The sequence below is a fragment of the Crinia signifera genome, chromosome 2, assembly GCF_055691185.1.
Source record: "Crinia signifera chromosome 2, ASM5569118v1, whole genome shotgun sequence".
NCBI classification, from domain to species: domain Eukaryota; kingdom Metazoa; phylum Chordata; class Amphibia; order Anura; family Myobatrachidae; genus Crinia; species Crinia signifera.
Window position 1 is genome coordinate 323,786,775 of NC_139218.1, and position 144,179 is coordinate 323,930,953.

At 44.8% G+C, this 144,179-nt stretch overlaps 2 protein-coding genes and 3 non-coding genes across 8 annotated transcripts; all 5 read right to left on the minus strand.

Moving 5' to 3' along the window:
• Nucleotides 1–7,507: 7,507 nt before the first annotated feature.
• BAZ2A (bromodomain adjacent to zinc finger domain 2A) lies at nucleotides 7,508–92,343 on the minus strand. Of its 4 annotated transcripts, none has more exons than XM_083169237.1 (29): nucleotides 92,204–92,343; nucleotides 49,730–49,867; nucleotides 47,397–47,909; nucleotides 44,282–44,473; nucleotides 39,328–39,537; nucleotides 38,685–38,852; nucleotides 37,719–37,779; nucleotides 36,470–36,578; nucleotides 35,313–35,414; nucleotides 34,452–34,659; nucleotides 33,374–33,435; nucleotides 29,804–29,848; nucleotides 28,451–28,726; nucleotides 28,057–28,311; nucleotides 27,714–27,928; nucleotides 27,206–27,280; nucleotides 25,303–25,459; nucleotides 24,798–24,860; nucleotides 23,267–23,411; nucleotides 22,570–23,087; nucleotides 16,410–16,614; nucleotides 15,999–16,154; nucleotides 15,711–15,871; nucleotides 13,692–13,969; nucleotides 13,437–13,569; nucleotides 13,187–13,333; nucleotides 10,694–10,899; nucleotides 9,181–9,324; nucleotides 7,508–8,535 (listed from the first exon to the last, which is right to left on the minus strand). In XM_083169237.1, the coding sequence occupies exons 2-29, from the start codon at nucleotides 49,863–49,865 to the stop codon at nucleotides 8,367–8,369; spliced, it is 5,109 nt and encodes a 1,702-aa protein (XP_083025363.1). In that variant the 5' UTR covers nucleotides 49,866–49,867; nucleotides 92,204–92,343; the 3' UTR covers nucleotides 7,508–8,366. The 4 variants fall into 4 exon arrangements, with proteins under 4 accessions (XP_083025363.1, XP_083025364.1, XP_083025366.1 ...); XM_083169238.1 differs by lacking the exon at nucleotides 92,204–92,343 and adding an exon at nucleotides 57,598–57,708; XM_083169240.1 differs by lacking the exon at nucleotides 92,204–92,343 and adding an exon at nucleotides 57,289–57,545.
• Nucleotides 92,344–117,503: 25,160 nt separating this feature from the next.
• On the minus strand, nucleotides 117,504–123,617 carry ATP5F1B (ATP synthase F1 subunit beta). The gene is made up of 10 exons (XM_083169241.1): nucleotides 123,448–123,617; nucleotides 122,362–122,544; nucleotides 121,939–122,113; nucleotides 121,635–121,756; nucleotides 120,990–121,174; nucleotides 119,935–120,093; nucleotides 119,697–119,819; nucleotides 118,377–118,589; nucleotides 118,078–118,279; nucleotides 117,504–117,920 (listed from the first exon to the last, which is right to left on the minus strand). Exons 1-10 carry the CDS (start codon nucleotides 123,563–123,565, stop codon nucleotides 117,823–117,825), a joined length of 1,578 nt encoding a protein of 525 aa, XP_083025367.1. The 5' UTR covers nucleotides 123,566–123,617; the 3' UTR covers nucleotides 117,504–117,822.
• LOC146061829 (small nucleolar RNA SNORD59) lies at nucleotides 118,666–118,737 on the minus strand. The gene has a single exon (XR_014471277.1). It is a non-coding gene; the product is annotated as a small nucleolar RNA SNORD59 (small nucleolar RNA).
• On the minus strand, nucleotides 121,247–121,317 carry LOC146061830 (small nucleolar RNA SNORD59). The gene has a single exon (XR_014471278.1). It is a non-coding gene; the product is annotated as a small nucleolar RNA SNORD59 (small nucleolar RNA).
• On the minus strand, nucleotides 122,194–122,263 carry LOC146061831 (small nucleolar RNA SNORD59). The gene has a single exon (XR_014471279.1). It is a non-coding gene; the product is annotated as a small nucleolar RNA SNORD59 (small nucleolar RNA).
• Nucleotides 123,618–144,179: the final 20,562 nt, after the last annotated feature.

Here is a 144,179-nt window from a genome sequence, read left to right on the forward strand (position 1 = left end):
GCGCCCGTACTGATTGGGCGTTCCGAATGCCTAGTGCATGACCGAGTGGTGTCCGCAAAGCAATACTTGCTTATGAAGACCGCATATTTCCTGCCTTTTTGTTCGTGTGCAGTCGGTGTGCTGTCCGAATGCACGCCTACCAGAATTAGTGCACTCCCTCGTGTACGCCCATGTTTACGCCCAGTTTAGCCCACTTTGAAACTACGCCCCTGTGTACTTCCGAATGACGCCCATATTACCCGAGTGAATGCGGTGCACATTTCTGTATTAGTGAGAACGAGTACGGAGACCTTGCGTGGCACATGCGCATAGCGTTGCCCACGCATGCGCAGATGGCTAAAAAACGCCATCCGAAAGAATTCGGAAAATTACGCATCGACCAGAATAAGGCCCTATATCAGATCCATCGTATTCTGTTCCCCATTTATTTAGAGAGATTGAGGAGTTTGGATGTGTATCAGGTTATAAAATAAATACACAAAAAACTGAGGTCCTTGATTTTTACATATAAAAGATTCTCTGGGGTAAACTACACCGGAACAGACAACACCCTTCCTATTTAGTGTCTATTACTAAAACCTATGGGCAACTCTATAATATTAACTATTACAGACCACTAGCTCAATTCCAGAAAGAACTTGGAGACTGGGGAGGTTACCACATATCTTTTGATAGGCCGCATCAATGCTAACAAAATTAACCTGTTACCCAGAATACTTTACTGGTTTCAAACACTGCCTGTCCGTGTGCCTCCCTGTGTATTTAAAATGCTTCAACAGAGTATTATGACATTTATTTGGGCCAGAAAGAAACCCAAAGGGGGGGGCGTTTGGTACTTTAGAAACACTCTTCCATGGGCGGTCTTGGGGTCCCAAACTTGAGGTTACCGTGAAGCTGGTTGGTGGGCAAATATTTCTTGGCCAATGAATATACCAAGAACCTCTATTATTGATTGAATTTGATTAATAATATGGAGTGTGCATCTGCACCACATGTCTTTCTTTGCAGAACTACAAGTCCCAGCATGATAGCACCTCATGTAAATCGGGTGTGCATTCTAAGATCCCCCCCCCTAAGCTAACATTGTGTACACCTGTACACCTGAAGGTTGGGACTCCTTCAACTTAGAGTAGCACCCCGCCCACCTGATCTGAACATTAGTTCACCAGTTTGGTCCCTGGTAGCCACAGACTGCAAACTGAGGGCACAATGAAGGTAAGACCTAAAAATTTACACTAATTGCTAGTCTTGGAGATGGATTTGGGGCGCGGCTCCCCTTGGGTTGGTGTAACTGAGTTGCTTTCGGGGTGGCACACCCTAACATTTATTTAGCACTATTTATTTTCACTAATATTATACTTCCTAGCACTACACTTTTTAACCTCTAGCTCCTGCTTCTTTCTTATTAACACACATTTATAGCTTAGTTTTTCACTTGTGTGCTGCCCTGGGGTGACTGGCTTATACTGGCCTTTTTGGGGTTCCGCGCCCCAGATTCTTAGTATTAGGGACCCACCAGAAATGAGGTTACCGTGAAGCTGGTTGGTGGGCAAATATTTCTTGGCCAATGAATATACCAAGAACCTCTATTATTGATTGAATTTGATTAATAATATGGAGTGTGCATCTGCACCACATGTCTTTCTTTGCAGAACTACAAGACCCAGCATGATAGCACCTCATGTAAATCGGGTGTGCATTCTAAGATCCCCCCCCCGGTCCCAAACTTCAAATCCTATTATATGTCAGCAAAGATAGCACAATGCTTACTTTGGAACAAACCTAGCTCAGAACGAATTTGGGTCGCTATAGAATCTCAGGCTCTCACGCTGTCATCTGTTTCCTCCTGGTTAGGGTTACCTAGGTCAGCTCGTCCTAGAATTGTTGCCAGTCATCTGATAATATCTCATGCTTTAGATGTTTGGGACATGGCCAATAGGTGGCATAACCTAGCCCCACACACGAGCCCTCTGATTCCACTCTGACAATCCATGCTTTCGTCCTGGGTGCTCTTCCGCTAACTTTGGTAGTTGGCGATAGTGGAATCTCTCTGCTTAATGAGATCAAACAAGATTCCTCCTTTCTGACTTCTGCAGATTTTCAGAAAAAATCATCATCAGTTAAATCACAACTTAGTGCTAGACCTCTATCCTCTATAGAAAATATGGTAGTTAATGTGGCTTCTACTAAGGGGCTTGTTTCCAGGCTATACTCCTTTTTACTGCCCCAATCTATAAATGTCAAAGACCCTCATGAAAAAGCATGGGAGTCGGACCTGGAGGACACATTTGATGATGAAGACTGGTCTGAAATCTAGGGGAATGTGGCTCTATCTGTGTTAGACTAAAGGAGAATACATACAAACTATTTTATAGTTGGAATTACGTCCCTGTCAGGCTTAATAAAGGGGAGACGTCAGCATTCATTTTATGTTGGAGCTGTGACAGAATGGATGGCACATTCCTACACATATGGTGGACCTGCCCTCTATTAATTGCCTTTTGGAAAGAATTTGCGGCTTTTGCCAACTCAATTTTTTCTATCCAAATCCCCTTTAAAGCCAAATTCTTCCTCCTCTCTATGAACATCCCCAAAGCCTCTAGATACCAGAACAAATTGTTCACCCATATGGCTCTTGCAGCTTGATGTAGCACAGCAGCTCGTTGGAGATCCTCTGAGCTCATAAAAAAAATACGAGATTATCTCTAAAATCTGGCACATCCATGTGATGGAATATATTACCAGTATATTAAAAAACTCCTCTGCCAAATTCCTCCTATTTTAAAGTCCCGCCTGCCTTTTCCTAGGAAAAATTACGATTACAATATCCTTTTCCCTATTTTACCTACACAAACTGAGTGGGCGGATCTGACCAGTTGGGCTATGCCCCCTCCCCTTACCCCTCTTTGCACTTTTCTTCTCTTCCTAGTGTTCAATGTTTAAAGACATTTTTGTATTTTTCTTAAGTTTCTAGTTTCTTAATATAATAAAACTAGATGACATCACAAAATGCTTTCTTCTGCGTAAGATAGCATTCAGGCTTTCATAATGATAAAGTAGTTAAGCATTGCAATATTTCTTCAGGTTTTTTATGCTGTTTTTTCTCTATGAGTTATCTTTATAAACATAAATATAAAGATTAAAACGCAGGCCTCTTTGTGTGGATACCTTCATATTTGTCATCTTTTCAATACAATTGGTCTATAAAACAAAAAGGGGGGGGGGGGGGAGGCGCTGCACACTACTGAAAATTATTAAGTGCCAGCTCACAGTTACTGTACATCTATACCCACTGTACAGTATAATTCCAGTGCCCCCTGCTGGATGAAGGAGAACACCGGGTACATTGACAGCATCCCAAAGCAGCTGATTGGTGGAAGCTTGCATGGGAAAGCCCATGCCTGTGCAATAAAGCTTATTCCAAATATGAATTACTTCATTATATAATATATGTTGGCTTCACTTCATTTTTCTTAAAATGGTAAAAGGCAGACAATTCACATGTGTGGGTTCAGGGTGTGCTTGCCATCCCTTTTGGGAACACATTGGACAGCCCTGGTTCTGTATGCAGTAAGCAGAAATAAGTGATCAATAAATATAAAACATCTGTGATGTCCAAACCTTCACTGTGTCCTCTGTTAATCATTAACTTTACAGAAACATTCAAACACTATATGGGCGCTGTAGCAAGCCTTCTAAATAGTGGACAAGATGCCCATAGCCACCAATCAGCTTACAGTGAGTATTTATCAAATATGTTCTATAAAATGATAGGAAGAAACGTATTTCTTACAGGCAACTTCAGGCGTGATACCTTACCCCAGTCATCCAAACTGCGGCCCTCCAGATATTTTGAAACTACACATCCCAGCATGCCTTGCCATAGTTTCAGCATTCCCTAATAGCAAAACTGTTGCATGGCATGATGGGACTTGTAGTTTCACAACAGCTGGAGGGCCATAGTTTGGACATGCCTGCCGGGTATTACCCCATGGTATTCCAAAAAACCCACAAGCCGTTATGTATCCATTTAAATGCTACTTCATAATACATTCAGTGACTATTACAATGCCTTCCTTCTACAACCCGAATGGTTATAGATAGCTATGATAAAGCATTCCTCACACAACAAATAGTTGTGCTTTAAATAAAAAAGACAACTGACATTTCTATCACTCATTGTTTTATTTATATCTTAGCTGCTAAAGGGCACAGTACAGCAACAACGTCAATCTCTAATATTTTTTTTTTGTTTGTTTTCCATTTATTAAAAACGAGATTGGTCCTAAAAATATAGAAAGGAATAAATTTAAATTCACAGAAAAAACTGTACATTTATCAAAAGTCACTATAACACAGTTTGGTTACATATATATAAAAAATAATATAAGAGAATGTGAGAGCTGGTGGGGGAGTCTTCTAGCCTGCCCAAGGCATGTTTGAGCTTCTGCACTAACCTAGAATCAGAAAGTAAATCTCAAAGATGCCAAAGGCACGAACAGAAAAACTTGCACTCATGCTCTCATTCAGTGTAGCAAAGACTAAACCTGTGTTTTTCCTGTCCTGTTTAATGTGGTTGAGGATATTTCTGAATAAATTTCATGGAAGTGACATATCTTTAATTTAAATAAAACAGTTTTTAAATAAACCCTTAATATGCTAAAAATTATTGTAACACACAGAACTGAAATGTTGAGGCCTTTACAAATAGGTTATTGTATGTAAGTGCCTAACAGACACTAAGCACTAAGTGGGTTGGTGGGATGTGAACTAACTGAAATAAACTTTTCCTTTTTTATACTGTGGCTGTTCATTTCGGGCTTTACACGCTGATAAATGAAAATTATTATGAAGGCGAATTATGATATAATGAAAGCTACAGGATGTGGCCAACTGTCCAAGTGTACCAGTCACTTGGCAACAGTGGAGGCATGAACCAGTATTATGATAACTGCAACTCATCAATTATCTAGGGACCAGTGACATCATTGAAGCACAAAGCCATGATGTCACTAATTTCTAGTAAATGGTTATGAATAGTGCTGTATATTAGAGTGGTTCATTTTAAGGTCACAATACCAGTATATGGAATGCAAGCTTCTGTCCCACCCAACTTCACTATGGTCATAGGTGGCATGGAATAAGTAAACCCAATGCATTGCGTCTCACAAAAGAAAATAAAAATCTTAAAAAGGCTCAATGCAGAAGTATACTGTATATGTAGGATAAAAGTGGCTCTACAAGAAAACTATGCAAATGGTAACATTAAATCCAAGAATCGGTGACTATTTACAGTGTGAGCTTCAAAATGGTTAAAATTGCCAATCAGAGCTTTATGTTATCCCAGTTAATTGCATTTGGGAATAAAATACACAAAGAAAACTTAAATTAACCTTACCCCAAAAGGAAGCTTAACCGACCCCAAGTGTTATTTGAGCATATATATTCACTCAACCAGTCTTGCATTCATTAATAGAATTCATAAAAAACCAGACAGAAACAGAATTGCCAACAATGCGTAAAGCAGTCCAGTCACCAGACCCTCTAGCACTATACATGGGCACTATGCAATAACAATAAAAAAAGGGTTCCCTGAATTCCCATTCCCCTGGGAGAGAACCTTTATTGAGTGTGCATCCTGGGGCCTCCAGAGGAAGTGAGGTCAGGAATGAGCACGATGGGCCAAATGTAATAGGGTGAGAGTTTCAGAAAGAGAAATTTTGGGAGAGTTTTCCCATGTTTTTTAAAGCGGCAATCAATTAAATGGCAAAATCAACCTGGTTTTGCAGTGTAATTGATTGCTGCTTTAAAAAACATGGGAAAACGCTCCCAAAATCTCTCACTTTCTGAAACTCTCACCCTATTACATTTGGTCCAGTCTATCAATCTGTACGAGTTGGCGCACAGCCAACTGCCTCTTTCTTTTCCCCAATCTTGGGTATTATGTAGTGCACAAGGAACTGTGCAGCAAGACCAGAGGCTTGGAAACCTGGCAACTGGCATACTTTACCAAGAAGATACAGTGCAGTTATTAAATCAAATAAATATCTATGCATCTTATAAACTCAATCTAAAGCCTGCTCTCTACCGAATACTAAAATAAAAACAACTCATCCAGAATAAAAAAATATATCATTTTGTTTTTCACTGCAGTGCCAGAATGCTTTTATATAATCACTCCGTCCTTGCCCAGTTCTGTCATTTATGCAGTACGCCAAATTGCCTGTACTGGAGCTCAGTTTCTATTCAAAACAAATTCAGTGTAAAGTCCTCGGGTTTATTGTTGTCTAATTCCTTGGGCTGAGTGCATAGGATACTGCGGTTTATTGCTTTACAATGCAACAAGCTTGCTGCAAATCTAATATTGCTGTAAATAAGAAGTGTCACCTGATGAGGAATCAGTATTATTACTCAGTGCTAAGACACAAGGCAGGGTGACAAAATGTCTCCGTATGGTATAACTGGTAGGATCACTGAATTATGAGGCTGGAGGGATGAAGACTTTGCTTTATAAAGGGTATTTCGCTCATGTCCGGTAAGGATTGCCTTTGTAAAGTGCAAATACAGATACATCAGAAGTGTCTGATGCCTGAATTGAAACTGCAGCTGCAACATGTGACTGTTCCTAAAGAGAATTATTTTATAGGCAGAACTAAGCACGGGAGAGGAATGGAAGTGCTGGCACCGCTTCTGTTATAATGGAGATCTAAGGAGACTGCTGTAGACTAGAACACAACTTTATGTTAATGGTAAATGCTTCCAAAAGCAAAAGGGACGAAATAATGTAAAATCCTTTCTCTTTACACTTAATGCTTGTTCCCACATCCACATTTACCATTAGTATGAGTACACATGCATAACAAACACGTCATTGCATTGGGGACTGAAGAAGCTGTAAGGATCAATGATCCCAACAGAAGCTAAAGAGAATACACAAACCAAACATAAGTATGTGCACACTAATCTGTATATTCCTCAATCCTACATTAGCTGTGTGATTCCTGTAAAATCCGCAGGGCGTGAGCAGAATATTAGCAGTTGGATCATATGTAACAGCAGATACCATTTGACAGCCAAAGGGTAATGTAACTGAAGGGTCGCGGAACCCTTTGAATAGAAGTCTATATGCTGGAGACCCTTAGCAGTAACAAGTCAATTGTTCTAGCACCTACTAATAGTCATTACAGGTTGGTTCTCAAAAGTTTTCCAAAAACACACACCTTTCAACAAACAATGAGAAGATATTAAATACCACAAGCAAATGGCCTGTACAACAGAGACAGTGATAAATAAATATACAATGTACAGAAAGGAGGAAGCCGCCTCAATTCTCCACCGCTTGGCCTACAGTCAAGTGATAATGAATAAATTGGTAGCAAACATCCTCGGGGAACCCTGTAGTGCTTATGGCCCATACAGACCAGAGGTACAATACTAGAATTTAGATGGTACCTTTTGGGAGGAGAAAATATAAAAGGTAAATAAGCCATTGGCATGGGGGGGGAGGTAGTGCCTAAGAACAGGGATACAAATAATGGTTTACACAACAAGTAATGGTAACCAATGAGCTCAGAGCACACAGGAATATTGTTCTGTCCAGGCTAGTGCCCAGATTACTGGCCGTATGACACCATACACATTGGAAGGTATGCTATCTATTCGACAACTCCTCTACGGACCTAACAAAAATGTACAAGTTCTCTATTGCTATTAAACATGTCCCACTGTTCAATATATCAACTTAAATTATAAGAACAGGAACGGAGTGAGCCAAGGTTACAACTGTGTAACGTGATGTCTTGTAGTACAAATGAAGTAGAATGTATATTATTCAGTAACTTTGTGCCCATTTGGTGTGTATGTATTCATTAACTTATACTTGTAAATATATGCATTTCATACATTATGCTCATAGCACACGTAGGAACACATGGAAATGTGCACATTTCAGTGATGTTCTGTAAGTTCAGTAGACGTACAGATGGACACTCACTAGCCGTGTCTGCATGACCGGAATTCCTATAGTCCTTGCATTCAGTTGGCTATGTATTGTGTAACACAGGTGTGAATGCTGGCTCGCACAGCCCGGCCACTTACACATACAGTAGAACTTAAGAGTGCCTTTGTCCCAATATTAGAGAACGCTACAGAGACATTGTAACTGGGAATGCAAGGGATCCAGACACACGGGGAAATGGGGAAGGAAGGGGGGGTCCTGGATAACCATAAATTAACCTCTTTGTTGCCATAATTTTCCCTCAAAGTGGAGTGCAGCACATTGAAAGATGAAGTGACAGCAAGAGAGATGAACCCGTTTTCAGTGAAGCAAAAATAATGTTAATTTAGGAAAACGATAAACTCCGGTCTCAAAATGTGTTGTTTTGACGTTCTTGATTAAACTCCTCCCATCGGCTTTCGAAGAACTTTTTCAGGACCAAGCCAGCCTTCCCTACTACAGAGTCATCCTCATTAAACAACTGGCAATTGCTAAACACAAGCTCGGCATCTTCTGCAAATTCTTCACAACTGGAATACCTACAAATGACAAGAAGGGAAATAGAATTGGTTATATATATGTGCTGGCTTAAGTGTTACATCAGAATTCGTATTTTCTGATTTGTCTCTCACATATAAAGCTCACAAATCTGTCAAAGTCCTGTGCATTAACCAGAACAGATTTTTTTTAAATTGCAAAAGTAGTACTTAGATGGTGGGAGGGTACTTATGGAGTCCACCGTGTACTGCATTGAGCAGTGTATAAGTGTTGACATAGAATTGGGGCCTCTGTCACTCACCATAAGTAACCCTTGTGGCTCTACTCTGCAGCACAAAAACAGCTGCTGATTGGAGGAGAAGGAATAGTGCTGGCTCCCCAGGAGCCAATGCACTTCATGTCTGTGCTCTATATTGTCTTATCTAGACAAATACTTGACAATTTGCAGTTCAATCTCAGAAGGGTGCACTACTTACCTTTCTCCAACCATTCAGCACTAAGGTAACAAACCACCTTCAGATTTAAGGCAAGTAAATATTTATATAACTGTCAATATATAGCCCATACTGACCCAGGACTTAATCTCTGGGTTTTACACATTATCATAAGACAAGCGGATATAAGGAAGGAACTACTTATTTGCAGCAAGAATATTTGTTTTCTAAAATCTACTTGCAGAAACATACCTTCCATTCAGCAACTTATTCCGCATGGTAGAAAAATCCATAGGGTTCCTGATTATTTTCCTGTAACCAGGAACAAGCCGCGGATTCACGGGTTCTAGAAAAGGCCATGCGTCGTCATGTGACTCCATCTCCATTAAGATGATTCTGGAATACAGGTGAAAGTTTGAGGATTTTCTTACTAAAAGTTACAAAGTTAAATTAATTAAAGAAAAAAAAAAAAAAAAAAGGCGTTCCTATAACTTAAATGTTGAACGGTTCTACAGAGGAAGTGGCTTATCAAAGTAATAGCCTCCATACAACACCAGCCGCAATGTCTGATTCCCCGACCTGACGGCAACACAATACTCATATACATATAAAGCCTTTCTGTACCATTTTACCGTATATACTCGAGTATAAGTCGACCCGAATATAAGCCGAGGCACCTAATTTTGCCACAAAAATATGGGAAAACTTATTGACTCGAGTATAAGCCTAGGGTGGAAAATGCACAGGGTCTAGGGGCACACTGACACACACACTGTACAGGGTCTAGGGCAGGGCTGGGCAATTGCGGCCCTCCAGATGTTGATGAACTACACATCCCAGCATGCCTTGCATCAGTTTCAGCATGGCCACATAGCAAAACTAATGCAAAGAATCCTGGGATGTGTAGTTCATCAACATCTGGAGGGCCGCAATTGCCCAGCCCTGGTCTAGGGGCACACTGACACACACACACTGTACAGAGTATAGAGGCACACTGTCACACAAACACTGTACAGGGTCTAGGGGCACACTGACACACACTGTACAGAGTATAGAGGCACACTGACACACACACGCTGTACAGGGTCTAGGGGCACACTGACACACACACACACACTGACACTAAGGGGAGGTTTAAGTTGTGGGACCCATGATAGAGGGGTTAACAGTGAGGAGAAAGTGATTGATCCAAAGATGGCTGCTGTCACTGTGAAGGAAGCAAGTCCTCCACAATGCCTCACCTCTCTCCAGTGCCCAGCAGCGTGTACAGGGATCCAGGCACCAGGTAAACCTTAGCAGGGTAGTCAGACCCTCAAGGCCCAGGGTCAGTAGGTGCAGCTCCGGCTGTAAAAGTCTGCGATTTTCGTCATGGCCGATTCCCGGCCTGGCTCTGAAATTTAGACTCCGGCTTACCAGTCATGGTAGGCCGCAAGCGGAAAAAAACTGTCCACCGGGTCCGCAATGCACAGCGCTATGCTCAGGGGACATCTGGCTATCCGATTGAGCAGGTACAGCGCAGTTAGAGGGGAATAGGGCTGTGGGAAGGAGCAATAGGCCTGGAACCACTTCCTCACAGTCTAATCTACAGTTACCGTATTCACCCTAGTATAAGCCGAGGAGGTGCTTTTTCAGCATAAAAAATGTGCTGAAAAAGTCGGCTTATACTCGAGTATATACGGTATCAATGTTCTCTCATTAACCAACTGATGATGCAGACAATACTGAATCATGAAAAATTAAATGAAGTCATCCGTCAATCACTTACTCGCAGAACGTTAGGTCAGGACACTGGCTCCTGGTGGTGATTCGCCGCCGCTTTGCAAGCGATATCTCCGACAGAGATTGCTGGCACACGGGCGTCGGTTCTTTCCGTCGTGACTGTTTTAAGGGACTGTCATCCTGATATCGCTGTACACTCTTTTTGGCTCGTCTTGAAGAGCCACTGGGTCTCAGGTACTCGCTTTCTCCTTGCTGCAAAGAACATAGATCACATAAGCTCCAACTTACAACCAGAACAGTGAGGAAGCAAAATAGGGTGTAAAGCATACTATGTAATCAATGAACACAGAAATGTCAGAAGAAAGTGGTTTCAGAATCTGTATAGCAAAGATGCAATAGGGGTCATTTAGGAAGACCAGTTTATATGTAGCAGTGGAGGAAAGTGCACTAAATTAACCCACTGTAATTAATTGGTAAGGGAAACGTCACTCAATTTGCTTCCTCTCAGGACTGAACCATATGTTGTGAGGACTAGGAAATACAGATATATATATATATATATATGCACGGCGCAGCATGGCGCTTCAGGCCATATCACAGCTACAATGAGCGTGGCTACATCTATAGATGTATATATATATATATTTTTCCTAGCACATAACTTCCAGTGCTAGTGAGATAAGGGTGCTATCACTCCAATTTGCCTGGTTTGATCATTTCCTGTCCGTTAAATGCTATATGATTTTTAGTTTTTGCTAAAATTATTTTATTTTGAGGTCCAAATCCCAAAACGTGTGCATGCATGTAATCAATATCGCACTGTACTGTGGAACAGAAGGTCACCTTTTCTTTACATTTTACATCTGATTTGCTTCGTAGAATAAGCGCAAAGTGCACAAGAGATATGGAGCTGCTACTCTAAGCGTACAGGGATTAGTCTTAAATGCGGACAAAGTCACAGATGAAGCACAAGTGTTAACTAGCCGCAGCTACTGCACTGTAGCTCTTCTTTCAGGTTCAGTCATATACTGATTAGTCTAAAGGTGCCCATACACACACCGCTTCCGGCGCCGCGATGTGTGCTTTGTGATGCGCACTCCCGCGGCATCTCATCGCGCAGTACAAAAAGTATGTGCTGCACACATACTTTTTGTACTTGCGATACGATGCAATGCTATTTTAGCCCAGAATGCACGCCAGGATCGGGATGTGTATGGGCAGCTTTAGCTAGCAATGTCATTTTGACACCCACCACCCCCCCCCCCCTATATTTATTTATACAAATATGATGCAAATTTTGAGCAAGGAAAACAGTCGCATGGAAGCTGGCATCTATAAGGTGTACACAAATGAAAAGGAGACTTTGGCTGTAGGGTGTTGTATCTAATAACAGTGGGTTAATATGTGTGCTGGTAGATTGCGTGATGGTTTTTCCAGTTGCCCATGTGTACTGAACGACTTCTCCTCCGTTTCATAATTCCTGGAAAGTTGTTTTGTGCTGTCGGATACATGATGGACTCCCCCAGATCAGTGCAAAGAGCGCAGAAGGCGAGCATGCTTCAGTTACGCTGAAACAGGCCATGAGAAACAAGCGTAGAGGCAAGCTCTTGAAAGTGATAGTGCTGCTCCAAGACAATGCTAGGCCACATGTGGCCAATAGGACCCTCGACCTACTGGCAACATTTCTGATGGGAGGTCCAGAGATTTCCTCCATACAGCCCCGATATCTCCCCGTGTGACTCCCATATCTTCGCCCCTTTAAAAAAAGACACTGAAAGGTCAACGGTTCACCTGTGACAAGAGCATGCAGGACACCGCGGAAAACTGGATCCGTCAGCAACCCAGGAGTTCTACACTGAAGCCATCCACTCCCTTCCTACGTGCTGGGATCAGTGCTTCAATGGCAATAGGGTGTAGTTGTAATGTGAAACATGAACTGTAATTAATTAAAATATTCTTTACATACAACCATAGTCTCCTTTTCATTTGGGCAAACCTTATGGAAAGGGGCTAATGGGCGTTACCTGAGCAACTGTGTATGAGGACACATCTGTAAAAGTAAATTGTAATTGTGATTAATGCAGTCTTTGGGGGTATTCAATATGGGGTCACAACTGTTGGGCCCGTTCTCGGCCGGCACAATGTCAGCTCGGCAGACGGGATTCAAAAAGGGGGCGTGGCTGCAAGATACGGACGGAAATCGTTGAGCAATGCCCGGCAGAATGGGCCTGATTGCTTGTAAAGTCCGTCCCTTTCTGCCGGGATCCCTGTTCAATGCTGTCGGGGGCAGACAGCATTGAATAGGGCCCTGCCGCTATTTCCCTCATCGGAATAGCGGCGGGGGATTGAATACGCCCCTTTCTGAAAAATAAGGTTATTTCAATAACCTTATAAGACATTATTTAATGATTTGAACAGGAGATCGGGAAGTTCAAAGGAAATTAAAATAATCAAAACAAAGGTGATCCTACAAGCAAAAATGCCATATAGATCCGAAAAATCAAATGCTCAAACCCAATCTCTTCTAAATCCCACTTACCAGAGACACACAACTGGGGCAAAACCAGTCCCCTTCTGGGATCTCTGTCATTCGAGGCCGATGGCAGTAAGTGTGGCAACCACGATCACAACTATCACAAAGCAGCAACTGCTCATCATTGTCACCTTTTCGACAATATATGCAAGTCTGGAACATTAAGGACCCAATTAATTAAAAAAATATTTTGCACATGTGAAATATAGCGCTTGTGAAGAAGGACGATGAGATCACCAGTAATGCTCGCACATACCACTTTATTAACGGAACGCTCCCAGGCAAAGGACTTCTCCAGTTGTTGCAGACAGAGGGACAGTTGAGCAGCGCTGCGGCATCTCTCCACCGTTTGGCGCCACAAACGTAGACGAGAAGTGATGCTGTACTGTCTGTCACAGATGGAGAGGAAGTTGTACAGATCAACAATGATTTATGCACAGACTATATGAAAATAATTGATGCAGACTTCAAAGGCCTGTACAAAATGAGAACAAACAGTTCCTGCGCTTACATCTCAGTGGTGCACAGTGTCTCAGGGTTAGTGGTCACAATCTTCTCATGCTGCACCTCACTCAGTGTCCACAGTGGCTCCTTCAGGTATCTCCTCTCCACGTTCTGCTCCAGTTCCAGGAGCCGCAGCACAGCAATGTCCAATGGGTTACCGGGCTCTCTGTGGAGTTGCCCATCTTCTTTTTTCACTTTCGTAAATATATCATCTGCTGCATCCAGCTGGTGCTCAAAGTACTTTAGGTCACTTCGAACAGAGTCTAAGCTAGGAGGGGTCCAGCCCTGCAGAATATGTGGAAATTTAGAAATCATGAAAGCTAGCGCAGTACAAAGTGCAGGTGCCAATCCCCAGCATGTACGGGCCTCAGAAGGCATCTGGAGGAAGTCATACTAGATGTCAGTTGAGGTGAGGGTTTGGCCAAACATGTGCTACGATAACTTGTCCTTTCATTTTTATTCTAAATACAATAAAAAAGTAGCACATGCCTACATACTCACTAAGCAGACTACTTCAATCGTTATTACTTGATCTGTTTAAAGTCAATTTACAGCTTCAATAGTTTTTATAATAATGTTGTACTTACTTTTGTAGTTAGAGTTCAAATATACAGCGCAATAATTAAGTGTTCACGCCAGGCTGTTTTAGCGGGGTTTCGCACCCTGCCCGATTTTTAAAGGGCAAAACCTGTTTTGCAGCATCCTGCTAAAACAACCTAGGCCGTCAGTCCCCGCTGTGGGTTTCTGCACGCCCCCAAGGCAGACACTGATGACGTTGCTGGGCGGCCTACCCGCCCACCCACATTAGTGATGTCGCCGGGCGGGCCTGCCCACATTAGTGACGGCGCTGGGCAGGCCCACCCACATTAGTGACGTCAACGGGCCTGCCCCACTGAATACGAAGTGCCCTTTTTCCTCTAGCACCCTGCCCTCCCTTATTCAGTACCTTGATCTAACAATCAGAATGTCCCCAAATGTGGTAGAGAAACTAATTAGTACATGGGAATCAGAGTTCCGCAAAAGCGTGACACTTCACCAAAAGGAGGAATATGGCACAGTAAAATATTAAATTGGAGAAATAATGTTAGTGTAACGCAATAAAGGTTGTGTGTGTTTACAGTTAGGTCTAGGTATTCATTGGGCGGTATTCAATGAGGCTGATTCGCCATGTTTTTATGGCGATTTTGTGCTGTAAGGCGAATTTTTGACTAAAACGGTGAATCACCCTATTCAATGCTATTTTTATTCATGTGCTGTAAGCACATGAATATATATTTAATTTTAAAAACAATTTTTTTTTTTTTTTTACACAGACCAGCCAGCAGGGGGCCGGGAGCCGAGCCGCTCATTAGATATTCATATATTCACTGCACCCGATCATTACATATGCATGATCGGGTGTAGTGAATATACCCGGTCCCCTGCTGGCACCCCCGGGGGGCAGCCTGTGCTGCCTGGCTCCCGGGGTGCCCCCCCCCCACAAACGTTCTGGGGCAGGCGGGGTGACTTCCATCTCCCTGCCTGCCGCCGTCCTCAGGCTCCCTGCGGCATCACCGCAGGAGTTAAAATTCGCCGGCCAGGGGCAGCGAGCCCCTGACTCGTTGAATACTGGAGCCGGCGAGGCTCCAGAACGCAGCGGGCAGTGGCGAATGTGCAGCGAATCCTAAACAGGATTCGCTGCACATCGCCAAAATGCTCATTGACTACTGCCCATTGTCTGTCCTAATGAGTCTCTACCAAGCAACAGTTGGCTCTGAATAGAGGTGGTTAAATATGGCCAGCCTGCACATGACCTAACCATTTGAGTATAGAATGGATTTGAAAGGAGGCCACGTTAATGTCATTCTCAAAAGTAAATCATTAACACTCAGAATACAGAAAGTTGCTCTATTACAGTCTCATAGTTCCACAATTTCAGTTTGTTTAGGTTTCATACCATCTACAACCCTAAAAATTTATATAGTGTATTATAGATGATCTGTAGTAAAATTAAAAGAGAAAATTGGTATCAGCAGATGTGACTGACCCTTAATTGGAGGTCTGAAATCATAACTCTCTGTTCCAGGTCTTCCACCCACTGGAGGACAGACAGATCCACTTGGAATGTCCACTGCTCTACGGACCATTCGTCCAGTGTTTCCTGACTCACTGAAGGACCTTCTGTGGTTTTGGACTCAAAAAGAGAATCTGTAAATGAGTTAACATATAAAATGATGATCACTTGCTCATAAATGGTACTGTTATACAGTGTTATAAGTTTGATGTCATGACTATTACTAGCCTCTAAATGAATGAATGAAAGGAAAAACCTTACTGGTAGCCGTCCGTGTGCACATTTCCTTGAGGTGACCGAGATGCTTGGTGAGATGCTTGTGCAGAGATTTTTCCCTAATGCCTCTTGGGTGCAGAGATTTTATTAATGATTCCAGCATGACTGGGTCCTTTATCCACCACCATGTATTTTTCATTTCTATGCATCAAGGAAACAGATACAATTAAGTGTTAGTTGTAACACTAAATAACGAGGGCTTGGAAACTGGAGATACCTTACAAACAATAATTTATTTCCGTTTTCAAATAATTATTTTGGGCTGAAGGTGGAATTAGACTCATGATTAACTCAGTAAACATCTATAGTGTTTTGTCCAACACTTCCCAGGCTGTACTACTACGGGTGAGTTAATAAGACTGGGAGCAGGACTGCTAGGTCGTAAAAGGAACTTACCGCTTGGTATGGGCCGGTCTATAAGCTGATTGAAGTACTTTTGCTCTATTTGTGTGAACATCTTACTGGAAGGTCGTCCTCTGCGTTTCTCCAGTGCTGAGCTACATGTGGTGGCCTTCCTCATAGGTTTGTTACATACATGGCAAAGTGCAGATGGTAGTGGAGTGCCAAAAGAATGAGGTCTGTCCTCTGCCAGTGAACTGACCTGCAGAACAGATATTGATAATTATAATGAGCCTATAACTTTAAAGAGACGGCACCAACAATGTAGATGGTAAGGTATATAGATTGTTTTGGGACCTCCTACCCTTTGGGCTGGCTGGGACCAATAGCGAGTGCCCAGAAAAAAAGGAAACCCTAGCATAGCCACCTGAGTGAGGACGGCAGATAAATGCTAAACCCCGCACCCCCAGTCATCTTCCTGCTGCAGCCATTTACATTTCTGGTGGCAATCCATCTCAGCAGGAACTGTGCTGGTAGGTTATAGTCTATAGATTGTAAGCTTGCGAGCAGGGCATCCTACCTCTATGTCGGTTTGTTTAATCCCTATTGTTTCCAATTGTAAAACGCAACAGAATATGCTGCGCTATATAAGAAACTGTAAATAAATAAATAAAATATTGGCTTTGGTACCCATGATTTCCCTAGCCATCCCTGTGCATGGACAGCGTACAAAGCCCGGTGACCCTATGGGTAAGAAACCCAATACAGGTCTCTGTCAGCCATGACGCGGGTCCCACTGGCGGCTGCCAAATGTGTAGGCAAACAGTGGCAGTCTTGCAGTCTGATCTTCACAAGAGAAAATTAATGCCACAAAAGAACGAAAATAAAGGCTGATTGCAGCCCAAAACCAGCACCTGGCTCCCTCAGGCACATAATCTAAACTGAGGTCAGCATGGTATAGAGGAGAAACCAGGCTGTACTCATACCCTTCTATACCCCAAATGTAACAGTGCCCCAATGGATGAAGGAGAAATGGGAGTTGTACAACACTGAATTCCTCCCTGTCTGTTAGAGGACACAGGATGCCATGGGGTACCGTGACAGGAGCATCGGCACTTTAAGCTGAAAAGCTCATTCCACAACTATGTAAACCACCTTAACTCGCAAAATGGTTACAGAATCAAACAATTATAAAGGAATACACTAACAAAATACATTGAGGGAGGGCATCAAGCATTTCCCGACATGAAAGGATCTAACTTCAATACAAAACCCTCATTTTCTATAGAAACCAATTAGGGCCCACTTGGTTACTTACAGCAGGTACAGTACATCCCAAAGCTGTCCCTAAGACCAGGTGGCTACCCAGCAAAGTCGAGGCCTTAAGCCATGCCAACCAGGAAGCTTCCACTATCCCGGAATGTAACATTACATTTTCAGGAATGGGTAGTGCTGTCCCAAGGTAAGCTGTACAAGTTGTGTAAGACACTTTTGGAAGCTTGTCAGCCTCTCTTGTGAGCATCATAAAGTACAAACAGATTATTACTACACAACATCCTACAGAGACCTATTCGAAATGCCCTTTACTACGTCTAAAGCAGGCATGTCCAACCTGCGGCCCTCTAGCTGATGTGAAACTACACATGCCAGCATGCCTTGCCATAGTATTGCTTTTAGGGAATGCTAAAACTATTGCAAGGCATGCTGGGATGTGTAGTTTCACAACAGCTGGAGGGCCGCAGGTTGGACATGCCTGGTCTAAAGCCCTCTTCTTCTGGTGTGGACACTTATTCTAGTCTAATGCTGGTATCACAATGTTCTGATTCAAATGCAACCAAGGAACCACTGTTAGCTAAAAGGAAGACTGGGTTTCAGGGAAAGCCCTATCTTCTTCCAAGATGACGAAAGAAGACATACATGACAGACACCCCAGTTCTGAAACACCAGATCATTATCAACCCCTTTCACATTGCAAGCATAGGATGGGTCTCATTATACAGAGGGCGACCCGGGATTAGCCATTCTTATTACCCGGGTTGAAATGTCGGGTTGCTTGACCCAGGTTATCAGGTTTGGTGCTTTCACACCCCACCTCGCCCCAGGCCATTACATCAGCAACCTGGGTCAAACCTGGGTTATTTTGGCTATGTGAAAGGGGTATAATAAAAAAGCAGTTCTGCTGGTCAGGAAATACAAATTACACTAAGGCCCTTATTCTAATCTGTCTGCATCCGTGTTCGCACGGGGGAGTGATGTTGTGCATCTGTGCACGGACCCAACACTGCGGACAGGATGGGGGGGGGGGGGGGGCTTGCGTGATTCTGGATATAAAAAGAGGGCCGTGAAATGCCCCGGTTCCGTTCCAGAGCCAGAAGAATGGCGCACACATGGGCAGATTTATTAAGCCTTCAAAAAAAAAAAAAGATAACTGTGAGGGTGCTTAAGAGTGATGAACATGCAGCCAATCAGCTGGCAACTATCACGTTACAGGCTGTTTGAAAAAATGGCAGTCATAAACGTTCAGCCAATTAGCTCCTACCACCCTCACGGTTATCTTTAAGGCTTAATATATCTGCCCCATAGACTCCATGTGACATCTCAGAACATGAAGGTATCTGTTGAATCACTTGAGGTTCAGAAAGGGCAGAATGTTTGGTTTGGTTTCTGAACAAGGAAATGGTTAACGCAAAAGAATGGGATAACGGGTTAAAAGTTGGGAAGCCAAAAGAGAGAGAAAAGACATGTGGGAAGGCCTATGGGCTGGATGACATTCCTGGGGGTAAGAGCATAATCCTGGGAAACTACAGTATTCCTTTACCCAAGTGTCTAAAGTAGTTGACTACTAGACATCTACAAAAATAACACAGTCTCCCACCCTGGGAGTTCCCAGGTGGATGATTGCCCCCTCAGGCAGAATGCTTGGGGCCAGATTAGCCGCTGGGCATCATGCAGATCAGGCATGTTTACCTCTGGACTTCAAAATCTTAGTGGGAAGAGCCCTGGAACCGGTTAAAAAATGCTTGGTACTTGTGTATTATCACGGCGCCCACGATATTAGGTCGCACGACATATAATCCAAAACCCAAAAAACTTTAAAACATGAATAAAACTTTTTATTTTTAAACTTTTAATTTTATTCATGTTTTAAAGTTTTTTTGGTTTTGGAATTTTTGGATTTTGTTTTTTTCTATGTCCACATGGTCTGTTCATGGGACATTTGTAAAGTACCTTTTTATGGATTAAACTTTGTGGAGGAATTTTGGTACTTATGTAATATCTGGGCTCCCGTTTTTCTTATGAGACCGTGTCCGCTCGTCGCGCTTCGGGCACGGTGGCTCGCCACACTGTATAAAATCAACTCCATGCGTAGTTGGATAGTAGGGGTATGAAAAAATGGGGTTCATTTAACATGGGAGCCCAGATAATACATAAGTACCGGAATTTTTTATCTAATTGGTTCCCCGGCTCTATTTTTATAACACCATCGATCAATAATTGATATATTGGAAAATAAACTGCTACGGGCATTTGCCCCCTACTAAAAGGGGTGAGTAAGGTACGCCATTCCATATGGTGGATAAACCTTTTGTGTAAACCAAAACTTGTTACACCCAATCATATTGGCAAACCTTTTATGTTTTATGTATCCTGGAATATTGGAGTTACCGTGCCAGTAGATGCACACTTGGCTTTCACAAGCACCCAGTTTGCTGCACCAGTGAGAAACACATGTAAAAGAAACCTTTATAGGTTTAAAAACTCCAAATTACATCGTGAGTAGGGGTACGCTTTCTTTTAACTCAACAAAAAGAAACCTTTATATGTGTTCTCTACTTAATATAAACGTAAGTGAGGTACGCTGTTGAAATTCATCATTTTTGCTCAGCCCCCCACTTACCTAATATAGTCACTCTGCAACCTGAGACACTATTTTTATTTCCTTTTTTTTGAGCACGTGTGAAATTACTTCACAATTAAGAAAACGTCCATCTCGAGAGGCTGAGTTCCCCCGAGATCGTGCCAAAAGAAACCTTTATAAGAGGGATACCATCTAAAATCAACTTTTTTCACAAAACATCACGGCCTGGTAACCAATACCTGTCTGAGAGCAACCTCATCTCATAAAAAGAGGAGTCTGAACAGAAAAACTTAAAGTATTTCTTATTTGTGCCATTTTGTCTATATCCCATCTTTTCTCCAATTTTGTGCTTTGAAGTAAAGGTGTATCTTCAGGGATTGTGATTTAAGGCAGCATTGCGCCACGTATCAACTGTCACTTGTTTTTGTATTGTGTTTTGTTCACCGAGATAAGTGCCTGTTCCCCTGAATATGCTCAACAAGAAACAATAAGTCAGACCTGGAAACACTGGAAGGAAGATCATATTCTTGGTAGTCTGAGCTGCATTAGAAAAGATCGTTTTAGGGAAATTTTCCATCTAGCTATCCATAGGATTCTTAAGGAAGGCTGTGGAGGACAAAGGGCAGGGTGGCTGACAAAACCAAATGGGCAAATGGACAAAATAAAATCATGAACTCATGAAATCATGGACAAAATAAAGGAACTCATACACTATGCGATTTGGGCCTGATTTCACCTGATTCCGGAGGATTGGGTGAAATAGAGCCAAATTGCGTAGTGTATGACATCCGATCTGATGCGCGGTTCCCGTGCGCATCGGATCGGACGTCAGACAACCTGCACATAAGATAAATCTATTTTGTCAATACAGCAGAGAGTGAGGTCCTGACAGCAGGGCCCTGGTGCGGCAGGTGGGGACCCGACCGCAGGGTCCAGAATAGTGGGGACCAGAGAGCTGGGCCCGGGGTAGCGGCAGGAGAGCAGGGTCCGGGGTAGCATCAGGCGGCGAGATAATATAAAAAATCCTATTCAAAAGACTCAGCCAATCAGCGCCTGCCCACTCCTGAATATGATTTTTTTTTCTATTCTCCAGTCGCTACCCTTGACCCTGCTCTCCTGCCGCTACCCAGCTCTCCGGGTTAAAAGTGATAAATCGCATCCGATTTATCACATGTAAAAAAATAGTACATTAAGTGCCAAATCCTTGAGCTCTCCCAGGACAAGTCAGCGTAATGTATGGGGGCCTTAATGGGGACTAACCGGAGCTACCTTAAAAGCATGCCCAAACTAAAACTGGAATCCTGGGCTGGAGGTGGGATATAGGGGAAGAGGGAGCCTGTGCTTCTATGTAAAGAAATATAATTGCTTGGTGCCCAAGGTGATTCCTGTGTCCCCCATGGATGTTGGAGAAACACTGGTACCTCCAAGGGATAATGACCTTCACAGCCACACTATTTAAAGCCAGCGTACGTAAACTTAGGTGATGTTGGGGGATTAACATAAGAGATTGAATCATAAAAACAGAAGACGAAAGCTTTCTCTGTTATGTGAATGCTAACAGGATAGTTAAAATGTGTTTGTAGGACACGTGTCCAGGATTGATGACCTGTTGGTTCTTTACAACGTTCAGAAAATAGGCTAGTTAGCTTACATATTGATGGCTTACTGTGAAACAGGACTAACCGTTCTGGAAAATATGCATTCCAGATCAAAGGGAGCTCTCTGGATGGCATGGCAGAGACATCTGCTGTGCCCAGTAGCCACCTGGCCTTGGCGCATACCTTCACAATGTTCTACAGATTAAATACTTTTGAATTTAACGACTCCAGTTCTGGACAATAGTAGATTCAAAGTATACCCGCCATTATGGACGGCTGTATGTTATCCAGATTCCACATAATGGATGCTATAGAAAATGGCGGGGTTTTTTTGCATTTAAAGTTAAATGCCTTATTGTCCATCATTATGTGCCCGCACTGTATGCTTATTTGCTAATGATTTCTGTTATTATTAATGGATTCTGTTATTTTATCCAAACTCCGGTTGTTCTTGTTGTAGAATGTCATTTTTCCCCTCCCTCTATTGTCCGATAGTCCTGTTTCTGCCCTTTGAAGCTTTGTTAGATAGGAACCATAATTATCAGGCAGCCTAAAGAGGTATAGAGGAGGCAGCGCTTTAAGCTTTTGCCATTATAAAGACGCAAAGCTCCTCTCACTGCGCTGGATATGCCGCTGTAATGCAGTGTCCTGAAAATGGGATGCTAGAAAGTGTGAAATTAGAATACAGAACACTTATGTCGCATGAAGACAATAGAGAAGCTAATGAAAAACGGACAAGCAATCCTAATGAGAGTCTCACCTGTGTTGGTGGTGTAGCCGCAGCAGAAGATGGCAGGGGAAGGAGGTTTGACTGAGAAGTGGGTTCTTGGGATGGGTCAGTGCAAGAAGTCCTTGGGAGTAAATTAAACAACTTATTTTCTTTCTCATCTGTGTCTGTGGCTCCAGGACAGGGACCAAGTTCATAGGGAGAAGCTTCAATGTGAGGGGGACTGTTCTCTGGTGTCAGCACAGTACTGTTCATGATAGAAGATTGACACTGTGTCAGCCACGATAATAATGCTGTTTGACTCACGTCCTGCGGCCTTTCGGAAATAGGGGTACTTGCTTGCAAAAGGCCATTTAGTGGAGCTTCCTGAGATACAGGACACTGACAGTATTTACAATGTTCTGAGTCGGCCCTTGATTTGCGTGGACGACCCCTTGAGCGATTCAGAGAACAGGAATATTGGTCTTCTTTCTCCTCTTCTTCCTGCTCCTCCTCACTCTTTACATGAGAGGTTTCTGGCAGCTCAGCCTGCGGATGTTCTGGAGCCTGAACTGAAAGGTAAGATGGACCGGTCAGTGAGTAACCTGAATCTGGCTCAAGTTAAAGATATCCTGTTGCTTAAATATTTTTGTTTCCCAAACCACACCACCAATGTAAAGACTTTATAAGTAAGTATGAAATTAAACATCTGCTATATAGAATGGTAGAAGGTGCATAGTATAAAACTCACCAGTACTGTCCTCTAAGCCCTCCACAAAGATGCCACCTAAGTGTGGGAGCATCCAGTAGAATCTTCGGTATCGGTCCTGCCCCAGACACACACAACGAAGCCTTTGGGAGGATCCCATTATTTTCTTTCGCAAAAACATTTGGCGCTGTAAACCAATATTATAGAAAAAAATAATAGTTTAGAAAAACACTGATATAAATGATTCAAGTTAACACTTAATATAAATACTACTCTAAATACAACTTTAGTCTGTGTACATAGACCAGCATTCTAGCCAGAGGAGCATCAAGAAAGGAGGAGGCCCATGTTTTCTCTGTCCAGACCTCTCTTTCTAACCAGCAGAGCAATGGGCTCTAAAGACAATGAGATCCTATTGCTGCCGCACCATTTTCCTGGTGGTTTCTGCAGTGCTGCTGCCACTGGTGCGGGATTCCGGACGGAAAGTATAGATACACCAGTGATTCCAGTACAATGCTATGTGCATGTTGCAACTACAGTACATGCAGGACCCATAAAGAGGTGAAGTTATGAGGGGTCAGTGATCCATTTAACAACTATATGATTTACAAAGAATGTAGTGTTATACACTTTTAACACCAAAAATCCCGGATCCGACCCGGGATTTACACTGAGGTGCCCACCCGCAGTGTAGACTGAGGCAGCGCTTGGAGAGGACATCATCTCCAAGCACCGGGACCGCTGGGATCCCCGCTGGAAACACTGATCGCCGTGTAAAGGGACACGGCGTGTCCCATTTACACCGCTGCTTACCCGGGTCTGACCTGCCGAAGACCCGGGGTTTTGCGGCGGTGTAAAAGGAGTATAAGTTATTTTGGAAAGCTACATTAACTGCATCAAATAATTTGTTAACTAGGTACATTAGAACAATTTCTTAGATAACTGTTTTCTGCTGTAGCTTTTGTGTTATGCTGGGTACACACCAGGACGACTAGGGCCCGATCCCCTCAATCTAGATCCAATTCCGACCAATTGGATGTAGATTGGGTGGTGATTGGGCCCTTTTCTGTCCTGGTGTGGACCGATACCGATCCGATGCGCGGTCCCGCGGGTCGGTCGTTATTGAGATCCTACCTGCTGCAGGTAGGATCTCAATGACGACCATACAGCCGGGTGCGGGTCGTCATCGGATCGGACCCGCTCACGGTGCACATCGTGAGCGGGTCGTGCCCCCCCGCGTCACCGTGAGCGGGTCGGACGAGACACTGACGACCCGCTCACGATGTGCATCGTGAGCGGGTCGTCCTGGTGTGTACCCTACATTACTTCAACAATCCATGTAATTATGGAGAGGTCTATTTATAAAGATTAGGAGAGAGATAAAGTGCCAGTTCAATCAGCTCCTAACTGCTATGTTACAGACAGTTAAGAGCTGATTGGCTAGTATTTTATCTAGTCAGTGGTAGACATCGGGCAAGGTCAGTAATTTGTAAAGACACAATCGAAGGCCCTAAGGACGAAATCCAGCTACAGTCAGATATCCTTTCTGTCACACTTCTAGAGAACGGTTTACCTTAGTGAGTTTCTCTATCTGTTTCTCCGGGTCCATATTATTCCCGCTAGCCGACACTTCTTCCTGCAATGTAAACCCATGAAATGAACAGGGTAACATTTAATCAGCTGCTGATTTATTATTCACATACACATGCAGTAAAGCATTATTTAGTAATGATTTTCTCCATAACTATTTTGTATGTCACCCCGAATGCATCATCCGTACACTCAAAGATCTGGCAATTTCAGTACTGAATGGGAAAACATATTGCCAAGCTAGCAACTACAGTGAGATTAGGATGATGCAACTCATAAGTACTTGATGAATATTCAACCATCCCGCTTTCAGACTTCAGCCTAAACCCGATCAGAATTGCTCCTAGGAAACAGGTACATAGCTCACTAATAAAACGTCAACAAGTCATTCCTTTTCTTAGACAAAAATGCAATGTATATGGGGAGGCTGGTATAAAATGGAGGAGTTAACATGTGCTTTAATGTTCTGCACTTATTTGAGAACTTACACTTTCCTCCGCAGAGGGCTTCAGCGACTCAGGCTCATCCCCCAGCAGAGTCTCACTCTCATCAGTGACGCGTACAATGCGTCTCCTCCGACTTTCCTCTGAACTGCAAACAGGGGAGTCCTGTCTGCCCATTTTCTTGCCTAATGCAAACTTCAATCTATGGGAAGATTAGGTGATCATCCCAGGGTCATTCCGTATCAGTAAAAAACAGGTGTGTTCATAATTTTATATCAAATGTTGATTTAATCTGGGGGGGGGGGGGTTACCCATGATGCCTCCAATAAACTGGATAAAAAAGCTGTGATTAGGAAATAATGTAATACATTGAAAATCAAAACTTAATATGCAGAAATAGTTGTTTGGTAATCCTATCACAGCTAAAAAAAAAAAAAACTAAAAATCTAAAATGGGTGGTGGACATTTCATTTGGTACTCATTACCTAGAAGGGCGCCCATCGCATGTACTAAAAAAATCGCATGCGATGCAACCGACGCGATGACCGCGATTTCCTATAGGGAACAATGTTAAATGGCCCACAGAGGCCAAATAGGCACCCTGAAGTCTGAAATGGCCCCCCCAACTGTTAACGACACCCCACGATCAACGTCAACCCGAAGCGTGGCGAGCGCAGCGAGCCTGCGAGGGGCGGCGGTACGCGTCCTCCGACCTTTTCATACCCCCACTATCCACGTCGCGTGGAGTTGAGAATAGAAAGTGTGGCGAGCGCAGCGCGCCACCGAGCCCGAATCGTGGCGAGCGCAGCGAGGGGACACGGACACCTTCACAGGTATACGCGTCCCCTCGCGGGCTTCACAGGTGTCCGCGTCCGCTCGCCACACTTTCTATTCTCAACTCCACGCCGACGTGGATAGTGGGGGTATGAAAAGGTCGTAGGACGCGTACCCCCACTATCCACGTCGGCGTGGAGTTGAGAATAGAAAGTGTGGCGAGCGCAGCGAGCCACCGAGCCCGAAGCGTGGCAAGCAGACGCGGACACCTGTGAAGCCCGCGAGGGGACGCGTATACCTGTGAAGGTGTCCGCGTCCCCTCGCTGCACTCGCCACGCTTCGGGCTCGGTGGCTCGCCACACTTTCTATTCTCAACTCCACACCGACGTGGATAGTGGGGGTATGAAAAGGTCGGAGGACGCGTACCGCTGCGCTCGCCACGCTTCGGGTTGACATGGATCGTGGGGTGGCGTTATCAATTGGGGGGCCATTTCACACTTCAGGGTGCCTATTTGGCCTCTGTGGGCCATTTAACATGGTTCCCTATGGAAAATCGGGTCAATTGGGACATTTAACATTGTTCCCTATGGGAAATCGCGGTCATCGCGTCGGTCGCATCGCATGCGATTTTTTGATCGCATGCGATGCAACCGACGCGATTTTTTTTTTCCTTACGATGCCCACGATCAAAATCGTGGGCGCCCTTCTAGGTAAAGAGTACCTTTCTTTTTTATCCCCCCCCCATAGTGAATAGAGAAAATGTGGTTTTAATTTTACGTATTCATTCTATAAATATACTCTAAAGAAATAGTAAACAATCCATCAAGTTTTGTAAGACTGAAACTAATTTCAACCCCCATCACAAAAAAAAAAAAAAAGAAGATTTTCGTGGAAGGTTCTCTACTAAGCCTGATGGGTATATATTAGGGGTGAGCAGATTTAGTTTTACTCAGTTATTTTAGCCAAATTAGGCTGTGACGTTTTGGTTAGCCAATAATATCCAGCTTTGAGATCGGAGTAAAACTGTACCAGCTCACCCCTAGTCTATATATTGTTATATATAACTACAAAAAAGAAACTGAAAAAATAAACACACAGCACACATTAATACAGTTGAACAAGAAATAAATACAGATGAAAAAAAAAAAAAAAAAAAAGAGAGAGAGACTATTACCTGCGAATTTTACCCTCTATGATCCACTTGTTTTTTCTGTAGTTAGACATGTTCTCCAGAGTTTTATCAATTTCACTGCATAAATACACAAAAGAAGTTACATTATGGTAACTATAGAAATGTTTTTCCTGCATCTACAGCCCTTCCTGTACGGCATGGCTGTATTATTATAGTGTGTACACACGGTCCGATTTCCTTTCTGATGTTGACGATATAGTCAACATCGGATCGGCATCGGATGCAGATCGCAAGGGTTTTAACCCTTGCGATCCCGATGCGCGTTCACGTATCGGAAGCCAGAAAGTCTTGGCTGCCTTGTCTATATAGTACAGATCTGCACTATATAGTCAAGATTAGATGCAAATCGGATGTGCCTTAAGATCCTATCCACGATCCTATCTGATCAGATCGTGGATAGGATCTTAAGGCACATCTGACCGTGTGTACACACCATTAGACTGACAACAGTCAAGAAGAAACCTAAAACGAATCTAAATGAATATCTTACCTGATAATGAGAGTACTGGCATTGAGCTCATTAACAAGAAATGCAATCCCTGCAGCTTTTGTGTGCGGAGGATGAGCCTGAAACGGATGAGTGCGGAGGCTATCGCACAGCTCAAGGTCACCACCGTGTGCCTCAAGGAAGATCCGCAAAACTTCAGAAACATTTTCCCTGGTTAGACTGAGTTCTGAAACTTTTTCCCCTAAGATTTTTAAAGACTAATAAGTAAAAGAAAGCAGGAAAAAAAAAGCAAAACACATAAGTAAATAAAGCCATTGGATTGTATGGGAATTAAAGAGATTGTTATAGATCTGTAGTGCAAGTATTTTCTCTTCCTTTCAGATACCTGGCAATATGCTGGAAGCCCCGGATCGAACAATGCAACGCGCAGCAGTTTCAACAACAGGTTCTGCACCTCTCCTAAACTGTCGCCCACATTGAAGAGCCCCTCTTGTAATGTACTGAGGCTGGGTATGTCCTTAGCTTCATCCAAGCCAAATACTTTTCCATAGGTCTGTAGAAACTCCACTATGGTCAAGCAGTGAGAGAAGGCACTACTGGGTAACACTAATCCTGGCACACGTGGAAAATCTGGTAATGGCTGAAACAAAAAACGGTTACAAAAATTATTATTATTACATGTAGTCCACTATTAAGAAGATAACCTTACAAATACATCATTATTTGAAAGTGCTCTCAACTACAACTGTCTGTAACAAATTTACCACCCCCAAACGTACCTGATGATCAGGCAAACACATATCTTCTGTGGGTTTCTTCAGTTCTTCCAACATAAACAGTTGGCGCTTGCGTTCCTCCAGCCGTCGCTGCTGTGCGACTTGCTTCCTGTCCGGCTTTCTCTCCTTAACAGGGGGAGCTGCCTTTACCCTTGGCCTTCTCTTTACCTTCTTCTTCTCCTCAGCAGCAGCAGCAGCTGCAGCAGCGGCAGCAAGGAGCTCAGCCTCCCTTATCTTTTGCTCCCTTTCTTCCCGTTCCTTCTCTTTCTTTTCCCTTAACTAACCAAAACATGAATACAACAAGGATTAGGAGAAGCTGGGTTAGGAAAAAAAAAAAAAACTTTTTTGGTTTAAACCAAATTTTTCCATTAACAATAAAAATGCAAACCTGTTTAATGCAATAATAATGTGAAACATTGCTATGTATGAGAAACCTTGAGCAACTAGGTTTACTGCTTTTAACATTAACAATCCAAGGTGATTAGTCTTTGATATGATTTATTTACAATTTTTCAATAAAACCAAAATTTTAGACTAAACATAATTAAAACATGCAAAAAGTACTTTTCAGAGAAACACACAAACACAAAAAAGGAGTTAAGCATCAGCACTGGATATGTCACTTGCATTAAACAATTTGAATAAAAACGCTAGTTTTGATGCCTAAAAAATCTTTCTACACTAGCTGAAGATGATTTTTTGCAGAAGTTGTTCAATAATGGGAAATACGTTAGGATAAACTTTTTCAAATGTGCTTTTATTGGCTCATCCATCATTCATAAGATGACACTTGCAACACCACGGATACATTGAAAAAGGAATCCTGGAATGGTGGTGCACTTTTGCCTGGAACTTCACAATTAATGGTAGGAGAAAAAAACTTATATTTTGAGCTTGCAAACATCATGTCCAAATTTCTTCTAGTCTTCACTTAGTTGAAGTTAAATAGGATCGAAGGTTTTGAATTGAAGCCAACATGAAGATTAAACCATTAGGTGTTTCTCTGTGTATTGCCTGTTAAATTGTATTGGCGTTGTTTACTCTTTAAGATTTTGAGTGTTAACTGTTTTTTTTTCTGTCCAATGGAATGTTGGGGGGAAAAGCTTGATTCTAGGAAGATTTAGCACCTCTTATTTGATTCACCTCCCTATATCTTTGTTGTATGTGATTTTCTGCATTGGTTCAGCTTACTTTGATAAAGGCAACAAGAATGTGGAATAATACCAGTCTTTTTTGTAATAATTTTTTTGTAAGAAGTCAGTGTTGTGCCTGTAGTCGCAGCAATTAGCATCCCTCTGTGGCTACCGGACCAGGACAGTGATTACTAAATCCTACTGCTTTGGTAGCAATACTCACTTTCAGTTTCTTTGCTGCCTCTTGTTTGGCTTCCTGACTTCTGGCCTTAAGAAGAAAACAGACAAGTCTTCTGTTAACACCCATAGAGGAAAAATACATTTTGCTGTATGCATTGAAGTTTGCAGGAGATTTAAATTTATGGCAATAATCACGTAGCCCATTGCTTGCTATTGTTTTCAAATACAGCAGTCTGTGAAATCACTGTGAAATCACTTCTGATTCTTGTGTTAGCAAATCAAAGCATCATAGTCTACAGCCTACATCTTTACCTCTAGTTATCTCAGCCTGGATCTATGAACCTTGAAAAGGTTTACCAGATCTAGCTGCAAGAATAAGGAATATTTGTATTATGGACCATACAGGCAATAAACCGCTCATCATACATATAACAAAAAAGAGCAAGTCATAACAGATGCACAGATAAATATTTGTTCTAATATCTATAAGAAATTCCTAGAGGGGAACCTCCATATATAGAGGCCTGCATCTCCCTACAAGCATAATAAAGTTTAATGTGAAGTACAAAAACTTAATTTGTTGCAATATCCAAGAAAAAGCAAAAAAAAAAAAACCCGTAGGTCTGCATCTGTTAGCAATTACTCTAATCTGGGCTTAGGTTTTTCAGGGTAAATGCACAGTGATTGTACAGGTTATGGCACAGGAATCGTGCATAAGCCCCCCAAGAGTTCAAGTAGAACATCTGCCAAAGCAAGTACACACCAGGACGACAAGGGTCCGATCCCATCAATCTAGATCCAATTCCGACCGATTGGATGTAGATTGTGTGGCGATTGGGCCCTTTTCATTCCTGGTGTGGACCGATACCGATCCGATGGCGGGCCCGCGGGTCGGTCGTTCTTCAGATCCTACCTTCTGCAGGTAGGATCTGAAGAACGACCATACTCCCGGGTGCGGGTCGCCATCGGATCGGACCCGCTCACGGTGCACATAGTGAGCGGGTCGTGCCCCCCCGCATCATCGTGAGCGGGTTGACAGAAACACTGACAACCTGCATCGTGAGCGGGTCGTCCTGGTGTGTACCCCACATATAAAACCTTGATAAGTTAGTGAGGACTATTATTTATCAACAATTTCTTATATAGCGCACACATATTGTGTAGCACTTTACAGAGAATATTTGAACATTCACATCAGTCCCTGCCCCAGTGGAGCTTACAATCTATATTCCCTACCACATGTACATGCACACACAGACATTCTAGGGGTCATTTTGTTGGGAGCCAATTAACCTATCAGTATAGTTTGGATTGTGGGAGGAAACCGGAGTACCCGGAGGAAACCCACGCAAGCACAGGGAGAATATACAAACTCTGCACAGTTAAGACCATGGTGGGAATCTAACCCATGACCTCAGTGAATGCAGTGAGGCAGTAATGCTAACCATTACACCATCCGTACTGCCCCAAGGTGTTTACAAATTGTTCTGAAGCCTGACACAGGTATTCAGACACTGTTATGTACATAGGTATAAGAAACAACAGACCACAACAACAACAGACCAATGTCTACCAAGAACAGGATAAGCCCCAGCATGCAAGATGCAATTCTAATATAGTGCTGATCATATCATGCAGCACTGTGCAGGGAATATGCAACTATTCAGTTTCTGCCCATTGGAGATTAGGATCTATATTCACTACTATGCACATAAAAGATAAAACCCAATTTTATGAGAAACCAATGGATACAGCAGCATCTACTGAATTAAGAGGAACCAGGGCATCTAGTTTCCCGCAACACAGGGAAAATATACAAACTCCACATGGACAGGGCACTGGTTGGAGTAATCATCATGATGGGCACCCTGCATGGCAGCAATGCTAGATTATCAGATTCCTCTCACACGGGAAATTATAAACCATGTAATAATAATTACACAACAGCAACAAATCATGGAGGGGCGGCAGTGTCCCCTAGATGGACTATGAGGAATAGATTTTACGGAGAGTCCAAACCCCAATTTCCTTCCCTTTTATCCATCTAGGGGACACTGCTGTACTTACACATAGAATTTCACATGGCAAGCTAAGGAGGGGTGAGGAATGTCCAGATAGATCTTTACATCCAAAGCTGGCATCTCCCGTACCAAATGACAGAAACTATAACACTTTGCGAAGGTGTGCACAGGACACGGTTGCTGCCCTGCACTGCTGCTCCATGATGAACCACTCCGGACGCTCCAATAGCATCCAGCAATTGTTACTAACACTGAATTATAGGCGTACTACGGTTTCTAAATGGCACTTATAGCTTATCTAAGCCATTACCGCATTAGATATAAAGGTTTTTTAATTCCGATTTTATGAGTCAGTGTTTTAGGTGTTGGATTAACGGCCGGTATATACACACTTTGTACAAGTGTATTATTAATAAATATAAATTTTCGAGATCCAAAATGTGTTGTTTAAAGTTCTAATTGTTGTTCATATTTGTTCAAAGGGTTGAATGTCCCTTTTTAAGACAGCAGCATATTGGACCAGTGCTCAGTCACCCACATAATATGTACATAATGGGCTCGGTTTAAACCACAAATATAAATGTAACAGGAAACCTTCCTAAAACATGGCAGAAATAATAGCAAAAATGTACCAATTGAGCTAGAACACAAAATATGCAATTAACACATTTACTTAAGTCTATGGAATTAATTTAACGACTTAAGATAACGGAGGCTTCCTTGAGCTGGCATATGATGACAGCATGATGAAAGACAATCATGGAACCCAACTGTCCACTAGCTTGGCTAACAACACAAAAGCAGACAGGAGTTCTTCTACGCTGCTTGTCCTGAAGGATCATGGACATAGTTGCATCGTAACGTGAAACTGCATAGGCAAGACTGTAGTTCCAGAAGAGTTGACGCATTTATTTATGTTCTCCTTATCAAGTGGCTCCAGGGAAATTAAAGTTAACACAAAGAGTCTGATTCAGCCCCTATCGCTGAAGTGATTTTTGACCTTCTGCGCATGCGCAAGCCCCGATACTGAAATCACATGGATCGCAGTCTCAGAGCCAGCAGGGGATGGTGAGGAATCGGCCGGAGGGCAGCAACGCTGCATTTTCTGTGAATGTCCTGGATGCTGCAGGCATATCCGTACCGCCCCGGCTGCTGCATGACCTCACGCGTACCCACTGATGCCGGAAACATGGCTGGCCTAGCTTCACAACTATGCTGGACAGTGCTCACACTGAAGTTCTGTGCCTGCAAAATTTTGCAGGGTCCGGGGAGGCCTTGCCCTTTGCTGGGTGCCTTCCCGGCAGCCTAACGCCGACAGTTTTGCAAAAGTCTGAATCAGGCCCAAAGTATCGGCCCTATTGACAGTGCCTGTCAATAGGGCTAAGAATGGTAACCCTACCATTAAAATAGAGTAAGGTTCTGTGGCTGGATCCACAGCTTATAGTTTCTCGTGGGTGAAGACTTTACTACCAGAATAATCAGTTACACATATCCAAGTGCAGTTGTCACCTCTTCAAGCATAAAAAATGAGACTGTATGACAGGTGGTCACAATGATATGGCTCACTGCGAGCAGTAGTTATATAGACTGACCTTCCTTCTCATTTTCTTCCTCAGCTTACTCAGCTGCACTTTTTCTACATCACTAAGAATATCTAGAAAAACAGAAGAGACCAAAACCATATTACAACCACTCTCATAAGAAAAAGCACGGTACTTGTTTCCTAGCACGGCCACAATCGCGGGCATCGGGTGTAATTTTTAGTGGTCTGCGACGCGACCGACGCGATGCCCCCGATTTCCCATTGAAAAAAGTCAAAATCGCGTCGGTCGCGTCGCAGGCGGCTAAAAAAGGCTTAAATGGTCCAGACGCGATGCCCCCGATTTCCCATAGGAAACAATGTTAAATGCCTCAATTTACCCAAATCATCATAGGGAACAATGGTAAATGGGCCAGAAACCCCCCAAAACACCCCTGAACAGTGAAATGTCCCCCCAAAAGTAGTTTACGCCACCCCACGATCAACGTGAACCCGAAGCGTGGCGAGCGCAGCGAGCCCCGCGAGGGGACGCGGATACCTTCACAGGTAAACGCGTCCCTTCGCGGGCTTCACAGGTATCCGCGTCCGCTCGCCACGCTTCGTGCTCGCTGCACTCGCCACACTATTCTATTCTCAACTCCACGCCGACGTGGATAGTGGGGGTATGAAAAGGTCAGAGGACGCGTACCGCTGCGCTCGCCACGCTTCGGGTTCACGTTGATCGTGGGGTGGCGTAAACTACTTTTGGTGGGACATTTCACTGTTCAGGGGTGTTTTGGGGGGTTTTTGGCCCATTTACCATTGTTCCCTATGATGATTTGGGTAAATTGAGGCATTTAACATAGTTTCCTATGGGAAATCAGGGGCATCGCTTGTAAATTGAGGCATTTAACATTGTTTCCTATGGGAAATCGCGGGCATCGCGTCGGTACCATCGCACCCGATTTTTTACTAACGATGCCCACGATCATGATCGGTGTGGCCGTGCTAGGAAACAAGTACCAAAAGCACATGCATCTATGTGTACAAGTATATCTGATGCAATACGGCATGTACAGTCAGTAGTTACATAGTCATGCCATGAATTACTACAGCATGAAACAGTAGCTGGGAACAGGAGCCCCCCATACCTTGGTTTTCCAACTTCCTCAAGAGTTTAGCATCTGGTTTGCTCAGCAGATCAATCATCTTTACTTTTGGAGGTCGACCCCGCCCACGTTTAACCTTATTTTCCTTTGCTTTAGCCTTCTCCATATTTCGAGGACGCCCCCTCTTCCCTGTAATGGCCATAATACGGGAGGGGATTTCCTCACAGTTTAGTAGCACCCACTGCAGACCCTGGAGCAGAGATTGTGACAATATCAGTTACATGCAAGAATTGCCTACATGGTTATTTTATTGATTTTTACAAGCCGCGTATATATACACATGGCTCAAAATGCTGACTTATATTTTTGTACACAGATATCTAATTATGAGTGACAATGGCTTTATTTGTGCTGTCTATGTCAGACTTGTCTTCATATGCACAATATAATATAGTTAATTGGATAGGAACCTATATTAAAGAATACAAATGGATGAGTAAGGGTTTGTGCAAAGTACCTAGTACTGTGGCAGAACATATCTGCGATCGCCAACAGCTTAGTGAAGGACTCAGTTATCACACATGACTATACATCCAATGTTAGCGACAAGATAAGTGCACCATACAGTATATTATGTAAAGCGCTGCGTAATATGTATGCGCTATATAAGAAACTTAATTAATAAATAATATTAACTATTCAATAGAAAGCTTAAACTGTAATACGTAAATAAGCACAAATGGTAAACTCCAGAAAGCTTAAACTGTAATACGTAAATAAGCACAAATGGTAAACTCCAGAAAGCTTAAACTGTAATACGTAAATAAGCACAAATGGTAAACTCCAGAAAGCTTAAACTGTAATATGTAAATAAGCACAAATGGTAAACTCCAGAAAGCTTACATCTGGTGTGTGGCGTTCCTCATAAAAGTCTCCAACAGGCATCCTGGGGCTGAAACTGAAGTGTTCCCTTCGCACGTAAGGACCAGAGTTTTTAGAAAGGTACTAATCAGAGGAAAATGAGAAACAGAAAAATAAAATATTAGAATTTACTGAACACGTCAGTAGGAACATGGCATTTCTAGAACTATGCTTTACATAGTATGCTAATAATAGGGCTGATGCAGAGTAAAACATGTCAGTTTAGAGCAGTGGTAGCCAACTCCAGTCCTCGAGAGCTACATCCAGACAACCTTGCACAGGTGCACTCATTACTCACTGACACATTTTAAAAGATCCACAGGTGGAGCTAATTACTTCACTTGTAATTCTGTGAGGAGATCTGGAAAACATTAACTGTTGGTAGCTCTCGAGGACTGGAGTTGGCTATCCCAGGTTTAGAGAATGAGACTTTTACGTTTCGCTCAGTAGACAAGAGAATGCAACAGGGAGGAATTCTGGTGTTACACAACTCTCTTGCACCAGTGATAGAGCTGCTACCAGCACACACGGATAATGATAAGCGTATGGATATAGACTGTTGTATTGATGACCACTGTGCTGCACAGAGATGAAAATACTCCTTTCGTTCTGAAGAGTGAAACGAAATAACCCAATTCAACATGCTCTCCCTGCTCTGCGTTTTCACTGTGAGCTCATAGGGCCTTTCTGCTCCCAGATAATTCACATGGTGATCAAAATGAAGGGCTTGTTCAAGAGAGGAAATTCCTTTGTCTACCCAGAATAAGTAATTGTCCTAATAGTGGTGTATTTAATTGGTGTCAATGTTTTGCCTACTCCAAAAATCTGCACTTTTCGCTGTTTTTTTTAGGATAAATTTCAAATTCGCCCTATTCAATTAAAGTGACGCTTTTTCGCCAAGGCAAATAATCAGCACGGGCAAAAAAATGTGGATAGGCAAATCCATGCGTTTCCACCCATTTTTGGTCATATTTCAACCATGCCTATACATCCCAAAAAAAGTTAGAAAAAGCATGGGCGAAAAGGGACTAAAAAACGGTTGAGAATGCCCTCAATTGAATTCAATAGTGGTAAAAGAATTGATTACCCCTCTTTAGTGTGTTATGGCAAAAAATTTAGAAGTTGACATGCTGGATTACCTTGATGACCTCAGGAAACTGTTTCATTCTTTTTCCACAAGGAGCATAGTACCAGGTTTCCCCTTGCCAGCGGTGGTTACCTTTCTTTATCCGTACTTCTCGCTTCCACCTATATAAAAGGAGGCCCCAAATACAAGGTTCCCGTGAAATATTTATTGCTACATATTGTACAATACTTAAATCTTAATTTACAATAGAACAGTTTGTGTTGATCCATTCACTACTTTTGAAGTCTTTAACCAAAATGATTCTACCACGCAGATAAAATCAGTAGATCTTTTACAAATAGATGATGCAAAAGAGTGAAGATAGGAGAACCAAGATGATAGGTACGCTTTTTATTCTATGACCATTCACTACTTTTGAATTCAAGGTCACCAGTGTCAGCCAATAAAAAGGGAATTTTTTTTTCTAAGTCTGATGAACTTATGGTGGTAGCATAGAGGATAATCATCGGACAGATATATCAATTTGGTGTTCCAAGACCACTACAAGGTCATTATATTCATTCACCCAAAGTAAGCAAACTGCATGCCTTATACAGCCTAAAACAGGTATGCATACTTGAACAATGAAAGCTAGATTAGCGATGTATACCTTCTGAAGATAGGGGAGACTGCTCAATTAATAGCAAATATCACTAGATCAACCTGACTGTCCTATATCTTAAGTTGGGAAAACCACCATCGGTCCCTTGGACTAGCCAAAGTGGTTGCAAAACCAAAAGAACAAAATAAAATTCTACACCATTACAAATCAATAAGTACACGCTTGCTTCTTTTGTCAGATGTTGGGAGACTCTATAACCATTATACATAATATTATTTTAAATCAGGGGTAGCCAACTTCAGTCCTTGGGCGTTACCAACAGCTCACATATTCCAGAACACCTAGGTCAGGGCTGGGCAATTGCGGCCCTCCAGATGTTGATGAACTACACATCCCAGCATGCCTTGCATCAGTTTCAGCATGGCCACATAGCAAAAGTAATGCAAAGCATCCTGGGATGTGTAGTTCATCAACATCTGGAGGACCGCAATTGCCCAGCCCTGACCTAGGTGGTGCACGGGTACATTAATTACTTCACATGCGATTATGTGAGGATACCTGGAATACGTTTACTGATGGTAGCTCTGGAGGACTGGAGTTGGCTGTCCGTGCTTTAAATAATACCTATGGCTTAAAGTCCCCTTTTGCTAAATGAATTGAGCATCCACTCTTACATACTTGGGCACATTGGCATACTTACCCATGAAGGAGCGGGTGACGCACCTCTTCTGGAGTTGCTACCCTCCTCCGACCATGACCACCTGAAGGAAGAAGGCACTTGTCATTTCTTCACAATTTGTAATGAAAACGTTCACATAGTGCAAGGCTAGCAATAGTGGATGACCGCGTTCTTCCTAAGATTTACCGCACATTTATTATTATAAATTTAGGAGTACACGGATTGTGATACTAATCTACACTGAAAATACTGAAGACTTCCACCTCTATACACATTACATTGGTACAATTGATTTGTCATGCTATAAAAAAAAAAAAAGGACAGGTGTTTGTTCTGGGTCCCAAGAACATACAGAAAGCTGAGATTCTGAGAAGTTCACCTGACGCTCAAAAATCCAATCAGTCGGTCAATAATAGGACTGCAGTAGAGTGAGGAACTGTATACCTTTGTGCCTACAGGATACCAGTCTACATGACCATAATCAGAGAATGAGTTAGCCGGTTCCAGTGACCCAAGCTACACATTTTAGTGCGATCTCCAGCTACATTGGGGGAGATGTATCAAACCTTTAGAGAGAGAGATAAAGTGTAGAAGCCGTTGACAGCTAGACAAAAGCTTTAAACAAACTATGCTAATGGCAAATTCTCCGGTTTCTCTCCCTCTCTGAAGACTTGCTACAGCTCCTCTATCGGCCCTTATTTCCTGTCGATAGAGATACCCTAATACGCAATGGTTTAAATCATTGTAAGATAGAGACCCCACGTGCTGTACATCCCTGTACTTAATGCATGCCTATACTACAGAAAAGGAAATAACCCTAAGTAAAACCCTCCATCTTAATATAACACTCAGACACAGAGCCAAGCCAGGGTCAATCTCAAGACATCATTTAACAATGAACCACACTGAACTGTAAAACATTTCTATGGCCATCAGCAATTGGTTATAATGCAGCAAGATTGAGGAGGCCATTGGCTCCAATTTTACCCTTTACTTCGCCAGGCTCCAGGTCTTCCTCCTCAGGTTCAGGGGCAACACTGGGCACCGGGGTCACGTTTTCAGTGTACGCTTCAGCCGACAAGTTGCTCTCCAATGCAATGCTGGGTTCCTCCGTTCGACTTCCCTCTGGACTTTCGTCTACCTCAGACAGATTATCTGTAAACATGATCTATGCTTAGCACATTCACACACCTAAGAATCCTTTACAGTACAGCGACACATGCATGGTCATGAGGAATTAACGGCATAGGTCATATATTAGAAACTATGGCTCTACCTAGGAGGTCAGTTCCAGAGAAAACATTTGTTTTGAGAATTGGGTGTTTTCTAGGTATCCAAAAGGTAAGTGCAAAAAGCTAGTTTTAGTATTTCACAATTCCGGCTAGACAATTTTACTCATTATAATGACCATAATGATGTTTACCTTATATAGGAAAATAAAATTTTTATTTGAATTTATATAACAAATGTGAGCATGATATTTTGCACATCCCTCACAGAGTTGTTGGCACTCAAAGGGTTAATGTTGTTTCTAAGCGTCCCTGAAATTGAATGCAACACGAGTTGGCGAGGGAGCCAATACCCCCATTCGGTCAGCCCAGTAGCAAAGTAATGAATTGCCTATAAGCACCTTGTATTACAGAGTCGCCCAATTCAGGAGAAACAGAAGCGGGATTGAAGGAGTGAGAATCCTTGCCTTCTTCAATCACAAGTGGATAGGCGGCAGTGCTGGAATATGAATGACATTCCAAACTTGACGATTGATCCAGGGGACTCCTGTCCTTCTCTTGGGATTCCATTTCCGTTTCCTCAAGATCATAGAGCGCATTGCTGGCTGACTCTATTAGTAACAGAGTAAGAGGTAGAACAATAACATGGTTATACATAGGCACCAAAGGAAGAAAGTTTCCCCAAATCATACATCCCAGCATATTTAGATTATAGAAATAGTGACGAGAGGGGGGAAAGTAAGGGACTAAAGGCGGCCATCCACTAGTGCAGTAATGGCTAACCGTGACACTCCAGCTGTTGTTGAACTACACATCCCAGCATGCCCTGCATCAGTGTTAGCATGGCCAAATAGTAAAACTGCAGCAGGGCATGCTGGGATGTGTAATTCAATAACAGCTGGAGTGTCAAGGTTAGCCATCACTGCACTAGTGCGGTATGGCCACTTTTTATGCGATTCTGACAGATCGCATGAAAAGTGATACAGGTTGCCACTTTGAATGTCAACATATTGTATGTCCATACTCAGAGAATGTTGACCTGCTAATTGTAGGTACAAGAATGGCAAATGTTATATATTGGTCACACACACACACACACACACACACACACACACACACACACACATTATAGGCACATGAGTTCCCAGCCTGTGAAAATGACGGAACATCATAACAGTAATTTCAGCGCTGACGGCTGAACAGAAAGGCTTGAATTGCTCCATTAGAAGCCATGTATTAGCCGTATGCACGCAAAACCCTTGAATTCCCCCATAGGAGGTTAGCCTTTTATTATATAGAACGGTAAATTGCCAGACTATACACAGTACATCACATAGGAACTGAAGCAGCAATGTTGAACAAATCTCCAGGTGAGCACAGTAATACAGTAGGTTAATGTTTATCTCAAGAAATGCTTAAAAGGTTTCCATATATTCACGCATATCCCAAGTGCCCGAATGCAAGTCTAAATTGGCCGCACATAATACCACATCGGGCCCTGATCCCACAGGGCATACAGTGTGTGTTTGGACATGTTTCATTGTTTTCCACCAGCCCTGTTCCACATCTGAGCGTTCGCTATCAGAGATTAGTTACATGATATAACAAAATAGACATTTCATTATTTTTGGTACAGAACTAAAAAGAGCTATCATGTAAAATGGGAGGCCTGGACTGGACATTGGAATACATTTATAACAGTAGAAAAATGCCCTGTTTGCATAGCAGTAAATGTGCTTGTGCATACTCACTCTGTAATTGGGTGTGGTATGCGGCCCCAGGATCCCGACAGTCATTATACAGACATCGGAATCCCGACTGCCGGTACTCCGACAGGGAGATAAGCGCAGAGCAGGCCCTTGCAGGCTCGGGGGCTCGCTGTACTCACCACAGGTTCTATTCTCTCTCTATGGGGGTCGTCGCCCGCCACAAAGGAGAATAGCCCCTATTAGTCAGGATCCCGATATCCATGTCACGACAGTTGGAATCCCGACTGTCCAGACGTCATCAGGCACCCCTGTAATCTGAGTTGCATGCACCATTGCATACATAAATCTACATTATAGCTGCAAGAATAAATTTCAAACCATTTATCTCGTATTATGCAATTGTAAAATGTACATCTTGTAGCCAACATATTCTAGGCGCTGTGTAGAACAAACTACGGTACTTGTGTATTATAGCGGCGCCCATCGCATCGCATACCAAAAGGCATAAGATGGTATGCGATGCGATATCGCGTGATGTTGTACAATGTCATACAATTTTAAAATTGTATGACATTGTATATGGCATACAATGCGATGCGATTAAAAATTGTATAAGCACCCAAATGGGTGCTTACAATGTTAAATGCACCCCCACGCCACCCCCCCCACTATAAATGTGAACCCAAAGCGTGGCGAGCGCAGCGAGGGGCGGCGGTACGCGTCCTACGACCTTTTTCATACCCCCACTATCCACGTCGGCGTGGAGTTGAGAATATAAAGTGTGGCGAGCGCAGCGTGCCACCGAGCCCGAAGCGAGGGGACGAGGATACCTGTGAAGCCCGCGAGGGGACGCGGATACCTGTGAAGGTATCCGCGTCCGCTCGCCACGCTTCAGGCTCGGTGGCTCGCCACACTTTATAGTCTCAACTCCACGCCGACGTGGATAGTGGGGGTATGAAAAGGTCTTAGGACGCGTACCGCTGCCCCTCACCACACTTCGGGTTCACGTTTATAGTGGGGGGGTGGCGTGGGGGTGCATTTAACATTGTAAGCACCCATTTGGGTGCTTAAAAGCACCCTTTAGGGTGCTTATATAATTTTTCATCGTATAGGGGGCAAAAATCGCGTTGCATCGCATGCCATCTGGTGTATGGCATGCGATGCGATAAAAACATTGTACAACCAACATCGGGGGCGCCGCTTTAATACACAAGTACCCAAACTAAAGTTACAGTACACACAGGGCATGATTCTGGACCAGTGTCATTATTTTTTCTTTTTTCACAGTGGGTACCAGAAGCGCACATGGTCCGTACACACAGGGCAACTTGTACAGCTGAGCAATCTAGTTAGCAGATTGCACAGCACACATCGCTGGCTAGATCGCCCATACAAACATTGCAATATGTGCTGTGCGATCTGTGCTAACCAGTGCTTTCTTTAGCATCTATCTAGATCTTGACTGCATGTGCTAAAGATCTGAGCCAGCAATGGAGAAGTGCAGGTCCACGCATTGCCACCGCTAAAGGGCATACACACTGAGTGATCCATGCTTCATTTCTAAGCGATCTAGACAGATCACTTATGTAGAGAAGAAATTGAATAATTCCTTGGGCGCAAAAAGGTTGGAACAAAAATAAAATCATCACATAAAAAGCATCAAGATAAAGTGCAATTAATGACATGAATGAATCCCTCTCACCCAGTGACGGTGGTGGAGCCACAGATGGTAAAAGCAGAGTGTCCCCAAAAAAGATCCACCCTGCAGGCTCCACAGGCTTAGCACTGGGCTGGGTCCTTAGGTAGTAGCAGCAGTCCTGGGCCCAGGACTCAATTTCTTCTCTACCAGTTCTCATTGGGGTGTCCTGGAAAACACCCAGAATCCTTCCAGGGCTGCATTGAGGGGTGCGCAGGGAGACCCAGTTCACCTACCAAACTTCCAGATCACTTATGTAGCCCATACACTTATGACATATTGTATGCAATCATTAGATTTCGACCACATCTGTTCAATAAATCAAATGATTGTAAGCACATTTTAGGGAGCATGCGTCGCGATGCACGGGTCCGCCGGTCAAATGTTGTGTTGATAGTATGTGCTGCACATAATATCTATCGAATTGCAGGAGCGATTGCATTTGGTTTTAACCACATGCGATCACTCTAATGCAATATGCAGGTGGGGGCAGAGGGAATGCTTTTGCAGCCTTGCGAATTAACCAGAATAACCCCCTTAGTCTGTAATTACTCACCTTCAGAAGCATTGTCTTGTCCATCAGCAGCGCTGTGTAGTGTGTGTGTGTGTGTGTGTGACCCCCCCCTTGTGCGAGTGTCATCCATATCTACCAGTAGTACCAAAGAAACAAATTGGACCAGTATATATTTTTTTATTTCTCACAGTGGGTACCAGAAACGTACATGCCTACGGAAATCCAAAATTGGGCGTGGGATTTATATATATATATATATATATATATATATATATTTTTTTTTTAAACTGGGTGGAGAAAACCCTCATTAAATTTCCTTTTTCCTGTTTTTGGGTGCCGCAACCATATTAGTATATAGGACTATGAACTTCCCCAAGATTCTATGTTTTAATAGCCAATAACAGTGTTATTTATTTACTGAGTGAGAAAAAGGGTCTGCAATTGAATAGCCCTGGGCATTAAAGCCAAAGGCTACCATCCTTTTCCATCCAGTAAATTAGCGAGGCTAATTTAATTCCCCTTTAATGACTTTATTAAGAGTTCACATTTGATAACACATTCGGTAACGATGTAATCGCTTATATTTGTATAATGAAGTCACATAAGCTATGTTCCATGATTCAGAGCAGAAATGTCAGTGCAGACAGAACACACCCAGTATATTAGAGTTACATCACACAAGAACCTTGCTCAGTATACAAATATAACCTTAAGAAAATATTTACTCACTACTATAAAGGAAACAGAAAGAAGTAGCAAACCAGAGTTTCGGGTGCCGGACAGGGTCCCGACAGTCGGGATCCCAACAGTCATTTACCAGACAGTCAAAACCCCGACATGGGGCCCGACGGCCACCGGCTATTGTCCCTCATGGGGGTCCACGACCCCCATAGAGGGAGAATAGAATAGGGTGAGCATAGCAAGCAGACATGGGGCTTTGTTGCGCTCACCATGCTGTCTGGATCCGGCCAGTCGGGATCCCAACGTCGGGATAATGACTGTTGGGATCACGACTGTCGGAACCCTATACCACACCCGGAGTTTCTTTATGGGTTACAAAATCTTAAATAAGTATGAATAAGTCCTAATGGAGGTTAAGCTGTGTACACACAAGGGAAATATATTGCTCAGTGTCTCCTGTTCATCAGCGACCAGAGATGGTTGCTGATGAACAGGAGACTCTGCCGGGGGAAGAGGCAAGGAAACAGCTAATTGCAGGAGCGACCATCAGGGGCTGCGCATGGGAGGGCGCGCCTGGCGATTTATCGCCGACAGCACAAACAAATCATTGGCAATATGGTATGGTATAATAAGCAATATCTGTGTGCTTACAGCAGGGCCAGAGTCCATTGCACACATCCTCATCACTGACTTGCTATAAAGTACCATAATCCAATAATGCAAAAGGTCTTTTGAAACGTGTAATGTAAAATTACCTTGGCTGAGGTCAGTTCCAAATGCCTCCAGACTTGTCTCCAAATTCAACACATGGGAATCTCCAAGCTGGTATGGAAGATGAGGAGGGTCATCCAAACTACTGAACTGGGGAGCAGGATTTGGGCTAGACACCGCCTGACTAAGAGATGCTAATGCCAGCTCTGGTCCATTGTGCTTACAAAGTCTTTCACCTGTCCGGTAAGAATAAAAATAAAAAAGTCATCAGGGTAGACAATTACCTAATTACTTTAAAGATGCTAATGTACACTGCAATAAAAATAAAAAAATACATGAATGACAGATGGCTATTTTTACTATCAAACTAACTGAACTGTATGAAGTTTTGCACCAAGGCATAGTGGGAAACTTCCTTCTGGTTTGTATATTTTTAAGTTTTTGGGTACTGTCAGAAATAAAAAAAAAAAGAAAGAAATGCCTCAGGTGTTTCCAAGAAAGAAAAAAATCTCACAAACTATATTATCAATTGGATAGTGATTATAAATCGCGAGTGTGCATACATAATGGGAAATTGATCACGAAATCCGGGTTAATTTGTGAACATTTTGCAGAAAATGATATATTCTCCACCAATGTACTGAATATTTTTTTTTTACATTAATCCTCTATGTTATAAGGATTCAAACATCCATCTAATTCAGGCAGTGCCAATAAACTCAAATGTTGTAACCTAACTTTGACCTCAAAGGCACATACCCTAGTACGACAAAATAGAGTAATAGTTTACACAAATGGAAATATCAATCATATGTTCCTAAGAAATGGAAAGATAGAGCTATAAGATGGCAATATGATCAGGCATTAAATAAACCACTCCTGGCTCTATAAATAACCCAGACTGGATGCATTTTAATCCTCATAGCTGGGAATATTTTCAGGTCTCTCTGCCACTTTCCTACCAGGACTCCATTCTTCACTCGATGCCTTGGACTTTGCCACCTACTTGTAAAATGTACTCCATAAGTCAGGACATCAAATTCCACCACACCAACCTGCCCCCTCTTTTCCCTGACTACCCCTCCACATCCATGTTACCAACATCTGACTTATTTTCCTCTGTAGCTGGAGATGAAGTTGTAGCCTTCATTTGGTACTTGCCCTAGACTCTATTCCTTCCCATCTCCCTCGCTACAGCTATCATTCAACCTTCTCCCATCTTCTAAAGCTCTCCCACTAATCAGACACTGTCCCCTCTGACTTTAAGAAGGTCTGTCTCTCCTATTATTAAAAAGAACCTCCCCTTGATCCTAACACACTCGCTAACTACCGATCCATCTCTCCTTTTCAACAGTTATTTGACTTAAAATGAAATAAATATTTACTTCAATTATATGACAATTCAGAAATAGACAACTGGGTCAAATGCTCATTTCGCTGCACCTAGCATGGAAAGCCATGTGCTAACTGCTTTTAAAGTTTCTAGAAAGCAAACTTTCCTTTTGTATACATACAGTATGCACTTCAATTCATAATGTAATCGCACCCACAGATGACATCCACCACCTCTAAATCATTTTCTTAATTACTTTGACAACATATTGAGGAAGAACTACAGGACAAGCGATTATGTAATTTTTCGGTTAGAATAAATTTTTGAAACTGTACTCCCATATTGCACTGATGTTTCCAGTCATCCCCTTGCCTTCTAAGTGTTGCTTCTCTACTAATCAACCATTTACCAGAAACAGTAGCTTCCAGGTAATCTCCATGGCTACAGACAGGGCCGGCGCCACCACTAGGCAAATCTAGGCATTTGCCTAGGGCGCCGGCCACTGGATGGCGGCATTTCGCCCCCCCCCCCCGTGCCGCGGGGGTACCTGTCCTGCGGCTGTGTATATAAAGCTTGCGGCGGCAGCGGGGGGTCCCTGCAGTCAAGAAATAACAAGAGATATCCGCCTGGCTACGCGGAAGCGCTTCTGTTGTGGAAACACTGGCCGCACGCTGATTGGCTGGCGTGCGGCCAGTGTTTTCACAACAGAAGCGCTTCCGCGTAGCCAGGCGGATAGCGCTCGTTATTTCTTGACTGCAGGGACCCCCCGCTGCCGCCGCCGCAAGCTTTATATACACAGCCGCAGGACAGGTACACCCCCTGGCACCGGGGCGCCCCCACCCCGACTCGCCTGGGGCGCTCCGGTGCCTTGCACCGGCCCTGGCTACAGAACATTTCAATAGCCAATTGGTTGATGAGATACATTATTAGGGAGTTGTTGCTCTTTACTTCTTGTAAACAATTCCTTTAGTCTTCAATCACCAAATTAAAAAGAGAGAACAAATGATATTGAGCAAGTTCACCTGGGAGGCCTGGCAACAGCAGGCATCCCTGGCTGAAGAGATCACATGGGTAAGCGCAGGTGCAACTTCAGGCATGACCCTTTACTGCAGGATTTAGAATGCAGTCAGGTTAAACCAGGATGAACTTTTAAGAGGACACGGGGAGGTGCATCTATTGACCTCAATAGAGATGACTTTATTTAAAATAATTTGTTAGTTTACTTAAGTTGTTGGCAGAAAATTGGATATGAGTCATCTGGAATTTTTTATATAGCATCTATAAGTATAATTTATGTTATCTAGTTTGACTTACAAAGTGCTGTCATATTGCTTGTTTTTTCACCCGTTTGCTATGCTCTTCGTAACATGGGGGGTATTCAATGTTGGGTCACGGCTGTCGGGCTGGCCCAACAGCCGTCACCCTGTCCGGTTCTCAGTCTGGTCGACCGAGAATTTGCAGGCGGGATACAATGTCCTGCCTGCCGCGGGACGAGAAGGGGGAGTGGTCGTGAGCTGCGGCTGGGAATTGGCAAGCTGCAGACGGGAGCATGTCACTTTCCGGCCATTCTCGGCAGAACAAGGCCGACTGCTTGTGAAGTCAGGATCATTCTGCCGAGATCCCCTGTTCAATGCTGTTGGGGAAGACTGCATTGAATAGGGCCCCACAGCCATTTCCCCCATCGGGAGATGGCTGCGGGAGATTGAATACCCCATAATTTAATCTATCTGTATGTTTAGGTACGCCGAGTTAGAAAATCTAAAACTGTGCGAGTTAGATGAACACTAATCACATCACGTCTATAAGAGCGTAAGAGTTACACTCACCTATCTCAACCCCAGAGGGTTCCAATGTATCTCCCAGTCCTCTATCACTCTCCAATAAGTCTTCTTCATCAGACTCTGTTCCCTGATGAGATGAAGGGGAGAGAGCCTGCACAGCAGATATCAACATGGGGGCAGGTCTTGATGCCTCAGAGAAGCAACGCGTTTCATTTGCTGCAGTTGCCACTTTTACATTAGAATTGCTAAAGTTACACAAGTCTTGACTGCTAAAAGTGAGAGACGCCGGACGGCTGGAATCAGACTTCTCCCAAGTGTCCTGTGAGCTCCCTTTACACAAGGGGCCATTTGTCACAGATGATGTGGAACCATTCACTTGATGCGGATTAAGCCCATTGCTGTCCTTCACAATAGGAGACTTGGGGTATTTCCAGAGGTAGTCAAAAGTATTGGTTGCGGGATGATTAACCGCACTGGCATCTGACGCAAATGACCCACGAGGACTATTGGGTATAGAGGGGGAGATTAGGCCATTCACTGGTATTTCGCAGTTCAGTCCTATAGGAAATAATTGCAAAAAGTGTATTTCGTAAAACAAACTGGTGTTAGATCAATTGTTTTATTTACAATAATATATTTATCACACAAACTAAACTGTCAGCAAAACATCACACTCATATGGACTTGTTGATGGTCTTACTCCAAAGACTATAGGTAAGGGCTCCCCAAACTGTTTTGAATCACAGGGAACTAGACTTTTAGGATTTATGGGTTCCTTATTGAGAAATTCAGATTTTATTTTTTTAATCCAGTACATAAACAATTGCGGATGCCAGCGTGGGGCCATTCCACAGCATGGCCCTCATTAACTATGTATTTCCTCGTGCATTCACAGGCAAAGGTGTGGCCATTAGTGACACTCGGAAGGGCACATCGTTCACCATTTGAGGATCACACACTGGCCGATATAACGAACGAAAGAAAGGCCAAAATGAGCGATATCACTCCTTATATCGTCCAGTGTTGAGGGGACGGGCAAGTGCCTGAAGGGACCCAGTTTGGGAACCACTGCTATAGGCATTTATATGGAGCCAGTCCCCAGTTTTCTGCTATAAAAGAGCTAAGGCACAGAACAAACAAATAAAAGGTGATCAAGAAACATAGGGCCTGATTCTGGTTTACTCAGTAAGCTGCGATGTTCGCACTAGAGACGCCGTCCCTCCGAATATCTGCCTGACCGCCCACGTAGCCAGGGAAACGCCCAACGTTATCATGGGGACGCCCATAAAATGCTGGGTGTTCCCATAAACGACCCCCGTCCCTGCCACCATCCGCCCCGATCCTTGCAAACAGCTCGGCGACTATGCAAGTTGCCGAAGCCGTTCACAAACGGGAGCTGCGCATGCGCATAATATACCTTGCGCAGAGCCCCAAACATCAGAACGGGGTTGAACCCTCATAGTGCTCTAACTAAATTAATAAATAAACTAAAGCATTTCAGATAAAAGATCTCATACCCGTGTTTTATATTCTCAATTATAATCGCCTGTCAAGACTAAACTTAACAAGGTATATGTAATGGTAAGAAATTACAAGTCTTTTTATCCCAAAACACACAAACAAGCAGAAACCGCACCTTCCACTGTTGCAAGAGCAAACCGATGCAAAATCCAAGCACAACCATCGGTGTACCACCACCGAATAGTGACTGAAGGCCAGGCTACTTGTGCTACACAAACTAATTACACTCATTACAATAGCAATATATATTCTTGCTTTACAATTTAAGTTGTCAACATACAGCTCTCCAACTGTTGTGGAACTACTTATCCCAGCATATCTTGACACAGTTTTAGCTTTCCTTTAATAGCAGCTCTGTGACAGGGCATGCTGGGACATTGAGGGGCAGATTTATTAAGCTTGGAGAAGAGATAAACTGGAGATAAAGCGGAGAAAAGGTAAAAGGAGATAAAGCACCAGCCAATCAACTCCCAACTGTCTTTTTCAAACACAGCTGATTGGCTGTGCTTTATCTCCTTTTACCTTTTCTCCGCTTTATCTCCAGTTTATCTCTTCTCCAAGCTTAATAAATCTGCCCCTCAGTTCCACAGCTGGAGGGCCTTCCAGATCTAACTGATAATATATATATATTATTTTATTTTCACTAGCTGAAATTAATGTTTTACTAGTTATAATGATTGTGTCATGTTGATAGGTGAAAGAACAACGACCTTGGAAAAGCGTAAAAAACCTGAACATTCCAAAACAGGAAAATCTTTAAAAAGCAAGAAACGTACATTACATAACACTGTGGAATGCATGGAGAATGCCTGACAACTCCATGCACACAAGTCACAGATTTTAAAGAGAATACTCACCTTTTACCTGTTGAGGAAATCTTACAATAGAGTTATTTGTGTAAACTGGTTCCATCAATTGAGGCAGCTGTTTCAGTCCTGAGGGGCTGGGTAATGGAGGTTGGCCAGTGCTGGAAAAATGATTGTTTGTCTCCATGTCTAAAACACAAAAATCACACATCTCATCATATACCACACATTAGCAGAGACCGAGTATGGGAATTGGAAAAAATAAAAATAACAAAAAACTATTAGTAAGGGCACTATACTACATATACTACACCCCCCCCCCCACTCCTTCCCCCACATACATGAAATGCTGGCCACATGTAAGGTGCCAGCTGCTTGGCACAATCGCTAAGTGGATATAACCATGTAATGTTTAGGAGACTTCATTAGCAAGGATAGTTACACACATCGCAATAGCGACCACCAGGCTGGGAGCAAATTATATCTGGAAGGATCTCAATCAATAAAATCAAAGTTATTTGGCCCATTTGGTGCCTAAGGCAATGAGGGGTAAAAATAACGGTACTTGTGAGTTATCTGGACGCCCGATTTTTTGATTGTATGCCTTAAGTTAAGGCATACAATCAGATGCGATGCGATGCGATATCGCATCGCATCGCATCGCATGCGACCATCGGATGCGATGACCCGATTTTTCCATAGGAATCAATGTTAAAATGGACTGAGTCCATTTTAACATGGAATTCAATTGGAAAAAGGGGTCCTTTTCATACCCCTACTATCCAAGTGGGCATGGAGTTGGATATAAACCTGTGGCGAGCGTAGCGAGCCACCGAGCCCGAAGCGTGGCGAGCGAAGCGAGCCCCGCGAGGGGACGGTATTCCGTGTCCCCTCGCGGGGCTCGCTACGCTCGCCACGCTTCGGGCTCGGTGGCTCGCTACGCTCGCCACAGGTTTATATCCAACTCCATGCCCACTTGGATAGTAGGGGTATGAAAAGGACCCCTTTTTCCCATTGAATTCCATGTTAAAATGGACTCAGTCCATTTTAACATTGATTCCTATGGAAAAATCGGGTCATCGCATCGCATCGCATCCGATGGTCGCATGCGATGCGATGCGATGTCCCGATCCGACCCGATTTAGAAATCGGGCGTCCGGATAACTCACAAGTACCAAAATAACACAGAGGAGTGGCAGGACAAGACTACAAAGTAGAAAACTCTATTAAGTAAAGGAAGTCAAACAGGCCACAGCACAAGGATATACAGGGTAAAGGGTGTTCCATTTACAAAATAAATGAGTGATAAATAAGAGATATTTATAAAAAAAAAATGCTGTGAAATCACAACAGCACAATTACTGGACACACAACTAGCATAACGTAAATCACAACAGCACAATTACTGGACACACAACTAGCATAACGTAAATCAAAAACAGCACAATTACTGGACACACAACTAGCATAACGTAAATCACAACAGCACAATTACTGGACACACAGCTAGCCTAAAGTAAATCACAACAGCACAATTACTGGACACACAACTAGCCTAACGTAAATCACAACAGCACAATTACTGGACACACAACTAGCCTAACTTAAATCACAACAGCACAATTACTGGACACACAGCTAGCCTAACGTAAATCACAACAGCACAATTACTGGACACACAACTAGCCTAACGTAAATCACAACAGCACAATTACTGGACACACAACTTGCATAACGTAAATCACAACAGCACAATTACTGGACACACAGCTAGCCTAATGTAGCCCAGTTACAAATGCCATAACGCAGATATTGACATGCATTCAAATAGAATATCTACAAATTAATTTTAAGGATATGAACACTCTGGCTAATATTGTATGTATTTTAATTACTGACTTAGCTAATGTGCCTGGGTGATTAGTAATTACAAACTGCCTATTTGTAGAAAGTATTATTTAACAGCTGGTTAAACATAATGATGCTTACACTATAGATGTATGTAGGGCTACAGCGGTCAGCAGGTAAGAGGAAGGTCTGTGAATGATCTAGCACAGGCATTCCCAACCACGGTCCTCAAGGCACACCAACAGCGCAGATTTTAGTGATATCCAGGCTTCAGCACAGATGGTTTAATCAGAATCCCTCAGATACTAATTAAGTCACCTGTACTGAAGCCTGGATATCACTAAAACCTGCACTGTTGGTGTGCCTTGAGGACCGTGGTTGGGAATGCCTGCTCTAGCATCAGAAATGGGCATCAAGTTGATGAAACACTATAATACCCCATTCACACCAGAAGCTAATGACCAAGTTAAAGCTTTTAAACCCAGTAATTTGCTGAATAACCCGGGTTTTTCTTTGGTGTGAAATGGTCAAGCTGGTTCGCTGACCCTGCTCTTCACCAGGGTTGGCGACCTGGCATTTAAGACCCAGGTTGACCCTTTCACACCAGGAAAAAAAGCCTGGGTTATTCAGCAAATTACCTGGTTGAAAAGCTTTAACCCAGTAATTTGCTTCTGGTGTTAATTCAGGTCAGACTGCACTCGGCAAAATTACTCGGCACTCAAAAATGGCAGGTAATTGCCGGGGTCGGTGGTTTGAAAGTGGTATTAGCCACTACTGTAACCATAAAGAAGGACATAAATATGATGAACACAAGAGCTGAAATATAGGGAGGGGGGCGCTACTAACACAGGAGCCGTCAGGTTCCCGTAACTCCCATAACTCCCGAGGCTCTCTCATGCTAACAGCCTTTTATATAGTTAGATGCTGTGCATTTGTAATGGGCAGGCTACAATGATGCTGCACTACATACACCAGTATTGGCATGTGTAAAGGTGCCCACACACGGATAGATTTAATGAACAATCCAATGTTTTATAAAATTTCCCTTGAAATCCAGAACAGAGCATGACCCCCACACACAGAACGAATAAGTGAACGGCCAGAGGGTTAGATGGGTTAGATGAACGACCAGCTGGCGTGTACATTTCACTGTGATCATGGCCATACACACGGAAAGTCTGGTGGTTCCTGCATCCATTTCCTGGTTAATGTGGAGGTGTATATAGGCGTAGTATAAGGTGCGGGTGCAGTATGTGTCCGTGTCCGGAATGGAGCAATGCTGGGCAGTGTTATGGTAATATGAGAGAGACAGAGAGAGAGAGTGATGCAGATAAATTGTAAGTCATTTTTAGTTAGTAGCAGGCTGTAACATCTCCCTGCATTATCATTTTCAGCTGCGACAGCTTGCAGCATATAAATGGAGTCATTTGGTCCATGGGGTGACCTCTAGTGGTCGCTGGCACATGTAATAGAGGTGAGGAGCAGCCACACTCTTGGCATGTTTTATAGGGTATTGCAAAAATAACCTGCTGGCCACACAACTTTCAACCAGTTGGTTGGATGGAATAAAAATCTGGTACTGGATAGGAGCAAATGTCATTTGTAATTAAGTCATTTGTTTCCCAAATCGGATAATGGACCTGTCACTCAGACAATGTATTGTAGTTGGACCTATTTGTTTTAAACTATTTCACTGAATGTTTTTGTCCATTCTCCTGAGTTTGTGAGCAAATTGCTTATTGGCATTTGCCCCCATACAGTACCAGATTTTCAGTCCAACCAACCAACCAACTAGTTGGATGGTTGGAGGAAAGATGGTCTGATGTGTGGCCACACTGTGTATTAAAGATGTGTCACTCCTTAAACAGCACATGTAACACTGGATGTTTCCATACATGCCAGATAACATTATCATACAAGAGAGACGTCACCACCTTCTGTCCAATGCTTCGGGATGGTGGAGTATCATTTTGAAAAAATGTTCCAAGGAAGAACAACCGGCAAGCCATAATTAAAGTCATGGGCGGCCAATGCTCACTGATGCACATGGAGAGAGAAGGATAACCAGTCTGGTCAAACTCAACAGAAGGGTTAAGGGGCATACACGGGAGTTATTTTCTAAGTAATCTGTCTAGATTCCTTAGAAATTAGGCACACATCGCTCTGTGTGTACACGGCATAGTGATGGCGATGTGCAGCCATGGATCTTTTAGCACATGCAGTCAAGATCTAGATAGATCTCATGCATGTGCATAAAGAATACTGGTTAGCACAGATTACCCACACACACATGGCTACATGTGTATGGGCGATCTAGTCACCGGGAATCACCTAGCCTACATCGCTCAGCATGTAGGCTAGGCAGAAATCGCAGTGCATGTCTGGGGCTATACTGTAGCACAAATAAAAAAAGAAAAAGAAAAGAAGAAGTAGTTAATGCTGGCTATGACTGAAAAGGTATAAGAACAAACAGTGCATCACTGCTTGCTATGCACCTCATCAAGTGAATCTGATATTCTTCTACACCATGTTGATGGCCAGTGCATATGCGTCATTTAACTGGGAAAAGAGAGAATACCAGGTTGCACTATGGGAAGAAGTCTGGGAAGGCAGTGTGATGCTCTGAGCATTATTCTGCTGAGAAATATTGGGTGCGGACATGTGCATGTTATTTCGGTAGATACCCCCTACCTGAGTAAACATTGTTGCAAGCACACCTCTTCATGGTAACAGTATTTCCTAATGGCAGTGACCGCTTTCAGTAGGAAAATGCATCACAAATTGGTTAGGATGGTTTTTAGGGACATAACACAAGGTAGGTGTTAACTTGGCCTCCAAAAAAAGGCATACGGTCGTATTGGCGACCCAACTTAGGTTGACAGTCATTAGGTCGACAGGGTCCTAGGTTGACATGGTTTAAGGATGACAAATGTGTTCGTTCGACAAGTCGTGAGGGCGACATGGGTTTACTGTTATTTAGAGCAGACATGTGCCGACAGGCGGTATCTCATGCTCTACATCCACTAGGGCCTGGTGGGAGAATAAAATTAATGTGCCGAGCGCAGAGAGGCACAGTGCCCAAAGCATTGCGAGCACAGCGAGGGGCTGCGGTTGACTTCCAACTGTGTCCATGTCGACATTCAGGTAAAAAAACTGTGAAAAAATCCATGTCGACCTAGACGCCTGTCGACTGTCCAATTTGGGTCAACAATACGATCCACCCCAAAAAACTAAATCTCAATCAGATTTAGAAGTTGTGGGCAGTACTTAAAAAAAAACAAGTTTGAGCCACGGAGGCATCACCTTGCAACTTACAGGAGTAAAAGAGTCACAGCAAACGTCTTTGTACCAGATATCACAGGACACATGATGAGGTTTTTTGGAATTCAGGCCTCAACAGGTCAGATCTGTTTTGGTAGGATGCGGTGAGCATCCTGGCAGCCAGGATGCCGGTGATCAGTATACTGGCATCTTAATTGCCATCAGAAGACCAGTAAGAAAATTGAATGGATAAGGATGCTGATGATGGAACCCAGACAGACGGAATTCCGATCAGTAGGTATGAAGGGAGCAGTAGTGGCCGGCAAGGAATGGGAGCAGGTAAGTTTAGGCACTAGTGAGGGTAAGGTTAGGGTGCGCGGAGAAGGGGTTAGGGATAAAGACCCCATACACAATCCGATTTCTCCGAAGGGAGAAGTTGCATCTGATGCCCCTTGAACCACCCAGCAGCAATATATATTGTATGCGGTCCTTTGCATACAATATATAATATGCAATCCCATTCCCCAGGCTGTCCAAATCAGAGTTTGGATGTGCACCAGGTCCGATATCCAATCAGCACGGGACTGTGCATCGGATATCAAACACAAGCTATTTGGCCACATTTCACCCAATTTCTCGGTCCGATCTGTTGGAATTGTGGGAAAAGTGGCCAAATCGCACTAGTGTATGGTCCACTTTAATCTGTGAGGAAGTTAGGTACTAGCATGGAGGGTTAGGGTCATGCTTTTCTAGAGAGTTAGGGGGGCAAGTATACTTACCTGACCTTTGTCGGGATTCCCTCCTTCAGGATGCCCGCATTGGTATTCTGACCGACGGCAACCTCACCACAGCTCAAACATGTGTATCCCATTTTGGCAATATGAGGGGACCTACTGTACATTAGGCGTTGTGCTTTAATTTTATGGCTGTTTGCCACATATAGACACACACACACTATAAAACAGGCACATATAGAAATAAGCAAAATATTCAAAACTCATCAAAATCTGGCAGTGAAATATTGTCTGTTTTATCACCACAATTTGGCCTTAAGTGTTACCTCAACCACACAATAGTGACTTGGGGGGGGGGGGGGGGCATTTATCATTCAATATTTGCGGCTAAATCCGGGTTAGTCACAAATATTAAGTATCACTATAATGTACCTAAGGAAACCGCATCACGAATCTCCGATCCCCCCTGCATCACCGCATCCCCATAGGTTTATATGGGGTATACAAAGCTGGCCAATGTATCAACATCGGGCAGCAGCGTTACGCATCTCTGTGCTACCAGAGGGGGGGGGGGGGGGGGGGGGGGGTGTCAGTGCTAACCACACATGTGCAGACCCCCTGGCGCCCAGCTCAGCACATCACCTCACAGGCTCTGCGAGTGCTGCATGATACAACCTGCCGATAGGATCGCATTTTACAATGTGATCCTGAGTGATAATATTCCACCAGATCGCATTAAAAAGGCAAACCTTGAAGGCATGACCCTGGCTCTATATAAGCAAATATTACTAAAAATAATGCAGGTCTCTCCTGTACTGGTGTGGCATATAGCATTAACTTTAATAGTTATATCATGCGGAAAGTGAACCAATATGTGGGGCTTAACCTCAGTCATGTATCAAATGCCCAGTTGCCCCTTTGTTTCTCTATAGCATGCAGTGCTTTATTATAACTGGGTTTTTTCCCAAATGTAAATTGCTGTACAGCATGCTGTGGGGGCTATATAAATGTAAATAAATAAGCAAAAAACTAGTATAAATGTCCCTAAACAGTGTGGAGATAAATAACTCCAGCTTTGTATAAGCAAGGAGAGAAGCAGAGGAACTGAAATGCAACACCCTGCTCTCATTTGCTTCTTCAGGCTTTATGTGATTAGACATATTACACAGAGAGAAACTATACAGCTATAAAATGGAGATCTGCATTATCAGAGCAGAGGGGCAGGATCTCTGTATGGGGAGAGCTCACTGCTTGCAGTAACACAGCCCAGTGGGAGCTGGGAGATAGAAACAAAACACAAATAAGGGCACAACTTTCTATTTGGTAAGAAACTAAGAAATCTGCCCCCAAGAACAACAAAAAATATAAAAAATAATAATATTAATAAAGACAAACACTGCTGAATGGACAAGTGTTGTTGCTGCCATGTTAATGAGCGTGGGATTCGGTATAATAAGAGGGAGGCCATTATATGTCAGCAGCACGGGCCTGAGTGTGCGATTACAGGATCCCACACAGACGTATTATTATTATTATTATGGCAACCGGGCAACAGTTCTCCCCCCACCACTTACTCCCTGCGTGTAGCACGCACGCTAGTGTGCGGGGCAGCAGGTAACGGCCGGGTGCCGGGCACACAACAATACCTCCATCATGGGCACATAAAGAAGTTGATGAAGTGCCCGTACAGCGGACCGTGCCCCGGATCAGTGACTGGGCCTACAGCGCCCGCTTCCCCTGCGCCGCCTCGCGGCCCCCGGTGCTCACCTGCAGCCGGCCGGAGAGGCGGGGGTCTTGCTGTTCGCGGCCTGCTCTCACATGTTGTCCCCGGCCTGGCCTGCGAGCCTGGGGGAGGTAGCGGGGCGAGATCGCGGCTGCGGAGGTTGGGATGAGTGTGGCTGATGAGAGCGAGGCAGGAAGTGCCAGGGAGGCCGCAGGGTCCTAGAGGCAGCAAGTCTTCTATACTAACTTCTCCGCCGCTGCCCTGGCGCTGGGCTGTCCCGGAGCGGTACCCACTACCCGCCGTCACTGAGCCCACTGCCCGGGCTCCAGTGCCCGCTGCCCACACACACTCACACTCTCGGGTGGCCCAGGGAGCATTAGGGTTTGTGTCTCACTATCATCTGGTTGTTACTCCATACGCGTCAGGCAGAGACCTATTCCATGCGCTGCACAGAAGCAACAGGTGTGGTGACTGCAGATGGCACCTAGGGCTTTGCTTATTGAGGGACCTTGGAAAAAAACATATTTTCGGTAGAAGTTCATAACATATGGTTGTTCACTGGCCTATATAATATAATATTCTAATATAACCTAAATTAACTTTTACCATATATCTATCTTACTATATATCTATACATATATAGAGACATATAGATACAACCACAAAAACATGCATCGCCCAAAGACTGTGTATTGGTGAATATATGGTGCCTTCATTAAGTCCACATTTCAGGGTATGTAACCCCATCATCATGTATGGTAAAAGGTTTGTGTACTCCATGTTCCGAAAGTTAGCCAGATTTTCTAGAACAATCTCGGACAAGCTGCCCACTATCCATGACCTCTTCAACTCCCACTCTATTAACCTTCTCGCCATCACCTAAACCTGGCTCTCCTCCTCAGACTCCAAATCCCCTTCTCCATCACCCACTCTGTGAGGTCAGATGAACGCCAGCCAAGGTGGTGGAGTGGGCATTCTCTCCCCACACTGTTACCCTCATCTTCCATCATTCTAAAAACCAACCCTGACACTGTAAAGTTTACACTGACAAGTTCCTGCAAAAATGGACACCTCCTCTCATCCCATTCTCCCACACGGTCACCGAATTTGCCTCCTTCTTCTCCTCCACACATAATGCCATCAAATCTCCTACCACCTTCCCTCTGCAACTCTGCCACCCCACTATCCTTCCTCCTCACCACAGACAAGAAACCCACTCCCTTATCCTATCCTCTCGTCTCTCTACCTGCCCTCTGGATCCCTTATCTTTTTGAATTCCCTGCACCCTCTCCCCTATTGTGTGCTCTCACCTTGCTTTCATTTTCAACCTATCACGGTCTACCAGCATCTTTCCCTTACCAAACATGCTTGTTTCATCTATTATGAAAAAACCCAACCTGACCCTTCCTCAGCCGCTTGCCACTGCCCAGCCTGCCCAAGTGTCAAGTGCTGTAGAACCCAATACTTTTTAATTTTTTTAAACTTAAACTGCCATCAGCCCGCCACCCACAGCCCAGGGGGTTGCGGGGACAGCCCCGGGACTCATGACTGACCGGGCAGGGGACCTTATGTTGTGACATGACACCGCTGGCTGTTTGATCCTGGTGCTAGCTGCTGTAATTCCCATGCGGTAAAACCCCCGTTTTACCGCATTTTCCTATGTACTATTACCCGGCCGCACCGTTATCGCAGGGCAGGGTATCGCCACCTTTGGATGGCGATACCCTATAGAAGCCTATGGGCTTCTTTTCGCCGCGTCGCCGCAACCCTGCCGACCCCCCCCCCCCCCTCTCCCCCTCCCTTGGGCTTACCTTCTTGCAGGTCCTCCTGGACCCCGGAAGGTAAGCTCTTCCTCCCCCTAGCAACGCAGCCGGACGTCCTTCCGGCTGCAGGGGAAGAGGAGGTGCCGGGGACAGCCTGCTTAGCTGTCCCCGGCGTGAAGGCAGCAGGAGGTGGCAGGGAGGAGACGGAGACCCCCGCAGACCACAGTACAGGTATCGCGGGGGGTCTCCGTTACCGCACCGCAATGCCAGCCGCATATGTTAGTACATATGTGCTGGTATCGCAGCGGACAGGCGGCGATGTATATTAATACATCCCGCCCTATAACCGCAACTCTATTTACTTGTAATCATTCATCTGTACCAATGATAACTTACCCCTGGTAAGTGCATGGATAACTCCTTTGCTCAGCTTTATGGTGTACAGAGAATTGTACTGCTAATCGTTCCCTGAGCTCTATTTTAGTTTTTCAGTTAGTTATGTTGAGTTCTATGTGCCCTGTATTGATCTAATGTGTGCAGTGTGTATGGTGCTGTGAACCACTTGTGGCACCTTATAAATAAAATGTAATAATAGTAATAATTCACGGCCATCCCGAGCACCATGCACAGGACCATTTCCGGTGGAGATTTCCTGGGGAACCTTGCCAGAACTACAATGTGTAGCCCATAGGCTGCTTTGCATTTCTGAAATTAGTAAATTGGGCAGCATCACATACCTTCATAGAAACCTATGAACAATGCTGGAGATACCTGCTGTAATTCCTCTTCCTTACATTTAGGAGATACCTAATATTTTTGGCTAGCGAAAACACCCGTAAACATAGCCACTAGGGAAGCCAATCCCAGGGCATTTTTTCAATCCCGGGATTCGGGATTGAAAAATGCTCAATCCCGGGATTCCCGGGATTGGCTTTCCTAATAGAAAAACGCCCTGACTGCCCCGCATTTACTTACATGCAGGTGCAGCTGGGTTGCCGGGTGGGTGGATGGTCACGCTGCGCAGTATGCTCTGCCGGGTGCTCAGACGCTGCCTGGCATTAATCCCAGGATTGGAAACTCCAATCCCGGGATTGAAATACCGGCCTTTTGGGGGCCAAATCCCGGGATCCCGATCCCGGGATTGGCCACCCTAATAGCCACATATATTGCTTGATAATTGGGTGAGCCTATGAAGCTGGAAGTGCTATGCATACACCACTACCCGGAACAGGCATTATTATTCATAATCACCTCACACAGTCTGAGGTGTGTGTATTGAGATATATCAGGAACTTGTACTGACCACTGTATACATTTACATAATAATGATTAAATCAGTTGGTATTTAATTTGCATCTGTTTTAATGTAAGCATACCACAGCCTATTGCTATGGGCAATTATACCCCTTTCACACCGCACAAATAAGCAGGGTGTGACTCGGGTCACTGTGGTTCAGCAACCCGGCAATCCGACCCAGGTTAAAATAAAGGTTTTAAAATAGAGAGGAGGCAGCATCAGCTCCAAGCGCTGCCGCCTCCCCAGTCCCAGAATGACGCACTGCCGCTCGGCTCCACCCCCTGGTGATGTCAGCTACCCAGCTTATTGCCATGTTGCTGTGGGGAGCTTAACCTCACAAATGCTGGGTCACCCCAGGGCATACTTGCCGACTTTTTCATGTCACTCTCCGGGAGAAGCCCAGAGAGGACAACCAAATGTGCAGGTCGGGGGGCGGGGACAAGGCTGATGTATCAAAGCCCCCAATCCAAGCAAACGCCGCGATTAGCAGGTCCGCAAGTAGGGGACGGGGCTAAAATTATGCAAAATGCCCGTACCTGCGATTTACGGCACCTCTTTCCCCAGCTCTGGGGAGGGGGGGGGGGGAGCGGAGACTCTGGGGGAAATGCGGGAGACTTGCCCACCTTCCCTCCCGGGGGGCCAGGAGGGGGACCCGATTTTCGGGAGACTCCCGGCCATTCCCGGAGGGTAGGCAAGTACGCCCCAGGGATGGATCCATATCCAAATCCTGGGGTATTAATACAATTCTATCTATTATCGTCTAGAAGGTGCTAAGTAGATTCTGATTGGTTGCCCATAGCAACATACCATCTGAAACAGACCTCCTATCTTAGTAAATTTACCCCATTGTGTTGTGCTATAACAGAATTTGTAACCATTAGTTTAATGTTTTATTGCGTCCCTTCCTACTAGATTGTAAGCTCCTCCAAGCAGGGCCCTCTTCTCTCCTGTTGTCAAGGCCTCTTCTCTTCACATTTCACTCACAGCTCTCCCATACTCAAACACTCAGTGACCATCTTCGTCTGCATACTTATCTCCATCATTGGCCTCAAGCCTCTAGTTGTATGTTAATTGAGTCCTCACTACTTTTATTTAAGCTGTAATGTGTATTGAACTGTGGCGCTCTTTATTTGTACTCTATGTTTGTTATTTATTCAATGTTATGCCAAGTTTTGTCTCCCTGTACTGTTTTTTTGTACAGCGCTGTGAAACACTTGTGGCGCCTTATAAATAAAATGATAATAATAATACGTTGCATGTTAATATGTGACAAATTAAGCATTGTATTAATATATCAAACAAGCCTCTACTTAATAAGCATTATTTAATGTATAAATATATAATAATGTTTAGAGAAAATATATATTTATAATTGTTCAAATACTAGAGGCCCCCATACATTAGGCCGACTTGTCCTAGGGACAAGTCGGACCCAATTCTCCTGCGAGCCGCCCAACACCTCCCTGGGAGGCTCACATACAATTTGGCACTTGATGTGCCATTTTTTACATGTGATAAATCGCATGCGATTTATCACATATAAAATAAACCAGGGAGCTGCCGGGCGGTGCGGAGCAGTGTGTGTGTTGGGGGGGGGGGCACCGGCGGTGGCGGTGAGCAGCGGCGGTAGTGGGGGCTGGCAGCAGCATCTAACAGTGGGGCATGCGGCGATGATAATCAGCGTGCTGTTACTGTGCAGCGGGCTGGCAGCAGCGTCTCTGGGTGCAGCGGGGGATGCCGGTGACAGTGGGGCGGGCGGCGGTGATAATCCTCATGCTGTCACTCAGCGGGCAGGCAGCGGCGGCTATTACATCTTTTAAATAACAAATGACTAGTAGTAGTAGTAGTAATACGTTTATTTATAAGGCGCCACAAAGTGTCTGCAGCGCCGTACATAGCAAACAAAAAACAAATTACAAGGTAATGTACAGGGTGTGTTGGTAAAATACAGCATAAATAGGGGTATAGCTGGTAGAACTAAAATCAGCATCAGTTTAGAAGTAGGTGTCGAAATTGTCGAGGAGACTGAAGATGAAGTAGAGGAAGGGAAGAACAGGGCAGGAGCACAGGTGAGGTAAAGAGGTAGGGTGAGTATGTGAGGAAGGAGGGCCCTACTCATAAGAGTTAACAGACTAAAAGGAGGTGGGTGGACGAACGAAAAACAATAGGATAAGTAGGAACGGATGGGAACGGAGGCAGGATAGGAGGATCAAAAGAGGCTAGGAGGAGGGATAGGCTAGTCAAAAAAAGTGGGTTTTGAGGGAGGGCTTGAAGGAGGTAAGGGAATCAGAAAGCCTGATGGGTGGCGGGAGGTTGTTCCAGTGCAGGGGGGGCAGCGCAAGAGAAGTCTTGGACACGGGAGTGGGAGGAGGTGATTATCCGGTGACTATCCGGCTTCTGATTGGCTCCTTCCCAGCAGCCGCTAATTGGCTGAGAGTGCGCTATCTCAGGCAATCAGAAGCCGCATAGTCATTAGACATGTTATTTTAAAGATGTAATAGCCGCCGCTGCCCGCCCGCTGAGTGACAGCATGAGGATTATCACCGCCGCCCCACTGTCACCGGCACCCCCCGCTGGGCACTCATTTCAGAGCCGCTGTTGCCTAACCCCCCCTCCCCCCCCCCCCCCCCGCCCGCCGCAGGAGGTCGGATGTGATCGTACATGCTGAACGTCCGACCTCCTGATCCGGTACGATGCGCAAGGGACCACGCATCGGCTCGGATCAAATGTCACACGCATGCGATTTTGGGATGATTTCACGCAATTTATCGGCCCAAGTGCCGAAATCGCCCCAAAATCGCATAGTGTATGGGGGCCTTAGGACACTACCCTGCAACTCTCTCCATATATTTATATTATACTAGATGACTAGTTTTCCAGATAATTGCTTTCTTTGTTCTTTCAGAATTATAATTTGCATTCACTCTATCTGCGTATCCTATACAAGGCCTGAAACAGTAACGGGGACACCTCGGAAGCATTGCGTGAAAACATAATGGGCAGCAGTAAAGCTATCGCTATCAGTTATGTATAAGTTGTCAATAAACACATTTCTATTGCAAATATAACAGCGGTATCAACAGGATAAAATTTAGGGGTGAGGGCGCCCCTAGGCACAATGATAACATCTGCCTCCCTCTTGCCTAATGTTATTATTTTCATTGGTTATAAGCCCTCATTTTTTTGATAGCCAATTTAATAGAATAACAAAACCACTAACCAATATGGATCATACGATAGACAGGTCGACCACTGAAAGTCGACATGGGGTTAGATCGACAGGGTCATTAGGGTGACACAAGCATTCGGTCGACATGGTGAAGGCCGACAGTCAAATGGTCGACAAAATATATAAATAAAATAGATATATAAATAGATATATAATAAGTACACAGAATTTATTTTATATTAAATTTGTATTATATGAATGACAGAAACAAAATATATCGCACAGGATATATATAGATATATCAATGCACGTTAAAGAAATACACGGCTATTAGCCCACTAAGACACGGTAACTAGTAATTAATTAATTAACAGGTCGCTATTTAAAGGGGGAAAAAAAATCACCATTATACTAGGTGAGTAAGGGAAGAGAATAGGGTGGAAATGAAAACAAATACGCATAAGGTGCATAATAAATTTAGGAATGAGCAGATGACCCAACCAGATTTTTTTTTTTCCGTGAGTTTATTGGGGGGGGCCGGGGGGGGGGCTGATGTTGTAATGTCTAGGATGTCTGTACTTGTTAAATGTTAGTAATGTATGTAATGTTATTTATATGTAAAAATTGAAATAAAGAAAAGTGAATTTAAAAAAAAATTCAAGATGGCATATGGTAAATTTCAGTGCAAATATTCTGCAATTACTAGTACATTTTGGGCTGACAGTACCAACACAAGCATCCAAGTGCCATCCCCAACAAGCGCTGCCCCCCAACAAGTGCCTTACGTGCCTAGCGGGAAATTCACCACTGGCTATCAACAGATATTACACAATCCTAGTAATATGTATAATTCCTATTTCAAATCTGAAACTTGTATAAAGTGAACACAAAAAGAACATGACGCTGATGGAATAAGTGCCAAGGGCATTTACATCACCAACATAACTCATTGGCTGGAGCCAATTAGAGACAGAGCCCTAGGAACAACTTCCAGTAGCTCTGCACATAGGGCCTGATTCGGAGTTGCAGCAATGACAATGTTTACAGAGTTGGGCGACTTTCTGCTACTACATACAGTAGCTGCCAATGGGATGCACAGTATCAGAATTTTTTTTAGGACTTTTACCCAAAAATGTTGTGCCTAGGGGTGGCCTGACCTCTAAATTCGCCCCTGTGTGCGGTCCATACAGTAGGAATGCTCTCAGGTTCGTATATGTATTTGTGATGTTTGAATAGTGATATGTGCGATGTGGTATAATAGTGTGCCGAGCCCGAAGCATGGCAAGCGAAGCAAGCCATGCATGGGTACGAGTTACACTAATTGGGGTCCCATGTCGATAGTTGCGCACCCTAAAAAAAGTGAAAACCTCATTCCTACCTTTTTATTGGTCAACATTTTTGTCCCTGTTGACTTTTTTAACCTATTAACATTTTGACACTGTTGACTTCCCCCGTTTCAATCAGGTAAACGCTGCCCAGCACCGCATTGCCTCCCGCCTCCCCCCATGTACACAGCTGCAAACACCCTCGCAGGCTCCCTTTGGATAAATGGCTCATGCATGGGTACTGCGGGCTGAATGCGTGCGCAATCATTCGATAATGAGCAGGGTGATAACGCAGCCCTGCAACCTGATATGAATCAGGCCCTCAGAGCCTGAGTTGGCCCCGTTCACTGGGCTGCGAATTTGCAGCACGAGGGATTATCAGAGAATGCGTATGCGTACGATTCATGGTGCGCACGTGCGAGGTCTCCCTGCAAACAAAGCTAGCAATGGCTTCACATCACTGGTCGTTGACAATAAGATTGACAGGTGGCATTTTGTGGCGTGCTGATGAAAAACGCAGGCAGCTCCCGGCCTTTGGAAGGGAGAGTTGCTGACATCAGCCCCTAGGATTGCAAAGGACAGATCTTTTAGGAAAAAGAGCTGTCCTTTGTGATACTAAACACATATGTTAGTACATTGGTATCATTGCGATGTTTGGCGGAATGTACTATACAGCCTTTGTACATCCCGCCCTTGGAAAGAATTGCCAGCTAGCAGAGATTTAGGAAATAGTTTTTTCTATGCACTCTATACTTTCTTTGTGTGAATCTGTTACATACAAAGGCCACAGTTACAGCCTAAACTTGAATACAGACCAAAAAAATAAACCAAAACATTGTAATAGTGGGAGCCTGGGGAACAAGTCAGCACAGCTTACTCACAGATACAATTAGTCAAAAGTATGAGATCTCTAATCCGGAAACCTGTTATCCATAACTGAAATAAGCAAATAATCACTGCTGTGCTCTGATCATTTCACACAGACATGACAAATATACACATAGGTTTCTAGTATGGCAGAGGGAATTGGGGAAGGGGTAATATGGAACTCTAAAATGTGATGCAAACATAAAGTCGCTCATTATCTGCATACTACATGCAAACAGTGCTGGGTTATCAATGGGGCAGTCACCCAGGTGTCCCCATCCTGCACAGGGAGATCCCACACAGTTACATCATCAGGACTTGAGGCACTGTGGCATACTGTGAACTAGGGATCCTATGATAACATTTGTGGTGCTGATATTATTTCATACCTCCCAACTGTCCCGCTTATCGCGGAAACGTCCCGTTTTTTTTGGGACGTTCCCGTGTCCGTCCTGCGGCCAGCAGTGTCCCTCGGTGCGCATTCATGCAGCCCCACAGTCTGGGGACATAGCCAACAGCTCCCAGAGCCGCTAGCCATGCCCCCACAGTGGTGAAAATGGGGGCGTAGCCTTGCAGCAATAGGCCACAACCCCTTACCGCAAGGCCACGCCCCCAAAATTTCGGGTGGGAGGTATGTTATTTACACATTATTAAAACTCTTTTTTTAGAGAATTTTAAGTTTATAACGGATATCAAAAATAAAAAGATACAGGTTGTGAGGCAAATAAAGATAGAGAAGAAAATATAGATTGCTGGGAGGAGGGAAATCCTGAATAATGGGAAATGTGGAAAAAGGGAATGAAATCTGAAGCTAGGTTTTGGCTTCTACATGGTCTGTCCACCGGGAAGTTTTCCTGAAGCTTTCTGGGGAATTACGTAGAATGGCCGTAACGTGTTCCATATAGTGCCGATGGAGGCAAAACACTGTACTTTTCCAGGTCAGGGAGATCTGTATCTGATTAGTATATGGTCAGTAAGCTTTTTATGGGCACACTTGAAAGAGGCCTATGGATGGGAGAGTAAAGGCAGAGCTAGGCATTGGGATAGCCAGGCCTATGGAGAGGAGAGTATGGACAGGAGATAGCAATGGGATAGATAAGTGCGTGTACTTTAGTCCAAACGACCTCCAGCACTGCTGTCAGTGAGGCAGGGAATGCACTACTGTCAGTGAGGCAGGGAATGCACTGCTGTCAGTGAGGCAGGGAATACACTGCTCTCAGTGAGGCAGGGAATGCACTGCTGTCAGTGAGGCAGAGTGGAGTAATACAGCTGTGCCGCTGTTATGGGGTTTTGGTGACAACTGGAAGTACTCAAATACAGAAAAACGTTGTTAAAAGGATCTGTGCAGACACACCACCCGTGCTGCCTGTAATGACACTGGGTTTTCACCTTAAAACCCACAAGTAAATACAGACAAAAAAGCTATTTGTGTCACACTGGCCCTCAAGTGGTTAAACAAACAGGTTTTGGAAACAAAATAAAAAAAAGATTGCCACATAGTGCAACATAGTTTGAAGGTACAAATGTTAACAAGTGGAAGTTTTTGGACCTGTGTGCCCGTCAAGCGCAGGCAGCAGAGGCGGAGGAGTGTGCCGGCATTTTACATCAAAGCCGGACACTCTTTAAACGGGACCCGGGACGGGGAACCACGCAAGGGAAATAAACCGCAGTGGCAGTGCGGCCCTCCATTCCGTGTTATACCAGACACCGGGGATCCCTTTTGGGGAAGAGTTAGGATTTAGGACCCAAGTGGCAGTACGGTTCCTTTGTCCTGAAAGTACCCATCCAGATACACTGCACAGTAAAGATCTGCAGGTGAGCGCAGAAGGAGGAAGGAATAACCGTAGTGGCAGTGCGGCTTCCAGAACCCAAAGCGCAATACCGTGAGTCCGGGTGGAGCTGAGATCTGGGGAATCCATAAGGACTAGAGAGGTAACCGTAGTGGCAGAACGGCCTCCCAGCCCTGAAACACCCCATACACCCAGATAGGTGTACACCTATAGTGCAGTCTGGAGCATACAGGGATACTTGCGTCTCCAAGAATCTGGTGAGCTACCTTTAAATTGTTTTCTCTCCTATGCAAAGAAGAGAGTGAATCCCTTTTTTATATACTTTTAGACTGTTTTTTGTGTGATTTTTTTGAGGAAATTTTCTTCCTTTTATGTGACTTTTTATTTAACCCCTTCCCGCCGCAGCCTGTTTTTGCCTTCCTGACAGAGCCCTTTTTTTCAAATCTGACAGGTATCACTTAAGTGGGGATAACTTTTTTTTGCTTTTACTTATCCCAGTGATTTTGAGATTGTTTTCTCGTGACACATTGTACTTCAAGTTAGTGGTAAATTTGGGTCGATACAGTCTGTGTTTTTTTGTGAAAATACCAAAATATCGTAAAAAAATGGAAAATTTTGCAATTTTCAAAATGTTAAATTTTCTGCTTGTGAGACAAATAATCATACCACTCAAAATAGTTATTAACTAACATAGACCATATGTCTACTTTATGTTGCCATCATTATTTCAACCTCCTTTTAATTTTTCTGGACACTAGGAGGCTTAAAATATGAATAGCAAATTCTCAAATTTTCAAGAAAATTTCAAACACTGATTTTTTTAGGGACCAGTTCAGTTCTGATGTGACTTTGAGGGACTTGTATGTGAGACACCCCCATAAATGATGCCATTTCAAAAACTGCACCCCTCACAGTATTCAAAACAGCATTTTGGAAGTTAGTTAACCCTTTAGGTGTTTCACAGGAATTAAAACAAAGTGTAGGTGAAATTTCAAAATTTAATTTTTTTTGCAGATTTGCAATTTTAATACATTTTTCTAAGGAACACAGTAGATTTTACTAGAGAAATGTGACTAAAAATTGATTCCCCCAATTCTTTTGTTTTCATAAATATCCTATATGTGGCCCTAGTGTGCACGTTGACCAAACCACAGGCTTCATAATAGAAGGAGCACCTACTTGATTTTGGAGCCTCCTTTTTATGAGATTATTTTTTAGGCACCATGTAGGTTTCTAGGCACCATAAGATGCTAAAAGTTAGGAACCCCCCCACAAGTGACCCCATTTTGCAAACTACACCCCTCAGGGAATTCATCTAGGGGTATAATGTACATTTCAAACCCCCAGGGGTTTCACCAATTGTGGTACAACTGGGCAGTGAAAATGAAAAATTAAATTTTTTACACAAAAATGCAGTTCTGGCTCAAAATTTTTCATTTTCACAAGGAATGAAGGAGACAAAGCACCCCAAAATCTGTGCCCCAATTTCTCCCGAGTACGGCAATGCTTCATGTGTGACCAAAAAATGGCAGGACTCAGAAGGGAAGGAGTGATATTTGGATTTTGCAGCACAGATTCTGGTGGAATGTTGGTGGGTGCTATGTCGCATTAGCAAGACCCCCAAAGCACCAATACAGTGGAACCCCCCCACAAGTGACCCCATTTTGCAAACTACACCCCTCAGGGAATTCATCTAGGGGTATAGTGTACATTTCAAACCCCCAGGGGTTTCACCAATTTTGATACAACTGGGCTGTGCTAATGAAAAATTACATTTTTTTACACAAAAATGCAGTTCTGGCTCAAAATTTTTCATTTTCATAAGGTATGAAGGAGAAAAAGCACCCCAAAATCTGTGCCCCAATTTCTCCCCAGTACGGCAATGCCTCACATGTGACCAAAAAATACCAGTTGGGTGCATGGCAGGACTCAGAAGGGAAGGAGTGATATTTGGATTTTGCAGCACAGATTCTGGTGGAATGAATGGTGGGTGCTATGTGGCATTAGCAAGACCCCCGAAGCACGGTGAAATAATGAACCTAATAATCCATAGATGTGTGGTATATTTTAAAACACTCCTTTATACATAGGCCGGGTTTGTCGGGGCAAGTGTCACACTGGAAAATAGTTTGCTTTCTTATTCCCTTTTTATAGCAAACTTTGCACCTTTTTTGTGTCCTGCCCTTTTTTCCAGTGGAGGGGATTTCATCAGGAAAATGCTGCCCTGGTACAATACGGGGGCCAGTACTAGAAGTACTGGGGCCCTCTGCCTGCTGGTTCCCAAATATTAGGCTCTTTATGACTTCCTCTTGAAAGTGCATAAATGTCCCCCTCTGGCTGGTAGAACGGAATAGCACGTAAGCGTTATACAGTGCCATCTGGATGATATACACGGCCAGCTTCTTGTACCAGATTTTTGTTTTTCGCAGGGCACTGTACGGCTTCAGTACCTGATCTGAAAGATCCACTCCGCCCATGTACTTATTGTAATCCAGGATACAATTAGGTTTTGAGGTGTGGGTACTGGTACCTCGTACAGGGACGGAGGTGGTACTGTCTCCGTGAATTGTTGTCAGTATAAGGACATCCCTCTTGTCCTTATATTTGACCAACAACATATTTTCGGTGGATTGTGCCCTGCTTTCACCCCTTCTCATTACTTGGGCAATGTGCGTTTTTGGGAGGCCTCTTTGGTTCTTGCGCACAGTACCGCAAGCTGCTGTACCTCTTGAACCAAGGGCCTTAAACAGGGGGATGCTAGTGTAAAAGTTATCCACATAGAGGTGATAACCTTTATCCAGGAAGGGGTGCACTAAATCCCAGACAATTTTTCCACTAACACCTACGAGGGAGGGGGGGCATTCTGGCGGTTCAATTCTTGAATCCTTCCCTTCATATACCCTAAACCTGTGAGTGTACCCTGAGGTGCTTTCACACAGCTTATACATTTTTATGCCATACCTTGCCCTCTTATTGGGAAGGTACTGGCGGAATTTAACCCTTCCTTTAAAATGTATAAGGGACTCGTCTATGCAAATGAATTTATCTGGGATGTACATCTCTTCAAATTTGGCACTGAAATGATCAATGACCGGCCTGACTTTGAATAGCCGGTCAAAGGTGGGATCATCTCTGGGTGGGCACTGTGCATTATCGTTGTAATGCAAAAATTTAAGGATTAACTCAAAACGAGTCCGGGTCATGGCCATACGGTAAAGTGGGGTGCTGTACAGAACATCTGTACTCCAATATTGCCTAATTTCTGGCTTTTTTACTATGCCCATATGAAACACCAGACCCCAAAACGTCATCATCTCTACTGCATCTACAGGGGTCCACCTAGCAAATGATGACGTGGGGTTTTGAGCAATAAACTGCTGGGCATATAAATTAGTTTGGTCCACCATTAAATTTATAAAATCATCAGAGAAAAATAATTTGAAAAAGTCAATTTCTCTGAGACCTGTGGAATCAAATTGGATTCCTGGGATGGCCAAAAACTCAGGAACCTGGGGCTCAAAATTGTCTGGTGGTGGGGTCCATACGAGATCAATTATTGGGGGGGGGGGGTCTCAGCTGCTCTACGGGGGCATCTTTGAGGGGGTCCCTCATCACTAGAGGAGGAAGAGGAGCTTAAGATGAATCCTTCAAATTCCCCGCTTGCCTCACTGGCTGTGTCAGAGTCAGAGGCAAGCATGGCATATGCCTCCTCCGCTGAATACATTCTTCTGGATGACTGGGATGACATTTGGGATGACATTTGGGATGCCATTTTTATTTTTGTGCTTCTGGTAGTGAAATGTTTCAACACGTGTTTAGTGTAGGGGGGGTACAAACTTTATTTCAACCCGGGGGGTATGTAGTGTGTAGTGTGTATGTAGTGCAGAAAAAAAAAAAAGGTCCTGCGCCAAAAATTGAGCACAAATGTTGGTCAGTAACGTCCGTCACTGAACAGCGCTCAAAGGCAACAAGAATTTGATCAAAAAAAAAAAAAAATAGATCAACCCTGTGCCGAAAAAGCTGATCAGTGATGTACGTCACTGATCAGCGCACAGTGGCCACAGGACACCCACAAAATCACAGTGTGTGTAAAAAAAAAAAAATTAAAAAAAGACCCCACAGCACCCTCAAAAAAAAAAAAAGGTGATCACTGATGCGACACTGATTACCAGTGAGGGGCAGCAGGTGCACAACCTTTGGTGCAACTGACAGTGCAACTGGCAGCAACTGACAGGTATATATAAAAAAAAAAAAACCCTGCACCCCCAAAAAGTTGCTGATCAGCACAGATATACTGATCAGCACAAAAGGGGGGGTAGCAGACACAAAATATAGCACTCTCTATCACTCTCTGTCACTATCTCTCTCTATCTCTCACTATCTATCACTATCTATCACTCTATGACACTGCAGCAGCAGCACTGACAGTTATATATATAAAAAAAAAAACCTGCACCCCCAAAAAGGGGGGGTAGCAGACACAAAATATAGCACTCTCTATCACTCTCTGTCACTATCTCTCTCTATCTCTCACTATCTATCACTATCTATCACTCTATGACACTGCAGCAGCAGCACTGACAGTTATATATATAAAAAAAAAACCTGCACCCCCAAAAAGGGGGGGTAGCAGACACAAAATATAGCACTCTCTATCACTCTCTGTCACTATCTCTCTCTATCTCTCTATCTCTCACTATCTATCACTCTATGACACTGCAGCAGCAGCACTGACAGTTATATATATATATATATATATATATATATATATATAAAAACTGCACCCCCAAAAAGGGGGGGTAGCAGACACAAAATATAGCACTCTCTGTCACTATCTCTCTATCTATAACTCTATCACACTGCAGCAGCAGCAGGAAGTCACAAGAAGTCAGATCCAGGAAGCATCCAGCACGCTACAAGCAGTGATCAGGTGATCAGGTAAGTATTTGCAAGGATCAGGTCAGTATATCACGGCAGATAGGCACGGTGACCGCACTGCACGCAATTCCAGACCGGAATGGCGTCTGCAGTGCAGTCACCGTTAGTTTAAATCACCCTCCATGGCTGTGATTGGTCCGTCGGTCCGACGAACCAATCACGGCCTTTGGGGGCGGGTGGGGTGAGGTGGGGTGACACCAGTGTCACCCTTACACCCCGTGGTGATTGTTGCTGTACTTTACAGCACCAAGCACCACCGATCCCTGTGTCACTGGCGAACGTTATTCGCCGGTACACAGAAAACGCTGTAATTGGCTGTTCACATTTGAACAGCCAATCACAGCGATCGCCACCCCCCCTGGGCATGCAGGGACATGTCTGCTGTCAGGGACAGCAGACATGTTTAAACTGTCACCGCGTCTATAGACGCGGTGACAGTTTAAAGCCATGACGTACATTTATGCCATGCGTCGGGAAGTACATCCCGGCCATGACGTAAATGTACGTCAAATGTCGGGAAGGGGTTAATAAAGCATTCAGTACTTTTTTTTACCTTGAAACTACGGAGTGGACTGCTTCTCTTTGGGATTTCCAGTAAATTTATTCATATTGTCCAGCGCTGCAGAACGGTTCCCATTCCACTTGTTAACATTTGTACCTTTTTTGGGTGTTATTGAGATTGAAAAACCGGTACTCTTTACCTAGATGGGCGCCAGCGATTGAAATCGCGGGCGTCGGGGGTAAAAATCGCGGTCATCGCGGGCATCGCGGGATGCCCGCGATGCCCGCGTTAACCGCGATTTTCCCATAGGGAACAATGTTAAAAAGGCTGATTGACCGCGATTTTACTGTTAAATGCCTCAATGGACCCGATTTGGCCATAGGAATCAATGTTAAATGGGCCACAGAGCCCAAATAGGCACAATTAACCCTTAAATGTCCCCCCCAATTTTTAACGCCACCCCACGATCCACGCCAACCCGAAGCGTGGCGAGCGCAGCGAGCCCGCGAGGGGCGGCGGTACGCGTCCTCCGACCTTTTCATGCCCTACTATCCACTAGGGCGTGGAGTGAGAATAGAATAGTGTGGCGAGCGCAGCGAGCCACCGAGCCCGAAGCGTGGCGAGCGCAGCGAGCCCCGCGAGGGGACGCGGATACCTTCACAGGTTGACGCGTCCCCTCGCGGGCTTCACAGGTGTCGGCGTCGCCACGGACACCTGTGAAGCCCGCGAGGGGACGCGTATAACTGTGAAGGTATCCGCGTCCGCTCGCCACGCTTCGGGCTCGGTGGCTCGCTGCGCTCGCCACACTATTATATTCTCACTCCACGCCCTAGTGGATAGTAGGGCATGAAAAGGTCGGAGGACGCGTACCGCCGCCCCTCACGGGCTCGCTGCGCTCGCCACGCTTCGGGTTGGCGTGGATCGTGGGGTGGCGTTAAAAATTTGGGGGGACATTTAAGGGTTAATGGGCTCTGTGGCCCATTTAACATTGATTCCTATGGCCAAATCGGGTCCATTGAGCCATTTAACAGTAAAATCGGGTCCATCGGGCCTTTTAACATTGATTCCTATGGTAAATCGGGAGCATCGCGTCGCGGGCATCGCGGGTACATTTATGGCCGGCCGCGACCGACACGATTTCCATGTTTAACATGGGTTTCAATAAGAAATCGCGGGCATCGCGTCGGTCGCGTCGCGGCCAGACATAAATGTACCCGCGATGACCGCGACGGGCGCCCAACTAAGTAAAGAGTACCGAAAAACCATTTGAGAACCACTGCAGCAGAGGGATTAAGGAGCGCTAGAGAATTCCCGGAACTCTGCTTTTTTCACATAGTTTGAAGGTAGTCTTCAAACTATAGACTATGACTGTCGTCAAACTATATTGAACTATGTGCCAATCTTTTCTTCAGAAATAAGGATCGGGATCATAGTTTGCAGTTTCTCACAGCAGCAAAATTTCTAAGATTATTTTATTTACAAACCCTGTTTGTTTAACCACTTGAGCACCAGTCTGACACAAATTGCTTTTTTGACAGCTGGAAGTACTTTAGGTGTGCAGATCATTGGGAAATAATGCAAGATCATGTGCTTTAGTGTGTCCAATTATGTTTGTGGGATTTCTGGCACTATAACACACCTTTATTCCAACAGTTCCCAATTTTAACTCTATTCCCTTGGACCGTTCTCTCTGATGACCTTTCTATCACCCAGGACATTGTCGATGGTGCAATAAACATAGAATTTGACGGCAGATAAGAACCACTTGGCTTATCTAGTCTGCCCCTTTTTTTAAACATGTTACCTCAAACCATATTTGATCCTTATTTTTTTGTAAGGATATCAATATGCTTATCCCAAGCATGTTTAAATTGTACTACTGTATTTGCGTCTACCACCTCTGTTGGGAGGCTATTCCACTTATCTACTACTCTTTCTGTGAAAAAATTCTTCCTCACATTTCCCCTGAATCTTCCTCCCTCTAGTTTCAGTGCATGTCCTCGTGTTCTGTTGCTCCTCTTCCTGTGAAGAATGTCTCCCACCTGTACCTTGTTAAAGCCCTTGATATATTTAAAAGTTTCTATCATGTCCCCCTTTTCCCTTCTCTGCTCTAAAGTATACATATTAAGATCTTTTAGTCTTTCCTGGTACGTTTTGTGATGTAGATGCAATGCTCCCTGAAATTCAGTATTTTAAAAACTGAACTCCATGGGTGAGATTTAATAGGATGAGCGATTCAGAAAGTGAGAGATTTGGGAAGAAATCTCCAGTTTTTTTAAAGCGGCAATCATTTACACTTCAATACCAGTTTGAATTTAAAGTGTAAATGATTGTCGCTTTAAAAAAAACTGGAGATTTCTTCCCAAATCGCTCACTTTCTGAATCTCTTATCCAATTAAATCTCACTAAATATCTCTGTTGAAGTAGCACTGTCCTCTGTTCACAAAGTCCAATATCTACAGTATGGGCCTTATTCTGGTTATTTCGGTCCGTTCCGACTTCTTTTGGAAATGACCGAACGCCACATACGGCAGACATTCTAAGAAGACACCCCCACAGGTCGTCCGCATCCCTTCGGACGGACTCGCTAAGAAGAGGGAGTGTCTTCGGACTGCATCCAAACGTGCATGTGCGGTGGGAACACAAAGATTCTGCATGGTCTTACTGCTATTGTCTTATGTCCATTGCTTGCAGTGTAAATGTGGGTCAGATAGCAACAATCCAGTCGTGTTTGCATATATTCTAGTATTTTGTAATGGGCCATTTAGGCAGCAATGCTTCCAATTGAACCTGTGAAAAGAGTATAATTAATCACTAATGAGTAGAGGAGTGGGTTGTATTGTGGTCAGCTGCGAGTGTTTAAGGTGCGGGCGTACTAATTGGGCGATCCGAATGCCTAGCGCATGAACCAGTGCTTTCCGAGAACTGAAACTTGCTTATGGACTCCGCAGATTTCTGCCGTGTTGGTTCGCTTGCACTCGTTGTCCGGTCCGAATGCACGCCTACCACTGTTCATGTACGCCCAGATTTACAACCAGTTTTGTCCACTTGGAAACCTCGCCCTTGTGTACGCCCACATGACGCCCATATTTCCCGAGGGAGTTCGGTGCACATTTCTAGACGGTATTGGTGAGAACGAGTGCGCAGACAGTACGTTGCACATGCGCATTGCGTTGCCTACGCATGCTCAGATAGCTAAAAAGCGACCTCTGAAAGAATTCGGAACGGACCGCACCAAGCAGAATAAGGCCCTATGTGCCATTGTCATTTCTCACCTCAGCTACTGTAATCTGCTCCTCTCCGACATTCCTCCTATCTCTCTAATCTATCAACTGTGATCCTCATTTTCCCCTCATCACTTTACCTCTGCTTCCCCTGTCAGTCACTGCATCCTGCCCTCTTTTCCTTTGCCGCCTCTCCTCCTGACTGATCACTTCAAACTCTTGCTTTCAGGAATTCTACCTGGCTGTTCCTGACCTCCGGAATTCCCTCCCTCATTCTATTAGTTTCTTCACCCAGTCTCCCAGCGTGCTCTTAAAATATTTTTTCATACATGCTCACTGTATCTTGTAATTCTATATACTACCTGCACTTATATTTCTTGTTGTTAGTTTTATCCTCTTGTACAGTGCGATGAAACCCCTATGGTGCCTTTGAAAAAAAAATAATCTACTTACCTTGTTTTGCAGGAAAACAGGGCCATAGAGAGCTTTCTCAGTACCCGATAATGAAGGGGATGCGGCCTAATCGCTGACATGTGGACACACACACTTTTTTAAAATAAAAAATAACTTTAGAAAGTACTAACTGTGCCAATGCCAAACTGTCCCTCATCCATGGTCAGATCCGGGGAGCAGGTGGTAGGGGTGATAAGTGTAATCTACTGCCCCATAAGTAAAGGGATTACTGTGTGATCTTTGCTATGTCTTAAAATGCAACATTGGATCATCTATCAGATATTAAATATAACAGACCGCACTGGAATAGTTAATGTGCATTGCTACAGCACTAAAGGCCCCCATACACTATGTGATTTGGGACCGATTTTACCCGATTCCGACGCATCGGGCCGCATGTGATTTATCACAAGTAAAAAAAATAGCACATCAAGTGCCAAATCGCATGTGAGCCTCCTGGGAAGCTCACGGGGTATGGGATGCGACTTCTCCCCTTTTGCGTGGTGTGTGTGGGACTTAAAGGGGATTTCGAGGTCTATTGATGAAGCCTTGGAGAGAGATAAAGTGGATAGAGACACAGTACCAGCCAATCAGCTCCGAACGGTCATGTTACAGGCTGTGTTTGAAATTGACAGTTATTAGATGCAGTGCTGAGGGCCAGTTGTAGAATTGTTTAAACTTAAAAAGAAAAAAAATGTATTGAATGAATCTGTGTACTGAGTGTCAAAATATCCTGTTAAGGAATACTGCGCCACCTATACACAGCGAATAACTTATTCATTAAGCATGTAACTATTTGTTCAGCACCCGTGGGGCCCTAGCCTTTTTGGTGTACTGTATTTTTAAAATTTTCCTACGGATGGTTGCATTGAGGAAGAAAACATTTCTGTATTAAATCAAATGACTGTTTACATTGAAATATTCCAAAGATATCTTCAAATGGCAGATTCCTGTCAATGAAGTTTAAATCCAAACAGCTAAGTTGGCAAGTTGTACGTTACCCCAGATAAACTGGTTTAAAGCACAAATCGGCTGACTATTGTGTCATTTTACAGTATAAAACCACATTACGTATGCTTCCCAATAACTGGCATAGGAAATTATGTTTTTTAAAGCCGTTTTATTTGGATATAATAAATAACTGAAATACTCCAGTATCTGTTTCTATTAGGGTTGCCAATCCCGGAGCATTTTTTCAATCCCGGAATTCGGGATTGAAAAATGCCCGATCCCGGGATTCCCGGGATTGGCTTCCCTGATTAAAAAACCCTCCCCGGCCGCCCCGCATATTTACTTACATGTGCTGTGCGGTGCGGCCAGGAGGGTGGTCGGTGAAGCGGGGAGGGTGGGCGGCTGATTGATGCCGGTAGGCGGGCGGGTGAGCAACCTGGAGGCGGTGGTGAGCAGCCGGGAGGCGGGCGGTGAGCAGCCAGCAGCAGGAGGCGGGCGGTGTAGGCAGCATCCAGGAGCCGGTCGGGGTGTCATGCTGGTCTGGACGCGTCTGTGCAGCTGCTTGGCCTGCGCAGCGTGACCTCTGGCCTCGTCACGCTGCGCAGAGCCATAAGGGAGAAGCCGGGCAGTGTCTGAGCACACGCTCAGACGCTGCCCGGCATTAGACTGCGCATGCGCAGTCTAATCCCGAAAATCCCGGGATTGGAAACTCCAAAACCGGGATTGAAATCCTGGCGTTTTAGGGGCCAAATCCCGGGATCCCGCCGATCCCGATCCCGGGATTGGCCACCCTAGTTTCTATCCTATGATTCCAATCTCTGGCTGTACTGAGTTCAGCAGAGTGTCTCCAAGCTTAACCTTTGCCATTAGCAAACTTAGAACTGGTCCAAAGTAAGTGGGAAATTAGCCATCACCAACCAGACAGTATTGCAGCAATGTGCCCACACAAATCCATAGTGACATAAGACCTAATTCATGTTTGTATGCAGATGAGATTTTTCAGGCTATAGATTTGCTAATCATCGCAAGTGAAGCTGCCACTCAGTTAAGAATATAGACACCCCCCCCCCCCCAAGCCATTGCAAAGTCCTCAGCAACTGCATATGCAGCATCAATGCAATAACGAGGACCACTGACTCACCAAGTGAGTCTAAGTTCATGTAGGCAGGCCATGGCAGAAGCAATGCAGGCGCTATGTTTCTCTGCATACATCATTGCAGGCAGAAACATGCCCCAAAAATGGCCATGACTTACATGCATTTTGCTGTCACTCCCCTATACCTCCCCCAAACATCCCTCCTGTCATGGTGTTATATAAATCTCACCGTGAGCAGGGGCGGATTTAGGGAGGAGGGTGCCCCTAGGCACAACAATAATGTTTACTAAGTAGGACAGTTTATAGGGGCAGTATCTGCATGTCCTATCCATTTACACTCTATTTAAGATGGAATATAGTACAGTACAGTGGATATTTTGCAGTTATTGGTACATTTTGGGCTGACAGTACTATCACAGGCATCCAAGTGCCGCCCCCAAACATGTGCCACCCCTAGGCCGGTGCCTCACGTGCCTAATGGGAAATTCGGCTCTGACCGTGAGCACCACTGACAAAGTACCTCAGCACTTGCAGTGTGTGTGGAGCATGTGCAGCCTGCGGATAATTGTGAACGTTTTGTATAAACATAAATCAGGCCCATTGTTTTTCCTTACTTTATTTTGCTCGGAAACATCTAGCAATGTATTCTGAGGATGAAGGCAATAAGGAATCAAAACCCAAAATATATTTTCTTTAGGACAGTAGAAAAAAGGAATATCTCTACAATACTAGAGATATTTACCATATATTAGTAGTTCCCAAATCAAATGAATGGACAATGCGATTGGCAGCAACATACCTCGTAACTGTCATGATTTTTGTGGCACAGTCCTGTTTTTTTGGGACTGTCCCAGCAGGATCCTGCGGTGGTGGGGGGCAGTTAAGAGACCTTCTTTCATTTGCATGCGCACACTGTCTATTCCTGGAAAATAGCGGGCTGGGGGCATGGCCAGCAGCGTACAAAGCGCTAGCCATGCCCCCATAGTAATGCAAATGGAAGGTGTGACTAGCAGGAGTGTCATTCCTGTTAAGCCACTGCTACTTTTGATTCTTGCCCCTTTTTTGCCATGGCCTAGATCAGGGATGGGGAACCTTCGGCCCTCCAGCTGTTGAACTACACATCCCAGCATGCCCTGCAACAGTTTTAGCATGGGCAAATAGCAAAATTGTTGCAGGGCATGCTGGGATGCGTAGTTCAACAACAGCTGGAGGTCCAAAGGTTCCCCATCCCTGGCCTAGATAAAATTGAGTCCTATTTCCCACATCAGGTATGTTGGGCGTTATGCTATCATAACACCTGTGGGAAAACAGAAAGACAATTCTGTCCAGCACCACAGCACGACAGGTAAGCCCAATTTACTGAATTCACTAAGTTTTACAGAACTTCTCAAAAATAAACTTTTGACCTAAGGGGCTGTGAAAAAAAACACTGATAAGGGCCACGTGATATTTTCTACAGGTATATTTTGTAGGACAGAATATATAATGCTCCTCCAGAACATATGTACACTGTGACCTGCTTCCACATGACCATGCTCTTCCATCACACACCTGCTGCCAAGTCACAGGTGCAGAGCTCAGCAGATGGGAAGCCTGCTCTCCATCACACACATCATCACCAACACACAAACATCCACCCCCACACAAACACACACAGAAATATAGCATAATTAAGTTATTTTAATTGCGCCATCATATTCTGTCCAGCTTTACAATTGTAAGCATACAACGCACATACACATATATGGGGATGTACTAAAAGGATGATCACAAAAAGGGATGATCGGGATGATTGCCTGAAGTTCCTATTCGCACCTCTAGATGTCACAATTTTTTTTTACTTCAACTGAGAATTTAAAAAATTCAGCAAGCACATTAAGCTTTTAAATTATATATTTATATTAAAGAAAAAAGATGCAGCATTTATTTGGCATATGCATTGGTTTTAGGGATGCCAATCCCGGGGCATTTTTTCAATCCCGGGATTCGGGATTGAAAAATGCTCAATCCCGGGATTCCCGGGATCCCGGGATTGGCTTCCCTAATAATAAAAAACACCCTGGCCGCCCAAGCGCTGGGCGGGTGGGTGGCAGGGACCGGTGGGTGGCAGGGACCGCTGGGTGGGAGGGCGGGTGGGTGGCAGGGACCGCTGGGTGGGAGGGCGGGTGGGTGGGTGGCAGGGACCGCTGGGTGGGAGGGCGGGTGGGTGGCAGGGACCGCTGGGTGGCAGGGAGCGCTGGGTGGGAGGGCGGGTGTGTGGCAGGGACCGCTAGGTGGGCGGGTGGGTGGCAGGTACCGCTGGGTGGGCGGGTGGGTGGCAGGGACCGCTGCCGCTGGGTCCCCGTGAGCGCTGGGTGGGTGAGCGGGCGGGTGGCCGGCCGTGAGTGCTGCCGGCCGTCAGCGCTGGGTGGGTGGGCGGGCAGGTGGCCGGGAGCGCTGGACGGGCGGGGGGGCGGGCAGCCATGGACGTGCGGCTGTGCCCTGCGCAGCGTGACCTCGCAGCGTGACCTCGTCACGCTGCGCACTGCGGGGATTGGGAGAAGCCGGGCAGCGTCTGAGTGCTCAGACGCTGCCCGGCATTAAACTGCGCATGCGCAGTTTAATCCCGAAATCCCGGGATTGGAAATTCCAATCCCGGGATTGAAATCCCGGCGTTTTGGGGGCCAAATCCCGGGATCCCGCCGATCCCGATCCCGGGATTGGCCACCCTAATTGGTTTATAACAACAAGGCAATATAATTAAATAAGGAAACCAGCATTTGAATATCAATATTGAGTCCTGGTCCCGTTTTCTATACGTTTCCAGAGGGGTGATGGCGATAACTTTGTTATTTAGGTGGGATGATCAGCTTATTATCGCAGATATGTATACCTGGGACGGTATTCGTTATGTTTTCAGTGGGATTATAGCGATATCTTTCATATTGACGTGGGATGATCAGGTTTTTATCCCAGATATGTATACCTGGGACTGTTTTCTATGCGTTTCCAGTGGGACGATGGCGATATCTTTTTTATTTACATGGGATGATCAGGTTTTAATCCCAGAAACCTATACCTGGGACTGTTTTCTATGCATTTCCAGTAGGATTATTGCTATATCTTTTTTATTTAGGTGGGATGATCAGGTTTTAATCGCAGATATGTATACCTGGGACTGTTTTCGTTATGTTTTCAGTGGGATGATGGCGATATCTTTCGTGTTTATGTGGGATGATCAGGTTTTTATCGCAATTATGTTAACCTGGGACTGTTTTCTATGCGTTTCCAGTGGGACGATGGCTATACCTTTTTTATTTAGGTGGGATGATCAGGTTTTTATTGCAGATATGTATACCTGGGACTGTTTTCTATGCGTTTCCAGTGGGATGATGGAGATACCTCTTTTATTTACGTGGGATGATCAGGTTTTTATAGCAGATATGTACACCTGGGACTATTTTCTATGCGTTTCCAGCAGGATTATTGCTATATCTTATTTATTTACGTGGGATGATCAGGTTTTTATCGCAGATATATATACCTGGGACTGTTTTCGTTATGTTTTCAGTGGGATGATGGCGATACCTTTTTTATTTAGGTGGGATGATCAGGTTTTTATCGCAGATATGTTAACCTGGGACTGTTTTGTATGTGTTTCCAGTGGGATGATGGCGATATCGTTCTTATTTACTTGGGATGATCAGGTTTTATCGTAGATATGTATACCTGGGATTGTTTTCTATGCGTTTCCAGTGGGGCAATGGCAATACCTTTTTTATTTATTTGGGATGATCAGGTTTTTATTGCAGATATGTTAACCTGGGACTGTTTTGTATGCGTTTCCAGTGGGATGATGGCGATATCGTTCTTATTTACGTGGGATGATCAGGTTTTATCGCAGATATGTATACCTGGGACTGTTTTCTATGCGTTTCCAGTGGGGCGATGGCAATACCTTTTTTATTTTCGTGGGATGATCAGGTTTTTATCACAGATATGTATACCTGGGACTGTTTTCTATGTGTTTCCAGTGGGACGATGGCGATACCTTTTTTTATTTAGGTGGGATGATCAGGTTTTTATCCCAGAAATCTATACCTGGGACTGTTTTCTATGCATTTCCAGTAGGATTATTGCTATATCTTTTTTATTTAGGTGGGATGATCAGGTTTTAATCGCAGATATGTATACCTGGGACTGTTTTCATTATGTTTTCAGTGGGATGATGGCGATATCTTTCGTGTTTACGTGGGATGATCAGGTTTTTATCGCAATTATGTTAACCTGGGAATGTTTTCTATGCGTTTCCAGTGGGATGATGGCGATATCGTTCTTATTTACGTGGGATGATCAGGTTTTTATCGCAGATATGTATACCTGGGACTGTTTTCTATGCGTTTCCAGTGGGACGATGGCTATACCTTTTTTATTTAGGTGGGATGATCAGGTTTTTATTGCAGATATGTATACCTGGGACTGTTTTCTATGCGTTTCCAGTGGGATGATGGAGATACCTCTTTTATTTACGTGGGATGATCAGGTTTTTATAGCAGATATGTACACCTGGGACTATTTTCTATGCGTTTCCAGCAGGATTATTGCTATATCTTATTTATTTACGTGGGATGATCAGGTTTTTATCGCAGATATATATACCTGGGACTGTTTTCGTTATGTTTTCAGTGGGATGATGGCGATACCTTTTTTATTTAGGTGGGATGATCAGGTTTTTATTGCAGATATGGGTACTCTTTACTTAGTTGGGCGCCCGTCGCGGGCATAGCGGGTACATTTATGTCTGGCCGCGACGCGACCGACGCGATTCCCGCGATTTCCCATTGAAACCCATGTTAAACATGGAAATCGTGTCGGTCGCGTCGCGGCTGGCCATAAATGTACCCGCGATGCCCGCGACGCGATGCTCCCGATTTGCCATAGGAATCAATGTTAAAAGGCCCGATGAACACGATTTTACTGTTAAATGCCTCAATGGACCCGATTTGGCCATAGGAATCAATGTTAAATGGGCCACAGAGCCCAAATAAGCACAATTAACCCTTAAATGTCCCCCCAAATTTTTAACGCCACCCCACGATCCACGCCAACCCGAAGCGTGGCGAGCGGCGGCGGTACGCGTCCTCCGACCTTTTCATGCCCTACTATCCACTAGGGCGTGGAGTGAGAATAGAATAGTGTGGCGAGCGCAGCGAGCCACCGAGCCCGAAGCGTGGCGAGCGCAGCGAGCCCCGCGAGGGGACGCGGATACCTTCACAGGTAGACGCGTCCCCTCGCGGGCTTCACAGGTGTCCGTGGCGACGCGGACACCTGTGAAGCCCGCGAGGGGACGCGTCTACCTGTGAAGGTATCCGCGTCCGCTCGCCACGCTTCGGGCTCGGTGGCTCGCTGCGCTCACCACACTATTCTATTCTCACTCCACGCCCTAGTGGATAGTAGGGCATGAAAAGGTCGGAGGACACGTACCGCCGCCCCTCGCGGGCTCGCTGCGCTCGCCACGCTTCGGGTTGGCGTGGATCGTGGGGTGGCGTTAAAAATTGGGGGGGACATTTAAGGGTTAATTGTGCCTATTTGGGCTCTGTGGCCCATTTAACATTGATTCCTATGGGCAAATCGGGTCCATTGAGGCATTTAACAGTAAAATCGCGGTCAATCAGCCTTTTTAACATTGTTCCCTATGGGAAAATCGCGGTCATCGCGGGCATCCCGATTTACCCGCGATGACCGCGATTTTTACCCCCGACGCCCGCGATTTCAATCGCTGGCGCCCATCTAGGTAAAGAGTACCCAGATATGTATACCTGGGACTGTTTTCTATGCGTTTCCAGTGGGACGATGGCTATACCTTTTTTATTTAGGTGGGATGATCAGGTTTTTATCGCAGATATGTTAACCTGGGACTGTTTTGTATGTGTTTCCAGTGGGATTATGGCGATATCGTTCTTATTTACGTGGGATGATCAGGTTTTATCGTAGATATGTATACCTGGGACTGTTTTCTATGCGTTTACAGTGGGGCGATGGCAATACCTTTTTTATTTATTTGGGATGATCAGGTTTTTATCGTAGATATGTTAACCTGGGACTGTTTTGTATGCGTTTCCAGTGGGATGATGGCGATATCGTTCTTATTTACGTGGAATGATCAGGTTTTATCGCAGATATGTATACCTGGGACTGTTTTCTATGCGTTTCCAGTGGGGCGATGGCAATACCTTTTTTATTTTCGTGGGATGATCAGGTTTTTATCGCGGATATATATACCTGGGACTGTTTTCGTTATGTTTTCAGTGGGATGATGGCGATATCGTTCTTATTTACGTGGGATGATCAGGTTTTTATCACAGATATGTATACCTGAGACTGTTTTCTATGTGTTTCCAGTGGGACGATGGCGATACCTTTTTTTATTTAGGTGGGATGATCAGGTTTTTAATCGCAGATATGTGTACCTGGGACTGTTTTCTATGCGTTTCCAGTGGGATTATTGCTATATCTTTTGTATTTAGGTGGGATGATCAGCTTTTTATTGCAGATATGTATACCTGGGAGTTTATTCGTTATGTTTTCAGTGGGATGATAGCGATATCTTTCATATTGACGTGGGATGATCATGTTTTTATCCCAGATATGTATACCTGGGACTGTTTTCTATGCGTTTCCAGTGGGACGATGGCGATATCTTTTTTATTTACATGGGATGATCAGGTTTTAATCCCAGAAATCTATACCTGGGACTGTTTTCTATGCATTTCCAGTAGGATTATTGCTATATCTTTTTTATTTAGGTGGGATGATCAGGTTTTAATCGCAGATATGTATACCTGGGACTGTTTTCGTTATGTTTTCAGTGGGATGATGGCGATATCTTTCGTGTTTACGTGGGATGATCAGGTTTTTATCGCAGATATGTTAACCTGGGACTGTTTTCTATGCGTTTCCAGTGGGACGATGGAGATACCTTTTTTATTTACGTGGGATGATCAGGTTTTTATCGCAGATATGTATACCTGGGACTGTTTTCTTTGCGTTTCCAGTGGGACGATGGCGATATATTTTTTATTTACGTGGGATGATCAGGTTTTTATCCCAGAAATCTATACCTGGGACTGTTTTCTATGCATTTCCAGTAGGATTATTGCTATATCTTTTTTATTTAGGTGGGATGATCAGGTTTTAATCGCAGATATGTATACCTGGGACTGTTTTCGTTATGTTTTCAGTGGGATGATGGCGATATCTTTCGTGTTTACGTGGGATGATCAGGTTTTTATCGCAATTATGTTAACCTGGGAATGTTTTCTATGCGTTTCCAGTGGGATGATGGCGATATCGTTCTTATTTACGTGGGATGATCAGGTTTTATCGCAGATATGTATACCTGGGACTGTTTTCTGTTTTCGCTTGCCATGCCACCTGGTTCGTGCGGTATGTTGGTGCACTCCATGCCAGGAGGTATTACCTGCTTAGGCTGCCAGTTTTAGGAGGGGGTGGGCAAAGGGTTGCCGAAAAAGTCTGGCTGGTGAGGGAGCTGCACTGCTCCATGTCTGCCTTAAACGGTGCCATCTGCATTAAAACGTGATCATCCCACCTAAATAAAAAAGATATAGCCATCTTCCCCATGGAAACGCATAGAAAACAATCCCAGGTATACATCTCTGCAAGAAAAACCTGATCATCCCACCTAAATAAAAAAGATATAGGCATTATCCCCATGGAAATGCATAGAAAACATTCCCAGGTACAATTCTCTGCGATAAAAACATGATCATCCCACGTAAATAAAAAAGATATAGCCATCATCCCCCTGAAAACGCATAGAAAATGGTCCCAGGTATACATATCTGCATTAAAAACATGATAATCCCACGTAAATAAAAAAAGATATAGCCATCTTCCCCATGGAAACGCATAGAAAACAGTTCCAGGTATACATCTCTGCGAGAAAAACCTGATCATCCCACCTAAATAAAAAAGATAAAGGCATCCTCATGGAAATGCATAGAAAACATTCCCAGGTACAATTCTCTGCGATAAAAACATGATCATCCCATGTAAATAGAAAAGATAGAGCCATCATCCCCCTGGAAATGCATAGAAAACCGTCCCAGGTATACATCTCTGCGAGAAAAACCTGATCATCCCACATAAATTAAAAAAGATATAGGCATCCCCATGGAAATGCATAGAAAACATTCCCAGGTACAATTCTCTGCGATAAAAATCTTATCATCCCCTGTAAATAAAAAAGGTATCGCCATCGTCCCACTGGAAACGCATAGAAAACAGTCCCAGGTAGTATTATCTGCGATAAAAACGCGATCATCCTACGTAAATAAAATAGTTATAGCCATCATCCCACTGGGAACGCATAGAAAACTGTCTCAGGTATAATTATCTGCGATAAAAACGTGATCATCCTACGTAAATAGAAAAGATATAGTAATCATCCCCCTGGAAAAGCATAGAAAAATGTCCCAGGTGTAATTATCTGCGATGAAAATGTGATCTTCCCATGTAAATAGAAAAAATATAGCCATCATCCCCATGGAAACGCATAGATAACTGTCCCAGGTGTAATTATCTGCAATAAAAACGTGATCATCCCACGTAAATAGAAAAGATATAGCCATCATCCCCATGGAAACGCATAGAAAACTGTCCCAGGTGTAATTATCTGCGATAAAAACGTGATCATCCCACGTAAATAGAAAAGATATAGCCATCATCCCCTTGAAATGCATATAAAACGGTCCCAGGTATAATTATCTGCGATAAAAACGTGATCATCCAACGTAAATAGAAAAGATAAAGCCATCATTCCCCTTGATATGCATATAAAATGGTCCCAGGTATAATTATCTGCGATAAAAACTTGATCATCCCATTTAAATAGAAAAGATATAGCCATCATCCCATTGGAAACGCATAGAAAACGTTCCCAGGTATAATTATCTCCGATAAAAACTTGATCATCCCATTTAAATAGAAAAGATAGAGCCATCATCCCCCTGGAAACGCATAGAAAACTGTCCCAGGTGTAATTATCTGCAATAAAAACGTGATCATCCCACAAAAATAGAAGAGAAATAGCCATCATCCCCCTGGAAACGCATATAAAATGGTCCCAGGTATATTTATCTGCGATAAAAATGTGATCATCCTACGTAAATATAAAAGATAGAGCCATCATCCTCCTGAAAAGGCATAGAAAACGGTCCCTGGTATAATTATCTGCAATAAAAACGTGATCATCCCACAAAAAGAGAAAATACATAGCCATCATCCCCCTGGAAACGCATAGAAAACGGTCCCAGGCATAATTATCTGCGATAAAAACGTGATCATCCCACGTAAATAAAATAGTTATTATAATCATCCCCCTGGAAACGTATAGAAAACAGTCCCAGGTATAGTTATCTGCGATGAAAACGTGATCATCCCACGTAAATAGAAAAGATATAGCCATCATCCCCATGGAAACGCATAGATAACTGTCCCAGGTATAATTATCTCCGATAAAATCTTGATCATCCCATTTAAATAGAAAAGATAGAGCCATCATCCACCTGAAAACGCATAGAAAACGGTATCAGGTATAATTATCTGCGATAAAAACGTGATCATCCCACGTAAATATAAAAGATAGAGCCATCATCCACCTGGAAACGCATAGAAAACGGTATCAGGTATAATTATCTGCGATAAAAACGTGATCATCCCACAAAAATAGAAAAGAAATCGCCATCATCACCCTGGAAACGCATAGAAAACGGTCCCAGGCATAATTATCTGCGATAAAAACGTGATCATCCCACGTAAATAAAATAGTTATAGCCATCATCCCCATGGAAACGCATAGAAAACTGTCCCAGGTGTAATTATCTGCGATGAAAATGTGATCATCCCACGTAAATAGAAAAGATATAGCCATCATCCCCATGGAAACGCATAGATAACTGTCCCAGGTATAATTATCTTCGATAAAAACGTGGTCATCCCATTTAAATAGAAAAGATAGAGCCATCATCCCCCTTGAAACGCATATAAAACGGTCCCAGGCATAATTATCTGCGATAAAAACGTGATCATCCCACATAAATAAAATAGTTATAGCCATCATCCCCCTGGAAACGTATAGAAAACAGTCCCAGGTATAGTTATCTCCGATAAAAATGTGATCATCCCACAAAAATAGAAGATAAATAGCCATCATCCCCCTGGAAACGCATATAAAATGGTCCCAGGTATATTTATCTGCGATAAAAACGTGATCATCCCACATAAATAAAATAGTTATAGCCATCATCCCCCTGGAAACGTATAGAAAACAGTCCCAGGTATAGTTATCTCCGATAAAAATGTGATCATCCAACAAAAAGAGAAAATAAATAGCCATCATCCCCCTGGAAACGCATAGAAAACGGTCCCAGGCATAATTATCTGCGATAAAAACGTGATCATCCCACAAAAATAGAAAAGAAATCGCCATCATCACCCTGGAAACGCATAGAAAACGGTCCCAGGCATAATTATCTGCGATAAAAACGTGATCATCCCACGTAAATAAAATAGTTATAGCCATCATCCCCATGGAAACGCATAGAAAACTGTCCCAGGTGTAATTATCTGCGATGAAAATGTGATCATCCCACGTAAATAGAAAAGATATAGCCATCATCCCCATGGAAACGCATAGATAACTGTCCCAGGTATAATTATCTTCGATAAAAACGTGGTCATCCCATTTAAATAGAAAAGATAGAGCCATCATCCCCCTTGAAACGCATATAAAACGGTCCCAGGCATAATTATCTGCGATAAAAACGTGATCATCCCACATAAATAAAATAGTTATAGCCATCATCCCCCTGGAAACGTATAGAAAACAGTCCCAGGTATAGTTATCTCCGATAAAAATGTGATCATCCCACAAAAATAGAAGATAAATAGCCATCATCCCCCTGGAAACGCATATAAAATGGTCCCAGGTATATTTATCTGCGATAAAAACGTGATCATCCCACATAAATAAAATAGTTATAGCCATCATCCCCCTGGAAACGTATAGAAAACAGTCCCAGGTATAGTTATCTCCGATAAAAATGTGATCATCCAACAAAAAGAGAAAATAAATAGCCATCATCCCCCTGGAAACGCATAGAAAACGGTCCCAGGCATAATTATCTGCGATAAAAACGTGATCATCCCACGTAAATAAAATAGTTATAGCCATCATCCCCCTGGAAACGTATAGAAAACAGTCCCAGGTATAGTTATCTGCGATGAAAACGTGATCATCCCACGTAAATAGAAAATATATAGCCATCATCCCCCTGGAAACGCATAGATAACTGTCCCAGGTATAATTATCTCCGATAAAATCTTGATCATCCCATTTAAATAGAAAAGAGAGCCATCATCCCCCTGGAAACGCATATAAAATGGTCCCAGGTATATTTATCTGCGATAAAAACGTGATCATCCCACGTAAATATAAAAGATAGAGCCATCATCCACCTGGAAACGCATAGAAAACGGTATCAGGTATAATTATCTGCGATAAAAACGTGATCATCCCACAAAAATAGAAAAGAAATAGCCATCATCACCCTGGAAACGCATAGAAAACGGTCCTAGGCATAATTATCTGCGATAAAAACGTGATCATCCCACGTAAATAAAATAGTTATAGCCATCATCCCCATGGAAACGCATAGAAAAAACGGTCCCAGGTGTAATTATCTGCGATGAAAATGTGATCATCCCACGTAAATAGAAAAGATATAGCAATCATCCCCATGGAAACGCATAGATAACTGTTCCAGGTATAATTATCTCCGATAAAAACATGATCATCCCATTTAAATAGAAAAGAAAGAGCCATCATCCCCCTTGAAACGCATATAAAACTGTTCCAGGTGTAATTATCTGCGATAAAAACTTGATCATCCAATGTAAATAGAAAAGATAAAGCCATCATTCCCCTTGATATGCATATAAAACTGTCCCAGGTGTAATTATCTGTAAAAAAAACTTGATCATCCCACAAAAATAGAAAATAAATAGCCATCATCTCCCTGAAAATGCATAGAAAACTGTCCCAGGTGTAATTATCTGCGATAAAAACGTGATCATCCCACATAAATAAAATAGTTATAGCCATCATCCCCCTTGAAACGCATAGAAAACCGTCCCAGGTGTAATTATCTGAGATAAAAATGTGCTCATCCCACGTAAATACAAAAGATAGAGCCATCATCCCACTGCAAACACATAGAAAACGGTCCCAGGTATAATTATCTGCGAAAAAAACTTGATCATCCCATTTAAATAGAAAAGATAGAGCCATCATCCCCCTGGAAATATACAATATAGGTAAATATACAATAAAAATGGGATAATGCACTTTTTACTGCAATTATAAGGATAAAAGACACTTAGGTGGTCTGACTGACATATAATTTGATGTTAAGACTTTTTTTTTAGTTCGTAAAGGTTGAAAATCAGTAAAAATTGTGACATCTAGTGTATTGGAGGTGATCTGCACTCAATCATCCCGATCATCCCTTTCTGCAATCATCCTTTTAGTACATCCCCATATATGTATCATCCTACACATTACTACAGTCACAGAGCTCCATCCTACCCACATCCCCAGTCACGCACCAGTCTGTGCTCCTTCCTCCCAGTCCCCCCCTCTCCCCCTCCCAGAGCTCGCACAAGCTCAGGCAAAAACTAGAATTGGCTGAACCTGTTCTCATTCACAGGCTGCCAGTGTTCTATAGCCGCCGTGCAGCCCGCACAGTCAGCCGGAGAGCCGGCCTATCCCGCAGCCCTGAGGGGACTGTGATAGCAGCAGCAGCAGCCCCCCTGGTGCGTGCAGTAAGCTGCTGGAGATGTAACATCGTTATTCACCCCATAACACAACAATGTGATTACCCCGCTCCCCGCCCTCCAATGCTGCCCCATACCCAGCAATGCAGGGAGCTGCGCCCCAGGTTGTCCTGTCTGTGGCCACTTACAGCCCGTCCTACTTACTGGCCTAGACTAGAGAATTTTGGCAGTACCCCGGCCTCCTCCCATTTCCTGCCCTGATGGGACAGTCATCATCATGGGAGAGCCATGTAACAAATCACAGGCGGCATCATGTATTGTACAGCGACAGGAAGGGGATAAAGTGCATACCCCGCAGCTACAGCTCCTGCCCCCGCCCCCATCCCCGCACTGTGCCCGGGCACCTGGGAGCTGACCCGCAGTCTACAGGAGGGAGGGCTCCGGAGTTCGGGGTTATGGGGAACTTCTACAATGGAAGCCGCCAGGTGACCCATGCTGCCAGGTAGCCTGCCCCATCACGCCGCGCCCGCCCTGGTACCCTGGCACACTTTTATGTAGGGCAGGCAGTGCGGCATCACGTAGGTAGATCGGGGACGGGTTCTCGGCTGCAAAGTGAGGCCTCTGAGACCCAGCAGGCGCCAGATGCTGCAGGAAACGAAGCAAAAGCCTCATGTAAAGTGCTGGGTATGAGAAGGGTGAGAGGCAGATGAGGTATAGGGGTCAGAGAGGTGCCAGGGGGCAGTCACTCACCTGGGTATCCTGCTCTGCAGATAGAGGAGATGAGGAGTTAAAGAGGGGGTGTAGCAGGGGCTCTCCCTCCACCCTCCTGCACTGTCTCTAGCTGGAAGCAGGTGGCTGATATTGCTTTGCTGCTGATGTCACTGTTTTCACTGCCCATCATTTCCATCCAGCAGCTAGATTAACATGAATTATTTAAAGAAGCAGGATCCATTTTCATCATTGGGGAGATGGTAGGCACAATATGATTACAAATAACAGACAGGTAATGAATGGCCTAATGTGCTCTAAACTAGGATACAGATTTCAGGGGTCTGGGTCCTAATTTGTTATCTATCAAAATTGGTAAATGAAATGTTTTGGTGGCACATATGTTGTTGACTATGTATCTGATGTGATTTTTATCAAAGCTAAAGTGAAGCCATAAGCCCCAGACACACGGGCGGTTTTTGCTAGCCTACATGCTGAGCAATGTATGTTAGGCAATTCACATTAAGTTTCCCGGTGGCTAGATTGCCCATTCGCACGTCGCAATGTGTGTATGGGTAACCTGTGGTAACCCGTATTCTTTATGCACATGCAGGAGATCTATCTAGATGCATGTGCTAAAGATCTGGAGGGCGACGACACACGGGGCTGCGCATCGCTATGCGGTATACACGGGGTGAAGTGTGTTACATTCTAACCAATTTAGACAGATTTCTTGAGTGTCAAAGATCACCCCATGGGGTTGATTCTGGTTTGATCGGTGATGGTGGGCGGTATGTGCAGGCGTGTATTTGCAGGCAGGGGAATGGCAAGCATTTTACGGGCATTCCCCCTGAGCACGCAGGTGGACCGATGCCTGCTCGGGGCAGGTGGTTGATGTCAGTGCCCGCCCCCTTTTTGATGAACAGTGGCGGAAATAAAAGTCAGATTCCACTGACTTTTATTGCCCCAGAGGACAGAAATCATTCGATGGGCGGCGACCATCGAATGATTTCTCTTCCCTTTGGCCGCATGCAAGGGGATGTGTTCTTGTACACATCCCCTCTCATGTTACCGAGGGAATGCAGGCAGCGCTTACCTGCTGGCTAGACAGCGAAAGAACGCTGCTTAGCGAGTAGGTCTGAATCAGGCCCCATGTGTATGTACCTTACTTTTTTGCAAATAGAGCTGTGGTCATATTTATTGAATAAAATGGCACATGCCACTCTATACCTGGGTATGTGCTGTAAACAACCCTTATTGTATCTCCCTTCCTGCAGCCTAACCATACTCCCGCTTAGTGCCTATTCCTACTGCCCCTCTCCCCCTTAACTGTCCCCGTTTAGTGCCTAACATTAGCCTTCATTTCTTAGGGGCCCATTTATCATTCTATATTTGTGGCTAAATCGCCGGAAACACCCATTTTCGGGGGATCAGTGCAAATATTAAGTATCCCCCGAATGTATCAGGAGGGACCGCAGCAGCAATCTCTGATCCCTACTGCGATCCCTCCTGTGCCGCCACCGGCCGCCTCCCCCATAGGTTTTTATGGGGATGCGAAGCTGCCCGATGTATCAACATCAGGCAGCAGAGCATCGCATCCCTGGGCTACCGCCATTCTAAGATGGCGGTAGCCTATGGTCTACGCACTGCACTGCTGCCGTGGCAGTGTGGTCAACAGGGTCGCTGGGGGGTCAGCACTAACAGCACATGTGCAGACACCCCAGCTTCCGGCTCAGCACATCCTTTCGGAGCTCTGTCCTTGCGAGCGGGGGATGATACATCCCGCTGTTAGGATCACATTTTACAATGCAATCCTGGGTGGTAATCTTCCATCCAGATCGCAACTTAGTGCCTAACATTTCCCCCCTCACATTAACTTCCCCTATACAGCCTAACACTAACTGGCCCAGCTCCAGTCTTCTCACCATGGGCCTTATTCTGATTGGTGCGGTTCTGTCCGACGATGTTTGGTGTTTGCGCATGTGCAGAGGCATATCTGCGCATGTGCGAACGGCAGGCACGTCCAAATACCGCATGAATTTTCTACACTCCGGAGAGGGGCGTGAAGGGCTGTTTTGGCTCATTACCATATGTGTACGCCCAAAGTTTCATGGGCGTTCCCATGAAAACACTGGGCGTACATATGGTAATGCAGCCGTGACGCACGTGTAGGGGGCGGACATATGACATAGCCGGATGTCAGCTGCCCGCCCATATCCCTGCTTTTGCATGGAGAAATGCCCGAGTGGTCTGGAGCACTCGGTGCTGCCTGACCACTCGGTCCTGGGTTCGATGGTCTGCGACCATCGAATGATGGGGGAGGTTCCCAGAGATGGAGGAGGTGTACACACGAGAAATCCACTCGTGCTCCGTGCGGTCAGCAGCTTACCGCATTCGGACGCAGTGAGCGGTCCGTACGGAAGGCGGGGCTCAGGACGCTCAATCCTGTCCGCATATACGCATCCGACCGCAACGACCAGAATAAGGCCCCATGTCATGATTCTGGTGTCGGTATTCTGACTGTCGCCATCCCCTTTGACTAGCAAAGGCATTCTAGGTAAATAACAAGAATGTTTCATAAAAATCAAAAGCCGCCATATTTACTTTAAATAAGGCAAACAAAGGAAGTTGCTTTAGGCTGCGGGAAGGAGAGGTTAGTGTTAAACTGGGTAAGGGGTGGTTTTGGACTAGGGTTAGGATTAAATACTTACCCGGAAGCCAATGGGATTCTGGCCATTGGAATCTCGCCGGTAGTCTTCTGACTTTCTGATACTGACTGCAGAGATCACGTAGCCAGACCACTAGAACAATACATATTAGTTTGAGAGAGAAATTACATATCAGTAGCGGATCAGCTGGTATGTACACCCAATATCTTTGTGAATTACGCTGTTTGCAGACTTAATGTATCATGTCAGCCCTGCAGCACAGCCACTGGCAATATATCTGAAAAATACAAGGGGTGTGCAATAAGTATTATATTTATAAGTGAACATTATTAGTATTCGCCAGAGCAGTCTATGTAAAGTTGCATGCATTCAAACCACTTGGTGAAGCAGCTTGAGGAGTCCAAAGCAGGATGGTCTTCTACATGCTGGATGAAGGTCTCCACTGCAACTTCTAGTGACTCAAAGCAAAGCCCATTCATCTTGTACTTGAGTTGTGGAAACATGAAGAAGTTGCAAGGGGCCAGGTCTGGACTGTACAGTGGATGGCAAAGCTCCTTGGTCAAAAAATCCACCACTTTCCCAGCCTTGTGGACAGGAGCATTGTCATGATGGTGAAGGGAACCAAGAGGGCAAGTTGTTGGACAGCACCTGGAAATGGTTTCCAGCACTTGTAAGAAGCATTGGGTGGTGTAACAGTAACCAGTGGCAGCGAGCTGCTGCACAAGTATTACGCTAGCTCCAGTACCTAGATGACTAGTCTTGGCTACAAAAACAGCCACCATCTGCGTGGCCATGCTGCACCCACATTGGAACCTTTGTGGTGCTGCACCTCCAACTGGCGTCAACTGGGCTTATTCTTGTTTGGTCTTTGATCCAGATGTCATTGCCATAGATCAGGGTTGGCCCACTAATCAGAGACAATGAGCCAAAAATATGTTATGGTAAGACAAAGAGCCGATACCATACAAAAAAAGAAAAACTACAAGCAGCACATTTATGCTATATAAAATCATATTGGCCCTTATTTTGGTTCATTCTTTCTGACAAAATCCTTCTTAGATGGACAAAACCATGTGCACTGCAGGGGGGCAGATGTAACATGTGCAGAGAGAATTAGATTTGGGTGAGTTATTTTGTTTCTGTGCAGGGAAAATACTGACTGCTTTATTTTTACACTGCAATATAGATCTCACTTTGAAGTAAAACCCCACCCAAATCTAATTCTCTCTGCACAAGTTACATCTGCCCCACCTGCAGTGCACATGGTTTTGCCCATCTAAGAAGGATTTTGTCAGAAAGAATGAACCAAAATAAGGCCCTTGTGACAACTCAGTTTCAAACTAGCATTTATGCTTTTTATCATCTTTAATTTAATCTTATCAATCCATTTAAGCACTACAAAATGCCAAATTAGAAATAACTATAATATTCTTGCAGGACTCAGTTGCAGGCTAAGCCTACAGCTGAATCAGTCCCCACCACCAGTGACTAAAATAACTTATTGTACAGGCCTAGGAAAGAAAGTAGTCCAGTAGGGTGAAGCACTGGAGAGAGTAGTATAAACACACCACTGAGGAGCTGAAATGAAAAGGCCACTAAAAGAATCCTCTCTGGTGTCTCCTTTTATAATTTCATACAAGCAAGTGGGTTGGGTTTGCCAGGTGAGAAAGCCAAACCCAGCCCTCCTGCCTCAACAGAGAACTCAGGGGTGTGTCAGCACGGTGAGGGCAGCTGGAAGAGCTGACATGCTAATAACAGAGACCACAGTAATTGTGCGCTACTCCGCTGTGTGTCACCTCCCACACCCGTGGCACTGCCGCTTGCCTCTTCTGCCACGGGAGCCAGTGTGCCATGGGGGCCATATCTTATTGAGAAAAGAAATGTATGTGGCTCAAGAGCCACAAGTTGGCCACCCCTGCCATAGATGATCTCCCAGACAGAGATTGAGCAACCACCTTCAAACCTGTCCAGCATGTTGCAGTACCAATTGAACCAAACCACCTTCTCCTCTCAAGTGAGCTGATGGGGCACTCAGAGTACAGAAACCCTTAGCACAGCCGAAGCTTTTCAAGTGGATGGATTCCGATGAGATGCCTATCTCTTTTTTCTAGTTAGGCAACGGTCACCTTGGCATCCACCTCAACTATAGCTCACAAAGTAGCAACATTGTCCTCAGTGCTGGTACTTATGCAAAATACTCAAACAAAGTTGTTTGGTAAGGTGCATCCTCCTGAAAACCAGCTTGCAGTCAGCAAAAACTCTCCTGCTGTCACAGACCAGTATTACAGTCGTAGAGAATCATGGCTTCCCATTGGCCTCTTTTGAGCTCCATAATAAGTTTGTGAAGGAAGGGAACATGCTGACTTTTTTGGTGTTCCTTGACATTCACAAGAACTTTAGTCAAATATTACAGACCTATCACATCAGGAAAGTTATTACACACCCCACCTATATCAGGGCATCTGCATGTTCATACATGCATGGCCTGTATGGGCGGTCAGCAGGTTTTCAGATTTCAGAAACTCCTACGCTTTTTGTCCCCATGTATTTTGGAACCAGGTCCGGCTCAATGAGGCCGGGGCTGGTTATGCTCAGGAGGGGTGTCCTAAAGCAATTTTTTACTAAAAAGACTTTCATGTCTAAACAAATTGCACATGTCTAAAAAAAAATCGCACAATATCATTACGGTACTTGTGAGTTATCTGGACGCCCGATTTTTTGATTGTATGCCTTAAGTTAAGGCATACAATCAGATGCGATGCGATATCGCATCGCATCGCATCGCATGCGACCATCGGATGCGATGACCCGATTTTTCCATAGGAATCAATGTTAAAATGATTCCTATGGAAAAAGGGGTCCTTTTCATACCCCTACTATCCAAGTGGGCATGGAGTTGGATATAAACCATTCCGTGTCCCCTCGCGGGGCTCGCTACGCTCGCCACGCTTCGGGCTCGGTGGCTCGCTACGCTCGCCACAGGTTTATATCCAACTCCATGCCCACTTGGATAGTAGGGGTATGAAAAGGACCCCTTTTTCCCATTGAATTCCATGTTAAAATGGACTCAGTCCATTTTAACATTGATTCCTATGGAAAAATCGGGTCATCGCATCGCATCGCATCCGATGGTCGCATGCGATGCGATGCGATGTGCCCGATCCGACCCGATTTTGAAATCGGGCGTCCAGATAACTCACAAGTACCATCATTACTAAAAATCGCACATTTCTAAAAATCTTACATTTTCACTACTGAGAACCGCCCTTTTTCCTTACTAAACCCCAGATTAAATTGCATGCGAATTCTGTCTTTGGGTGAAATTTAATAGGATGAGATTCAGAAAGTGCGAGAATTGGTAAGAAATCTCCAGTTTTTTAAAGCGGCAATCATTTACACTGAAAAAACCTGTCTGATTTTGAAGTGTAAATGATTGCAGCTTTAAAAAACCTGGAGATTTCTTACCAAATCTCTCACTTTCTGAATCTCTCATCCTATTCAATTTCCCCCTCGTTCTAAAAACTTGCACCCTATAACATTTGTTAGTTTGTTTTTTTTTAAATAAAAAAAAATTTGCATGCGATTTAGTGCCACCATTTGTTAGTCTAGCAGGACATATTGCATTATATTAATATATACATTATTGCGATAGTAATGGGGCATTATGGGTAAACCCACAGAATTGTGGGTAACCCGGTATTCAATGTCCACTAGGCTATTCACGTGTTATTCCCTATCTCTTTTACCTGGTCTACTATATAGAGTAGTATAAATTAATTAATAACGATAAATTAATTATGTTAGGGCAAGTACACCATTATATTTAACACTAAAATCAGACCAATAGAAAATGGGAGGATGTGATGTCACCCAGAACCTCCTATAATGGTGATCAGATTTCTATACCTCTCATTCTGTAGTTACATAATTATCTCCAACCAGCTAGTGTTTATATGGGAAGCAGAGTAAAGGTGCATACACACTGTACAATTTTTTTGACCAATTTCATTGAAAGACTTTTCCATTGAACCCAGTTTCCTGGAAGAAAGATGTTGAGGAAAGATATTGACGACAGACCAAAGATCTAGCTACAGTTTATGGGCTCTTTTTTGAAAGATATCCAAATTGAGCTGCATGCACAGTTGATGAACAATCTTGATGAACAACTGGCGGGTATGTGCATCATCGTTCGTCTGTCGTCAATATCTTTCGTCAATATCTTTCATCCAGGACACTGGGTGCAATGGAAATGTCTTTCGACAAAATTGGTCAAAAGAATTGTACAGTGTGTATGCACCTTAATACATAATACTGTTCCCCTGATGAAGTCTGTCTAGATGAAACGCGTTGGTACGTTTCTATATTGCTGTATCACCTGTGACAACTCGTTGAAGGATCATATAAACAAATATTGGATGAACCTCTCTCTTTGCTTTACTGAAATTCAGATCACTATTTATATGGACATTATATTTAAGTTATATATATATATATATATATATATATATATATATATATATGGTACTTGTTTCCTATCTGGGCGCCCACTAAGTTAATTGCGCACCATGCTATTCTCCGTAGAGAAATCGGATCGCATCGCATCGTACACATACACGATATTGAACGATGCGATGCGATCCGATTCGATTTCCCATAGGAAACAATGTTAAATGGCTCGATTTAGCCAAATTATCATAGGAACAATAGTAAATGGGCCAAAAACACCCCTGAACATTGAAATGTCCCCCCAAAAGTAGTTGACGCCACCCCGCTATCAACGTGAACCCGAAGCGTGGCTAGCGCAGCGAGCCCGCGAGGGACGGCGGTACGCGTCCTCCGACCTTTTCATGCCCTACTATCCACGTCGGCGTGGAGTGAGAATAGAATAGTGTGGCGAGCGCAGCGAGCCACCGAGCCCGAAGCGTGGCGAGCGCAGCGAGCCCCGCGAGGGGACGCGGATACCTTCACAGGTAAACGCGTCCCTTCGCAGGCTTCCCAGGTGTCCGCGTCGCCCGCGAGGGGACGCGTATAACTGTGAAGGTATCCGCGTCCCCTCGCGGGGCTCGCTGCGCTCGCCACGCTTCGGGCTCGGTGGCTCGCTGCGCTCGCCACACTATTCTATTCTCACTCCACGCCGACGTGGATAGTAGGGCATGAAAAGGTCGGAGGACGCGTACCGCCGCCCCTCGCGGGCTCGCTGCGCTCGCCACGCTTCGGGTTCACGTTGATGGCGGGGTGGCGTAAACTACTTTTGGGAGGACATTTCAATGTTCAGGGGTGTTTTTGGCCCATTTACTATTGTTCCTATGAGAATTTGGCTAAATTGAGCCATTTCACATTGTTTCCTATGGGAAATCGAATCGGATCGCATCGCATCGCATCGTTCAATATCGTGTGTGTGTACGATGCGATGCGATCCGATTTCATTACGGTGCCGTACGTAGAAAACCTGGGCGCCCAGATAGGAAACAAGTACCATATATATATATATATATATATATATATGCAGGCTTGGACCGGCACTTAGTACATCCAGACAGTGGGGAGGTGCCTTCCACAAGTGGATATAGTAGCGGTATTCAATCAATAAAATGAAAGAAAACTGGAGGCGGCACTCTCAGTAAAACAAGTAACTGTGTATTAAAGCATCAAATCACAGTGGAAAAATTCACAGTGGCAAACGTGTCAGCATATTGTGTCGACCATTTCGGAGCATTCGCTCCTTCTTCAAGACTGCTGGCTGTGCAGTAACATTTAACAAAGCGTGGTGTGCAGAAAACTGCACACCACGCTTTGTTAAATGTTACTGCACAGCCAGCAGTCTTGAAGAAGGAGCGAATGCTCCGAAACGGTCGACACAATATGCTGACACGTTTGCCACTGTGAATTTTTCCACTGTGATTTGATGCTTTAATACACAGTTACTTGTTTTACTGAGAGTGCCGCCTCCAGTTTTCTTTCATTTTATTGATTGAATACCGCTACTATATATATATATATATATATATATATATATATATATATATATATATATATATATATATATACACACACACACACACACATACAATTATTTGCTGACTGTGTGCATTGTAAAGGCCCATAAACACTGGGCGACTGAGCTGAAAGCCGCTCAAAACAGCAAGTTTGAGCGGCTTTCAGCTCAAAGCCGCCCAGTGTGTATGGGCCGGCGATGAGCGCTGCTGCGCGCTCCCGCATCATCACCAGGAAAGCCGTTCATCTGGTGGTATTACCAGCAGATGAGCGGCTTTGAGGACGGCTTTGCATTGGGCTGCGCTATCCAAAGCCGTCCGCCCCCGTTGTCGGCACCGGGCAGGGGGAAAGCTGCTGAGTGTGTATGCACTGAGTGGCTTTTCCCCCAGTGATGATAGCTATCATCGCTGTCCATACACGCTGGCCATAATCGCCCAGTGTGTATGGACCTTTACTTTAGCTGATAAATATGGTTCTAGAATTTGTAGAAGGCAATCTATTGGTGTTGGTTAGCTATGCGATAATAAAATCTTCATCAGTTTTCTAAACAAGTTTATTGTTGTCGTGTGTTACCTCCACTTACTTCTGAGTTATCATGCTTAGGGCACTGTATGCCTATTATGTCATGAAGTGTCCTATTTTCTGTTTTAAAATAATGGGTGCAATCTCCATATCAACAATAAAAACAAATGTTTAGCTGAACAAAATGTCATAATGCCTTTTATTTTACAGAATATAACACAATCTGTTAATTTCAGAGGCAAAACAAATTTTAATGAAAGGGTTAACAGAACTCCCTACTCTAATTGTGAAGAAAGCCTATTAATTTAACCAAACCAAATCAATGCACATTATTGGTTAAGAGGTATCACATGGTCCAGTTCCCATTGTCTTGAGAAGTGTATGCTGGCGAGGAAGTCTGACTGCATGTCCCAGTGGTTAAGAAGGGTGTGAGTCTCTGGTGTTAAACCTCAGGAGAAGCACCACATGTCTCGCCTGTCAACTGCAGTGAGAAATTACTGAAAGCTGCTGATAAAAATAAGAAATCCAGTTCTCTGTAACATGTTGGATAATTTATAAACTGTCACAAATAAACCATAATAATCAGGTTTTCAATTAGATTTTGGCTTCTAAATGGTACTGCATTTGTATTATGCAGTTTGTTAACCATCAGATTTAATTAGAATAAATTATTTTCTTGTCTTCTTCAACACATGTGGTTAAATGTCTTTTCTTAAGCCCTTTTACACTATGCGACTTCTCCGTGGAGAGAAGTTGGGTACTTGTGTATTATCACGGCGCCCCCGATTTCCATCGTAGGGCATTGTATGGGGTCGCATCGCATGCGCTCCGATCGCATGCGATGCAATGCGACCCGATATTTAATTGTACAGCCACCCTGATGGGTGATTACTATGTTAAATGCCCCCATTTTTATCGCCACCCCCACTATCAACGCCAATCCGAAGCGTGGCGAGCGTAGCGGTACGCATCCTCCGACCTTTTCATACCCCCACTATCCACGTCGGCGTGGAGTTGATTTTATATAGTGTGGCGAGCCCCGTAAGGGGACGCGGATTACTTCACATATATTCCGCGTCCCCTTGCGGGGCTCGCTGCGCTTGCCATGCTTCGGGCTCGGTGGCTCGCTGCGCTCGCCACACTATATAAGTTCAACTCCACGCCAACGTGGATAGTGGGGGTGTGACAAGGTCGGAGGACGCGTACCGCCACCCCGCGCGGGCTTGCTGCGCTCGCCACGCTTCGAGTTGGCGTTGATAGTGGGGTGGCGTTAACAATGGGGGGGGGCATTTAACATAGTAATCACCCATCAGGGTGGCTGTACAATTAAAAATTGGGTCTGGGGGTGCATTTAACATAGGAATCAGGGTGGCTGTACAATGTAAAATTGGCTATGATCGTGTCGCATCGCATGCCATTATAATGGCAAGTGATGCGACGCGATATTAAAATTGTACAGTCAGCCCTTAAAAGAAAGAAAAAGAGCTAGGATACAGCGCCTGAGGACAGACATTAATTTTAAATATGTACGGTACTGTCTGATGTGGAAGTTTCAGGCTCCGATGGCGAAGATGATTCCCCCGTCATGCTCGCCCGCCGCCAGGGCTGGCCACCGCACCCCTCTCAGCACTCAGGCAGCGCAGATTCGCGCCCACAACAGTCTGCGCATGCGGAGATGTCCTTACCCATGAGTGCAGGGTGTGCGGGGCCGGCACGTGATGTCATGACGCACGGGACCGGCCCGCAATGCTCTCTTGGGAACAGGAGAGAGGGAAGAGCCAGCGCAGCACCACCAGGCAGCTGAAGGAGCGGAGCCAGGAGGATTTTGATTGTGAGCACAGTGAGTAATAACTGACTGCCGCAGTGAAGTCAAAAAAGTTGGAGGGTATGATGTTGGGCAGAAAGGGAGTGGCAGATTTTGGACAGAGAAGAGGGTGGGGCAGATGCTGGGCATAGAGAGGGAACAGAAGCTGGCCAGAGAGGGAGAACCGATGGGGGGCAGATGCTGGGGAGAGAGGGGGAACAGATGCTGGCCAGAGAGAGGGGGAGCAGATACTAAGCATAGAGAGGGAGGGGGGCAGATGCTAGGCATAGGGAGGGGTAGATACTGGGCAGAAATTTTTAACATTCATGACCCAAGTTCAGAACATGGGACCCCCTGGGCAGAGAGGGGGAAATGATGCTGGTCAGAGAGAAGGGAGGCAGATGCTGTGCAGAGAGAGGGAACAGATGCTGGGCAGAGATGGGGCAACTGATGCTGGGCAGAAAGGGGAACAGATGCTGGGCAGAGAGAGGGGGAGCAGATGCTAGGCAGAGAGAGGAGGGGGCAGATGCTGGGCAGAAAGTATTAGCACTCATGACTTATGTTCAGAACATGGGCAGAGAGGAAGGACAGATGCTGGGCAGAGAGGGGGAATAGATGCTGGACATAAAGATGGGGGGACAGGTGCTGATAATAGGGAGGGGTAGGTACTGGGCAGACAACATTAGCACTCATGACTCAAGTTCAGAACATGGGACCCCCTGGGGCTAGCAATTTTACTTTACATGTAAATATCCATTAGAAATAGTAACCTATGCCAGCAAATGTTCTAAACAAGTTTAATGATGTTCTTGAAGCAATTTAGTTATGCTTATCCAAAGACCCAGATGTATCAAGCTTCAAAAAAGTGATAACATGGAGAATGATAAACAACCAGCCAATCATCTCCTACCTGTCATTTTTCAAACCCAGCCTATAACATGACAAATAGGAGTTGATTGGCTGGTTGTTTATCACTCTCCATTTGATCACTTTTTGAAGCTTGATACATCTGTCCCACAGTGTCCCATGTTTGGAACTTGAACCAGCCCTTACATGGGACGCGGTTAGAATCCCGATGAAAGAGATGCCGGCAGTCACAATACCGATGCTGGCATCCCAGCTTGGGACAGAAGACTGGTGTCAGAATGCTGACAATGATAAAGATCCCGACTGATGGCATCCTGAACATAAGTATGCAGGAGCATTTATGTTGAGCTGGGGAATGGGGGTGTATTAGGTGTAGGCAGAATGGGGGGACTTGAGGTTAGGCTGTGGGGGGGGTAAACACTAGGGTTAGGCTGTGAGGAGTGAGGGTTAGGGTTCAGCACTTAGAAGAGGGGTAGGATTAGGGAGGAAGGGTGGATTCCGGTTGGGGGGGGGGCAGGGTGAAGGTAAGTATATGTATGCCAGGATTCCCTCCTGTGGGATGCCCGTGCTGGTATTCTGAGGCATCTGCACCATCAGTCATCTTCCTCTCACATGTCAAGTAAATTAATTAAGATAATTTAACAAATCATTACCCCCCTTACTATAATAAAAACATTGACTCCCATAAAAGCAATAATCCCTTCACTCCCCCATAACTTTTCCCCTTATATTTATTAACTGTCCCTTTAACTCCTCCCCTTCCAACTTGCCTGTTGCTGGGTCACAATTTGGCTATGTTCTGTACCCCAGAGGGATCACTGCCTTGTGGAGTTCACAGGCAGGTTTGGGGGCAGAGTCACTGGGGAGTAGGCAAGTAGCAAGGAGGAAGCAGCATCATTGGAGGAGGAGGCTGGGAGTCCCAGGGGCGGCCTTGCTATGATGGGGCAGGGGAGCCTAGATACCCCAGCAGCATTCTAGCAAGCCCCACTGAGAGCGCAGAGGAGAAAAGGTGCTATACATAAGTTACCTAAACCTGGGGATGGCACTGCATGGAGCAGAGGATGTGATGTGCGGTCTTTCCCCTGACCACACATCACTCCTGTGCAACAACGGCACTTTGTCATGTTTGGGGGGTTGTTGGATGGGGGGGGGGGCTTAGCTGCTCTTGTTCTGATGCCTCTAAATGTGCGCCTCTGCTGCCGGCCCCATTGCCAGTCATAGTGTGACAGGTGCAGCAGCAGCTGGCAGCACCACACATCATTGCGGACATTAGCAGAGCCGCGGAGAAGGGAGAGCGCCTATCCAGCCTGGTGCCTCTGCTAAGCACGTAGTGCCAGCCCTGCACCTAGTCATTGTAATGGCTTGTATCTTGTATGTAATGCATACAAGATAATAAGAGCTCTGGCACATTGCCAAAGTCTTTGTTTTCACTGCCATCTTCATGAACGGGAGGATGGCGTTGCATAGGAGGAAGCAGTATACTCTGGGTGCAGGGTGTGCAGCTCCCCTGCAGAGATAAGCAAGGAAGAATCATTCTCTTCCTGCTCTTCTAAAGGCAGAGAAATTGGGTCAAATCAGCCCAAATTGCATGTGTTTGACCCCCCGTCTGATCCGATATGCGGTCCCGTGCGCATCGGAAGTCGGACCTGCCTTCACATCCGAACTTTAACTCGGCCTCCACTTGGCAGCGGGAACGGGGTCGCATGTGATACATGCAGAAGGACTGTATGTTATGAATCGCATGCAATCCTGCCGCCCAGGACGGTCCTGGGTGGCTCAAAAGGATCGGATGGCCATACCCTGCTGTGGCTTCTCCCAGTTGTGTATGGCCACCATAACTCTCATTTATCTAGCACAGTCTTTGAAATAACAAACTCTGGTTGGTTGCTTTTGACAACTACTCCCCTATGATATCTGTTGCATTCTCCCCATATCTGTGGGGCATGCTATGCCCTCAGATTTATAGGTGATAGTTTAGTGTTGCCTTTGGACTACTGTAGCCGACTCACAGCCGGTGCCAAAATCAAAATGATGCTGAGCACCCGCTCAGATGCTGCCCAGATGCTGCGGCTGTGCGCAGCGTGACATCAGAGGCATGCCACCGCACCTCTCTGCCCAACGCTGCACTTCTCCGCCTGCTACCGCATCTCGATGCCCCTCTCAGCCCATTTTCGCATTTTGCTGCCCCTGTCCGTCCACCAATGCACCGCTCCCTTCGGCTGTACCTCTCCGGACCATGCTGCTGCTGGCAGTCTGCCTGTATTTCTATAAATAAATACTAAGTTGAAATGATCATATAAATACATTTAAATGAAGATGTAAATACAAAATAAATGTATTACGTACATCTAATTCAGTACTTGTTTCCTAGCACGGCGCCCACTAAGCAAATAGCTTAGTGGGCTATTCTGCGTAGGAAAATTGCATCGCACCGTGTAGCGTGTATAGTGCTGTGCGATGCGATGTCCATATTAAGTGCACAGGAGTGCTTATACAATGAAATATTGCATGGTATCGGATGGCACCAAAAGCGATGCGATATTTCATTGTACAAGCACCCATGCCACGAGATGTGATGGGTGCTTACAATTAGATGTGATTGTATGAGATGTGATGTGGGCATAGTATGAGATGTGATGGGTGCTTACAATTGTAAGCACCTGCACCTATACCATTGTTTAGCGTCAACCCCAGTATCAACGCCACACCGAAGCGTGGCGAGCCCTGCGAGGGGTGGCAGAACGCGTCCTCCGACCTTTTCATACCCCCACTATCCACATCGGCGTGGAGTTGATTTTATATAGTGTGGCGAGCGCAGCAAGCCACCGAGCCTGAAGCGTGGTGAGCGTAGCGAGCCCCGCAAGGGGATGCGTAATACATGCAAAGTAATCTGCGTCCCCTTACGGGGTTCGCTACGCTCGCCACGCTTCGGGCTCGGTGTCTCGCTACGCTTCGTGCTCGGTGGCTCGCTGCACTCACCACACTATATAAAATTAACTCCACGCCGACGTGGACAGTGGGGGTATGAATAGGTAGGAAGACGCGTTCCGATGCCGCTCACCACCTTAAGCTGACACACTTTGACATGGCAGTTCTGTGCCACCCGAAGCAGGTTATGAGCCTGGAAAAAAGCGACAGCCTCCTCCTCCGTCTCCGGCAGCGAGAACACATTAATAACTCCAGCCATCTCGATAATATCAATCCAACAGCAAATAATCTCCAAAAATCACCACCAGCTCTGAGGTATGCTTCTTCTCACGACAGAATATCACCTCAGAGTGATTTCTGACAGGATCTGCCAGGCAGGGCAGGAAAGACAGGGAGCGGGAACAGAAAAATCTCATTGCATTGCATGCTACTACTATACGTAATGCGATTTCAGTACGTTTGCGTACGTAATAAATCTGGGCTCCCTGCTAGGAAACAAGTACCTTTAATTCAAATACAAACATCTCCCCTTCCCATTTAAAAAAATATTTGGGAATTTCTTTCCTGCTTGTAAATATCAAATGACTAGGTTACAGCAGCTATGCTAATCATAAAAATAGAATCAGTGTAAGAAACCAAAACTCAATCAACCAATCAGAGCTGTCTGCTGATCGACATGATCATCAGCTTGTATTTTGCAATAGGATTTGAGCACCTTCAAGTGATGTGCCATCTAGTGGACATAAGCATAAAATACACTCATCTCAAAATACAGAGTAATTGGCCTTATTCAGATCCATGCACAGTATGGAAATCACTATTCAACGATTTCTATGCGGGAGCGCGCATGCACAAGTTCTGAAACTGAAATTACAGAAAATAGTTTTTCGGTACTTGCCAGGAGTGACGATAATGTAATAGAGGTCAGTGGCTGACCGTTTTGTGGGAGCGGTCCGTACAATGCAGACATGTCAGGACCACTCGGAGGAAGGCCGCGAAAACTGCTTCACATCCCATGCAGCTGCTGCGATCCAAGACATGGCTGGCCTGCACCTTGTTTGAGAACAAATTTGTCCTGCGATCAGGTCTGAATTAGACCCATAGAATGGCAATTCTGATGGCCCTCCCAGCAAGTCTGGAAGATATCTGTAGGGGCAGTCAGACAATGGAACACATAAAAGTGAATTAGTGGAGTGGGGTGACAGAATAACCTCATCACATGACAATTACATGCTGGAAATGATTACCATGCTAAAGCTGGCTGCTTATTGGATCTGATTAGATCTGGTTGCAGTGTGCATCACTGCTACTTACTTGGAAGCAGCAGTGAAGCACTAGTTTGGTAATACAGCAGGAGGTATCTGGTATTATAACTAGATGCCTCCTGGATGCATTTGTTATCCAGTGCACCTATGAGGTCACACAAGCCAGCCTCCGCAGCTCCTACCAGATGGCCAGGATATCTCCAATAGAAGACAGAGATCATGGTCTTTGGTACTCCCAGAAATGGGAGTCATTCCCCACATGTGCATTATGGGTTCCGGATCCTGCACATGTGCAGAGTACTGGCCACTGGTACTTTGCCTCTAATTCAGCATACCTCCCAACATGACTCTCTCCAGGAGAGACATAATGCTCTGCTCCTCGACTTCCCTGCTAATGTATGATTGCAGTCACCTGTGGTGAACAGGTAACCATACCTCCCAACTGTCACGATTCCGTTGGGACAGTCCCGATTTTCGGGTCCTGTCCCGACGTCCCACCCGCGGCAGGCATTGTCCCGCTGCGGGGGGTGGCAGTTGGGAGACCCCCCAATCTAGTAGAATAGACGCTGTGCGCATGCGCACAGCGTCTATTCTCGTATGAAAATGAGGTCGCGGCTAATTAGCATAAGCTGCGCCCTCATTTGCATACGCCCCGCCCCCTTTTCGGGCGCTCGCACGGCTTCGCCGCGCGAGTGTCCCTATTTCCTCCGGACGGAAGTTGGGAGGTATGCAGGTAACTGATGAGAAAGGTGTTTCATCACAGGTGATGATAATCATATATCAAAAGGGAAGTCCAGGAGCAGAGTATTGTGTCCCTCCTGGAGACTCGGGTCATGTTGGGTGGTATGATTCAGCGATGTATTCATGTTTGCTTGTTTTTCAGTTTATTGCAGCTGAGCGTTTTTTGGCAGCCTGTGCACATGTCTAAGTCGCACTAAGCATGTGCTGCAATGGTCTTACAACTGTGGTCATAGAGAGAATGTCTTTGCAAAGTGACTGGCGGTCAGGGACAGTTCAGGGGAAGTAATGGGGAAAATGCAGACATGTTGCAACAATCTCATACACAGTTACAATGGCAATGGCCAGGGGCGTAACTAGAACAATTTGGGCCCCATAGCAAATTTTGAGAAGGCCCCCCCCCACCCCTTTGTACAGGGTGACACATGGACAGGCAGGGTGGGGATAAAAGGTAGGAGTAGGAGGGTACACAATGTGATATATGTGATATGCAGGAGGGGGGATGTTTGGAAAGTACAGGGTGCCAAAATGCACACACAGAGGCCGGAGGTAAGACACACAGGGGTAGTGGCCTACAAGAGGGTCAAACACAGAGGAAGGTGGTACAGTACTACAGGGGGTCACAGTGGGGGTAGGGGCAAGAAGGTGTCACACACAGGCAATATGTCTGGCATCTGGGGGGTGGGCAGCACGGCAGCGGGACGTACATCTCTGGCATCTAGGAAGAGGGTGGGGGACCCGGGAGGTCGCAGGGCACATCACCGGCTATTGGTGGGGGGCGGCGCAGGACACACATCTCTGGAGCCTGAAATGGGGGTGGGGGTGGGGGGAGGTCAGTGCAGTCCAGGGTACATCTCCGGCCGGCTATTGAGGGGCGGGGCAGGACCCAAAATAATCTCCGGCATCTGAGGGGGTGGAGGGTGTCGCTGCAGTGGGTGCCACTGCCTTTTTTTATAGGGTGCAGGAGAGCAGCGGGCCCTACCGACAGCATTTTGCTGCCTGTGGCCATGATCTGTGATGAATGCTTCTGGGATTTACAAAGTCATGGTCCAAATAAATATAACTGCTATCCAGAGCACACAATTGCCTACCCTCCCGGAATTGCCAGGAGGCTCCCTAAAATTGAGTCGCCTTCCCAGCCCTGCTTTAAACATTGGCCAGAATACAGAATACAAGGGCCTTACAAAGCATCATAACCAGAAAGTATAATATTAATCATTTTATATAGAAAGTACACTCCACAGCCTGTACTGAGGCCTATTTGAGCAATGTGTGAATTTGCTAATTAGCTCAGCCCCTGTGCTGTGCGTGACTAAGCAGTTATTTTAGGAATGCATTGCTTTAACAATGTAGGTATTTGATGCTGATTGGAGAAGTGGTGCATATCAGCTGGTACCCTTACTAAAGTCACACCCGTAGGACACTTCGTCATAGGATTATTTTAGTGCTGTAACCAAGAGGTAGCTTCTGGGTATCTCATCACCTTTATAACATGACTGCATAAATACACTGGGGTGCTGCCTTCATTGTGTCGTGTGCTTGTATGATCCATCAGTGTGATTCTCTCTTTACTAAGTATTATGAGGGAGCGGCTGGCAGATGCTAACCTGTGATTCTCTCTGTGCAGACAGATCAGAGAGAATGAAAGCTAATCTCTCTGTACAGAGCACTGTGCATAACAGCATCTGCCATCCTCTCCTTCATAATATTACGCATAGAGAAATATACAGTGACAAGTCGCTGCAGAGCACTGGCAATATAATGGGCCCCCAGCCAGATAATGAGCAAATGCTCTCTTTCCACATATTATTATTTACACCAATCTAAGCCGAGCTTGGTTCAGGGCTGTAGCAGTCGCTTGCCTCCAATCCAGGCAATAACATGCACAGTAGCAATCCTAGTGGATAGGCTTCTATTGCTTGCAACCAGAAAAACGAAAAGTGGAATAATTAGACTGAAGACAGAGAGTGGAAGTTTTCTTGAGGGGGACAATGTAATAGCAGATAATATTAATAATTATTTCTGCTCAGTATTCACTGCTGAAAGAGAGGGGAAGGGGCCACAGTTAAGTTGCAAGTATAGTCAGAAAACTGAGGGAGAGAAAAGTACATTTACAAAGGAGAAAGTCCTCACAGAACTCTCAAAACTGAAAGTGGATAAATCAATGGGGCTAGATGGGATACATCCAATGATACTAAAAGAGCTTAAAGGGGAGCTGGTAAAACCAATAACAGAATTATTCAACCAGTCAATAGCTACTGGAGTAATCCCAGAGGACTGGAAAACAGCGAATGTAGTCCCACTGCACAAAAGTGGAAGCAAGGAAGAGGTAAGCAACTATTGACCAGTGAGCCTTACATCAGTAGTAGGGAAATTGATGGAAACACTCTTAAAACAAAGAGTTGTAGAATATCTCAAAACCAGCAATTTACAGGATCCAAAACAGCATGGGTTTACTGGGGGAAGATCATGTCAAACAAATCTTATTTACTTTTTTGACTGGGTGACTAAAATAATAGATCAAGGTGGGGCTGTAGATGTAGCTTATCAAGACTTTAGTAAAGCTTTTGACACTGTCCCACATCGCAGACTGTTAAATAAACTTGAAAGCTTGGGATTGGATTCTAAGATAGTTGAATGGATAAGAGCGTGGTTGCAGGACAGAAAACAGAGAGTTGTAGTAAACGGAGTACAGTCAAAGGAGGGAAAGGTTACAAGTGGAGTACCCCAGGGATCTCTACTTGGACCGGTGCTTTTTAATATCTTTATTGCAAATGGAATTGAGGGTAAAATGTACCTTTTTGCAGATGACACAAAGGTATGCAACAGGGTAGACACACCAGGAGGGGTAAAACAAATGATTGAGGAACTAGGTAGATTAGAGGAATGGTCAAGAGCATGGCAACTATAGTTTAATGCCAAAAAATGCAAAATCATGCACTTGGGTCTCAGATATCCAAAGACTAAATATAGTATAAATGGCACCATAATGGAAACTACTGAGAAAGAGAGTGTCACTATTTCAGGGGACTTAAAAGCAGGTAGGCAATGTAACAAAGCAATGAAGAAGGCAAGTCAGATGATTGGTTGCATAGGGAGAGGTATCAGCAGTAGAAAGAAAGAAGTAATAATGCCACTGTATAGGTCATTGGTACGACCTCACCTAGAGTATTGTGATCAGTTCTGGAGGCCATATCTCCAGAAGGATATAAATACATTAGAGACTGTACAAAGAAGGGCAACTAAAATGGTGCATGGCCTACATCACAAAACGTACCAGGAAAGACTAAAATATCTTAATATGTATACTTTAGAGCAGAGAAGGGAAAGGGGGGACATGATAGAAACTTTCAAATATATCAAGGGTTTTAACAAGGTACAGGTGGGAGACATTCTTCACAGGAAGAGGAGCAACAGAACACGAGGACATGCACTGAAACTAGAGGGAGGAAGATTCAGGGGAAATGTGAGGAAGAATTACTTCACAGAAAGAGTAGTAGATAAGTGGAATAGCCTACCATCAGAGGTGGTAGAAGCAAATACAGTGGTACAATTTAAACATGCTTGGGAAGCATATTGACAAAGAGGAAGCCTGGGGTCGGGGGTAAGCGTGACGAGGAGGAGAAGGAGAGTGAAGCTGCATGGCGAGGGGCAGGGGCAGGAAAAGCACCAGTCCACGGCACCTGGCTACCGGGTATCGGGCGCTGCTGTCGGGTGCCGGGGACTGGAGCTGTCAATCTCTGTTCCGTCCTCTCTCTGCTCTGCTCCCACGCGCTGCTGGCCAAGCTGCTGCTCTTCCTCCTCCTGCCCCTCGCCATGCAGCTTCACTCTTCTTCTCCTCCTCCTCGTCGCGCTGACCCCCGACCCCGGGCTTCTTCTTCCTCTCCAGGGACCAGGTACATCTCTCCACGGCTAATGTGGGCTCCTTGTTCCGCCCCCCTACACAGAGGGGAGCGGGCGAGCAGGGCGGGGGAGCCGGCGGCAGAGCTCCGGCGCCAGGTGACATGTCGGCGCCTGGAGCTGGTGCTCCGCGGGCTCCACCCTAGGTACGCCTCTGCGCGGGAGCATGCATCGTGTCCCAAGGCAAAATAAACACAGTGCAATTTGTACTAGATGCAATGCAAGCTAAAAAGATAAAACCACACAGTGTGTGTGCACCATTACTGCTATCATTATCTAAATGATCACCAAGGTCTGAGATATTTCCCGAAACTTTTTAGTAAAAGGGGATTGTTTCTGGCTCTGTCTTTACACTAAAAGTTGTGCAATACCTTTATAATAAGTTTTAAAAGTCTGAAGAATTTGAACACATCTGGTGCAAGAATTCCAAAAGTATTTTCCTGCCTATGAATTCTGTACTTCTAAGTCATGATTATAACTGCTTCGAACTTCAAAGAAATAAAATAAGATGTCTTCTTGCTGATACGTAAGAGGCATGGGAAACCAATCCAAATCTATAACAAGTGTAGTAATTAGCAAAAAATACAGCAGTGAAAAACAAAAACAAGTAAATGCAGTGTTAAATGGGTGTGGTATAGGGTTCCGACATTCGGGATCCCGACAGTCATTAGCCTGATGTCGGGATCCCAACTGTCCCGACTCAGACAGCATGGTGAGCGCAACAAAGCCCCTTGCGGGCTCGCTGCGGGCACGGTGGCTCGCTACACTCACCACCTATTCTCCCTCTATGGGGGTCGTGGACCCCCACGAGGGAAAGTAGCGGGTAGCCGTCGTGCACCTGTCTGTCGGCGTTTTGACAGTCGGGATCCCAACGTCGGGTAAATGACTGTCGGGATCCCGACTGTCGGGACTGCGTCCGGCACCCGAGTTAAATAGCAATAGCTGAAATGTAAGGATAAAAAGTAAACATAGTTAATATAATTCTTTTAGTATAACTGGGATATATTTAAGGGCTTTTGGTGTTTTCATGAAAAATTGCTCCAAAACTTTTAGTAACCAGATCGCATTTTCAAAACTTATAATGGGAAATGCATCCCTACTCGTCGCACTGACCCCCGACCCGGGGCTTCCTCTTTCTCTCCCTCGCCAGGGACCAGGCACTTCTCCTCTCCATGGCCAATGTAGCCTCCTTGTTCCGCAAGTCCTGGTGGCCACAGGAGAGGAGAGCCCAGGCCCTGCACTCAGCCTATGTAACCAGCACCTGGCCGCAGTACCCAGTGTCGCCTGGGCAACAGCCAGAACGGCAGGGAGCCAGCACCTACCTGGCCACAGCAACTGACCCCCCACAGCAGCAACCCACATCAGGCAGCGACCAGTGATGGTCCCCAGCATCCGGTGGCACAGAATAGGAAGGTCTGGAACCAGACCACCCCAGACACCAGCCCAGGGCACGTGAGTTGGCCAGTGTGGCCTTATCTCCAAGGGTACCCAGAGGAACACAGGCAGGACTAATCCTTAACCCCATCTGTGCCTTTTACTAGCAGAGGGGGGATTTTTACCCTCATTTTTTATCGCATTATTTATTGAGCAGCTTTATTCAATTTTTTAGCACAGTGTTAACCCCGTGCACGTCTGTGGGGACAGTTAAAACCCCCTCTCACTGCGCATGCGCCGGTTTGGGACGCTGGAGGCAGGGATGCGGCACCATGGCAACGGGGGGGATGGGGGACGGGGGGTTGCGCGAAACATGCCCTTGCTCTGGGCACCGTGGAACCAAGCTACACCACTGCTCCCGCATAGTACGTGCATACATTGCATGCTATTTTACTACATACTATTGTAGTGGTAATAATTATGTGTTACTGGTCTATGTTGGAGCAGCTCTGTATATTTGGAATAGTCTGTACATAAATTAAATAGGAGCGCTTGTAATTGATAGGTAAGAAATAAATTAGAGTAATGAAGGTGCTTGCCTGTAAGGGAAAAGCTTATCTTAAAATGCTTACTGCATTAACAAATGTTTACAGTCCATTTTATGCATAGCTGTGTTGGTGAGGGAGCTGTATGTGGGCGGAATTGGGGATAACGCAATGTAGACAGTCCGGTGATGACCTACACTTTCCCTACAATACCTCCTGTCCGTTTGCAGGGCTCATGCGGTGCTGTCAGTTTTTCTTTAGCGTCTCCGTATCCCAGCCGCCAAGTCAGTGTTCTCATGTCCGTCTTGAAACCGGAAGTTCCGGTAGTGTGTTTCCGGATGACCCGGGCTCCGACTTCTGCTGTTTCCAAAGCATTTTGAGTTGTCACTCTTTGTCAAGGATACCAGACCTTTGCACTCCTCTGTATTTTAGAACCAGCATCAGGCTCTACCAGCCAGCATGTACAGCACCCAGGCAGCCGTTCAGCGGCGCCACTTGGTGATTGCAACAGCCAGACAGGTAGCAGGTAAGAAACAGTACAGATATAGAACACGACAGGGAAGACACGGGGTACATGTTTTGGCTAGCAGCAGAGCTGGGCTGACCATCTGGGGGGGGGGGGTCAGTGAGGCCGGGGAGAGTCCGTCCGTGGGGCCTGAGCTGGGCAGTGCCTGCTCCCATTGGGGCCGCCGCTTGGTGTGCCCGGAGCAGTAGCATCGGGTGCCTGGAGCTGGATCCTTGGGTGAGAGGGGAGACAGGCGGGCTCCCGCAGTCTGCCGGAGACCTGCAATCACTCGTCTCTGCCGGTTGGTGCAGCCTGGTGATGCGGCTGGGAATACTACTTGGCTTTGGGTCATAATGTTGAAGTTGCAGCCAATCCACCCAGGAACTTTCCCAGGTGGCAGGATTGCATGCAATTCCATTCTCAGCTGTTGGGAGGCTGTCTGAATTGGAGGTCAGATATGCATGCAGGTCCAATTTCCGCCTTTGATCTGATGCGCATGGGACCACACAACAGATCAAATCAGATGTCAAAGACCTGTTCTTTGCCCACTTTTCACCTGATTTCTTGACCCAGTACATTAGAATTTGGGTGAAAATTTGCCAAATCGAGCAAGTGTATGGCCAGCTTTAGAATAAAAGAGGGGTTAATAATCAAATGTGGTTAATTAGGAGGGATGTAAATGGGATCATTATTACCTGCTGTATATAGGGATCACTAATGCAGTATGAAGTATATGCAAGTCTTTAATGCTAACTATAGTACTGTATATAGCAGCTATTTATATGATATTATTTGGTGGCAATATAGACAGTGACTACAATCCACTGCTATGGAAACGCAGACATTTGAATGGTGACAGAAAGGCTCGCTTCACTCCTGTACCCAGTTACAGGTGGCAGGATTGCATGCAATTCCATTCTCAGCTGTTGGGAGGCTGTCTGAATTGGAGGTCAGATATGCATGCAGGTCCAATTTCCGCCTTTGATTTGATGCGCATGGGACCACACAACAGATCAAATCAGATGTCAAAGACCTGTTCTTTGCCCACTTTTCACCTGATTTCTTGACCCAGTACATTAGAATTTGGGTGAAAATTTGCCAAATCGAGCAAGTGTATGGCCAGCTTTAGAATAAAAGAGGGGTTAATAATCAAATGTGGTTAATTAGGAGGGATGTAAATGGGATCATTATTACCTGCTGTATATAGGGATCACTAATGCAGTATGAAGTATATGCAAGTCTTTAATGCTAACTATAGTACTGTATATAGCAGCTATTTATATGATATTATTTGGTGGCAATATAGACAGTGACTACAATCCACTGCTATGGAAACGCAGACATTTGAATGGTGACAGAAAGGCTCGCTTCACTCCTGTACCCAGTTACACTTCTGTAAATTAGGGATTGGTGTAATTGCTTTCAACTTCCTACATTTATTGATATTGTTTATCACAACAACTAGCAGATTGCAACTATGGCACATTCTCCAAAAGGATGAGAGTAGGTATAATTGCTATAAAGACAATAGTCTTAGCTGTAGCCAAAGTTGTTTTCTTACAGGTAATGGGAAATGCTAAAATAAGGGCATCGTGGAACTAGTTGTACTATTGTTCCTACACATATTGCAAACGCTACCTGGCTTCTGCAAGATTCACTGTGAAGCCAAAGTTTCTCCAGCTCCATCTAGTGTCAGATTCCCACATAGCTCTACCTTCTGGAACATGAGTAACTGCAGCCTCGATTTTCTTTGCACAATAAAATGTTAGAGTACCAAACTAGGTACCACCACCTACAGTTGCGCCGACTATGTGCATATAATAAAGAATACATATGTGACATTTCAGAATCCAAAAACTGCAGAATTTTTGATGTAATGCAGTTTTCACATACATGAAAATATACAGAAGAAGCTTATCATGTAGTAGGTCTCATGATCAAATACAGATTCCAATATTGCATAAAGTGTTCATAAGGGGGTGGGATCCCATGGTCTATGGATCCGTTATGCATTATTAGACTTTGTATTTCATTATGAGACCTACTACACTATAGACTCTTCCAGGCAGGGAAGGGTCTATGCTTTCTTCATTAAGACTGGTTACTATTAGATTTTAGAAATAAATATAGAGCCAGTCCAAGTAGTCTAGAAACAAAACAACTTAATAGATCGGAACAGAAAATAAAATAGCTGCTTGTCATTTTCACAACTGCTACTCGGAAACTAGATATTCAGATAAAGTGCAGACCTTTATTAAATGGTATTCTGATCGCAGTATGAAAAGTATGTACAAGCACTGAAGTCAAGCTAAGCACCGGACTTTCGGATGCTTAAGACAAGATGCGCATCAGAGAAGTTACATTTCACATTAGTACAGACAAGTGCTCATCCAGTGTAAAGCGTCATACCAGGACACACGCTCTTTACAGAGATGTTTTATTGGAAACTTAAATACACTTTGCCCACATGATCCAATACAGGCATAAAGATTTACTCAGGACAATGGGTGCTGTGGATGAGTGCTTCAATGGGAACTTTTTAATAAGTCTTTAAGAGTGCTCTTCTGCAAGTTTGTCAGCCTTAGCTACAGCTTCTTCAATGGGTCCTACCATGTAGAAAGCCTGTTCAGGGAGCCGGTCATACTCTCCTAAGGGAGGAAGTAAAGGACGTAAAATTAAAGTGGATACTACAGAACTATTAGCCTTAAAGAGACCAGTGGCACAATGAGAAGACCGTAAATATGGCACCATTTATTAAGACTTAGTATATCAGATGTATTACAAGCAGGTATTTAGTGGTTTTACCTTTAAGGATCTGCTGGAATCCCTTGATTGTATCCTTTAATGGGACCAATTTACCCATATGTCCTGTGAATACTTCAGCAACCTGGAAAGGTTGAGACAGGAAACGCTGGATCTTGCGAGCTCTAGCCACAGTCAGTTTGTCCTCTTCTGACAATTCATCCATACCCAGGATGGCAATGATATCTTGTAGAGACTTGTAGTCCTATAACACAAGAATAAAAAAAAAAAAAAAAAGCCTTAATCTTCTGTAGGGATAGACTAAAATATGCAAGGGGAGAGATTGTAAGATAAAAGTTTACCTGCAAGATCTTCTGTACACCACGGGCAACATCATAATGCTCATGTCCCACAATGTTGGGGTCCATGATACGGGAGGTAGAATCCAAGGGATCCACAGCAGGGTAAATACCCAGCTCAGCAATGGCACGAGATAACACAGTTGTAGCATCCAAGTGAGCAAATGTGGTAGCAGGAGCTGGATCTGTCAAGTCATCAGCGGGCACATATATAGCCTGTGGTACAATAAAGAGGTAACCATTAATGTTATGGAACACAGACTGTGGTCACCTACAGAAAAAAAAATAATTGCCTTCTCAGATACAAGAAATTGCTTCAGCAAACTCAGAAGAACGAAAGTCTTAAGATATTCATCATTGCAGGCAACAGAGGCAGTGCCTCCCCGAAAAACAGCAGAGTGGTGTTACTTGAACTTCAAAAGCATAAGTTAGGATGGGGCTCAACCAGATTCTAGCCATGTATCTGATACTCTAGAAAAAGGATAGCTAGATTGACTGGTCGCCAAGCCCAATGCCTCCATTTTTCCCCTTTACAAATTTCTCCATTGTGAGATGAATAAAAAAAGTAATTTATCTTCCCTTTTGGAAGTCTTAGTAAATGTGCCCCTTGCAAAAACAATAGGCCAAAAACACATTGCAAGTGTTTCAGGAGCTGGCCAGAACATTAAGCTAGCATTAACAATCATGGCAGACTTGAGTAGTTCCTACTCCACTAAACAAGGTCAAGTGCCTCATTCCACTACTCCTGTGCTAGTCACACTCCAACATTCTGACATGGATAGAAAAAAAAAATAAAAAAAATGAAAGCCCCATGAAAAAATAAATAGTTGGGGAGGTTTAGAAGTCACTGTGACCTTTCATGAAGGTCACCCTAGTGCATGTTGCCTGTTTGGCATCAGCTTATTGACTGTTTACATTATCTGTGAGCTAGTCAAATAGCAGTTCAACCACCCGAAGAGCAACAAGACCAATTTGTAGTACTGCTTAAGGCAGGGATGGGCAATTGCGGCCCTCCAGATGTTGAAGAACTACACATTCCAGGATGCTTTGCTATGTGGCCATGCTGAAACTGATGCAAGGCATGCTGGGATGTGTAGTTCCATCAAAATCTGGAGGGCCGCAATTGCCCAGCCCTGGCTTAAGGAATCCAGTTTAATGCCCATATGGAAATAGACTACTGGAGTTAATGGGAGATTAAATCAAATTTAATTAAGAGCAGACCAGGTTGTTGGTCAATGTCAAACCCTTTGGGAACACATACATATGAGGCTTTCAAAACCAAAACTGGTTACATTACAGAAGAGTAACAAAACATTAACAAACCTGCACAGATGTGATGGATCCCTTCTTTGTTGTTGTGATTCTCTCCTGCATGGTACCCATATCAGTGGCCAGGGTTGGTTGGTAGCCTACAGCAGATGGAATACGACCCAGCAAGGCAGACACCTAAAAGTTGTAATTTATTTTTTTAACAAAATGCTGAGTGGGGGGGGGGGGGGGGGGGGGGGGACGGGGACCCACCTACATACCTCATGACCTATGGATATTTGTTTGCACTCACCTCTGAGCCAGCCTGAGTAAACCTGAAGATATTGTCAATGAACAGCAGCACATCTTGACCCTCTTGATCTCTAAAATACTCTGCTACAGTCAGACCAGTCAAAGCTACACGAGCTCTGGCACCAGGTGGTTCATTCATCTGTCCGTACACCAGTGCTACCTATTACAAAGAAAAGTAGTTTAGAAATTACAGATATACATATACAACAAGTTAGGAAAATGGTATACATCTAACCATACATCCAGAAAAGAGGATTATGTAGTAAGGTCTCACCCCCTGAAGTTTGTGGCCTACTTTTAGAGGACAGCTGTCTTATGCTGGCCACACGCTATTAACCACTTTCCACTCGATTACGACAAGTCGGGATGAGTAAATTGTTGAAAAGTGGCCAAATGGCATGTGTCTGACATCTGATACACGGTCCCATGCGTATCTAAGATCAGACTTTGCTTGCACACCCAACCTCTGACTTGAACAGCCTCCTGGAAGTGGAGAATAAGACTGCAAGTGTGACGTCTCCCCTCAGAGAAGTCTTAGTATAGTAATGTATGGTGGTCTATATACCACAAGAAAAGTACAATGTAGAGAAGCCATTAGCACTACAGGATCCAAAGGATATTCAATTAGCCCCATGAAGGTTGATTTGTGATGTTGGGTATATTAAAACTGTTCATTCTGGATTGAGCCCTATATACATTGCTAGAAATAAGCTGTGTTTGCCTGTTGTAAATAATTGCACAGTGTATTACAATAGCATTAAATCTGGTCTTTTGAGTCTCTGAAGAATTAAGCTGTCTGCTGCCATCCATCTATAAATCTGGTTCAAAAGAACCAAAACCACAAGTTAATTCTGAAAAAAACGGCCACAACAGCCGTACTGAAGTATCATCAACTTAACTAGAGGTATGAGTGCTTCAATATAGTACTAGTTTTTAGAATTCTATTTCCACAGCATTGTTGGTAGTAAATGGGCAAATAATGGATTTTGTATAATTTAACCGCTAGGTAGTGGCTACATAATAAAAAATGGAGGGTTAAAGTAGAGCGATGCCCACCTTTGAAGTAGTGTCTTTCAGGTTGATGACCCCAGACTCAATCATTTCATGGTACAAGTCATTTCCTTCACGGGTGCGTTCTCCCACTCCAGCAAACACAGAGTAACCACCATGGGCTTTAGCGACATTGTTGATCAGCTCCATGATAAGTACGGTTTTGCCCACACCAGCACCACCAAACAGACCTGCAACAACAAGAGATCATGAACTATTGCCAAGTACAAACACAATGAGCGGTCTTCGCTTTCTAGCAGTTTCCTTATCAGATAGGACAGTTGCTTCAGATATCTCAGAAGAACGAAAGTCAAATTAAAATCATCATGAAAGGAAACCAAGAAGCCTCATTAATATGCATTATATTTGTCAATATACAGGTTAGAAAGACCATTACCAGATTAGGGAGGCAGATTTAAACACTAGCAATTGTCTTCACATTTTACCAATCTTAAATAGTACTTCAACCAATCATGTGTTTTAAAAAGGAGTTGGAATGGATTGGTTAGAGCAGCATGTAACATTAGTAACAAGTGCTCAAATACCACTTGTGAATTGTGCCCTTAAGTTTTAAAGGACAGAATTTTTTCACAGCATTGTAAAAAGCAAAAGGATTCTTTACAATGACACACTGCATATTTGCCAACTTACCGATTTTTCCTCCTTTGGCATATGGAGCCAGAAGATCCACCACCTTGATTCCAGTAACTAGAATCTCCTGCTCAACACTCATTTCAACAAACTCTGGAGCCTCAGCATGAATAGCAGCATATCTAGAAGTTAAAAGTAGGGTCACCAATAAGACAAGACACCAAGGGTGCTTGTGTGCATGTTCAGATGTCAAGGGGGTGAGGGTCATTACTGACCCATGTGAGTGCACATACACACTAAACAAAATATGCATGCTATTAACATACAAATGCATAATTAGGACACTTATGTCAGAGTAACTCACTGTTTTGTTGTAATAGGGCCTCTTTCATCAATGGGTTCTCCAATGACATTCATGATCCTCCCAAGAGTCTCAGGTCCAACGGGAATTCTGATTGGTGTGCCAGCATCAAGAACCTTCTGCCCTCTGACCAAACCTTCAGTACCATCCATAGCAATGGTACGGACAGTGTTTTCCCCTACAATGAAAAGATGAGATGTTGGAGACCAGAGCCGAACAAGTATAAATTTATAATAAAGAAATAACTATTCCATAATTCCTTCTCAGAGACATAAGTTGCTTCAGTAGACTCAGATGAACGAAAGTCTAGAAAGATCATCAATGAAGGAGCTAAAAAACACATCATGTATAGGAAGCTATAGGTCTTAAAGTCAATTAAGACACTGCAAAATAATTCTAGTGTGAAAAAATTAAAATTAACTTTACCTAAGTGCTGAGCAACTTCCAGAACCAGCCTGGTGTCCCTGCCCTGGACCTCCAGTGCATTTAGGATAGGTGGCAGATCTTCATCAAACTGGACATCCACCACAGCACCAATGACAGCGACGATACGGCCTGTTGCTGTGCCGGGCTTGGCCGCCGGTGAAGTTTGTGCGGCATAGTCTCTGCCTGGTAGGGACAGAAGTAATGACATGTACTCACACACACGGACAGAGGTCATGCAGTATATAGACACTGCCTAGGGATTTACATGATCTCAGGGCCCCTGTAGTAGGAGAGCTATTAGCAGCCACAGGACAGGCATTCAATCTAATGTCTAAAAGCCAGTCACATACACAGAACAGCCATAAAGCACAGGGCAGCCAGAATCTGGCATATAGGGGGTATGTAGGAAAACAAGTAATAAAACACGAGGACATGCACTGAAACTGGAGGGAGGTAGGTTCAGGGGAAATGTTAGAAAGAATTACTTCACAGAAAGGGTAGTGGATAAGTGGAATAGCCTCCCATCAGAGGTGGTAGAGGCTAAGACAGTAGAACAATTTAAACATGCTTGGGATAGGCATATGAATATCCTTACACAGAAATAAGGATTAAAAAGGGTTGAGTTTACCTGAAGGGTAAAAAAGGGGCAGACTAGATGGGCCAAATGGTTCTTATCTGCCGTCAAATTCTATGTTTCTATGTAGCACTAGGGGCCAGGGCTGGCAGAACGCACAAGACCCTAAGCAGCATTAGGCAGCCGAGGAACTAAAAGTCGCAGCAGGGAAGCCGACCTGTATAAGCGACGCGTTACTATGCTGCAAGGTGTAGTATGGACTGCGAGCCAAGAACACCCTCTACACCCGGCAGCACGAGGATGTCGGGCACAAGGTCAGGCAGCCTACAGGGATACCGATCACCACACGGGGCACGGAGAGGGCGCCTCACCCCGGTGGCAGTGCTCTGACCCGCCTATATACCCCTCCGGCTATCAGGGCCTACAGAGCGCCCGGGCCGCACACCGAGGCCTACACACCACCCAATGACACGGCTAGGTCACCGCCTGCTGCGGCATGCACGACTACTTACGGGAGTGCAGCGCCGCAGGGGAGCTTCTGAGCAAGCTCTGTCCGAGCTGCAGTGAACTGGTGGCCGGCTTGAAGGCCTTAAGGGCCCCGGCGGAGCAGCGTCCGACAGCTCCTAACATGGCGGCGTTGCAGGCGGAGAGCAGCAGAGCACAGGGAACTTGCAGAAGCACTAGCTCGGGGGGGAGGGTACTAAAGAAGGAAGCCGCAAAAGGAGGTCTGACGTCAGGAGGAGGGCTCGGAGTGCGATTCGACAAAGCCGCTGCCACTCTGCTGTATTTTATAACCCTATTGGATGACAAAGCCATGTACCAGCGTCACCGAGAGTCGTGGGCGGGCCCGGCGACAGAGGTGGGTCGCCCGAAAAGTGGGCGTGGTCTATGTGGCGCTGTGACCTGCTGCTCGGTCGTGTCCTTCGCTGTCTTTCACAAACATGATGGAGGCAGGAAGTGCTGCTAGTGCCCATTCATCTGCTGAGCTGCCCCTGTGTTCTGTGCAATAGCACTGATATTATGTATATATGTAACTCTGATCGTGTTCATAACAATTGTGTGCTTTGGGCTAGATTCAGAGGTGGATGCAATCTCTATGGGGCCCATTTATCTAACAATATTTGCGGTTTGGCCACAAATTACAAAGTAAACCCCGAATATATGAAGGATTTCTCTATTCGAGATGGTGGCCGCATGCACCATAGAGTTCCATAGGGGGTGCAATGCTGCCAGATTTACACTATCCAGAATGCGAAGTATTCCCAATATTGGCCCCCACGGCTACCACAACCATTGTGGGCTATGGGCTACAGATCACGGCTGTAGTTCCAGGTTTCCCAAGAACCATTGACAGCGGTCATAATGATTGCACAAATGCAGCACTCCCAGAACCACACATATATCATAGGGATAGGTTCCTTTCAAACCCCCATTCCCTGCCTGCGCCACGTGATACGTTCACCCAATGTTATTGCATTCTGCAGATGTGATCAATGATAAATGGGCCCCTGTGTGCGCAGTGGTTTCTATCCTACTGGACGTGCATATGTATTCGCAAAGTTAATGACATAGACCTGGGGTAGCCAACTCCAGTCCTCGAGAGCTACTAACAGTTAACATTTTCCATGTCTCCTCACAGAATCACAAGTGAAGTAATTAGCTGCACCTGGGGATCTTTGAAGATATGTTCGTGAGCACTAGGTTGTCTGGAAAATGTGAACTGTTGGTAGCTCTCGAGGACTGGAGTTGGCTACCACTGACATAGACCATAGAGGTAATGGGAAGTGGTGTCTCAAACGCAAGTGTATTGCTACTGTGTTGGGGACATGCCTCAGCCTGAAAACTTCTGAATGTATGTAGTTTACAATGATGTCTGTGGTGAAATTGGGGGACCCTAGGGTTACTCATAAGGTCAATGCTTGACCAATGTGGAGCCATTGGTTGCGTCTTTGTATTCAAGCCATGACTCTGACAGACTGCCAGTGGGTGGCTCCAGGGCTATCTTAAAGGATTGTTTCACTAGGCAGCTGCCCAAGGACTCTTGATGCTAGGTGCCTTTGAGCAGCGGCATTCTGGGTGGTGCATTTGCTCCAGGCAAGTCCCTCCGGAGTTTATTGAGAGACAGGTAGAGGATGCTGTCTTGCTGGTATGAATGGGAATGACATAGAGAGTGGCAGCATTCTCTAGCTGCCTCCCAGTCTGCAACAGACAGTAAATGCTGATTGATGGATGGCTGGAGCTATTTACAAATCAGTGTGCTTGCAGCTACTCACAAATCAGTGTGCTTGCAGCTACTCATCTGTATATTTTCACACAGCCGTTCCATACAAATTCACAGCTGCTGTGGCATTAGTGTACGTCTCTGAGGCCCTTTCTTGTATGTTTCTAACCCTTATCATGGCCAGAGCCTTAGGGGCCCATTTATGAAGGATCATAAATGCAATTTACAATGCGATCATGGTGGAATATCACCACCCAGGATCGCATTGTAAAATGCGATCCCATCACCTGAATGTACTATCTCCGAGACGCAGGGACAGGGCTCCGGAAGGAGCCTGTCCCTGCGATGTGCTGAGCTGGAAGCCCTCAACACTAGTGAAGCCATGCCTCCAGGTTCTGATTGGCCCATGAGTCAGTCAGTCAAAGGTAATGGAAGACCATCAATAGTTAAAACCATCGATGGTCATACATCACATAGTATGCTATTACAGATTTGGTGCTACCTCTGCTGCGAGTCACCGCTATACTTAACCCTTTCATTGCCAACGTTGCTGTGAGCGATCCTCAAAATATCTGCTAAAAATGCCAGCATCGCTCACAGCGATTGTTCTTTTAGCGTGTATTAATACAAATACAGCCAAGTAAATTAATTGAATTGTAGTTATTGCACCCAAAAAATGCTGGGACCGGCGCTGGCATTTTTAACGGATATTTAGAGGATCTCTCACAGAAACGTTGGCACTCAAAGAGTTAATAAAAAGGTTTACTTGGCAATTTTCACACCTATTTTGACAAATTCCCCATGTTGACTTAATGCTTGTGTCGACCTAATGACTCTGTCGACCTAACATATGTCAACCTTCATGCTTGTCGACCTAGTGGTGTCAACCTAATGCTTGTCGACCTAGTTGGTGTCTATCCAATGATCCATACCCTTTCCGATTGCAGGACTTTCTTCGGGCTGCACCCACACTGTGGAATCCTCTCTCACACACAATAAGACTCTCCTCCAGTCTCCAAACCTACAAGTGTTCCCTGAAAACTCACCTCTTCAGGCAAGCGTAACAAATCCTGGAACCAGCCAGTTAACCTTCATATACGTTCCTATCCAATCACATTCCCACTGTACAGGCCACATGTATTCTCTCTCTTTTTCACATTTTCCATCCTCCTGACCCCTGGCCAAACTGCTGGGTCACTGTATCATACAGCACACTACACAATGTCTATCCTTTATCCTTATAGATTGTAAGCTTGCGAGCAGGGCCCTCAAACCTTTGACTATCTGTAAATACCCAGTTTGTTGTATCACTGTCTCCTATTGTAGAGTGCAGCGAATATGCTGCACTATATAGGAAACCGTTAATAAATAATAAATAAATCTCTCAATGATGAGTATTCTCCCACATAGGGTCCATGTCCTCAAAAAGGTAGAGAAAGAGGAGACAGACATCTCTTTCCGAATCTCCAACACCTTTAGGGCCTGATTCGGATCCGTTTGGCCCCCTGCGTGTTTGCCTGGGGGATAGATGTTGAAGCACTGCGCATGCGCATATTTGCTTATGCGCATGTGTGGCACTTCTGTGCGGGCACCTTCAGAGACTTGCCTATTCTCTGTAGCGAATTAGATTTGCGTGCACTGTAGAAATCATTGGATGGTTGGCAGCCATCCAATGATTTCTGGCCCGCACGCTACCCTGCAAATGCATGTTTATGCAAAACATCCATTCGCATTGTGGCAGGGATATTCGCTGGGTACTGGGGAGTGGCATTCACATGCCCGGCGGGCAGCGTTAGAAGGCTCGCTTAGCAGTGAACTACCGCTGCTCAGAAAGCCAACCAGAATGACAGTGGGAACAAACTGGTAAACCGCCACCACATGCAAATAACGGCATACATTGATAAATTGATGTCACACTCTGGCTTACTTGAAAATAGCCATTGCATCCTCATAACATGATGGTATTGAATGTAACAATAGCAGCAGTCAAAGTAATATATAGGGATAACCATGTACCATATGGTGGGTATCAGACTGAAAACAGCAGATGAAACAATAATGAAACCTGGGTGTTCATAGAGCTGAGTCAAATCTTTCCACCCTCTGGCATTCCTGGTCTCCCTAAAGTAACCCCTCCAACATGTTTCAAGGTCCAAGGTGGAGCTAAATTCAAACTGAAGGGGTTTATATACCCCACAGCAAGAAGTCCTGCCTACTGAAGGCACCGGAAATAAGAAGTGGCCGGAAGTATGGCCGCTCATGGCCGAAAGCACAACCGGATGTCTCTTGGCTGGAAGTGTCACATGTCCGGGAGTGTGGTTTTATGTGGTCCCACACTATTGAAGTTCACATGGCCGGAAACGCTGTCTGGCACCAAACCAGATAAAGCTGTATCACGTGACCAGAAATACGTGGCCACGGTTTACCGGAAGTTCCACTATTTTTTAAGGAAACAGTCTGGACTGTGTTTTCTGACTGACAACCTAATGCACTATTATGTGCATAGAAAAAAATAAGCATAAAAAGGCCCACTTTCTATGATTAAAAGTCGCATATTATGAATAATATTGTATACATAGAACAATGTGACTTACCCGGAAAGACTAAAAGATCTTATACTGTATGTATAGTTTAGAGCAGAGAAGGGAAAGGGGGGACATGATAGAAACTTTCAAATATATCAAGGGCTTTAACAAGGTACAGGTGGGAGACATTCTTCACAGGAAGAGGAGCAACAGAACACGAGGACATGCACTGAAACTAGAGGGAGGAAGATTCAGGGGAAATTTTACGAAAAATTACTTCACAGAAATGATAGAGTACAAGTGGAATAGCCTCCCATCAGCAGGGCTGCCGAGAGGTATGCTGGGCCCCGGTAAAATTTTGGGGCGTGGCCTAATCGCCGCAGCGTGGCCACCTCACGTGATTAGACCACCCCCCCCCAAATGTTTAGAGGGGGGGGGGGTGAAAAAACACTCTAAAGTCGAGGGGGGAGGTTACTGCTCCCCCATACAGCATGTGCTGTGCTGACAGCAGGCTCAGCATGAGCTCTCATACTGTCATCACAGCACATGCTGTAGAGGTGTGTGCTGCCCGGGAGAGATGGAGGGGGGAAAGGGGGGTTGGACCAGGGCCCTCACGGGCCCCTCCAGCAAGCTTGGGCCCGAGCAATTAGTACCTGCTCCCCCCCTCTCGGCGGCCCTGCCCATCAGAGGTGGTAGAGACAAATAGGGTAGAGCAATTTAAACATGCTTGGGATAGGCATATTGATATCCTTACAATGAAATCAGGATCAAATATGGTTTGAGGTAACATGTTTAATAAAAGGGTCAGACTAGATGGGCCAAGTGGTTCTTATCTATCAAATTCTATGTTTCTATGTTCGGCGGGGGTCCTGGCGACGTCGGTGGATGATATTGTTAATGATATTGTTCAATGTTTGACCACGGTCCGTCTGTTTTTGCTGCACTGCCTATATCATTAATGATATGCTACAGAACCTTTGTGGCACCATACAACTATACACCCTCACAAACTACTACCTCAAGCCTGGCTCACCAAATGCCCCAGATAACAGCAAAAATGCTCACGTACTGCTGAGCGACAGTGGAGGAAATCACGCTCTAAGGTAGTCTTCATTTCAAACATATGCTTTGATCCTTCAGTACTGCCCTTTCCCTTGGTAAACAGTGTACTTCAAGCACCTCATCTCCTCCCAGTCTAAAAACCTCTGGCGCCTCTTTGCCTCTGCCAACCTCCACCTCCCCTCCCCACTCTGCCACTTATTTCACATCCAAAATTGACTCCATACATTGAGATAATACATAATTGAGACATCACATTACACCAAACCATCAACAACCAACTATCTCCTCTCCCTTACAATCCCTCATAATCCCTCTTATCAACTCTGACATCCTTCTCCCATGTACAGTATCTGGTGAGAAATCACTTCCCTCATCAGTTTCTTTCCCCTCACTTCCTCCCCATCTGACCCTATCCCTTCCAGTCTCTTCACCTACCTCTCACCTTCTGCATGTTCGCATCTAGCCCACCTCCTCAATCTCTCCCTGTCATCAGGCACTGTTCCCTCTGCCTTCAGGCATGCTGTAGTCTCCCTTATCCTTAAAAAAAAAAAAAAACACCCTCTCCAACTACCGACCCATCTCCATCCTCATTTGAGTGTATTGTCTACAACCGCTTTACTGCCTTTCTCACCCTCCCGACTTGACCCATTCCAGTCCGATACAGCACATGCAATCCTTTTTCTGGCTGCGGGATCTGATGGATCCTTGGTGCAGCACTGACCATCTCCGGGTTCCGATCCAATGCGCACAGGACTTGAGTTAAACACATTACATTTGGGCCATTTTAATTTGATTCATCAGCCTGATGCCTCATAATCGCATGAAAACAGTTCAAATTGCACTAGTGCAGGCAGTGCCAGATTAAGGTATAAATGGGCCTGGAGCTGAAAATTATCAAGGGCCTATTATGCACATTAGTAAGAGTTGAGGCCAGCAGCTAATAATGTGGGGGCGTGACCAGTGTTCTGGTTGGGTGGTCTGCTCATGGGTGTGTCTCTATTTGTGTAAATACTTTCAACTAATTATATATGCCTGGAAAAGGCAGGGGGCTGGCATAGGAAAAATGCAGGGAGATATATTGGCGGGTGCCCTTCAAAGGTGCACCCGCAGGATGCCGATGTCCTAAAATACTTGCGGGGTGAGACGCATTCAAGTCATAAAAAAATACTGAAAGCCGAAACTTGTTAGACAACATTTCAGCACCTTTTATGTGGTCACCTAAATTTACCACACCATCTACCCCTTGTACAAATCATGGAACACAATAGTAACCCCCTTATACGTGCCTCTTACACATACTGCCACATGGAATGGCACACGGATTGAGTCAAAATTCACGTTATGCCACACAGATTAAGGCAAAATTCACATTTTGCCACATGGATTGAGCCAAAATACACACTATACCAAATGAATTGAGCAATAATCCACAATATGCTTCATAAACAGGGGCATTGCACGCCTAGGGCGTGCATTAAAAATTTACACCAAAATGCCCATTACATGTTAAACCACACACCATAATGTCCATTACGTATTATGCCAAACACCATAATGCCTATTAAAAATTACGCTACATAAATCCGGTTTACCTACATGCTCAATGCCCGGGGCTCCATGCTCTTTGCCATGTGGGATTACATGCACGTTGCCAAGGGGGAATACATGCTCGCGGTAACTCGGGGACAGCTGCCGGGCAGAAATGACAGCCATTAACAGCTGGGCAGAGAGCAGGGGGCTGCCCGGCTGTATTCAGAGCACTGCAGGTCCCGGCTATTTGAAATAATACACCTTTCACACAATAAAATGCCGGGAGTTACCTGGGAATATGGACCCAGGATCATGCAGGAACAGGCTGGGCCCTTTTATACCAGCCTAGTCCCTGCAACCAACCCCTTTAACCAACCAGCTATATCTTCGGAACCAACTGACCCATTTACATGAGTGGGCTTCAGATGATTTTGGTCCCGTGAAACCGTTTGGTTCCAGAGAAATCTGCCCTCAAACAACATGAACAGTCATGAAATTACATTTCAGAAATGAAAAAATCGGTTTACCCACAATATCTCTGGAACCATTGAACACATATGGACTAGCCTAGTATCAAATTGAAGGCCCAGCGATTTGGGTTTGATTGTGATGCCAGAGAGGGAACTGGTAGCTGTTGGAACTGGGTGGACAGCTGAATTAACCGATCCCATGTTATTCTATGGGGAAAACATTCCAGCTTTGCCTGGTGGTATCTCCGGTTCCCGGGGGGCTAGCGACGCAGGGCTGGGCTAGTTGGAAAGCCCCGGCCCTCAGCTACAAAATAGGAGAGTGGACCTGGAGCTGCATCAGGCCCATTGTTAATCCGGCCCTGAGTGCAGGGGTCCTCAAACTATTTTGCACTGGGACCCTATCAGACAATAAAATAATTACAGGACCCCAGCAAGTTACTGCAGAAGGTAATCGCATCACATGTGTAGTCAGCAGATAGCACACCCACATGGCAGCATTGTGGAGGCATAAAATGATGGGAGGAGTCTAAAATAACAGACAATTCAACAGATTTTTCAGACTCCTTGTATCACTGACTGAGATTAGAAAAGTCATCAGCCTGATGGTCAACAACATGGAGTCGCGACCCCATGCTGAGCAGGTCAGGCCCACTTTGGGGTCAGGACCCACAGTTTGAGAACCGCAGCACTAGTGAATGGGGGCCTTTACAGTTGTAAAGAGAACGCATAACATAAGTTTGCCTCATTCGGTGTGGTATAATGTGAATTTTGACTAATTTCATGTGGCATAATGTGAATTTTGGCTCAATCCAGGTTGCATAATGTGAATTTTGGCTCAATCTGGGTGGCATAATGTGAATTTTGACTCATTCCATGTGAATTTTGGCTTATTCCAGGCGGCATAATGTGAATTTTGGCTCAATCTGTATGGCATAATATGTAGTGGGCAAGTATAAGGGGTCTACTATTGTGTTGCATAATGTGATGGTGTGGTACACTACACTCAGTGAAACCCCCCTTTTGAGTAACCACACCCCCTTTTCCAGAGTGCGGCTCTCGAATATTTGCTGGGAGTGTTAAGTGGCCCCCAAGCTGAAATATTTGACCACCCATGATTTACAACCATATCTATCACCGTAATGTAATGGCAGTGAATCTACCTTTTTTTATTATAGTATCGTATTTCTGTTTTATACCATGTATGCTATTCTTATTCTTCTTCAATAAACACAATATAAAAAAATATTTATATAATGCCAGTTACTTCATAATCTCTATTTTATATTTTCCCATGTGAAAAGCTTTATTTTATTACTTATTGAACAAATTGAAGGTCTGAATGAGTATGTTACAGATAAAGTCAAGGTTATTCACTTCTGAACTACAAATAATAAATTTGAACTAGGCCTGTTTGTATTCTACCACTATAATTAGTCCTTTAAAAGATTATCTTACTTTAAGTCATTGCTCTTTGTGTATATTTCTGTCTCCTTAAATGTATTTTTATATACAATATATGGAGAGAGAGAGAGAGAGAGATGCACTAAATTTCAAAAGTGATAAAATGGAGAGTGATAAGCAACCAACCAATCAGCTCCTACCTGACATGTCACAGACTGTGTTTGAAAATATCAGGCAGGAGTTGATTGGTTGGTTGTTTATCACTCTCCATTTTATCACTTTTGAAGCTTAGTGCATCTGGCCCAGAGAGAGGGCCAGATGAACTAAGCTTCAAAAGTGATAAAATGGAGAGTGAAAAACAACCATCCAATCAGCTCCTGCCTGACATTGTTCAAACACAGTCTGTGACATGGCAGGCAGGAGCTGATTGGCTGGCTGTTTATCACTCTTCATTTTATCACTTTTGAAGTTTAGTGCATCTGCCCCTGAGAGAGATAGTTTGTGTAACATAGCAACATAGTAATTAAGGCTGAAAAAAAAAAAAGATTTTAGTCCATCGAGTTCAACCTATCTAACTTGTAACTACTGACTTGAGTAAGTCATATCTATAGGATTCCCTTTGTAGGAGTCCCTTTGTGGCCAAAGGGAATCCAGACACTGTTGGACCAATATGGTTGAAACCAACACAATGTGGTATAATTGGGTCCAGATTAGTTTACGGCTACCAACCCCCGTGGGGGTCCCGGGGGCCGAGAAAGGGGTCTGGTCACTACATAAATTGGGTCAGGGAAGCAAGATATGTCAAAGTTCTATAACATAGAGTGGGTAGAGGACATGGGATTTAAGTTAATAAATGTGCCAAGATCCGGGAGACTGCCTACAGAGGTGTATGCTGGGCACACCATGGGCAAGGGTCCAGTAAGCATTCAGACACTTTTGGACTGATTTGGACAAAAACAACGAGAAGTGGCTTGATTGGGTCCAGATTAGGTTCACAGCCACTAAGACTCCCAATCCCGACCCTGTGGGGGTCCAAAAAGAGGTCCAGCCACTACACTATATAATAAAAAATATGTTGTGTGTACCCAATTGTATTATTCAACATGTCCGCCTGCAGAAGTGTCTTCCAGACCGCACGCAACTCCAGTATATTGATCGGCAACGATGACTCCACACTGGACCCCAGCCTCTGAGACTGGCATCGGTTGTGACAACCAACCAATCCCATGACAGAAGGGAGCGGCTTAACTGGAGGGATACCAGATCCGTCCACCACAGTAACGAGTCCCGAGTCTCCTGAGACAGAAGAACGGTTTCCTGCTTCATGGACTTCGGATTCCCGTACCAAATGGAAAGTATGTTCCATTGGAAAGGCATCAAATGGAACCTTGCATACTACAGTGTCTCTCAAGTAGCTACCATCTTGCCCAGTAGTTTTGGACACTGCCATACCAAAGGACTGGGTGACGGAAGAATGGCCAACACTAACAGACGAATGTCGCTGGCCTTCGTCTCTGGAAGGAAAACACGATCAAGGCGTGTGTCCAGAATTAGTCCCAAAAAACTGTAGTCTCTGAGTGGGACACAGATGGTAGATTTAATATCCACCCATGGCTTTGCAAGAAATGATTTGCAACCGAGAAATGTTCTTGCAACATCTCTGCTGACTCCGCCTTGAACAAGAGATCATCCAAGTACGGGATAATCACAACTCCTTTGAGTCTGAGAGCCACCGCCTTGACCGCCATCACCTTCGTGAACACCCTGGGTGCTATAGCCAGCCCGAAAGGGAGAGCCTGAAATTTCAGATGGAGATCGCCTATTGCGAAATGCAGTAAAGACTGATGTTCTTTGCAAATAGGCATGTGCAGATAGGCATCTTGATTGTCCACGGATGCTAGGAATTTTCCAGGTTGCATGCTCAAGAGAACCGTCCTCAGAGATTCGATCCTGAAATGATACACCCACAGATGAAGGTTTAGCGATTTCAGGTTTAGGATAGGCCTGAAAGAGCCATCTGGTTTGGGAACCAAGAAAAAAATAGAGTAAAACCCCTTCTTCCTTTCCTCCCGAGGTACTGGAATCACCACACCCGAGAAGAGAATTTGTCGCCCCCAACAGGGCTTTTCTCAAGCGAGCCTCCCTTGGTAAGGGTGTAGGAAGAAATCTCTTTGGAGGAACTCATCTGAGACTGATCCTGTATCCTTGAGAAACTACACTGTGAACCCAAGGATCCTGGGCGGAAAGAGCCTAAGCATCCCGTTACAGCAGGAGGCGACCCCCCACTCTGTTCCCAGAACTGGGAGCCTCCATCCTGTCATGTGGAGGGATTCTCCTCCCCCTTGGCAACCTGTTTTCTTGCAAAGGCAACAAAACAGGACTTGAGAGCCTTTCTTTTGCCCGAAGAGAATCTTCCTCTACCAGGCTGCCCTCTGGTGGAAGCACCCCCGAAAGGAGGAACGAAAAGACGAGTGAAAAGCTGCAAACCTAGAAGCTCCCTGATTAGCAGCCGTTGTGGGAAGAATCACTTGTGGGAACAATCCCCCAGGGCCCAGGAGACCAGTTCCAAGCACTGCACTGAGAGACCAGACAGCTTCTTTCAGCATACAGAGAGCTGACAGGACGTGCTTCTGTCAGCCACTGCTGTGCTGTCAGTGTGAGGAAACTTCCTCTGGAAGCCTCACACTGTAAACCTGCACTAACTAGGTGAAATATTAATAAAAAAACAAAGCCCTAGCTACTCTAAAACTTGGCTGCTTCAGCAGCCCCTCAGCATTGCACCCACTCCGGTGGGCACCTAAAACGAACTAGGGAATGCTGGGATGCAGAAGAAAGGAGCCTGCCTCTCTCAAAGACTTAGCATAGGTGCCTGGCTCCTGTGGACCCTCTACATCCCATGGTTGAGCTGTGTCACCAGGATGGATGAAAGAGAAATATTGTAATATATTTTAATATAATATATTCATATAGTGGTATAAGATATGACAATAAAAGCAAGGAAAACAACGGATTATACTTATGATAATTCCTTTTCTTCGGAATACTTCATGACAGCCCACAATGGGTTCATCCCTCTCTCCCTCATCTATTAGACAGGTAGTTTTTCCCTAGGACACGCCCCTCTTCTTCCTCCTCTATATGAGTCAGCTCCTCCCCCTTGCCATTAGTCTTTGAATGTCTCCGCCACCGATCCTAGGGAAAAACACAAACGAGGGGGGGGGGGGGGAGGGGTAACAAAATATAGGCTGCCATGAAGTATTCCGAAGAAAAGGAATTATCGTAAGTATAATCCATTGCTTTCTTCTTCCTACTTCATGGCAGCCCACAATGGGATATACCAAAGCAGTAGGGATGGCTTACAATACCTTAAATCCATACCTGCCGCAGGGCTTTGCCTACAAACTGTTCTTCCGACACATCTAAAGCATAGTGCTTAGCGAAAGTGTGCACAGAAGACCATCTTGCTGCTTGGCATATGTCCTTGAATGAAACATTAGCCTATCTTGCCAAGGAAGTTGCCATCGCTCTAGCCGAGGTTGCCTTTATTCATTACGGAACTTGGTGACCCACTTTCTTGTACGTAAAGCTGATTACTACTTTAAGCCATCTTGAGATGGTTTGTTTGGATGGAGCAAATCCTTTCTTTGCCCTTTGTGAAATAACAAACAAGGACTCAGTTTTCCTGAAACTGGCAGTCCTATCCAAATAAATTGTAATTACCCTAACCACATCGATGGTATGGAGATTCTCTTCTCTTGCATTAGCCGGATTAGGAAAAAAAACATGGTAAGATGATTTCTTGATTGATGTGGAATGAAGAAACCACTTTAGGTAGAAATGATGGTTTGGTTCTAAGGACTGACTTGTCTGGAAATAACTTCAAATAAGTTTCCTGAAATACCCATCTCTCAATTCCAAACGCTCTGGCTGGTCTTGTCCAAACAATATGCCCCCCCCCCCCCCCAACCTGTGGCACGTGCGTCCTTGGTTAACACCACGTACTGTGGACTTGGCAAGGACGTTGTCCTGGATGCCAGGCAATTGCTTCCCCACCACCTTAAGGACGTCCTCACAGGCTGTTGCAGTCTGATCCAACGATCTAACGGTATTTGGTTCTTGGTGTACCTGAGGAGATACCATTGCAATGTCCTCATATGCCATCTGGCGCAGGGAACTAACTCCACTGTAGACGCCATCATTCACAATAGACTCACTGCCAGTCTTAGTGGAACCTTTCCGTCTTCTTGTAAGATGTGAGCTAGCTCTTGAATTTTCTCGCACCTCTGTATGGTCAGTGAGACTTCGAATTTTACTGTATTGATGACTAAACCTAGGAATTGGATTGCTTGAGTGGGAACCAGATGGCTTTTCTCCCAATTGACCAACTAGCTGTGATCTTGAAGAAATTGAATAACGGTTTCTGAGGCTTTGTCCTCTGACCGAGCGGCGATTAACAAATTGTCCAGATAGGCCCACACCGCAAGTTTTTCTTTCTGAGACATTCGATGAGAACCACTAGGACTTTTGTAAACACACTTGGTGAGGATGTGAGGCCAAATGGTAGGCAGGTAAATTGAAAATGGCTTCTTCCCACGCAGAATCTTAGATATTTTCTGTCTTGCACACCGATAGGGACATGAAAGTATCTATTAAGATGAGGTAGTTGTTTTTTCTCAGTCCCATTAGAATGGACTTGGCTGTTTCCATATGAAACTTTTGTTTCCAAATTCTGTCGTTCAGATTTCTTAAGTCTAAGATAGTCCTGAGTCCTCCAGAACTTTTTCTTATGACAAATAGACATGTGTAGAAGCCTAGACCACTTTCTGCTTCTGGGACTACTTCGACCGCTTCTGAATCTACTAGGTCTTTTATGCTTGACTTTAGAGCTTCCCTTTCTGCCCCTGGGCTGGGGAGCTTTGAATTAAAAATCTTTCCAGTCTGGGTTTTGAAAAGAATTCTAGCCGATATCCCGTGGAGACCACCTCCAACACCCAATTGTCCTGGACATCTGCCTCCAACTTTGAGCAAACTTCAGTAACCTTCCAGCCACCGGGACCTTTTCCATGGGATATGGCTTGTCATTGATTCTGAGTGCCTCTCTTAATTGATTGTCGAAAAAATGCTCTGGAGGTCCCAGACGCATATCTATCCCGAAACAGCTTGTCTAAAGCTTTGCCTGGGAAAATAACTTGACGAGCTTCCCTCTTATCTTGTGGCAATCTAACAGACTTGCCACCAGTCATCCTGTATCATCTGGTCCAACTTACTCCCAAACAGGAATTCCCCCTCAAACGGGAGGGTAGCAAGTTTGTTCTTAGAGTGAGAGTCTGCTGCCCAGGGCCCTCCTCACCACTACTCCTGAAGTCAAAGACTTTGCTGAATAATCCAGAATGTCTAAAGATGCCTCGCAGATATAATCTACTGCCAACTGTACTTGCACCAGGCTTTTGCTGATCTGCTCTCTGGTCACTTTCTCCTGTAAGTCATCCTGCAAAGAGGAGCACCAGATCCTAAGTGCCCTGGCTGAAGAGGCTATGGCTACACCTGATTTCATTGATACAGAACTGGATATATGAAACCTTTTTAATGCATTTTCCATCCTCTTGTCCATCGCTTTTTTAAGTGATGCACTGTCCTCTAACGGAATAGTCGTCCTGGTGGTGACCTCTGATACTGCCACATCAATCTTGGGAATATTACCACTTAAGGAATTCTGCATCCTCAATGGGGTACATGCGTTCAACCCTTTTAACTGAGCTAATGCGCTTATCTGTATTGGCCCACTCCTTAGTTAGGATCTCCTTCACCACTTTCTTAGACCTATCTTCAAATAGGGCATCATACTCAGACTTAACCGGCTGTTTGTAATTTAAAGTCTTATACAGATCTTTAAGGACAATTTCAACAAGCTCCAAGTTAAACAGGTGCTCCTCCTCCACCAGTTCACCGGACTCTGCGCTGGATGCCAAAGACTCCTCGTCATCAGACCCAGCCTCCTTGGATTTTAAAGTCTAAGTCATAATCCAAACTTGTCTGAGACCTGGACCTTTTATTACCCTGAAACTCTTCTTTAGTAACAAAATTTCTCTTCATCTAGGCCATTAATTCAGTTAATGAGATGAAGTCCCAACACCAGCCACAGAATCCTTAACACAATCCTGTCACATAGATTCTTCACCCATAAAGGATTTATCACAAGCCACACATGTCTTAGCAGACTGTTTCTTCTTAGCTGCCTTCTTCTTGGTAACAACAGGCACACAACAATAGATAGAACATAATCACTAACTACTCCTAACTCAAAAATAAATAAAAAACAGTCCTCTAACAGAGGACTTACCTGGGCAGCAATGGTACGAGCACCAAATTACTGCACACTGCCGGTATTGCAGAATTACAGGCACCTCTGACAACAGCTAGGTGCATTATATAGGGCATTTCCGCCCAGCTGGAACGCACATCGCTCCCCCCCCCCCCACCGGAAGGAGTAAGGACTGGTCGCGTCACCACTGTGTGCCCGCCCTGCTTTCCCAGCGCTGGACGTGGCTAAGACACGTCGGAAGACGCATCCTGTTTCCCTTCCTCAAGCGCGGTGAGCACACACTACCCACTGAACGCTCACCGGCACAAAGCTGCATATAGAAAGGGAGATGGCAGGTCAGACAGGGGGACCATGCCGAAGTCCATGCCACCGGCCAGGACTCATTTAGGGATAAGGCTCCGCCATCCCATGCTGCCCAGGATCGTCAACGCAACGCCTACCTGTACTACCTAGGAGACAGGAAAAAGACTAATGGCAAGGGGGAGGAGCTGACTCACAGAGAGGAGGAAGAGGGGCGTGTCCTAGGGGAAAACTACCTGTCTAATAGACAGGGCCGGCAACAGAAATCTTGGGGCCCCATACACTGATATCTCTGGGGGCCCCCCACCCTCATCAAGCACAGTAGTGGTGCAGAGCAGAGAGAGAGGATGGGAGTAGTGGTGCGGAGCAAGGAGGGACGATAGGAGTAGCAGTGTGGAGAAGGGAGAGAAGATAGGAGTAGTGGTGCGGAGCAAGGAGGGAGGATAAGAGTAGTGGTGCAGAACTGGGAGAGAGGATGGGAGTAGTGATGAGGAGCAAGGAGGAAGGATGGAGTGGCCGGTCACCATGGCTGCTGACAGGGGGCCTAACTAGAACTTGTTGGGCCCCATAGCAAAAATCTTGGAAGCGCCCCCCCCCCCCCCCCCCTCTCTCAGGGAGGGGAGACAGCGTATGTGTGTGTGAGAGAGAGAGAGAAGGAGAGAGAGAAGGAGAGAGAGAAGGAGAGAGAGAAAAGAGAGAGAGAGAGAGGAGAGAGAGGAGAGAGAGAGAGAGAGAGAGAAGGAGAGAGAGAGGAGAGAAGGAGAGAGAGGGAGAGAGAAGGAGAGAGAGAGAGAGAGAGAGAGAGAAGGAGAGAGAGAAGGAAAGAGAGAGAGCATATCTGGTCCTCATTGTGTTAGTACTTCAGTGGCGGTGACAGTGCCTGGCCTTTAAACAAGACATTTCCTCTGCGGGTCCCACCCCATTAGAATGTGTGAGAGAGACAGAAACGGGGAGAGAGAAGTGAAAGAGAAAGTGTCAGAGTGAGAGAGTGTCTGGGGCAGGTAAATTGAGGAAATGAGAGGGGGAGAGTAAGAGAGTATCAGGGTGTGTGAGATGGAAACTAAATAAAGAAAGTGTTAAGGGGAGAGAGAGAGGGGTAAGAGAGAATGTCATGGATAGAGCGAAAGAAAGAGAGGGGGGTGTGAGAGAGTGCCCAGGATTTAAGGACTAGAGAGAAGAAAAGGAGGAAGGGGGTTGAGAGATAGGGTGTCAGGGATAGAGAGAGGGTGTGAAGAGAGGGTGTCAGGTATAGAGAGATGGGGTGGTTAATAGAGAGGTAATAGAGAAAGTCTCAGGGATGCCCCACCTGCAGTGCACATTGTTTTGTCCATCTAAGAAGGAATTTGTCTCTAGGAGTTAATTAGAATAAGGGCCATAGAGAGGGGACTGTCAGGCAAAGACAGAGGGAGGGAGGTATGTGAATGCAGCTCTTTTTTTACCAACCCTTGCAATCCGAACAGGAGTCAGATACGCAGAGAGCACTAACCAGGCAGCATGGAGGTGACTGTGGGGACTGGCAGATGTCAGAAGTCAGCAGCCAGGTCGCTTTCATGCCGGAATCATGCCCTGGTAAAGGAGAGAGCAATGAAGAATGTACATCTACAACACTCCAAGCAGCAGCTCACACCTCAGTGCCATGGTTGGGGACAGGATGTAATGAGAGTGAGCAGGAGAGGGGGGTCCATTTGTGGGGCGTGGGTCTTGGGCGTCATAGATGGGGATGTCAGGAGAGAGTGAGAAGGAGAGCGGTAACTATGAAGGATGAGGGGGGGTAGGTGTAAATTATAGTATAAATAGTAAATTATACACTGCGCCATCCATATTACACTCAGTACATGCAGAACATTGCACACAACACTATAGTACATTATACACAGCCCCCCCCCCCATATTATAATCATAGTACATTATAGACAACCCCCGAATTACACCCTATACACACACAGCACATAATGCCATAGTACATTATACACAGCTCCCCCATGTGACACCCCATACACACAGCACATAATACAGTACAGCACAGTACAATATACACAGCCCCCCCCCCCCCCTATAGGACACCCCATACACACAGCACATAATACAGTACAGCACAATATACACAGCCCCCCCCATAGGACACCCCATACACACAGCACATAATACAGTGCAGCACAGTACAATATACACTGCCCCCCATAGGACACCCCATACACACAGCACATAATACAGTACAGCACAGTACAGTACAATATACACAGCCCCCCCCCCCATAGGACACCCCATACACACAGCACATAATACAGTACAGCACAGTACAATATACACAGCCCCCCATAGGACACCCCATACACACAGCACATAATACAGTACAATATACACAGCCCCCCCCCCCCCATAGGACACCCCATACACACAGCACATAATACAGTACAGCACAGTACAATATACACAGTCCCACCATAGTATACCCTGTACACACAGCACATACTGTATTACCATAGTACAAAATACACACACATATACACACACACAGCCCCCATTCCCTCAGTATACACAGCATTTACCTGTTTATTGCTCATTCCAGGGAGTCATGTGGTGGGGGGAGGCAGCATAGCACAAGTTGAGGAGCAGGAAGTGCAGTCCTGATACACAGTCAGACGGTCACAGAACAAAGTGTGGGGGCGGGTCCAGCTTCAGAGAAGCCCCGGCTGTCAGCTCTCATTCTCGAGGTCTGTGCGCACAGCCACCGCAGGGTTGTGGGTATCTGTGGCCGGCTGTGACTTCACCGCACAGGCCCCGCCCCCACCAGTTCCTGACGCAAGTATGCGCAGTTTATGGAGGAATCATTAAAAAACGGGGGTTTGCGGGGCAGAGGGAGGCTCCAGCAAAAGCGGAAGGGTAGGCAAGCCTGGGATGGTGGCTGACCTTGGGGCCCCTAAGATCGTTGGGGCCCGGGTCAGCTGTCCCCTTTGACCCCCCCTGTCGCCGGGCCTGCTAATAGATGAGGGAGAGAGGGATGAACCTATTGTGGGCTGCCATGAAGTAGGAAGAAGAAATACACAATGATAAGGTGCTATAATGAAAGTGGACCGGTTAGTTTCATAAAATGCCTAATCAGATGATCAATTGCTAAATTAAAAAGGGAGAGTGGGCAGCTTTGTCTCTTCTCTCTATTAAGTTGGAAGCATCTCGTATCGAGCAAATTGATAGTTATAAAGGCCATTGGGAATTTAAAAGGAGTTTGGAAAATACGGATAAATTCCTGACCAAACCCCTGGAGTTGAAATATATGTAGTATATGTGACTAGCTGACCATATTGAATGCCTTATTATTGGTGTCACATCTGACTACACTATTATGCATGTCTTTTGTTTGGTTTGGTCGGTTTCATTGCTGCAACTAGAGTATGGTTATTTAAACCCAAATGTCTGTCTGGGGAGGATGTCAGGCACGTCAGTATCTGCTGTAAACTTTGTGCCAGTTTAGAGAACAGTTTTAAGTCCCGGTTAAGAAGAGAAATAGGACGGTATGATGTTACAAAAGCAGGATTCTTGCCAGGTTTAGGGAGTATAATATGGGCCGTATTGATAGCTCTCTGAGAGACTAGATGAGGCGTTACTAAGGAAAGTAGCAGCGTGTAGTAATCAGCATTCAGTACATCTGAACCTTGCAACTTGCCAAGGGATAAAGTCTTAATTACGCCAGCCACTTCCTCAGCAGTCAGTGGGTGTGAATATAACGAATATTTCCTGACTGTAGGGTATTGAATCCTTCAAGGGTCTGTAAGTTGAGTCATGTAAGTGAGTCATGTAAGTGAGTCAGTCATTAAAAAAATTGATGATGGCGTACCACTACCAGAATACTACTATTACTACTACAGTACTACTACTATTCCCTTCTTGTGTCAGAAACTCTGTTAGCACAAACTGACAGGTGCCTGCATTCAGCAGCTTCCCAAACCTGGACAACAGCAACTCCTAGCCTGGATTCTCTTTACCCACAGTCCTGCACCTATGTCAGATTTGTGCGGTCTTCGTAACAAGATGTTTTTAACACTTTTACAGCACTTCTAAACACTTATGGTGCACATACACTGTGCATTTTAGCCACGCACATCACATCGCACAGCACAGACTTTTTGTACTAGATTGCATAGCATCTAGTACAAAATGCACACTGCTGTAGCGCATTGCACACATTTTGAACTAAATGTGATCTAGTTGAAAACGCACGGCGCACATTACTCCGTGTATGGGCACCATAACACTTATCTTCACACTAGTGTGGGGCTTTGGGGCGGCTGGCATTCGCAGCTTTGCTGAAAGGGAAAGAAAGCGAATAGCAACATTGTAATATTCGTTATGTTTGTTTGGTCAATGCGGCATTAGCTGCGATGTACCTGCAAAAGTTTTTTTATTTTCAATAATTGTTAATAAATATTCTGTAGCATATATTATATATTATTATGCGTATTTTACGTATAATTTTGCAAAGGGAGGGTGGGGTGGCAAGTTTCCAGTTCTGTGCAATGGAAGCTCATGTAGCTATGAGTATTGGTCCTAAGACATAAGAATCTGCATTTGAAAGCTCATAGAGGTACGAATGGAGTAATGCAATTGACTGGGACACCTAGTCTAACATGAAGTACTGTGTGTTCAAGCACAAAGACTCTCTCCCACAGTGGGTGGATCGTAGGGCAAGCCCAGAACACATGAAAGATGTCTCCAATCAGTTCCTCCAGCAAAACTTGGACTGTGTGGAACAAATTTTGGTACTTGTTTCCTAGCACGGCCACAACGATTTAGATCGTTGTGGTCGTAAGATAAAAAATCGGATCGATCGCATCGCATGCGATTTGGTCGCATACGATGCGACCGATCCGACCGACCGATTTTTCACCCGATTTTTTTTTTTTTTTCCACCAGATTTGTTTCAATTGCCCCCCCAAATGTTACTAAGTGGGCTAGACCCCACGATAGACGTCAACCCGAAGCGTGGCGAGCGCAGCGAGCCCGCGAGGGGCGGCGGTGCGCGTCCTCCGACCTTTTCATTCCCCTACTATCCACTAGGGCGTGGAGTGAGAATAGAATAGTGTGGCGAGCGCAGCGAGCCACCGAGCCCGAAGCGTGGCGAGCGCAGCGAGCCCCGCGAGGGGACGCGTCTAACTTCACAGGTATACGCGTCCCCTCGCGGGGCTCGCTGCGCTCGCCACGCTTCGGGCTCGGTGGCTCGCTGCGCTCGCCACACTATTCTATTCTCACTCCACGCCCTAGTGGATAGTAGGGGAATGAAAAGGTCGGAGGACGCGCACCGCCGCCCCTCGCGGGCTCGCTGCGCTCGCCACGCTTCGGGTTGACGTCTATCGTGGGGTCATAGCGGGCACATAAAAAATGTGAAATGGGTCATATTGGGCCATTTCACCTTTTT

What these genes read in the sequence shown, in the direction of transcription:
- BAZ2A (XM_083169237.1), bottom strand. Translation starts at nt 49,865, where the DNA reads ATGGAGACAAACAATCATTTTTCCAGCACTGGCCAACCTCCATTACCC. An exon ending in AGTTTCCTGAGGTCATCAAG is followed by an intron (nt 35,415 to 36,469) that starts GTAATCCAGCAT and finishes TCCTCTGATTAG; the next exon opens with TACCTTTCTAAAAACTCTGG. An exon ending in AGATAGAGAAACTCACTAAG is followed by an intron (nt 23,412 to 24,797) that starts GTAAACCGTTCT and finishes ATTGGTTTACAG; the next exon opens with CGCCAAATGTTTTTGCGAAA.
- ATP5F1B (XM_083169241.1), bottom strand. Translation starts at nt 123,565, where the DNA reads ATGTTAGGAGCTGTCGGACGCTGCTCCGCCGGGGCCCTTAAGGCCTTC. An exon ending in GGCCCTATTACAACAAAACA is followed by an intron (nt 121,757 to 121,938) that starts GTGAGTTACTCT and finishes TTTAACTTCTAG; the next exon opens with ATATGCTGCTATTCATGCTG. An exon ending in ATTCCAGCAGATCCTTAAAG is followed by an intron (nt 117,921 to 118,077) that starts GTAAAACCACTA and finishes TTCCTCCCTTAG; the next exon opens with GAGAGTATGACCGGCTCCCT.